At 38.2% G+C, this 144,179-nt stretch overlaps 2 protein-coding genes across 3 annotated transcripts; both read left to right on the top strand.

Moving 5' to 3' along the window:
- Positions 1 to 35,910: 35,910 nt before the first annotated feature.
- Positions 35,911 to 99,002, top strand: SMIM14 (small integral membrane protein 14). Its single transcript, XM_059923162.1, has 5 exons — positions 35,911 to 36,188; positions 61,392 to 61,501; positions 83,761 to 83,809; positions 93,641 to 93,783; positions 95,837 to 99,002. The coding sequence occupies exons 2-5, from the start codon at positions 61,427 to 61,429 to the stop codon at positions 95,867 to 95,869; spliced, it is 300 nt and encodes a 99-aa protein (XP_059779145.1). The 5' UTR covers positions 35,911 to 36,188; positions 61,392 to 61,426; the 3' UTR covers positions 95,870 to 99,002.
- A 12,686-nt stretch (positions 99,003 to 111,688) lies between these two features.
- Positions 111,689 to 141,188, top strand: UGDH (UDP-glucose 6-dehydrogenase). 2 transcript variants are annotated; one of them, XM_059924138.1, is made up of 12 exons: positions 111,689 to 111,944; positions 118,763 to 118,931; positions 128,272 to 128,373; positions 130,930 to 131,130; positions 131,242 to 131,439; positions 131,906 to 132,053; positions 134,509 to 134,603; positions 136,070 to 136,200; positions 136,691 to 136,824; positions 137,240 to 137,331; positions 137,447 to 137,557; positions 139,855 to 141,188. In XM_059924138.1, the coding sequence occupies exons 2-12, from the start codon at positions 118,770 to 118,772 to the stop codon at positions 139,963 to 139,965; spliced, it is 1,485 nt and encodes a 494-aa protein (XP_059780121.1). In that variant the 5' UTR covers positions 111,689 to 111,944; positions 118,763 to 118,769; the 3' UTR covers positions 139,966 to 141,188. The 2 variants fall into 2 exon arrangements, with proteins under 2 accessions (XP_059780121.1, XP_059780122.1); XM_059924139.1 differs by lacking the exon at positions 118,763 to 118,931.
- The last annotated feature ends 2,991 nt before the right edge of the window (positions 141,189 to 144,179 follow it).

Raw genomic sequence — 144,179 nt, forward strand, 5'->3', positions numbered from 1 at the left:
AGAAAAAATCTTGGAACATCAAGAAGGAAAAAAGGGCTTCCCTGGTGGTGCAGTTGTTAAGAATCCACCTGCCAATGCAGGGGACACAGGTTCGAGCCCTGGTCCGGGAAGATCCCACAAGCCACGGAGCAACTAAGCCCATGCGCCACAACTACTGAGCCTGCACTCTAGAGCCCGCGAGCCACAACTACTGAATCCGCGCGCCACAACTACTGAAGTCCTCGCGCCCTAGAGCCAGTGCTCTGCAACAGGAGAAGCCACTGCAATGAGAAGCCTGCGTGTCACAACGAAGAGTAGCCCCCGCTCACCGCAACTAGAGAAAGCCTGTGTGCAGCAACGAAGACCCAACGCAGCCAAAAATAAATAAATAAAGTAAATAAATTTATTTTTAAAAAAGAAGGAAAAAAGAACACTGAAAGAGCAAAAATGTAGGTAAATATAGTAGACTTTCCTTGTCTTGGGTTTTCAAAGTTATGTTGGGCAGTTGAAGCAAAAATTATAACACTGTCTAATGTCATTCTCAATGTATGTAGAAGAAATCATTAAGACAATTATAAACGGGGGAGGATAAAGGTACATAAAGGGAGGTAAGGTAAAATGTCAACACCAATAAATTTTCTCCATGTGTGAGAAGATGACATATAACTATACACACACATTGTACTGATGTCAAATTCCTGGTTTTGTTGTTGTTCAATAATTATATGAGGTAACCATTGGGAAAAACTGGATGAAGCATATGTGGGACTTCTCTGTAATGCAACTTCCTGTGAATCTACAATTATTTCAGAATTAAAAGCTATTAAAAAGTTAACATACAGGGACTTCCCTGGTGGTCCAGCGGTTAAGACTCCGCACTCCCAGTGCAGGGGGCCTGGGTTTGATCCCTGGTCGGGGAACTAGATCCTGCATGCAATGGGAAGAATATCTTTTTTTTTTTTTTTTTTAAAGCTTGATAGTATTCACATTGCTTAATTTGTGTCATGCTTTAATTATTTATTTATTTATTTAATTTATTTATGGCTGTGTTGGGTCTTCATTTCTGTGCGAGGGCTTTCTCTAGTTGTGGCAAGCGGGGGCCACTCTTCATCGCGGTGCGCGGGCCTCTCACTATCGCGGCCTCTCGTTGCGGAGCATAGGCTCCAGACGCGCAGGCTCAGTAATTGTGGCTCATGAGCCCAGCTGCTCCGCGGCATGTGGGATCTTCCCAGACCAGGGCTCGAACCCGTGTCCCCTGCATTGGCAGGCAGATTCTCAACCACTGCGCCACCAGGGAAGCCCGGGAAGAATATCTTTTAAAAAATATTTGTATAGTGAACAGCCTTGGAAGAAAGAGATAGTCTTCCTCTGGGGCAGAGGGCAGATTTGTTTCCTCTGCAGTATAATCAGACAATAATATGATACTGTCACTCTCCAAGGCAAAGGTTGGGCAGATTTGCTTGCAGCCCATTATAAAAGATTGGGAGGGCTTTTTGTTTTTTGTTTTCTGTTTTGGTGGGGGGCGGAGACAAAATGAGCTGTATGAACGAGAAGCTTATGCAGCCTGCTATGCTGTGAGTAATAAAATCCTCTATCTGTAACCTGGGAGTCTCATGTCTTCTGCTAGATCCATGAACTGTGGCAAACTTTTAAGTGGGCAAAATCTGAGACTCTACAGTTCGTAACACTATGCACAGAGGTGAATTCTGGGAAATGTAGTTCCAGCTTAGCTAAATTGACAACACAAATCCAATGCAGAGGGCCAGAGGGAGAGAGGAGGAGGAGGGGGAGGAGAGACACAAATGTGGCAAAAAGGTAGCACATGGTGCATCCAGAGGAAAGCTATGTCAGTATAAATGGTACTAGTCTTTCAACTGAAATTTACAAAATAGAGGAAAAAATTACTCAGACTGCTATGTGAGACAGTAGAGTGGGAAGAGTTGAAGCAGGGGTATTAGTTAGGAAGTCTCAAACAGCTATCCAAATCACAAACCAGAAATCTAGTACCAATACTTCGGTCAGGACCTAGACTAATAATCTCCTAAATGGTGATCCTGCCTTGAGTCAAGCTCTCTACAAGTTATCCTTCATCTTGCTGCCAGGATGATTTTCAGAGATCTTTCTCTGACCAGTCATTTCCCCAGTCAAAACCCTCTCATCCAGGGCAAGGTTCAAATTCGTGTATGTGGCATATATGGCATCACAATCTGGACCTCACACTCCATTTACACATTGCACTAGAACATTGGTCATCTTTGTTTCTACACACATCATGTTCTTTACATGGCGTGTCTGCTGTCTGGAATGTCCTTTCCACCTTGACTTCCTGCTGCATACGTATTCAGTCTTTCACATCTGTGCCTGCAACATTCACTGGTGTTCTGTGACACTTTCCTGAACCTCGCAATGAGAATATCCTCTTTTGCACTATTTCACTCCCTTGCACATGCTTCACTTGTTTCACACATCACACACTGTTGTATTTTTTATTGACAAGGCTATCTTCCCAACTAGGCTTTGAGTGCCTTAAAGACAGAGACTGACTCATAGTTATAATCCGATGCAAAAGACAGGCAATATGTGTGGCAGCTGTTCTAGAACAGTTCATTGAAGTGAACTGAAAATCCTGCCACATTAAGAGAATTTAGGAAAAGCAGAGAAGACATAAAATGCTGAACATAAACTTTGCAGTGGCTGAATCCTAAGATGCCCACCCGAAGAGTCAGCTCTGAGTCACCTCTTTTGAGTTTCAAAATCACATAAATGAAGCAACCGAATGTAGAATCTAACCACTTACTTTGAAGAGGGTTTCTTGCTAGCTATTTGGGGAAATACAAAATTATGTAAATATCTTTTTTTAAATAGAAAACCTGTGGATATTCAAATCAAGTATTAAATTGCAAGGCTAGCTTACCTCTCCAGAGAGAATGAATAAATTGCAAGGGGGGAAAATGGTCTAAACAAAATTTCTATTATTAATATACAGTAGTATTTCTTATTTTTCCTGCATTATCATTTTGTACTTTCTGAGAGATGGAACTCAATTTCTATTTCTACCATTTAAACGGGCTTCCATTTAAATCTAAAAAAGCCGAATGCAGAGAAACAGAGAGAAGAGTGGTGGTTACCAGGGAAGGAGGGATATGGGAAATGGGGAGATATTGGTCAAAGGGTACAGACTTCCAGTTGTAAGATTAACAAGTTCTGGGGATCTAATATACAGCATGGTGATTATAGCTAATAATACCATATTATGTACTTGAAAGTTGCTAAGAGAGTTGATCTTAAGTGTTCTCACCAGAAAAAAGAAATGGTAATTATGGCACAGGATGGAGGTGGTAGCTAACACTATGGTGGTTATCATTTTGCAATATATAAATGTATCAGATCATCAGGCTTGTACACCTTAAACTTATACAGTGTTCTATGTCAATTATATCTCAATAAAGCTGGGAAAAAAAGGCCTCCATTTTAACAATAAAGTTGTTGAATTACTGTCTGATACTCTACATTTTTTTTTTTTTAAATGAATAGCCCAGTTTGCTTTTTTTTTTTTTTTTTTAAATTCACGTTCTTTTATTTATTTATTTATGACTGTGTTGAGTCTTCGTTTCTGTGCGAGGGCTTTCTCTAGTTGCAGCAAGTGGGGGCCACTCTTCATCGCGGTGCGCGGGCCTCTCACCATCGCGGCCTCTCTTGTTGCGGAGCACAGGCTCCAGACGCGCAGGCTCAGTAATTGTGGCTCACGGGCCCAGTTGCTCCGTGGCATGTGGGATCTTCCCAGACCAGGGCTCGAACCCGTGCCCTCTGCATTGGCAGGCAGATTCTCAACCACTGCGCCACCAGGGAAGCCCTGATACTCTACATTTTAGAGGAAATGTTATAAATAGAATATTTTGTAGTTATTATTTCATAAAAGAACAGCTATAAAAATGCTTTGGAATAGGTAATATATTTTTAAAAGCAAGGTTTTGTACTAAGCTGCCTATGATGTATTTTAATAAATTAATCCCAAAATACTAACTTGTAATAATAGTGTTTAACAGCACTAATACATAAAGGCAGTGTTAGGAAAACTGATGTTCGGAGCAAGAAGAACAAGGAACAGAAGTTGTAATGATAACAGATGACAGAGGAAAAAGCAGAATTCATCAGCTCCTACTTTGCTTTCATTTCCATCACTGAGAACTATCCTCAAATTAGAAAGGGTAGGACCTACGTGGGAAAGAGGGAATTTTTTTTTTTTTTTGGCTGTGCCATGCAGCTTGTGGGATCTTAGTTCCCCGACCAGGGATTGAACCTGGGCCCTCTACAGTGAGAATGCAGAGTCCTAACCACTGGACCGCCAGGGAATTCCCCTCATTTTCTAAAAAAAGAAACTGTAAGCCCGTGAGCACAATTTTCCTTGGCAAAATTCTGGAACGGATAATAAAGCAAATGGTTTGTGAATCTTTAGAAAAGTGGTAAAAACAAGGCCCAGCTTGAATTCACTAAGAAATAGGTGGATGTTGCTGATAGGTTTCCTACTCTCCCTGGTCTGACCCCTGCATGGTCATACAAGGGAAGGAAGTGGGCCTTGGAGTGGAATGAGGCTGAATTTCCAAACCCAGCGCCACCACTTACCAAAAGTGAGGCTTGGACACAACTTCTCTGAGCCTGTCATGTAACCCAAATGTAATGGAGCTTCTTTGGGCTAACTCTGCTCTCAGCCAGGGCCTTCTTGGAGACCAATCTCACACACATGGTCTTACACAAAACAACAACAACAATCCAAACTTCGAAGGCATTGATAAATAACGGGGATTATGTTATATATGACGCATCAAAAACTTCATAAGAATCCCCTTATCTAACCTGACCCTTTCCCTAAAGTTCCTCCCCTAGGGAATCTACATCATCTCCTTCACTTCTAACTCCCTCAAAAGAACAACAACAACAACAAAGATACTCCACAGCTTCTCCACTTATACTTCTGCTTTCCCACCAGTCAGTAAAACAACAATACTTAGAAAGATACGTGGTTAGCCAAAACCAAACTACATTCATGTATGCCCTAGGGAGCCTGAATTATTCTGCCGTAGCAAAAATTAAAATAATAATGCCTACTTCACAGAGTTTTTGAGAGGACTATATTTAAAATAATATATGAAAAAAGCTTAGACTGGTCACTCAGTAAGTATTCATCACTATTATTTTTCATCACTACTCTCACTACTGTGGTAGATCAAGAAAATGGTGTGAACCTTGTTTTTTGAGGCATTGGACAAATCTTCACAAATAAGGAGGGCTGGATGATAGCACAGTTTGTTGGAAGTTCAAATGATTTCTACAAGGGTGAAATAGAAGTTTCCAGCAGTTTGTCAAAGCCCTCCATAGCCCCATCCTGTTAAACATCTTCATGAATCACTTAATATGAATGAGCATACTGGAAACTCATTATCAAGTTTGCAGATAGTACAAAATGGGGGGTGTTTAATAGGTGATAAGCTAAATGACAGAATGAAGAATCCAGATCTAAAAAGGCGATCCAAAAGGTAATTTAATACGGGTTAATGTAAAACTGAGTTGTGTGTTTAAAAAAAAACCCTGCTGCTTAAAAACAGAATGGTGAGGCTTGGATTTACTTGTATATCAAGTGAAAAACAAAAAAACAAAAAAAGAACCAGGAAAGTCTTCTTGACTACAAGATCAAAATGAGCATTCAGTATTGTATGAAAGTTAAACAGCAACTACAGCCCTACAAATAGAATGCAAAGAGAGGTGTCTGGTTTTGAGTTACGTTCCCACTTCCTGTAGCATAGGGTAGTGGTGTCATAGCCTCAAGATCCCAGCTTCTAGTCTTGGCTCCGAGCAATCATTACCTGTGTGACTTTGGCAAGTTGGTGAACCTTTCTGGGAGCTCCTTAATCTTGAAATTCAAAAGAAGTAGGGAGGAAAGTTTGGACTAAATTATTTCTTCTTTTTTTTTTTTAAATAAATTTATTTATTTATTTATGGCTGCGTTGGGTCTTCGTTGCTGCACGCGGGCTTTCTCTAGTTACAGCGAGCGAGGGCTACTCTTCGTTGCGGTGCGCGGGCTTCTTATTGTGGTGGCTTCTCTTGTTGCAGAGAACGGGCTCTAGGCATGCGGGCTTCAGTAGTTGTGGCACGCAGGCTCCATAGTCGTGGCTCACGGGCTCTAGAGCGCAGGCTCAGTAGTTGTGGCTTACGGGCTTAGTTGCTCCGCAGCATGTGGGATCTTCCCGGACCAGGGCTTGAACCCCTGTCCCCTGCATTAGCAGGTGGATTCTTAACCACTGTGCCACCACGGAAACCCCCTGGACTAAATTATTTCTGAAAGAACTCTGGCCATGAAGTTCAATTTCAATTATTTAATTCAAGTAGTTTAAGTAATTTAAACTAATTTACCTTAGGAGATTAACTAACTGCCACTTTAGATATGAGGGATATATTAGTGGTTATAAGTGATATAAACCCAACTCAAATTATTTTAGGTAAAATGGAAGTATATAGGCTCTCCAAATGTGAAGAATGGTTCATGAAATCATGAGAATAACAGAGAAGCTGGACTTCAGGAACACTGATGTCCACACAAAGAGAATTTGGTTCTGAGGGAAGTAAGGTTTGAAACTGGTTAGCTGATGTAGATGGGAAAGTCAGCCTGGAGTGATAATTTAGGGAAAAAGGGAGAGGCAACAGGAACTGAGCTTTGTTGAATGTCTACTATGCGTCAGGTTCTGTGCTAATCTATTTCAAGTATGCTATCTCCTTTAATCCTTACTTTTATAGAAACTGAAATTCAGAGTGGTTTAAGAAACTTGCCTAAAGTTAAGCAGTAGAACCAAAGAAATGGCAATGGCCAATGTAGTTTTTAGTGGTGTGGCCTAAAGATGCTTGACTAATAATGTGCTTGTAGATGTTGTTTAATAATGCTAGCATAGGGAATTCCCTGGCAGTCCAGTGGTCAGGACTCCAAGCTCTCACTGCCAAGGGCCTGGGTTCCATCCCTGGTCGGGGAACTAAGATCCCGCAAGCTGTGTGGCACGGCCAAAAATAAATAAATTAATTAATTAATTAATTTTTAAAAATAATGGTAGCACATTTATAGTGCTTACTGTGTAACAATAACTATTCTAAGTGCTTTATGTATGTTAACTTTTAAAAAAATATTTTATTTATTTATTTATTTGGCTGCGCCTGGTCTTAGTTGCAGCACTCGGGATCTTCATTGCACTATGTGATATTCTTCACTATGACCAGAAGGGGAAGTAAAATACAGCAACATTTCAAAAATGATTTTCTCTTTCTCTTAGTTATGGAATAACAAGCTTCTTATTTTTTATTTTTTTACTCTTCAGTTTTTTTCAATTTACTTCAATGAAAAAGTTTTCCCTGTATTCAGGAAAAACCTACAGCTTTAAATATATGTATATTTCTTTTTTACACTTATAATTGTCTTGCTTCTACCCTGGGGTGGACACACTCTATTTTGTAGGTCAACCTTGCATTCTGGGATTGAGTTGAAAAGGTCATTAACTAGGAGAACAGTAGACAACAAACACTGCACCAAGAATTGGGACATAATGCTTCTCTCTAACATCATGCATGCATTCTAGATAGGAATAAGGGTAAAGGTGAAAAGCACAAGGAAGTATGAATGCCAAATGAGTTTATCCCCATTCTATTGTTAAGAAAGAATAGGTTAATTGATATTGGGTAGACAATTTGAAACCTCTGCCTAGCAATTGAGACCTAAGAAATTATCTAGTTCATACTCATTTTGCAAATGAGAAAACTGAGGCTTGGAAAAGTTAGTTTGCCTCCAGTCATATAGCTTATTAATTATAACAAGTTGGAGTAGAAAGAGCATGGGCTTCTAGAGTCATATACTGGCTCCACCACTCCCTAATTGTGCAAATTTTGGGTCAAGTTATTTAACTTCTCAGAGTCTCAGTTTCTTCATTTTCAAAATGATAGTAATCTTACCTATTGCAATTGATTGTTGTGAGAATTAAATGTATAAGTACATAGCTAATCCCAAATAGACACTTGGTGTTCAATAAATTTTATCTTCAAATTCCTTCTAGTTATTTGCAAAGCAAGGTCACCGTCTATAACTCTTAGAGATTGTACAGTATACTGCTTTGAATAAAGAAATTTGTAAGACTCAAATATTGAAATGATACACTTGTTATAAAACAGTGGTGCTGGAAACATTTTAAAGAGTATGCAGGACAAAGAATTAAACATATTTAAAAAAATTTTTTTTAATTATTCTTATTTTTAAAATATTTATTTATTTATTTAGGCTGCTCTGGGTCTTCATTTCAGCATGCGGGATTTTCGTTGCAACCTGCGGGATCCCTCAGCCGCAGTATGCGGGCTTCTTAGTTGCGGCATGTGAACTTCTAGTTGCGGCATGCATGTGGGATCCAGTTCCCCCACCAGGGATCGAACCCGGGCCCCCCTCATTGGGAGCGTGGAGTCCCACCCACTGGACCACCAGGGAAGTCCCCATATTTTAATTTATATATATTGATAATACCTATGATGGTTAATTTTATGTATCTATTTGACTGGGCCACCGGGTGCCCAGATATTAGGTCAAACATTATTCTAGTTGGGTATGTGAGGGTGTTTCTGGATGAGATTAACATACGAATCAGTAGACTAAATAAAGCAGATTTCCCCCTAATTTAGAGAGTGGGCCTTATTTAATCAGTTGAAGTCCTGAATAGAGCAAAAAGAGTGACCTTCCCTCAAGTAAGTGAGAATTTTTCCTGCCTACAGACTCAAACTGAAACATCAACTCTACCTGGGTCTCTAGCCTGCCAGCCTTTGGACTGGAACTGAAACATTGACTCTCCCGGTTCTCAGGCCTTTGGACGTGGACTTGAAGTACACCAGCTCCCCTGGACTTCCAGTTTATCTGCTCACCCACCCTCCAGATCTTGGGACTTGTCAGCTCCCATGATTACATGAGCCAATGCCTTGTAATAAGTCTCTTTATAATTATAAATAATCATACACACACACACATCCTAATGGTTCTGTTTCTCAGCAGAACACTAATACCATATCAGAGGTATACACGTGCACATACCTACTCCTCATGTTTTCATAACAGTCAACAAGTAAGTATCCATTTCAAGGAATGCTTATGCAAATCCACAAGAAGTTGGGAAATACTGGGCAACAGTTAACGTCTCACATCTGATAAACCTCTTAAGAATATATCCGCCTCTCTGAGAGCACTGCTCTTCTCCAGAAGAACATGGCTAGTTCCAGGAGAAGTAGAGGTGACTTAGGAGCAGCAGAACCAAAGAATACATGTCAATCAACTCATTCCTAAGAGGGTTACCTTGAGGGATAGAAAGTTTGAGCAACTCTTTTGTAACCTTTCCTATTCGTGGTGCCCTCAAGCAACCAGCTTTTGCAATGCTCTATCTATGGCATTCTGTTTAGTGGAATTGGCAATATCATGAATCATATTTTCATGATCTGTCTCGTCACTGGTTGGTGATTGGTGGCAGCTGGATGGGGAATCCATTAAATAGAATACATTTTTCCAATCCTTTCATATGTTTGGTGTAAGTGCTATCATCAATTCAACATTAAATAAGTGTTTTATGATTCCGGCTTTTAAATCGCTGAAATAGGGATAATAATGCCATCTATATATTTTTAAATATGGTAAGAAAATTATAAAAAGTAAAAGCATTATAAAGTATTATAAGTTAATACTTTTACTTTTCAGATGTGTTGAAATGGTGCAAACACAAAATATTGCAAACACTAGAAGGCACTATTTCTCTACTGAGGCAGAAAATGTTCTACCACAAATTTCTTGTGTCCTAAACTCCTCCTCTTGCCCAGTTCCTTTTCAAGAACAAAAAGTGCAGTATGAGAAACTTTAAAATATACATTTCTACAATGTACTAAGCAGTGTAAAGAAAAGGGAAAAGGAGGACTAGTGATATAAAGGACACAAAGAAAAAATGTAAATCCAATAAAAAGAAGACAGAAACAAAAAAGCTGCAAAAGATGATAAAGGGGAAGATGGATAATGAGAAGAAAATGAGGTCAAAGCAAGTTTCTTTTATACAATATAATATATGGGAACTGTTTTCCATGTCATAACTCTTTGTCATGTTATATTTAAAAACCCTAATTTATAATTAATCAGTGGCTCTCTAGGTCTGCGCTGGCTTCCTTTCCAGTCTTCTCACTCATCCTATTTCTTTCAACTGCACTTTGCAGGGAGGATACTGGGAATGCATCAGAATCTATAATGAAGACAAGAGTGACTGAGGGGTTTGGAATTAACCGTGGAAATGCAAGTGCTGTTTTGATAGTACTGGCTCGTAGGAAGGAAAGTAGACAAATGTCCTACTTATCCCTCCCTAAAAAAATTGTGTCTGAACACTTGGTTGAGACTTACAAAAAAATTGAGGGGATTGTGAATAATGGAGAACTAAACAGTCCTGGACTATTTGGTTAGAGGCTTTTTTAAAAATTTAACTCTTGGGACTTAAGGTTTCACAATAGCTTGAGGTTCATTTGTTGTTGGTGGTGGTGGTGGTTTTATTTTTCTTTCTTCCTCTGAAAGGATGCCTTCTTCACCTTTTAACTGTTTTTTAAAAATTATTTATTTATTTATTTTGGCTGCACTGGGTCTTCATTGCGGCATGCGGGATCCTTAGTTGCAGCATGCATGCGGGATCTAGTTCCCCAACCCCGCTCCCTGCATTGGGATCGCAGTCTTACCCACTGGACCACCAGGGAAATCCCCACCTTTTAATTCTTGACAATTAAAGGAATCCAGGAGGAGGCAGCACAGAGCTGCCTGGCTGCTGAGGATCTGACCTAGTTTTAAAGAGTGATCTTGAGGTTGGCTTCTACTAATCTATCTTTGAAATCAACTTAGAAAAGTAAACAGGAACTGAAAGTCACATTTGTCAAATCAAATATTGTACATTTAAGGGCCAAGACGATCATGTTTGAGACTCAGGAAATTTTACTAACTGTGCTTTGAGAACAAGGAAATCGAAGTGCCTCATTTAACAGATTTAGATTGGAGGTTAAAACCCCTGGCCAAACAATTTCTCAGCAATAAATACTCTATTAAACTATGAGCTCTCAGAGAATCATGTCTTACATCTTATACACCTCAACTTGTCTTTGTACCCACAAAGCCTAGTATATATATCAGGCACTCAATAAATGGTAGTTGAATGAATGAACATGAAAACATTCTCCTGGAGTTAGGCATTCAGGCTATCAACTGTTTTGTTTTGTTTTGTTTTGTTTTCCTCTGATCTTTTTTGTCGTTGCTTTCATTGAACCATGCTCTTATGTTGGAACGTATTAATTAACAATCTCTTTCTCACCTCTTATCAGGAAGAGTGTCTGAGTCCAAAGAACATAATTGAGACTGTGCCAATCTCTGAGTTAGAGGGAGAGAGGAGACGTTAATAGCCAGTAAGTAAATTTGTGGTGCACTCAGGTTCCTTGGAGGAGTAGGAAAAAAAAATTGGGAAGTTATTAACTCAACTGGAGGTCTTGATGACAGAGGACACACTCTTTCTTCAGTATGAATTTAGACTTTGATGCCTTCAAGAAAAATCATTAATGCAAGTCCTTGGGAGATATTCTCACCTCATATATGACCAAGGGACTGGCAGTGTTGATGCCCACCTAGTTGAAGTTCAGAAAGTTCTTGTCCAGCAAGAGCAAATTAGTATTGATGTGCAATATAGTCAGCCTTCTTATAGTGATTTGTGCTGCATTTCTTCTGCTCTTGTAGTCCCTCTTTGAGACCATAGGGCTAGACTACGGAAGATTAAGGGAGAAGGGTCCAGGGGATGAATCTCTTCCTATGGAAGGAACAAGAGCAGGTTCCCCCCCACTCCCAGGAATAGGGTGGCATTTGTAGGACTGAGTGTCTTAAAGAGGGGGTACTTGGGGTAGGGGAAGGGGCAGAGCCTGGAATTCCTGTTAGGAATGGAGGGGAGGGCCCAAAGAGGACTCCCTCCTAATGAAATCTTTGGGTGCTTTCCCTTTTGGAATGCAAGGGAAAGTTGAAGTTAGTTGATATGTTAACTCTTGCCTCTTCTATAGTATGATTTTCTATATAAATAATTAATTCCTATCCCAGCAGAGTCTGTTGTATTTATATGTGGAGGCTGAAGGGACAGGGTAGTGAGGAGGAATGGGCTCTTCTACCATATTCTTTTTAAGCACTCCAGTAGAGATAGGGTATAAGCCCAGCAGGTGGACTGTGGCTGTTGACTAGAGACCTCATATCTTTGCCAAGTGGACCTCTTCTCATGATATGAGTGATCCAAGAAAGACCAACACAGAAGTGAGCCTTTATGACCTAACCTTGAAGTGGCATACCATCACTTCTGTCATGGTCACATAGACCAACCCTGATGCATTGTGGGAAAGCATTACAGAAGGGAGTAAATACCAAGAGAAAAGGATCATTGGGGACTAGCTTGGAATTTGGCTACTGCAGATGAAATTCCTAAATTTATTTGATCATAACACCTTTTTTGAAAATAATAATTTCCTGGGGCTATTGTTCTATGGAACACATTTTAGGAAATGCTTTTATAGGTAATGGAAATCCATTGGCGTTTCTACAAGATTGTGACATGAATCTATCTATGTTTTGGAAGATTGCTGGCAGAAACATGCTGAATGAATCTAAGGAAGAGGAAAGATTAGAGAGGTTTCAGTTAGGAGGTTTTGCAGTGTTGTCGATGAGAGGTGATGGAAGTGGGGAATGGGAATTGGGGAGGAAAAGAGGAATCAAGGTGAGATATATTGTGGAGGCAGAAACAACAGAACAATGTGATTGCGAAAGAGGGAGGCATCCAAAATGACTTGGATTTCTGGCTGAAGTGATTAGGACCATGATAAGTCCATTAACTAACGTTGGAAATACAGAATGAGGATCAGGTTTGGGAGAAGCTTTGATGAACTCAGTTCTAGATATCTTGAAATTTTGTGTAAGTAAGTCTAGTTACAGTAAGGAGCCGATTTACATGAATATATCAATTCACACATTTTGGGCCACAAACAACAAAAACTCCTATTCAAAATGGCTGAAATGATAAAGACAGTATTTGACTCACAAATTGGAAATCCAGAGGTGGGATTGGCTTTAGGGTTGACCTAAAGTGTCTCCAGTTCCATTTCCCAGTGATTCTCTTGGCTCTGCTCTCTTCCCTATGTCAGCTTCTTCCTTAGGCTGGTTTTTAAGAAAACCACAGCTATTCTGGCCTCACACCTGCACATGACTATACTGGAGAAAAAAAGGGCCATCTCTCCCCCTGAATTGGTCTTTCCTCATTTGTCAAAGCCAAGATTGAATCTCATGCCCAGCATTAATCAGTCCCTGAGGCCAGAAGAATGCTTTGTGCTCATGTAAACCAATTATTGGCAAGGTGGTTGGATAGGATTCTTAGACCACAGAATCATTCTTAGACCAGTGAAACCTGCCTCTGGAACTAGGGTGTAATGGATATAGACAAGATAAAGTCCATTGGAATGAGTCCAGCAGGCCATTGGAAATGTGATTCCAGAGCACAAAGAATTGCAGATTTGGGAATCATTTGCAGTGATGTTAATTTGAAGACTTGGCAGAATTTGAGATCATGTAGGGTGACATTGTATGGTAAGAAGAACAGGAGAACGTTGGGGAGCAGTTACATTAAAGGGTCAAAGCTTAGTGATGGCAGCCAGCAAAAAAAAGTGAGGTATGGCCAGAGAGGCAGGTATTTGTGGAACCAGGGTAGTAACAGCTTCTCTGTAGCCATGAGAGAGGAAAAAGAGTTTATTTTTCATTTGTTTTTTCATACCTCTCCAACTCAGTAGTTCTTCATAGGCAAATGCCATGTCATTTATTTCCTTTTCTCTCTCACAATGTCCTTCAAAGTCTCATATATATGGCGAATGCTCAGTAATTATCTGTTGATTGATTTTTTTTTTTTTTTATGGTGGGAAATTTGGCTAGGAAAGCACATTTTATGAATGTATAGGGAAAAGTGTAACCAAAAGCAAGAACATTTGAAGAACTCTGGATCTTAATTAAACTCAAACATTGGTGTCATGTTTAAAAAAAATTTTTTGAAACTAAAAGTTATTTTTGTGCTAGCAAAACCACTAGGAAGCATCTCCTGAGTATACTGTTGTCTTCAGAAACATTGTTTGAAACATTTACTAAAAATATGACAAAATTGTTTAAAATGTAAAAGTTTGCATTTGGAAAAATGTCTATTCTATGTAATGTGAATTTAGTGGTTCTTTTGTTGCTTTTCTCCTCTCAGAATATGAGTTTAAATGTGTACATTTTGCATGTAAGTAAGATAAGGGCAAAGAAGCACCTCTTTATCAGACAGTTCAGCCTCTGTTTTAAAAACTTTTATTTTGCATTATCTAATTTTATCATGCAATGTCTTCTCAAAATTTGTGTAGGCAGGGATTTGTTTTGCTGTATTGAAGGGAATCGGCACCTGATAACATCCCCAGCACACTAGGAAGCATCAGGAATCACACTGGGAATTAATGAAACTTTTGATTTATTGACTGATTGATTCTTTAAGATTCTAGCATCTATGCCATGCACAGTTTACAATTAACACTGGATGATGATGATGATGATGATGAAACTATTTTATAAAAGTGGAAATTTAATTGGTGCTGTGACATATAAATTATGCACAACTTATATAAAAAAAAAGAGGTAGAATAAATTCTTTATGATGAATTCTGCATTTGAAGTAATCACTTTTGGGTAACTAAAGTCTAGTAAGCTGCTTTATTTTCAGAAATTCTTTCTCCATTGTTGCCCCTAGCCACTCAGCACAGGTCATGAAACAATGGCCTGAAACAATGTAGAGACAAGAGTTTTAGAGAACAGAGATTAAAAGCTCTGGCTCTGAAGTCAGAAAGTTGGAGTGGAAGTTTTAAATTCCAGTTTTAAATTTCTCAGTTTCCTCATCTGTAAAAAGGTAATAATGTTATCTATTGCATTATTGTGAGAATTACACACAGCATGAAAGCCAGACATCAAAAATGCTCAGCTGGGCTTCCCTGGTGGCGCAGTGGTTGAGAATCTGCCTGCCAATGCAGGGGACACGGGTTCGAGCCCTGGTCTGGGAAGATCCCACATGCCGCGGAGCAACTAGGCCCGTGAGCCACAACTACTGAGCCTGCGCGTCTGGAGCTTGTGCTCCGCAACAAGAGAGGCTGCGACAGTGAGAGGCCCACGCACCGCGATGAAGAGTGGCCCCCGCTCGCCGCAACTAGAGGAAGCCCTCGCACAGAAACGAAGACCCAACACAGCCATAAATAAATAAAAATAAAAATAAAAAATAGTAAATATATATACAAAAAAAATACTAAAAAAAAAAAAAAATGCTCAGCTTTTGCTGGCTAGTGACTGTTAGGTTTTATTTTGGACTGTCCCTGATGATCTATCTACTCTGTTTGCAAGTAATTCGTGGACATAGTCATCCATAATTTAATGGCAGTTGCTGCTTATGTGATTTCCAGTATTTGGGTGGAGAACTATTTATCAAAGCCAAGGACTCTGTGTTCTGTTTCTGTGTCATGTTTATTCAGTCATTAAGTAACCACAGTGTCTTGTCTTTGGCCCTATATTACTCAGTATCTATGATTTAATTGTTGAAAATGATATCTGGACCCAAATTATGTTTGTAAGTCAGGTCAGTCTTCCTGTAGAGAAAGCAGGCCTCCACCCATATAGATCGTCTGCTCAGAAAACTGCATCCTAGATTTTGTTCCTGGTTCAAATGCAAATACCTTGGTTTTTATAGTTTTAGAGTAAGACTTCTTTGTTCTCATACCGTACTTTCAAACTATTGCCAATATAATCTCTTTTTCATTCTTGTCATTTGGATCTAACTGATCTTATGCTGTCTCAAAACTTTTGCCCTAGCCCTAGATAACTTACACTCAAGAACTGAAAGTTCTGTGGGAGGTATCTATTTCCAACTTCTTCCCATTTCAATTCATGTTGGATGCTACAAAGTATTTCATCAGACATACCAATTTATTCATGAATACCTCTCCTTAAACTTCCCCGGAGTCTCATTTAATTAAATTAATTAATTTGTTTATTCATTTATTTATTTTTGGCCACACCGTGCAGCTTGTGGGATCTTAGTTCCCTGACCAGGGATTGAACCCGGGCCCTCAGCAGTGAAAGCACAGCGTCCTAACCACTGGACCGCCAGGGAATTCCAATCAGAGTCTCATTTTAGACATAAACCATGGTGCCCTTAGCTCGGAGTTAGGGGAGACTGTAGGATTATATGTTTTAAATATCATAAAATCATTCGTTGGAATCTGACCATACTCTTGGCCAGCCACACTGTGATATCATACAGTTGAAAGTTTAGCCAAGTATTTTAATTTCAAATAAACTTCTATGTGTTGAAGATGGTTCTGACTGGAATTGGAGCAGCCAGTGTTGACTCTCCTCTTAAGTAGTGGAGGGTCTAGAGTCAAAATATCCTGCCTATTATTTTTCTCCTAATTAGGTAATATTATATCCTTTTGTCATCCTTTCTTATCTTTTAAACAGAGCCCCTGATAATAACCTAACCTGTATGGGCTTATTATCTTAGAATACTTTATTTAATGTGTAATATCTATACATGCACTAACAGTAGTAGTTAAATAGAGTTTTATTGCTAAAGAAGATTCAAAGGACTCAAAATGACAATGCTTGTAAATTTACAGTTTAAGGACTTCCCTGGTCGGTCCAGTGGTTAAGATTCCGTGCTCCCAATGCAGGGAGCCTGGGTTTGATCCCTGGTCAAGGAACTAGATCCACATGCCACAACAAAGATCCTGCATGCCGCAATGAAGACCCGGGCACACCCAAATAAATAAATAAATAAATATTTTTTAAACGATAAAAAAATAAATTTACAGTTTATTACAGGAAAAGAATATATCAATGGCATTAAAGTAAGGATTGCATCCCTGCAAAGACTGACTCACTGTAAGGGGTCCAGAGAGGCCAGGTCGGGCTGCTTTGTTCACCCTCTGTAAGAGCTGAGGTCAGATGCAGCGGTTGGGAACCACTGATGTGAACACAGAATACCTTGAAAGCAGAAAGCCCCAAATGGAGTCTTAGGTGGAGTTTTTTGTGTTTGCTGGTCACATAGACAAATTCCTGCCAAATAACCAGTCTCAACAGCAGAGCTGAGACCAGGTGTAAAACACTGATCTCACTGATATTAATAATCAATGTTAACAAAGTGGTACAAACCGCAACTACCCCGAAACTCCTCTGACCCATGGTTACAAAACAACACTGTTAATGAATATGTTTCATGCCTTGACCAGGGTCAGTGCCATGCAGGAACTTTAGCAAAACAGTTCAGGCTGATTCCTGACCTGTTGGAATTAACTGTCACAGTAAGGTTCACCACCCTAAGCTGTGGTCAAGACCTTTGTACGACAAAACAATTATCCTTAGTTTGACAGAAATTAACTTGCCTTACAATCAGAATGCACACACGGATTCTAAACATTTGCAATAATCAGTGAGGAGTTGGTACAGATTTAAACAGAAACTAAACCGTTCAGTAAGAACAGCATAACTTTTCTCATAATTTTACAATGATTTTATAATTCTTTTGCCTCCCTGATCTATAGCTATCTGAACTTTAAGGTATACATCTGCTGAATGATTAAGAACCATGATCAATCTACCATTAATTAAGTTAACATCTTCCTTAGGCTAATTCTTCTCCATAAGAATAATGTCCTATGAAACAAAAATCAAAAGACATAGCCACATTAGTATTTTTCTATGTAGTCATAGCTAGAGATCTCCTTTTTTCATTCATTTTGAGAATGTAGACTACTTCTGGATGTTTGTTTTTCGTTCAGCTCACTTCTTGGCTCTTCTAAAGGGAAAAGGTTTTTTCAGGGTCTTTCTCCCCAACAGGCACTGAAGTCCAAGCTAAGAGAGAATATTATTCTTTTGTTTTAAGCCTCATCAGAATTGCTGGATTTTCCCTTTTGTAAAACACATTTATTGGCTCCTTTCCTCTCAGCAATAATTTCACCTCTCTTTCATTAATCATTAATTTAAATCCAAACCTTTCCTCCCTGAAATAGATCCCTGTGGTTCAACCACTGGGCTAGTACATTTGACTTGTAGCAAGATGAGACATGGCTGGATTTCCCTTTCAGTCCATACCTAATTGTAGGGGGTCAGATTGGGTAAGTAGAGAAAATGGAGCTATCCTGTCCACCAGCAACAAAACATTGGTACAGTTAGCCCTAATGTGGCAAGTGGGGGAAGGGATAATCTATCCCACCAATCTCTTTGGAATTCTTGCATTAGGTTCAAATTAGTAGGAACAGTATCTTGTTTTACATTATCAGCCTCTGGAGCCCTTAATTACACACCTAGTCTAGAGACTACGAATTTGGCATTTGTTATGGACTGAATTTTGTGTAACCCCCCAAATTAATATGTTAAACCCTACTCCCAATGTGATAGTATTAGGAGGTGAAGTCTTGGGGAGGTAATTAGGATTAAATGAGGTTATGAGGGCAGAGTTCTCATGAATGGAATTAGTGCCCTTATAAGAGTCACGAGGGAGCTTGCTGCTCTCTGCTCTCTGCCTTGTAAGGATATAAGCAGGAGCAGTTTGCAACCTGGAGGAGGGTCCTCACCAGAATCTGACCATGCCAGCACTGTGATCTCCAACTGCCAGCCTCCAGAACTGTTGTTCATAAAGCATCCAGTCTATGGCACTTTGTTAGAGCAGCGCAAACAGACTAAGACAGCATTGAAAAAGAAAATTAGGGAAGACTTGTATTTAAATTCCTGCATCATTCCTCATTCTCTTTTCCCTACTTCCATTGTAAAAGCATAACAATTTATCTAATGGAGACATGACGTTAGTCAACTTCGTGTTAAGTTGCAAAATACAAACTATAGGTTTGTAGACCAATCCTTCAATCCATCGTCACCCCTACATCTTTTTAAGCAGTTGTGTTTAGTTCAATTGTCTATTAATCTACCACTTTGAGGGTGATAAAGAATATAATAAGTCCAGTCCATTGAATGTGATGTTTCTTTGCCCATTTTAGTACCATGTGGGCAGAGAAGTGAGTGTCTTGATCCGAGGAAATGTGACTAGGAGGGTCAAACTGGTACAATATTTTTGTTCTAACATTTTTTTTTTTGGCTGCACCACGTGGCACGTGGAATTTCTCTGACCAGAGGTTGAACCCATGCCGCCTGCAGTAGAAGTGCAGAGTCTTAACCACTGGACCACCAGGGAAGCCCTATTCTAACTTTTTGTTAGTATTAAAAACATTGGCTTCAGTCACTGGGTATGCAAAGCCAAACCCAGAATATGAATCAAGTTCTGTCAATAGCCATCTAAGTTCCCCTAGGGCAATAGATAAGGGATCAATATTACCTACTTGCCAGCTATGAACTGGGCAATCTCCCTTGGGAATACTTCCCAGGGCTAATTGCAAACACTGCTTTTCTGATGGCAAACAGAATAATTATTATTAATGGTTTAAGCTTCAGTAAGGGCCACTGGTATATTTGTCATTTGGTCCATTGATGCATGGTTTGAATTCCCCCATGTCAACTCATTTCATGGACCCAGGTTGCCACTTCAAGTGGTCAAGCTAAGTCATCAACTTGTTGATTCCTTGCATAAGGCGTCTTTGCTGAGCATTCACATGTCCCACTTTGGTTTGCTCTTAGAATTTACATAAAGATTTCCAAAGAGCAGTACCCCTTTTATCATCTAGTTATCTATGGCCCACTTGCCAGACCAAATTGCATATCCATTGGTCAAGAGTCAGTATACACTCAAAAAGTAGGACATTTACTTGTATCTAATTCTTCTATCACTGCCAGGAATACATCCTATAATTTAGCTCCCTGGACCAAGTTGTTCTTATCTTCCCTCATGAGAATTTTACTATCTGCTGGACACCAAACCACAGCTTTCCTTACTGAGCCATGACCTTCAATTCTGGAACATCTATCTGCAAACCAGGCAAATTGCCTAATATCCTTGAAAAATTGGTTGAAGTGAGGGGTCCAATTCCACAACAGCAGCAGGCAAAGCCAGGCTTAGGTTACTCTAAAGGCTCCCACTTTGCATCTTCAACTAGTGTTGGTCAAAAGGTCGATGAATGTATCATTCCTTTTTAAATTTTACCTAATAGAGGAGAAATTTCCATTCAAACATACCTATACCAATTATACATTCAGGTAGAGGCGATACTTTCACATAAATTAAAAGAATCATACATTCTAAATTTCTTTTTTTTTTTTTTTTTGGCCACCACACCGTATGGCATGCGGGATCTTAGTTCCCTAACCAGGGATCGAACCCGTGCCCCCTGCATTGGGAGCACAGAGTCTTAACCACTGGACCACCAGGGAAGTCCCATACATTCTAAATTTTAACCATATTTTAATATTCATTCCTTTTACAGTAGCATGCCATATCCCTTAAATTAATTCTATCACCCTAAGGGGTTGATTAGCAAGCCTAACCAGTATTGTACATTGTGCACATATATTCAATGGATCTAAAAGTTTATTCTTTACTCCCAAGCCATTTTATATAATCTTGGTGTTCAACTGATATACCAAATTATCATCTTGAGCTGAATACTGTAAGAAACAAGAGCTCATAAATCAGTGGCTGGATAAAATACCCTATAGACAAACATTTTTAAATTAGGGGTGGAGGTTGCATAGGCCACTTGACTCCATTAATTATACCTTTGGATTTCTTATTGATGGGAAGGATTCTCAGAGATTGCGAGTATGTAAAGCTGTAATAGGATTTGATCAGAGAAGTAGTACCACTGGGAATAATATAGTATTTTTTATAGAGATTTGACCTTACACAATTGTGGAAACTGGTTAGATAGTTTATGTATGGCTTTTGCTTCTATGTCTGGTGCCGGACCTGATGCTAGCATGGCAGGAAGTCAAGAAGGAAAGATGGACATGAAGTGGGGAAGAACAAAGACAAGCTGGAACCTGCCTTGGTCCCTTACCACCTCTAAGCCTCTAACCTTAGTGATTCAGATGACCTGCAATAGAACCTAGTATCCTTCATTATGAAGCTAAATGTACAGTTGACCCAGGAGTAGAGTTGGAGAAACTGAAGAAGGAGATCCAGCAGGAGATGGATTGCTGTGGACCCAGCTGCTGCCTCACATCTCCAAAGTGAGTCAAAAAATCAGTGACAACCTGTGTGAGCTACAACAGTACCTGATCCTCTGCACTGACCCTCTTGAGTGTAAAAAGATGACGACAATGGTGAGTTGTATGGTATGAGAATTATGTCTCAAAAAAGCTTTTTTTTAAAAAAATAGCTGCTGTTTTACTGCTGCCTTCTTAAATCTTGCACAAAACGTCTTTTATTGTCCAGGCTAACCTGTAAGTATGTAGGGGAGGGAATTTCTGGGAATCATAGCTCCACTTGAATAAGTTACCACTGTATAAACCTGCCGCAAATGTTTTCTGTTTGGTTATATAAATTTTTTAATTTAATTAATTAATTACTTTATCTTGCTGTGCTGGGTCTTCGTTGCTGCACGCGGGCTTTCTCTATTTGCAGTGAGTGGGGGCTACTCTTCCTTGCGGTGCGCGGGCTTCTCATTGTGGTGGTTTCTCTTGTTGCAGAGTACTGGCTCTAGGCACGCAGGCTTCCGTAGTTGCGGCTCGCAGGCTCAGTAGTTATGGCTCACAGGCTCTAGAGGGCAGGCTCAGTAGTTGTGGCACACGGGCTTAGTTGGTCCGTGGCATGTGGGATCTTCCCAGACCAGGGTTCGAACCTGTGTCCCCTGCATTGGCAGATAGATTCTTAACCACTGTGCCAAAGTCCCAGATTATATAAACTGTGTTTAAAAATGTAAACTTTGAAGCTAGTTGGAGAATCCATGCTCTAATTCTAATAAAGTCATTATTGGATATCAGTAAAAGGTTCTCTATCAATATCTTTGCACTTTAAAAAATAGTGTGCTTATAAAGGTAATTATAGGACTAAATAACATGGGAAAGCATTAACTAGTACTAAAAGTTATATTTGTAAATAGTTATAATTTTTTTTTGTCCCTAAGAATAATACAAGCTATCTATTATTGTACCAGGAATCATTATTTTTCAAAAAGCAAATACAGTTTACATCTTGGAGATCTTTCAGAAGTCAAAGCAAACTAAAACTTTTACAATTATTAAAAAGATGGGGAGAAATAGTCTTTTCAACAAATGGTACTAGGACAGCTGGGTCTCCACATGCAAAAGAATTAACTAGGATCCCTAACTCATACCATATAAAAATTAATTCAAATGGATCATAAACCTAAGTATAAGAGCTAAAGCTATAAAACTCATAGAAAAAATACAGGGGCAGGGACTTCCCTGGTGGTGCAGTGGTTAAGACTCCGCACTCCCAATGCAGGGGGTGCAGGTTCGATCCCTGGTCAGGGAACTAGATCCCACATGCATGCCACAACTAAGAGTTTGCATGCCACAACTAAGGAGCCCACCTGCCGCAACTAAGGAGCCCACCCATCACAACTAAGACCCAGGGCAACCAAATAAATAAATAAATAAAATAAATATTAAAAAAATATATAGTGGCAAATCATCATGACCTCAGATTAGGCAATAGTTTATTAGATATGACACCAAAAGCAAAAAAAAAAAAAAAGGATAAACTGGATTTCATCAAAATTAAAAACCTTTGTGCTCCAAAGGGCACTATCAAGAAAGTAAAAACACAACCCCACTGAAGAGAAAATATTTGCAAATCATATACCTGATAAGGGATATTTTATCCAGAATATATAAAGAACTCTTACAACTCAACAATAAAAAGACAATTTGATTAAGAAGTGGGTGAAAGATATGAATATTTCTCCAAAGAAGATATACAAATGGCCACTAAGCACATGTAAAGATGTCCCACATAATTAGTCATTAGGGAAATGCGAATCAAAACCACATTGAGATACCTCTTCATATGCAATAAGGGGGTTAAAATTAAAAAAAAAAAAAGACAGTAACAAGTGTCAGTGAGAATGCAGAGAAATTGGAACTCTCATACATTGCCGGTGAGATGTAAAATGGTATAGCCACTTTGGAAAACAGTTTGATTGTTACTTAGAATGTTGAATTTAGAGCTACCATATGCCCCAGCAATTCTCCTGCTACATCAGAATAGGCAAATCCACAGAAATAGAAAGTATATTAGTGGTTGCCAGGGGATGGAAGGAGGAGGTAAATGGGAAGTGATTCTTAATGATTATGGGGGTTATTTTTGGAGTGATGAAAATGTTTTGAACGTAGATAGTTGCACAAATCTATGAATATACTAAAAACAACTAAATTGTACACTTTAAAAGGGTGAATTTTATGGTGTGTGAATTATATCTCAATAAAGCTATTAAACTATTAAAAAGGAGCTCTTAGAGGAAATAGTAAACACTTGAAAGTTTCAACTTCATGTTTGTATCTCCTGAAAGCTGCTTCATTAACATATTTAGACTTACTTTACCAAAGAGGATATATAGATGGCAATGAGCCCATGAAAAGGTGCTCAACATCATTAGCTATTAAGGAAGTGCAAGTTAATACCACAATGAGATAACACTCCACACCTATTAGAATGCCTAAAACTAAAAAGACTGACCATGACAATTATTGGTAAGGATATAGAGGAATTAACCCTTACACACTGCTGTAGGAATGTAAAATGATACTTTGGAAGTCTGGCAGTTTCTTAAAAGTTAAATATACACCTTCCATATGACCCAACCATTCCAATTCTAGGTGTTTACTCAAGAAACATGAAAGTATATATTCATACAAGGGCTTATACACAAATGTTCCTAGTATAATAGCCAAAACTGGAAACCCAAAGGTGCATGGATAAGAAAATCCTGGTATATCCATACAATGGAATGCTACAGCAATAAAAAGGAATGAACTATTGATACATGAAACAAGAGAGATAAGTATGCTGGGTGAAAGAAGCCAGACAAAAAAAGGAGTACATATTGTATGAATCCATTTATAATATATAAAAGTCTAGAAAATGCAAAATAATCTGTAGTTACAGAAATTAAGATCAGTGATTGCCTGGGGGGAGAGACTCGGATGAAGAGGAAGGAGGGATTACAAAATCAACACTTGGGTGTTCTACATAAATTAGTTTCCTTGGTTGTGGCGATAGTTTGATGGATGTATACATATGTTAATTCTCATCAAATTGTACTCTTTAAACATGTGCAGTTTCTTATAAGTTAATTTTATCTCACTAAGATTGTAAAAAAAAAAAAAAGAAATCCTTGGTCTTTTGCACAGAGATAAAAACTTCTTGGTGAAAATTGGTATAGTTTTAGTGAACCTCACTTCATACAGCAGACTTATTTATGAAAACTTGCAGTAAGCTAAACATGGATAAACAAAGTAACATTTTTAAGCATCAAGGAAGTTCTTTATGCAGAGAATTTTTTTTCTTTTAAATTAAAAAATTTACATACAAAATCGTGTGTATGTGTGAGTGTGTGGGTACATTTCTAGGAGATTTTATACACTCATAAGTTCTTGTAACTACCACCACAGACAGTCTAGAAAACAGTTGAGCACCTGAATGAATTCCCTCTCGCTGCCCCTTTGTATTTACATCATTTTCCACACCTAGTCTTGCCTACCACTGACCTGTGTGCATTATATCTGTTCCTATATTTTAGCTTTTTTCAGAATGTCATATAAAATGGAAACATACAGCATGTAATCTTTTGATATTGGGTACTTTCACTTAGCATAATGCATTTGAGATTCATCCATGTTGTTGTATGTATCAGTAATCCATTCCTGTTTATTGTTGAGTAGTATTCCATTGTGTGGATGAACTACAGTTTATTTATCCATTTATCTATTGAAGAACAAGTGGATAGTTTCCAGTTTGGGACACTTATGTATAATAATGCTTATACAGAGAATTATTTGACAAATTAAAAACTCTTTGCAGTGTAAATAATCGTTATTTCCTTTAATACTTTTGTAAAATTTAGCCTTTAGTGTATCAAACTTCCTTCAAAAGGGGCACCTGTTTTGTTTTGTTTTTTTCTTTTGTCTGAGTTGGGTCTTTGTTGCCGCACACGGGCTTTCTCTATTGCAGCGAGCGGGGGCTACTCTCGTTGCGGTGCGCGGGCTTCTCATTGCAGTGGCTTCTCTTGTTGCGGGGCACGGGCTCTAGGTGCGCGGGCTTCAGTAGTTGAGGTGCATGGGCTCAGTAGTTGTGGTGCACCAGCTTAGTAGCTCCGCGGCATGTGGGATCTTCCCGAACCCGTGTCCCCTGCATTGGCAGGCGGATTCTTAACCACTGCGCCACCAGGGAAGCCCTGGAATCTTTATATCTTTTATATCTTGACCTGGGTGGCGGTTACATGGGTATTTACATATGTAAAAATTCAAGTTGTATACTTAAGGTTTTTAACGTGGATTCCCAGTTGTCCCAGCACCAGCACAGAACTCCACACAATGATTTGTTCATAGAAGGCGCTCAATTTAATTGAACTGAACCAAGACTGCAATAGCAAGACCTGTCCTTCTATAAGCACTCAATAGGTGTTTGTTATCATTGCTGACTGTGATGACTATTTGTGGACTGTGAACCTGCTTCCTGGTCCAAGAAACATTTGCCTGGAAGTCAGTTACGTAATGATTAACTAAAGCTACAGTTATTCCGAGTTGGTACTTTCTCTTTTTCTCCTTGAGATTTTTAACTCAAAATTGGAACATGTTTTCTTTTTACAATGGGTCATGTTCATGATTTCGGTTTTATCAAAATACTGGTTGTAGATAACTGTGCTATGATGTCTCTCATTTCCTTTCCACCCTTTCTCTGCTTTAAATTAGCTTGTCTGTGCCTCTTCCTCCAAGAGTTTGCTCACATGTGATATTCCCTTTTCAGCCCCCAGCCCCCAGGAGTAAACTAAGCTAGGCCAATTGGCTTTTCTCTCCCCAGAATTTGGAATTGGGATTTAGAAACCCCAGAAGTCTCTTTGGCTGCTTGAACTGGGTAATATAAGGCTGGTATGGGTACGCATTGCATATGCATTTGTGCATATATGTGGTAATGGGCCATTGTCTGGGACCATGCTATACCATGCAGTACCACTTGACTCTTGGGAATCTTTTTACCATTCCAAACAGTAGAAATGAAGAGTGCTCCACCATTCTGACACCTTCCTCTCTCAGCTTTCCCTACTCTCTCATGTCTCTTTTTCTATTCCCTAGCAGCACCAGGACAATGGTTTGGCAATTTTTAGTCCAGAGGCTATCACCAATCTCAACTCATTGAAGCTGATAATGGTTCAGAGGGTTCAAGCACCCCTACTTTATTAGTGATTCTTTTGGTGACTCCCTCCCCAGTCTTAGAGAAGGGGAAAAATCTCTACCCTCTTTCACCATGTAAGGAGAGAAAATAACCTCTCTTTAGAACACTGCATTCCCCCCCAAAAGGCAACCTTCACTTGTTCTGTCTTCCCCTTATATGAGGGAGGGGATAGTGGTGCGGGTAGTGATGATTTTCTTAACTGGTACCTCTCACTGGGCCCAGTGGGGAAGGGATAGACTCCAAAAGCTGATGGTTCTTCAAACATAGAATAGGTAGCATTGTGTATTCTTAGCTTTGGGCTCAAAAACAGGATCTAATTTCACTTAAAATGAAAAAAATCCCTGACATAGACAATGATATGAGTTGGACTCCTTTCCAATGCTGTTTCATATAATTAGCAGCATAAGTGAATCATTTCTGGTAGTGACTTGCAAATATGTGCATAAGACAAATTTCACAAGTTTCAGTACTGGTTGGTTTTTTAATAGTCTAGTTCATTACTGTTTACAAAGCATTTTCACATATATTGTGCCATTTAATTAAGTGTCTGGACTGTCACTGATCCACAACCCTATCCAGAGATTACACTGGAACCTTCCAGAGCACCCCTGATATCCTAGTTTACTTTCCAATTACCTTTCCTCCTCAAGGTGCATAGCCTCCTTTCCAGATCCAAAAGAATTCTAGTCAGAGCTGATCATAGATTAAAGCCTGTCTCAGGAAAGAACATCTTTTCATCAATTTTATTCTCCCATTAATTTGGCATTTAGATTATTTTTAACAATTGCATTTGGAATCCATTTCAGGATTTTTGTACTGTCTGCATATCTACCTTTATTTATCTTTGTTACAATATAAGAAAAAGCACAAGGCCCTGTGGAATTCCTGGACTTCTTGACCCCTCCATGATTCTATTTCCTCTTTTTTTTTTTAATGTTTATTTATTTATTTGGCTGCACTGGGTCTTAGTTGCGGCATGCGGGATCTTCCGTTGCAGCATGTGGGATCTAGTCCCCTGATCAGGGATTGAACCTGGGCCCCCTGCATTGGGAGCATGGAGCCTTAGCCACTAGACCACCAGGAAAGTCCTATTTCCTCCTCTTTTTAACTCTTACAACCTTTGCTAGTATGCCATTTGGATTGTGGCTGAAGCTAAAAGTCTGTGGATTTAATCACATAAAGAGATAATATAATGGTTAGGAAGAGGCATTTAAAACCCTCCTGTAATACTTGGGGGTCCTTCAAGATTTACAATCCTAAATGTCACATTAGAAGAAAAACTATCCTGATAGCAGAAGGTGATATCCTTTTAAACTTTAGAGAAAAAGACTGAAATACCTTTGTGACGGATTAGATGGAGATTGGGGAATAAAAATAGACATAGCTTGGGACTTCCCTGGTGGCGCAGTGGTTAAGAGTCCGCCTGCCAATGCAGGGGACACGGGTTCGAGCCCTGGTCCGGGAAGATCCCACATGCCGCGGAGCAACTAAGCCCGTGTGCCACTACTGAGCCTGCGCTCTAGAGCCCACGAGCCACAACTACTGAGCCCGCATGCCACAACTACTGAAGCCCGTGCACCTAGAGCCTGTGCTCCGCAACAAGAGAAGCCACCGCAATGAGAATCCCGCACACCACCACGAAGAGTAGCCCCAGCTCGCAGCAACTGGAGAAAGTCCGCATGCAGCAGTGAAGACCCAACACAGCCAAAAATAAATAAATAAATAAAATTAAAAAAAAAAAATAGACATAGCTTAATGAATTCCAGAACTCAATTATCTGTTTGTGTGTGTGTGGGTGGGTGGGTGGGTGTGTGTTTAACATGCTCCAGAGGATGAAATAAGTAATATTTCTAAAAAGAAGAAATGTTGAAGCGCAGTTGGCAACAATACTGAAGCTATCACATCTGCTTCTCCACACTTATTATTAAACATTATCCCCAAGGTCAGAGCACAAATAGTTTGCCTTTTATTTATTTCATCCTAAATGTCTTTCTTTCTTCCCATAACATTTCTGAAGTCTTCCTTATTTTCCTTCAGTAGGCCTCCTTCTTCAATTTTTTATTACACAAAATCTTGAAAAATCATTCTATTACTTTCTTAAAAATTGGTACATAGGATATTGTCAATATATCAATTACTATATAGCAAAAAATGAATATATAAGATCTTGTTTGCCTTTGAAGTTTTAAATTATGAAAATACAACTCATGTTCTCTATCTTCAGGAAATAGTAAGATAGCAATGAAATGTCAAACTTTTCAAAATATAGGAGTAATTTGATTTATTCCTATGACTATAAAAGTGAACATACTTTCTCAAGATCTATTTCTACTGAATTTAAGTTGTATAACTACCTTCAACAGTGAAGGTTTTACACCGAATAATAAAACAGCTCTACTGTGAATTTGAACTGCCTCATTAACTTTACTGGAGTAGCATTTTTAACCAAAATTAATTCCAAATAAATTGAGTTTAAATATAATAAATAATTGAGAAGTTAGAAGACATTTGAACTAAATATTTATTAAATGTTTGGATTGAATGTTCTTTGTAGGCCTCAGGATTTTCATATTCATAAATGTGCCCCTAGTGCCCAACACACAGTAGGTATTCAACAAATACCTACTGAAATGAAGATAACCTTCGAGCTCAGAAGTAAAAAACAAACAAACAAGAATCTCAAAGGAAAATAGGAAACAATTGACTAAATTTTTAAAATTTAATCTTAGTACATTAAAATTATAATGAATAAAATGAAAAAGAAGATAGTGAACTGTAAGAGTATTTGAAGCAAATTTGAGAGATGAAAAGTAGAAATCTTTATTTAAAAAATTTCATTTATAATAGCATCAAAAAGAATAAAATATTTAGGAATACACTTAACCAAGGAGGTGAAAAACTAATACACTGAAAACTAGAAAACATTGCTGAAAGAAATTAAATATACAAATAAATGGAAAGACATTCTGTGTTCACAGATTGGAAGATTTTATATTACTAAGATATTGATACTACCCAATGATACTATAGATCAATGCAATTCCTATCAAAATCCCAGTGACATTTTTTTTGCAGAAATAGAAACATTTATCCTAAAATTCAGATGGAATCACAAGAGGCCCTGAATAGCCAAACCAATCTTAAAAATAAAAAGAACAAAGTTGAAAATCTCACATTTCCTGATTTCAAAACTTACTATAGAGCCATGGTAATCAAAATAATGTGGTACTGGCATAAAGATGGATATATATAAACACAAATGTAATAGAATAGAGAACTTAGGAAAAAAACACTCACATATATAATAAAATGATTTTTGACAAGGGTACCAAGATCACTCAATGGGGAAAGAATAGTCTTTTTTAACAAATGTTGGGAAAAATGAATATCCAAATGCAAAAGAATGAGGTTGGACCCTTACCTTACACCATATATAAAAATTAGCTGAAAATTGATTAAAGACCTAATGTAATAGCTAAAACTATAAAAATCTTAGAAGAAAACAGGGGAAAAGCTTCATGGCTTTGGATTTGGCAATAATTTCTTGGAGATGATACCAAAAACACACGCAACAAAAGAAAAAATAAATTGGACTTCATCAAAATAAAAGATAAATTGAACTTCATTGAAATTAAAAACTTTTGTGGACATTATCAACAGAGTGAAAAGGCAGCTCACGGAATGAGAGAAAATATTTGCAAATCATGTATCTGATAAGGGATTAATATCCAGAATACATAAAGAACTCGTACAACTTAACAACAACAAAAAAAACCAACCAATTAAAAAATGGGCAAAAGGGACTTCCCTGGTGGCACAGTGGTTAAGAATCCTCCTGCCAATGCAAGAGACATGGGTTCAATCCCTGGTCCAGGAAGATGTCACATGCTGTGGAACAACTAAGCCCGTGTGCCACAACTACTGAGCCTGTGCTCTAGAGCCCGCGAGCCACAACTACTGAGTCCACGTGCCACAACTACTAAAGCCTGCGTGCCCTGGAGCCCGCACGCCACAACTACTGAGCCCACGCACCACAACTACTGAGCCTGCGTGCTGCAACTACTGAGCCCGCGTGCCTAGAGACCGTGCTCCACAACAAGAGAAGCCACTGCAACGAGAAGCCGGCGCACCACAACGAAGAGTAGACCCTGCTCGCCACAACTAGAGAAAGCCCGTGCACAGCAGCAAAGACCCAGTGCAGCCAAAAAAAAAAAAAGAAAGAAAAAATGGGCAAAGGACTTGAATAGATCGTTCTCTGAAGAAGGTATACAAATTGACAATTAGCACATGAAAACATACTAATTATCAGGAAATACAAATCAAAACCACAATGAAAAACCAACTCACACCCATTAGGATGGCTAATATTAAAAAACAAAAACAGAAAGTAACAAGTGTTGGTGAGGATGTGGAGAAATTGGAACCCTCATGCACTGCTGGTGGAAATGTAAAATGGTGCAGCCACTGTGAAACAGTATGATTATTCCTCAAAAAATTAAATACAGAATAACCATATGATCCAATAATTTCCCTTCTGGTTATATACCCAAAAGAATTGAAACCAGGGGCTTGAACAGATATTTGTACAGCCATGTTCATAATAGTGTTATACACAGTAGCCAAAAGGTGGAAGCAAGCCAAGTTTTAATCAACGGATGAATGAATAAACAAAATATGGTGTGTGCATGTGTGTATACATATATGTAACATGGATGACCTTAAATTATGCTAAGTGAAATAAGTCAGTCATAAAAGGATAAATATTGCACAAGTCCCCTTATATGAAGTACCAAAAGTAGTCAAATTTACAGAGACAATAATTAGAATGGTGGTTTCTAGGGACTAGGAGGAAGGGAGACTAGGGAGTTACAGCATAATAGGCACAGAGTTTTAATTGGTAAAGATGAAAATGTTCTGGAGATAGATGTTGGTGATAGTTGCACAACAAGATGAATGTATTTAAAGCCACAGAACTGTACACTTAAAAATGGTTAAGATGGTAAATTTTATGTTATATATATTTAACCAGTTAATGGACTGACTTGTGTCCACCCAAGTTCATATGTTGAAGCCCTAACCCCCACTGTGACTACTTGGAGATAGGGACTTTAAGGGCGTGAGTAAGATTAAATGAGGTCATAAGGGTAAGCCCTAATCCAGTAGGAATAGTGTCCTTATAAGAGAAAGAGAAACCAGGAGTGCCTTTGCACGGAGGAAAGGCCATGCGAGGACAAAGTGAGATGGTGGTCATCTGCAAGCCAGGAAGAGAGGTCTCACCAAAAATCAACCCTGCCGGCACCTTGATGTTGGGGATTTCCTGCCTCCAGAACTTCAAGAAAATAAATATGTTTTTTTAAAAAATAAATTTACTTATTTTTTTATTTTTGGCTGTGTTGGGTCTTTGTTGCTGCATGCAGGCTTTCTCTAGTTGTGGCAAGCGGGGGCTACTCTTTGCAGTGCGTGGGCTTCTCACTGTGGTGGCTTCTCTTGTTGCGGAGCACGGGTTCTAGGCGCACGTACTGCAGTAGTTGTGGCACGTGGGCTCAGTAGTTGTGGCTCGTGGGCTCTAGAGCTCAGGCTCAGTAGCTGTGGCGCACGGGCTTAGTTGCTCCGCAGCAGGTGGGATCTTCCCAGACCAGGGCTTGAACCTGTGTCCCCTGCATTGGCAGGCAGATTCTTAACCACTGCACCACCAGGGAAGTCCCTAAATATCTGTTGTTTAAGGCATCCAGTCTGTGCTATTCTGTTATGGCAGCCTGAGCAGACTAATACAACCACAATTTTTTTAAGTTAAAAAAATTATTAATGATATTTTGAATTGTAAAAATAATGCATTGATATGAAAAAATTCAAATCATACAAAGGGTAAACAATCATAAGGAAGCCTCTCACCCCATCCCCAGAGTAACCAATGCCAATAGTTATAAGAATATCTTCCAGAATGCTTTTATGAATATATAAAACATATATATTTATATTATAAACACTTTCTTCTTCTAAAGCAAGAATCAAAGTAGGGTCTGGTTCAGAAAGGGAAGATACCTTCAAGTTTGTTAATGCCTAAAACATAGTTTAACATATTCATCCATTCCATCCATTGTATATTTAGATTATTTCTAGATTTTTTTCCTCCATCATAAAATGTGATTAACTTCCTTATAGTCACTTAAAATTATTTCTATTCTCGAGTTTTTTAGATCCTAACATACAATGCAACATTTAGCCTTTCCATTACCATTGTTTACATAGGTTATTTCCCTATTTTTCTCCCATCATATAAATGCAATTCATATCTCTACAATGTTACTCTTTTAAATTATTTCATTAAGTTCCTAGTAATGAAAATCGGTCAACAGATGTGATATTTTTATGGAACTTGGTATATATTGCCAAATTGATTACCTGCCAACTTACATTTCTACAGCAGTGCTAACGGTACCAATATGATATTCCTCTTTAAAAATATCTCCCTCTCTGCTAAAAAGAAAACCAAAACTCCCTAAAGTAGTAGTTAAAAAAGGAAATCTTAATTTGCATTTTTGATTACTACTGAGATTGAAGATTTTCAAATATCTATTAGTCATTAGTATCTCCTTTTTGTGTGTAAACCATCAACCCATACTCTTTACTCATACATGTATTAGAGGCATTAATATCTTTCTTATTGATTTGTATGAGTCCTTCATACATTATATTACTCCTTTATCTATCAATATTTATTCCAAATATTTCCCAGTTGGTTTCTGTCTTTTTTTTTTTTTTTTTTTTATGGCTGTGTTGGGTCTTCGTTTCTGTGCAAGGGCTTTCTCTAGTTGCAGCAAGTGGGGGCCACTCTTCATCGCGATGCGCGGGCCTCTCACTATCGCGGCCTCTCTTGTTGCGGAGCACAGGCTCCAGATGCACGGGCTCAATAATTGTGGCTCACGGGCCTAGCTGCTCCGCGGCATGTGGGATCTTCCCAGACCAGGGCTCGAACCCGTGTCCCCTGCATTGGCAGGCAGATTCTCAACCACTGCGCCACCAGGGAAGCCCGGTTTCTGTCTTTTAATTTTATGTGTCCATTCAACAAATATTCACTATCTACTATGTTCCAGGTACTATGGTGGGAATTCTACGTTATTTTCTAAATTACTTTATATAGAGAATTACACACATACTTTTTCATTCTTCCATTGTTTAAAGTTTTGAAAGGTTGAACTTAGATCAGGGCAAAAACCCACATATGATCCTGTATCACTGTCTGCGTGTCAGAGCTGGGCCTTTCTATCTCTCATGAGATTGCAAGCAGATGTTGGGCAAGGAGTCATCGAATGCTTGATTGGGGTTGCAGGATGAGCCCAATCAAGGTAGTTCACTCACATGGGGATAAAGTGGTGAAGCTGTTGGTGGAGGCTTTTGTTCCTCTCCACATGGGTCTCTTCATACACAGGTTTGCTTGAGTGGAGTTTCGTGGAGCCTAGCTTCCTCCAGAGCAAGCAATCCAAGAGAATGAGGTGGAAAGCTGCAATCAGTGCCTTTATGACCTAGCCTCAGAAGTCACACACCTTCAGCTGTATTCTACAGGTCAGAGTAGCCTTCATTCAAAGGGCTGGAGGAGTATATATTTCCAGAGTGGAGAATCATTGGGGGTTATCTTGGAAGCTAGCTACCAAAGATCCTAACGTCTTGATTTTCCTGTAATTTACTTTATAAAGCAAATACTGATAATTTTCCAATACTGTGTACCAGTCCAATTTTGCAGCATACTGTTCTTTTATACACAGCTGTGTTTTCAAACACATATGTGCGCATGGGTGCACCCAAGTATTTGAGACTTTCTGTTCCACAATTAAGGTTCCACAGATTAAAGACCCTCTGTTACAAGGTCAGCCTATGAACTTCACTGGGCACTAGATTCCACTTCAAACTCTGAATTTGAGTAAACATTGTTCAAGAGTGCAGAGTAACAGCCAAGTAGCTGGACTTCTATCTACTTGTAATCTGTTAATTAACTAGGAAACACTTTGAGTCTTACCAGAAATTTTCATTTTCTAGAAAATTTTACCTGCTTTAATTAAAAAGCTCTTCTCTTTGTTTACCTACCTTTATCTAGAACAGGATTTTCTAAGTCCATGTGGCATTTTATGAATATTTTATTTTAAAGGCACAGCCATTATTCCCACGTAGGTTATTCTAAAAGAACTCAGGGCACAAGGAGACTTGGCAAAATAAGCAGCCAGGCATCCCCAAAAGATTGTCCTCGGGTCTTGCCTCCAGCTTAGTCCCAGGTCCCCTCCTGGATGCCTGTTAGCTCATATGCTCTAGAGCTGTTTTGTCTCATACGGTGGCCACTAGCCACACCCAGCACTTGCAATATTGAAAGTCTGAATTGAGCCTTGCCCTAAGTGTAAAATACACACCCAATTCTGAAGATTTAGTATGAGGTAAACATTAGTATCTCATTAATAATTTTTATATTGATTATATGTTGAAACTAATATTTTGGATAATTAGCTTAAATAAAGTGTACTATTAAAATTTTTTTAAAAAGCTCTTGCAGATGATACTAATTTGCTGAAGGTGATTCAGCTAGTTGAGGTGATTAACCAAATACTGAGGTAGAAGTCCAGGTTAGGTGAAAAGGTCAACTCAGAGTAAGGAAGACAGTTTCTTACAGCTAACCTTCACCTCTCCTGCAGGATAGGCAAATAGGCACCTTCGTGAAATCTTTGTTTGTTTGGAACTCACACTTTCATCTTACCACTAGTCCCTCTTTAAAGTCTGTCAATTCATGGACCCAAGAAAACAACAGAGTAGCCCTAAGTTTTCCCAAATTGGGAAATCTCTTGGGTCCCAGTTGTTTCGCGGGGAAACTAAGAAGGTTAGAATGGGAGAGTAGAAAGCACCAACTTAGTTTACAAAGAAATGAGGCTCTTACACCACAAGTATTATCCTTATTTCAATCCCTAAGGTCAAAGCAACAAAGGTTTGAGCTGACTGCCTCCCAGTTCCCCACTATCTCTGGATCAGCCTTTAATACTCCTCTTGAACTGATTTTTAGTCAGCTTTCTGGATGCACTGTTAGGGAGGGTACAGGGGAATAACTGCCACGTCTGACGTACTGTTGTACATATAAGACTAAATGCCGATCCCCAATTTTCACCTGGGCCTGAGTGATCGAAAACAATCTCTACGTGTCTCAAAAGACATCAACTTGCGTCCACGTCTACCGCTACCCCCGCTATTCTAAAGACTCCGGCCGAGGAAAGCCATCAGCTTAGGCAAAGGGAGACACACTGCAGAGGACGGTGTCCACGACAGACGACACAGAGGACACACTGGCCACTTCAACAGACGCGTGGCCTTCCCTCTCCACAGCGGAGCGCTCGGCTCCACCCCTCCCACCAGGAACTACAACCCCCGCGCTCCACGCCCGCACGAACCGCATGACGCTCGCGCCCGCCCCGCCTACCCGGACCTACTGGGCAGGCGCAGGGCGCGCGCATGCTCGGCCGGCCGGCTGCTGGGGGTCTCGGGCCGCTGTAATCTGTTGCGCCGCCGCCCGCGGAAGCCGGCAGATCCGGGTCTTGTGGCTAAGAGTGACGTGGTCAGTCGAATCAAAACAGAGGAGGGGAGGAAGCAGCGGGCAAGAGCGGCGGCGGCAGCGACGACCGGAGCAGCTGCAGCGTTCCGGAAGCTTCAGGCGGTCTTTCTGCCGAGGCTTGGTCACGGCCCCCATCTTCCCCGCCCTATCGGTTGTTGTCTGGGCGGGTGAGTGTCTGCCCCTTCTCCCACCGCCGTTTGCCGGCCCACCTTCCCCTCACCCCGGTTTTTCCTGGTGGCTCCTCAGGCTCTGGCGGACTGCGGCGGCTGTGGCAGAGCGGGGCTTCTTCTCGGGCTCGGAGAGTCCCCGGCCGGGCTGGCGACTCTGCACCTGGAGAAGCCCGCTGCTGCCGAGCCCGCGTCCCCCGGCGAAGAGCGAGGCGGAGAGCCTGAAAATTGGCTTTCTCTGCAGGAAACCAGAGTCGGGACTTGGCAGGGAAGTGGACGGTAGCCACGGATGGTTTTATTTTTAGGGCAAGCAGTAAACTCGGGTGGAGGCATATAATGGAGTAAAAAGAAGAGAGAGTTGAAGCTGGAAGGAAAACCCCACAAACCTTGAAATTCACACTATATCATTTATCTCTGTTCCTCAGCCTTTGCCAGGTTTGATGAAGTCACTAGGATACGTCCTTTGTTGTGATTAATGAGACTAGAAAGCTGCCGTCCAGAAAGCGGGAGCTTTTAGCCCTTACTGTGTTGTGAATTTGAAGGATTCCATTTTTCTGTTTGTTCAGTAAGTGGAACCAGAGCCGACAGTAAAGAGGTAGCACCCTTTATTGGAACAGATAAAGTGCGATAAACTGGTTATCAGAGTACCTGAAGTGTCATGTTGCCATTTAAAGCCAGTTTTCCAAAGTGGCTGTTTCTGTGTGTTTTTTAGCCAAGATGATGTTTGTTAGCCGTAGAGAATCAGTAAGATGTTTTCAGTTGTCCTAGTTTGCAAAATCGAAGATGTGAGAATGTCTTGGCTTTGCATAAAGTCGGATGAGCTTCCTGCACGTAATAGTAATACCTGTGTTTAAAGAGATCTTCCAGTTTTTGTGTTATTGTCAGAAACCATTGGCAGCTGTACGTAGAATAACTTGGATGGCGTAAGACCTTTCAGACGTAGTCTCGAGACCCTTAGGAGGCGTTCTCGCTGCCCCGTCTGCGGAGCTTGCAGAAGGCTTGTGTTCCCTTCCACTTTAGATGACCGGCCACGCAGATTCCTCTAGTGTAGCCTGCTTGGAGCCCTGCCGCTCTCCGCACTTTTCCACCGCACGAACGAGACCGGAAGACCAAACCTACCTTTTGTCCTAACTTAGTTTTAAAAAAGAATTTTTTTCCGCAGAGAACTCATTAATTGAGGTGTTTCTTTAGCAAACGGCAGGAAAGAAAAACAGAGCTATGTGCTAAATTGATTGTCACTTATCAAATCCAGGTCTTAGGAATTTAGACTACTCCCTTGAAGGGTATGTCCTTGTGTGGCATAACATGGACCTCTTCCTAACGAATTTCTTCCTTCCGTGTGTGGAACCGGGATCTTTTTTTCTTAACACCACAGTTGGAATCCTGCTGATTTACACACAAACGAAATTATGTTTTCTTGAAGTTCTTTTTTTTTTTTTTTTTACCTTTTATGCTAACCTATAACTGAATATTTTTGTTTATATGAAATAATTTGTGATAATTGGAGAAAATGTTGATTAAAGCAGATAAGCAAAAAAAAAGAAGAAAATAAGTCATCAATATTCTTGCCATCCAGAGATCACCAGAATGTCAGCAGTGGTTTTATATCCTTCCAGACTTTTTTGCATTTATGTATTTTGTACAAAAATGGTATCATACTGCATATGCTTTTCTGTAACCTGCTTTTCCACATAGTAGTACTTCATTTTTGAGTAACAAAGTTTAAATTTTTGCAGATAGGGACTTGTAGACCTTAACTTTTAGGGAATATTCACTGTATGTTTGCCACACCATAGTGATTAAAATCGTGGTTCTAAAAGATTTCCTTTCAAATCTCTTATGATGATATTGTAAGATTTACGAAATTAATATGTACTGTGTTACAAGGCTTTGCTTGTTTGACTCTTGAGAGAGCAGGCACAGAATAGCCTGAGATGACAATATGGAAGTTTAAAAAGTTGTTGTTCATTTAGTGATCTGATTCAGGTAAAGGTTTAGTTGTATTCCATAGCTGCTATATACTCCAAATACTGACCCGCTGTCCAGGCTTCTGGGAGTAAGATCCTAAAAGATTTTACTTTACTTTACACACTTAATGTTCTTTATTAACATTGAGTCTTGGATGTGTGCCCATTAGTCCAGTGCTTTATCAGTGGTGCCAAAAGAGAAGAAAGTTTCTCCTTCACCTCAACTTCAAAGGATAAGTACACACTACAAAGTATCCTAAACATGCTAATTACGTATTGGGGTCTGTTAGTCATAAACTTAGCTAAATTTGCCTTAAATTATAGTGTTCAATATATATTCTAGATTGTCCACTTCTTCCCATCCCTACTGCTACCACCTTTGCCAGCAAACCCATCTCTCACCTGGCCTACTGCAGCAACCTCCTGGTCTCCCTGCTTCCACTTTTGCTTTCCCCTTACCACAGCCTAAGGGATCCTTTAAAATGTAAATCAGATTGTGTCACGCCTTTGTTGAAAAGCCTCTCATCATGTTCGGAATGAAATCCAAACTCTTTACCAAGGTTTGCCAGGCAGTACATGTTTTGGCACTGCCTTCCTCTCTTATCTTGTATCCGAATGCCTAGATTAGTACCCAGGAGCCTGGTCACGTCAGTTTCTTCCTGCATTCCAGCGGCACTAGCATTGTCCCAGGAACTTGCCAGGCTTGTTCTTACCTCAGGGCATTTGTACTTGCTGTACCCTGTGGCTTCCGATCTTTTCCCAGATCTTCCCATGGCTGATTCCATCGTGTCATTCAGGTCTCAGTTCAGCTGTTGTCCCTTCACGGAGATTGCCCCCACAATTATCTCACCGTTCTCTCTTATTTTCTTTATTCCATCACTGTCTGGAATTTCCTTATTTTTTGTATTCTGTCTCCTATACTAGAAGTTAAACTCTGGGAAGATGGGGACCTTGTCTGTCCTTTTCACTGCAAAGTAGGTGCTCAACGCATGTTGGTTGAATGAATAAACCTGAACACATCTGCATCACTCTTGAACGTACTATTTTAAACCAGTTCTTTCTATGGAAAAACCCTAATTTTCAGCTTCTTTTTGTAGGGCTCTACCTTGATTCTCCAACTTCAATAGTTCTTGATGTTTGGGCCAGAGAACAGTCACATTCTACTTTAGACCTATAGAATTAATCCCTGTGAGGAATTGGTCCCAGGTATCTGAATTTTCAGCAAGCCCTTTAGGTGATTTGAATGCTTGTCAAAGTTTGAGAATGTGTTAATATTTTAATGGCTTTTCTCTGGGAGATTTCTTCTTGCTTTATAGTAGTAATGATAGCTGTCATTTTGGGGAACACTCTGTGTCAGGTACTATGCCAAAAACTCTTAGCGTGTTTTTCATTTAACTGTAGAGCAATTCAGATGTAGGCATTCCAGCTCCCACTTTACAAATCAAAGAACTGAGACATAGTAAGTAGCAGAAGCTGGATTTGATCCCACATCTGTTTTCTTAATCACTGTACCCTACTGCCTCTGAACTACAGTGTTTAGAACTGTACACAGTACTTTGGTTTTGATAGGCCATGTTTTTGTTAAGGCCAAAGTAACGTTTTCTGTCCCGTTTCCAGTCGTGTCCTTAATGAAGTCCATTGTTCTGTTGGTCTTTTTGCCTGAGGTTGCATAGCTGGTAGATGACCTCAAGAAACATTCGGCAAAGGTCTTCTTGCTTTGTTGTATTGAATTTTCAGAACCTACCAGGTTTAAAGTAAATTTGGAGTATTTTCTCCTTCATATGCATTACCTTGCATTCCACACACCAGAAATCCATCTATCACTTTTTACCTGCTGGTATAGTCATTTGAATTCTTCCTACATTTTTTAAATTGATTTGGGTGTTTTAATATTTGGACAGCCATTGGATCATCATAAACTGAATAGATTTCTCACTGCAAGACCTCTTTCCAAATGAGTAAAAAAAAAAAAAAAAAAAAAAAATTGAATTGATTGATGCGTTAATTTGGGGCATTTAATCCAGAGAAATACCAGTTGTCTTTACTCTCTTCCTAGTTTTGAAGCCTGACTAACTATGTTTATCTGTCGAAGCTCAGGTCATACATGACCTTTAGCAGAGCTCTATCCTAATCCACCTCAGGATTCTGTAAAGAGCCCTTTGTGGTTCCCATCACTTCACCTTCCATATTATCAGTAAATTGTCTGTGGCTCTCTGGCCTATTCGATTGGGAGGCCCATGAGGTCAGGGAGAACCAATTAAGCAATCAGTAGGCTTGCTGATGGAATAAATAAATGAAGAAAAATCGCAACTTTACCTGTATCTGTAAAAAGCAGTACAATGCTAAAAGGAAGTACAGTATTTGTAATAATCTTTTCCCATATAATGTAATAAGACTTAGAACAAAAACTTCAATAAAAGACACTAAATTGTCTAAATTGATAATTAATAGTGATATATTAGTATACGAGTTGTAAAGACTTTGAAGAAAATTAAAGACTCCCGACTGTTACATTGTGGCTTATATTAGGATTTTTTTAAGATTGTAAAACTTCTTAGACAAATACTACTACAGGTTTGTGAGTAAAGGTATTCTTTTGGTGTGTGTTTATGTGCATATTCATATTTTGGCCCATACAAAAAGTGCTAATCATCTGAAATGGTTGGGCATATGTCAGTAGATCCTAATTTAGGTAAAGAAAAGCTTGGGCACTTCAAAGGCATTTTAAAAGAGGGCTGGAAATTATTTGAGTCTGAAATTTTAAAAAAGTTACCTGTCTAAATATCAATAACAATGGTATTTACTATTCATGGAGTATATATGCCAGCCTCTACTTTCTTTACATACTTTATGTTTAGCTTACACATCGGCCTTCCAAGTCAGATATTGTTACCCCTAATTTACACTGGAGGAAACAGGCTCTGGTTAGGTAAGTTGCCCAAGGAAAAGCCACTGGAAGTGTTGGGATTCAAACCCAATTCTCTTTGACCTAAAATTCATATACTTTATATTACAACAGTGTTGACCAGTCTTTTTGTCTTACAGAATCATGGAAGTTATAACAAGTAAACCTACTTGTTCTGGCTGTCAGAATATGCTAATAGAACTGCGATCATGAATTGTTTTGTTCTATTTAAACCTAAATTGGATATGCATTTCTAGTAGTCCCTCTTTTTTTTTTTTTAAACACAAGACATGCTTGTTACTGAAAAGCTGCAAAGGATAGTAATATATAAAGCCAACAACAAAAGCTATAATCCTGTCATTCAGAAGTCATCTCTGTACATGTATTTCCTTCCAGTCTTTTTAAATTCATCTTTGGTACAAATGAGATGTAATACTCACATAAGCTTGTATTCTTTTTCGGGGGTCATGGAGGGGGTTAACATAGTGAGCTCTTTACTGTGACCTTAGAAAATTTCTAAACTTGATTTTAACTGGCTGCATTTTATAAGATATTTTGAATAAACTGGTTTACTCGAAGTTTTCATTTTATGTTGGACATGAATGTAGTTTCCAGTTTTCACCATTATAAATAATGTGGTGGTGAACCATGGCTTTAAATAGTCAACCAACCAGTCTAATTATTTAAAAAGTCATAATTATGATATTTAAATGATTTGAAATGTGATTCAATCATAGTTCAGCAAGTATTTATAGCATACATATACTTGCAGTCCGAGAAAATTTACATGAGAGTTTTTAATAGAGGTTGCCTCTGAGGAGAAGAGAGTACCTTTTACTTTTGCTTTTTTTTTTTTCAACTTTCTGTATTTGAATTTTAAAATTAAATGTGATTGCTTTCAAAATTTAAAAAAAAAGTTTAACTCCTTGGAAAAGTGTATATTTTTCTATACTAAAACCAATTTTTAGGTGTGTAGTAGGGCTTATATTTTGTTTATAACATTTTAAACTTCATTGCTTTTGTTTTGAAGAAAGTTACCTTGTTGCTTATTTTCATATTGACTTTTCATTTCCTTTTTTAAATTTAGGTTAAAGAACAGATGTGAGTCTCAGTTTTGTAAAAATACAGAATAAAGCTGGGTTTTGCTCAACTGCACTCATTGACAAGTATTACAGGTGCAGCACTTTCAAATTTTAACAGCTAATAAAGATGCTTCAAATCAAGTTAGGGATATAGTAAGCATCTTCTTCATAAACGAAGACTTGGAGGACAGTGTTCTGGTTGCTATCTTGCTGTAGCTTATACTTTTAAAACACAGACTAATTTTTTCATATACTATGTATTTCGTTGCTTTGTACTCTGGGCAAAGGTAATGTAGAAGAAACTGACTTGCTTGAAATTTAGAAGACTTTTTTTTCTGTGGTGCTTACTCAAGTTTCATTTTTTTAAGTAACATTGCTTTCTTTATCACAGAGGTTCTAAGCGTTTTTCCTGTCATCATGAATGGCATTGACGTGCATCTACGTGCAGATATGTCATCTAGGCTATAGCATGGGTGAGAGAAGCTGTGAGTTACCTGAGTTGGGAGAGCAGTAGCCATAACTCCTTTCTGCTTCCAAAAATCATATAGGCAAGGAAGTGAATGGGAGTGATAATGAGAAAAAGTCTTGATTCTGCTCTAGCTTATTTGAATGGTGTAAATCATTCACAGATTTGTAACATCACTTGTGATATACCTCAGAATTTCAGAACATACTAGTATTTTGTAATACAGCTATTGAAAGCTGGTTTTTTAACATTTGTAAGTAATTTATATCCACTATGACTTGGGGTCACAGAATATGGAATTTTTATATCATCTGTTGAATTTTTCTGTTTCTAACTTATGAAACACAGCCTTTTTTCCTGAGTTTAAAAATTTTTATTCAGAATATGACTAAGTAGTACTCGAGTAGAAATTTCAGAAAAACTTTTAGAATATGAAACTTTGGGTTAAGATATTGAATATAAACAAAAATGATTCAGTTGGAAAGTTTTCCTTTGTTTGATCATTTATAATAAATTTTACCCCTGGATCTTGAGAGAATCTATGAGATTGTTTAAGAGCAAAGAACAGCTAGGGAAGGACAGGAAATTTGTAGGTGAGGGACAAATGTTCAGAACAGAAGACTTCTTTCTTCCCTTTTGCTTTTATGCAGAAGAGTGATAGCTGAGCCCCAGGAGAATACAAACACCCCAAAGCAGTATACAGAGAACTTGGGCTGAAGGTTGAAGATACATTTCAAATCTAAGGGCTTAAGAGTTATTGGCTCAGAGCATTTTACAGTTTATAAAGCACTCTTACAAATTCTCACTTGATGAACAACCCTTTAAAATGAATAGTTTCAATTATCACTCTTGTTTTATAGATAATCTGAAGTCACAGAGAGGCTAATTTATCCATTTCTCAGTAGTGCCATAACTTAAGTCATTTATCTGAGATATATTCTTTCTGCTATCCCATGCTGTTTTTAACAAGTGTTGCCTAAGGTGATTCCTAGAATACAATCAAATACAGGTAAGGGAAAAAAGGGTCGCAGAGGAAAGTAAAGGTAATGTCTAAGATGTAGGAAAATAGGGTCACATTAATGGGGAATTTCCAGAAAAGTGGTGGCAGCCCTGGGGTGGACCTTTAACAGAGTCCTGTTCTGCAGAGACGTCAAGGAATTAAGGAGGTAAGGAAATTCTAAATAATCTTGAAGAGTTCAGCTTTTAATAAAAATGGGATAGAAGTTAAGTTAGTTAAGTAGTTCTCCTTTTGATCTTTCTCCAGAGAGATTATCACAGAAGTCATTTGTGACATTTATTTTGGCCATTAATTATGTACTGGTATGTGATTATATTATTATATGAATGAATTATAATTAATAATTAACTTGATTGCAAGCTCTTGGAGGTGGGGCATGCCTTTTATTTCTTCTGTATCCTCCTCTGAACTCTTCTGCTAGTTACCTAGTCCCCTGGGGACTTGTTAGATATATCCTTTTCAGGAAAGGAGAAATGAGAGAAGACATGGGTTTGAAGCCCACCTCTACTGCGTGACTTTGGGTGAGTCACTGACACTCTCTGGGCCTCAGTTCTTTCCTCTTTAAATGAGTGGATGAGAACTGGTGCATCCCCAGAGTTTTAAGAGTAACACTTGTAAAGTTTTGGTTTGTTGAATATAAATAAAGACTTAGCATCCTCTATTCTGTACCTTATCTATACAGTGATGTCTTACACAGGCCTCCTGGTCATACTGACCTTGTTTCTTCTGTAATTCCCATTCCATTCTATGAAAAATGAACATTTTGTTGTCCTTCTTTCTAGCCTGCTCTAGTCTCTTCCTTTGGAATAGTATGCCCCCTGAAAGAGTATCTTTAAGCTTTTTGTTATCCTGTAAAAATGTTTTATGGTAAGATTTTCAGAGGTGGTTTTTATTGTAGTTTTCTCTTGTAACTAGCTAATTCTAGATGGGCCTGTTGACTTGAAAAACATGTACAACGTAAGAGCTGTGAGTTGAGTTTATTCAGTGTCTTACTGAGGACTATAGCATGGGAGACAGCCTCTCAGGTAGCTCTGAGAAGCCGTTCCAACGAGGTAAGGGAGGAGCCGGTGTGTGTGTGTGTGTGTGTGTGTGTGTGTGTGTGTATATATATATATATATATATATATATGCAGTCAGGTGAAAGGTTACTGCTAGTTGCAAGGATCAGATATCTCAATTTTAGTGCTTTTCTGTGCATGGGAAGATGCAAGAATCTGGGGTCATTGGAATTCTTCCTTAGATATGCATTTTTGACTATCTAGGGGCCCATAAATCCAAAACACAGAATGCTTCATCCTGAATTCTTTCAGTGTGTACTGATAGGTCAGCAATGGTTGTGGCTAATGATTTGATCCTTATAGAACTGGAATGGTAGGCAACATTCTTTGTTTACAAACAATATAGGGTCACCCTATTGGATCAATTTGGGAGTATTATAAGGAATTTGTAACTGTAATTGCTTGGCTATTAATGTGAATTTTAAAAGTTTGTCATGATAGGGACTTCCCTGGTGGCGCAGTGGTTAAGAATTCGCCTGCCAATGCAGGGGACACGGGTTCGAGCCCTGGTCCGGGAAGATCCCACATGCCACGGAGCAACTAAGCCCGTGCGCCACAACCACTGAGCCTGCGCTCTAGAGCCCGCAAGCCACAACTACTGAGCCCACGCGCCGCAGCTACTGAAGCCCGCGTGCCTAGAGCCTGTGCTCCACAGCAAGAGAAGCCACCGCAGTGAGAAGCCCGTGCACTGCAACGAAGAGTAGCCCGTTTGCTGCAGCTAGAGAAAGCCTGCGTGCAGCAACAAAGACCCAAAGCAGCTAAAAAAATAAATAAATAAAAATTAAAAAAATAAATAAAAATAAAAGTTTGTCATGATAGAATTCAGGAAGTCTTAACTACTAAGCATGGAGAATTATGGTATTTAAGGTACACAATGGGGTTTATTTCAACATTTAAAATTTTAAAATGACTTTAACTTCCCAGGCATAGCTTTAGCGGTTTTTAACAAATAACAGTTGACTGATTTGAACTTGAGTCTGCATCCTTTCCTTGCCCTCTTCCCATCAGAGAATCAGACAGAGATGCAAATGTAGTTTAAGAGAAAAGTATGTCACTAGTAAGAAGTATTAGGAAGTTAGTTGATGGTTATCTCATTTCTGTACTGCTCTAAAGTTGTGTTTAAAAGAGTGAAACAAGTATAACTAGCATGATTGGTCATATCTGACAGATGCGGAATGAGTCTTTGTCAGGAATTTACGTTGCGACTTCCTGTCCAAGATCTGGCTCATACTGGATGGATGTGTGATCATGGTAAAATTGCTAGCTTATCTGAACCTATTTTCCTCATTTTAAAACGGATAATTTTCCTGCTTTGACTTTGTTGGAAGGGCTGTTGTCAAGATATGAAAGTAGTTAGAAAGCTACAGGCAAATATAAACTATTAGGTATGGCTATGTTTGATTGAGATCCATTTCTGATAAAAAGAATAAAGCAAATGAATATGTTACAAAAAAGTATTGTATATGAGTGAATTTGAACACCTTATTGCATTGAGATGTTGAGTCATTTGATAAAAGTAATCCCAACAACTAATTATAGCATATTAGTACATAGTACAGTAATGATAGTATTACTGAAATTGATAGGCAAATATTTTGTTCTCCCTGTTTAATATGAAAGGTAGCCAGAGTTTTGGGATAGCTCTGCTCATTTGGTTAATCCGTTTTCTAATTGGCTACTGGGTAAAAACTTGGGATCAGAAAGCTATTTATAGAAAAAATATATTTTTTAGAGGTGAGTAATTACCCCTTTGATATAATTGGGAATAAGGTTAAAAATAGACAGCAAACTCAAGTGTAGTCTCCCTGAATGTCTGGGGGGCAGTTCCAGCAGTTTCTGGCACGTATGTTTCACTTTCTTGGTTTTATAACTTTGGAGCTTTAATCAATAGCATTGATGCTTTTTAGATAAAAATGCATAGAATGCTTCTTCTGAGTTCCCCATTTCACTGACTAGCATCTCTATTTTCTGTCTTACAAAAACAAATTGCATGCATTCTAAATTATTACTCTGTATTTTGCCCTTGCTCTGGGTTTTTATTTTTTATTATTTTTTAAGATTTTTGTCTTTGATGTGGACCATTTTTAAAGTCTTCATTAAATTTTGTTACAATATTGCTTCTGTTTGATGTTTTGGTTTTTTGCCCGTGAGGCATGTGGGATCGTAGCTCCCCGACCAGGGATCCAACCCGCACTGCCCCCTGCACTGGAAGGCGAAGTCCTAACCGCTGCATCACCAGGGAAGTCCCTGTTTTTAATTTTTAAATGGGAAGAGTTTTGATACTGTTCTTGATCACTGTAAAGATTTGGCTACTTGGAAGAGTGATTTTATCATAAATCACCTTCTTAAAATTACGGTAGAAAGATAGTTTTCATCCTCTGACCTTGAGTCAAGTTTGGTTATCCCTACTTTCTCAAGAAGAGCCCTGTGTTTGCGTGGGGAGGAAGAAGAGTTTTTGTTTTGTTTGTCTATAAAAATGTATTTCTAAAAAACTTAGGTATGTTTGAAATTTTTGGTACTAAAAGGTAGAATAGTATCATGCATCCGTATTTACCCATCAACTGGCTTCAACAGTTATTCAGCTTATGGCTGTTTTATTTCATCCATATCTCCTCCTTTGGACGATTATTTTCAACTGGATTCCAGGCATAAAATCTCTTTTAACTGGAAATACGTAGTGAGATCTCTCAGAGATAATGACTCTTTTCAGATGTGTCAATTGACTTTGTAGTTATGTTAAAAAAAAAAATTAGTAATTCCTAAATGACATTTAATCCAGTCAGTGTTCAAAGTTCCTGGTTGTTTCATAATTGTCCTTTTGCTAGGTTAGTTTGAATCAGGGTTCAGACAAGGTCTCTACGTGGCATTTGATTGTTAATCTCTTAAATTTCTTCAACTGTAAGCGTATCCCTGCCATCTCTTAAAAGTTTGGTTTATTTACTTTTTACCACTTAGTTATTGAAAAATCTGAGTTAGTTTTCCTTAGTTTTGCTGCATCCAACATTTTTCCTGATTTACAAGAGTTAATATATGATCATTATATGATATTGAAAGATAAAATATACAAAATGAAAACTAAAATCCTGTCACCCAGAGATACCCAATGATAGTTTTGGTATGTTTTCTTTCAACTTTTTTGAGTGTGGTTTTTTTTGTGTTTTTTAAATATGTGCATGTGCTTTGCTTATTTTTATATCCTATTTAATATACTTTTGTGTTTATTTCCCCATGTCATTATGAAAGAAAATGAAACATTTGGCTGCATAATACTTCACAGTATGTATCATAATTTAAATATTTCCTTTTAGCCAGAAATTTAGATTGTCCCAATTTTTCACTGTGATAAAGCTATGATAACCATGTTAGTACATAAATCTTTGTATTTCAGATTTTAAAATTTTTTTGATTTTTTGGTCGTGCCGCACAGCACGCGGGATCTTAGTTCCCTGACCAGGGATCGAACCCGCACCCGCTGCAGTGGAAGTGTGAGTCTTAACCACTGGACTGCCAGGGAAGTCCCTCAGATTTTTTTAAAATGATAGAACCTTAGAAGTGGAATTATTCACAGGACATGAACATTTTTTGACTTCTGGATTCATATTGCCATAAAAGTTATAGCTTGTGATCTCAAATGCAGTCTCCACTTTAAGGATCTGTTTGTATGTGCTCCATGTTATTAAGATGTCTTTGCTTGTCGTATTAATGGAATATGTGGTTTTTTTTTTAATTCTTTGGCTCTTTTAATTGTATTTGAGAATTTTTTTATGCACACATTTTTATGTTGTAAGTTTGTTGATATTTTTCATTGTGTGTATCTTTAGGAAATTCTTCCACTAGAGTTCAAATAAATATTCACCTAAATTGTCTTCTGGAATTGCTGATGGCTTTTTTCCTTCTTAATTGCTAGCAGATTTTCCTAGGGACCATTTATTAAAATGTTGATCCCGTCCTCATTTATTTGTAATTCAAGTTTTGATATATAAATATATATATGGTTGGTATGTTCAGAAAATTCTAGAAAAAAGAATTGATTTCCTATTTACTGGGTTGTAATATTACCTCTTCTCTCTCTCCTCCCTCCACCCTCTTTTTTCTGCCTTCCAGCTATAGTGTGTATCCAGACATCTTTGATTCTGAATGTGCCTTGGGAAAAAACCTGAAAGAAAACTAGTCTCATCTTCATCTGTTTTCTTTTATTTTCCTTGTTTTATGTGTATCTTTAAAATGAATTTAAAAATGAATTCCCATTTGCTTTTATTTTAAACTCAATTTACCAAACATTACCAAAACATTATACCAACATTAGTAGTTTGTGATATATACTCTGTTGTCTCAGTATTTTGATTCTCTTAATTGTTAAAGCTTCCACCAGAGAATGAGTAGAGGAAGGGAAAGGTAAAACATTGAAAACTGATTTTACAAAGAATTATTACCTCAGATTTAGGGCAAAGGTTGACTTTAGAAGTATCCATTGTATGGTCTATTTATATACTTGGTCATTTCTCACTGATAATGGGATTTGGTTTATTTTGTAACACATTCACTTACAGAGTTTAGAATACCTTTTTTTATATATTAATTCTAACCAAGAAATTCAGTGATGATGGAAGGTCAGATAGAGGGTTAAGATAATTTAGCATGTTCAGTTCAAGAGAAAAATTGAAATGTAATTATTTGTCCCTAGAGCTAATGGTTCTGGTACGGGAAGAACAAGACGCTTACTCTAAGGTTATTCTTTTTAAAAGTTAATATTTTTTGAGTAATTCAGAAGACACAAAGCAGTATACAGTGAAAAGTTTCTTTACTACTTCTGTCCCCTAAATGCTTAGGCCCTCTTCAAGAGGCAACCAGTTATATAATTATTTTTTAATACTAAATTCTTATGGTTTTAAACCATTTGCAAGCATCCATAGAAGAAAATTTACCTGTGAGTTATTAATGCAAGGAAGTTCGGCATCAACCTTTAGTATTTCTTTTGGATAGAATCTTTTGTTTACATGTGTACCTAAATGTTTACATATACGTACAGATTTATGTACCCATATGTAAATATGTGATTTGATTTAAAAAGTGAAATATAGTATAGAAAATTAGGAAAACAAGAAGAAAAAACATCTGATAACCTTAACAGAACCAAGTATAATCAATTTAATATAGAATACTTCTTCCCTAGGTTTAAATTCTAGACACATAGTAATTTTACATACTTTTTTTCCCGTAACTACAAGAATTTCACGTTGAGCATACTGGGTTTCTGACTCATTTCTTATGAGGGATATGAATTCCTTAGTTATATTGCTCTTGGAAGCTGGAGCAGGGAACTAACCCTTACTGGAGACAAGAGGAAATGAGAGGTTGGCAAGAGTAGGGAGGTTAAATAAGGGTACATATTTTTATAATTCAACCTTGAGAAAAATAAAGGAAAAATCAAGCTGCAGTATTTCTGGGTTCTTAGAACTGATTGCTCGTCTTTTTTTGACTTTTTTTCTTTTTTTTTAGGGAGGATTGGATCTGAGATGTGTAGACGATAAGCTGACATTTTATTGTTTTGAATGCTTGCATGGAAAAACAAATGCCTAATACACAGTACTCTGCCTCTAATCAAAATTAATTTATAAACTTCTTGGTAGAATTTCTTCGAGGGCGATCCCCTAAAGTTTCTGGAGAACAATGAATGTTTGTGGAATTAATAGTACATTACCCAGGACTTGGTGGTCCGGCGGTTAAGACTCCACACTTCCACTGCAGAGGGCGCAGGTTCGATCCCTGGTCGGGGAACTATGATCCTGCATCCCATGCGGCATGGCTAAAACAAAACACAAAAAAACAAAAATAGTACATTACCCAGTATTACTAACTTAAGTAAAATGTCAGTGCTGATCTTTTTTTTTTTTTTTTTGGCGGGCTGTGCTGCATGTGGGATCCTAGTTCCCCAAACTGGTGCCCCCTGCATTGGAAGCGCAGACTCTTAACCACTGGACCACCAGGGAAGTCCTAATCTATTTCTTTTTATCATTTATAAGGACTTTCCTAGGATCACCTGGAAGTAGTGGTAGTCTGCTTTGTCTCCTCTGTTTTGTAGGCTTTCCTTGTTTTTTGTTGTTGTTTTGGTTTTTTAATGTCCTTGACAGTTTTGAGGAGTATTGGCTAGATATTTGGTAGAATTCCCCTCAATTTGAGTTTGAATACCACAGAGGTGAAATGCCCTTCTCATCACATCATGTCAAAGGGTATGTGATATCAACATGACATATCAACATGATGTTTACCTTGATCTTTTGGTTAAGATAGGGTTTGCTAGGTTTCTTTACTATAAAGTTACCTTCTCCTTCTGAATTCTTTCTTTAGAAGTGAGTCACTAAGTCTAGTCCACGTTCAAGGGTGAGTGAGGGTTAAGCTTCACCTCCTAGAGGGTGATAAATCTACTAATATTAATTGGAATTCTATAAGGAAGATTTGTCCCTTTCCCTCCTTCTACTTTCCCCTCCCTCTGTGGGAGTATTTTAAAGCAGACCACAGATAACAAACATCATTAATAAGAATGTTTTTATAGTTCTTGATACATATTGCCAAATCCCTGAAGGGTTGTAGATGTTAACTGTAGGACTAGCAATGTATGACTGAATTTTCATGGTACTTTTTTGGTGTTTTTCTTTTAGGTGAAAGTTTACATTTTTTTTTAGAAGTGAATTTTTTTTTAAATTTACTCATTTTTGGCTGCTCTGGGTCTTCACTGTGGCGCACAGGCTCTTTGTTGTGGCGAGCAGGCTTCTCTAGTTGCGGCACGCAGGCTCTGGAGTACACGGGCATAGTAGTTGTGGCTCGTGGGCTTAGTTGCGGTATGGGATCTTAGTTCCCTGACCAGGGATCGAACCTGGGCCCCTTGCATGGGGAGCATGGAATCTTAACCACTGGACTGGACCACCAGGAAAGTCCCAAAAGTTTACATTTTAATTTGCATTTATTTTATTTACTTAGGGTGACCTTTTAAAATGTTTGTTAATTAGCTGTAGCACCTCTTTTGGGAATTATCTTTTCCGTTGGTCTTTACCTATTTTAAATATTTTTTAGAGATTTTCTTGGCTCTCTTAACTCTTTTGTCTCTTAGACTTAAGAGGTTTATTTACCATTTTGCTTACTGGCCCTTCATTTTATTTTTTTTTTAAGTTTTATTTATTTATGGCTGTGTTGGGTCTTCGTTTCTGTGCAAGGGCCTCCTCTAGTTGCGGCAAGTGGGGGCCACCCTTCATCGCGGTGCGCGGGCCTCTCACTGTCGCGGCCTCTCATTGCGGAGCACAGGCTCCAGACGCGCAGGCTCAGCAATTGTTGGCCCTTCATTTTTAATCATCTTCAGGGTTTTGTCTTTTATTCACATCTCATGACCACATCGTTCATAGTCCTGTTGTATTCTTTTAAAATTTTTTCCTCCTTCTGTTACATTTACCTACGTATATGATAAGGAAATTTGTTAGCTCTTGGTAAAGCAAAAAGTAAACAAGTAAGGCTATTTTAGGTAAAAGTCATATAATGGTAGTTCCATTCCAAATTAATGTGCGAACTATTGTGGGTTAATCTAGCATAATCTAGCAATAATCTAGGATTATTTGCTTTAAAAATTCATGACTGATTCTCCCAAGCATTTTATGTTAAAAGTACTTTAAAAATATTTACTATTTTGCAGTGTGTTACAAAAAACCCATTTCAACCCATTTGAAAATTACTTGTATAATCTTGAAACCTATGTTGACATTTTATTATATTTTGGGAATTTTTGTTACCCCTAGGTATTTGTAAAATACTTTCTTTTAAAAAAGCATAATTTATTTTAAAAAAGAAACTTAGGAGATAACAGCTTCTTACAAAGATATATCCCAAACCAAATATTTACTTCTGTAAGAGGAACCAAGATGAACTTGCACACACACATACAAATGTATTAATGCTTTCCCCCCTAAATCTTTAATGGCTGGAAGACTTTTTTTAAACTTCATGTTAGTCCTTAACACCTATGGCAACAACAAATAGCTCTAAGATAAAAGAGCTGAAGTAAAATTGTCAAAAAAAAAAAAAATCCAGGGTTTATGTTTATCCTTCAGTTCTTCTAGCTTGTCCTTTGAAGAAGTTAGTAAGTTAAAGCATTAAAGAAAATGAAAATACTCTCCAATTAATATTTCACATTGTCATTGGATGTTATTTCCAATTGCTCTCTTGTGATTTTAGATCTATTTTTCTGTGATTTGCAGTTCTGTTAACTTTTTAGCTAATAGTCTGCTAGATATTTAAATAGAAAAATTTGTCAAAATAGGCCCTTATAAATCTGGCTTTGGAGCCATCGAGAAGAAAGGGAAGCAAATAATGTATAACAAGTTCTCAATCTTGCTATGACATAATGGACTAATAATAATATAAAGAACTCCTAAAATCAACTAGACAAAAAGAGTTTGAAAAAGAAGAAATACAGATGCCAATAAACTTGAAAAGATGTGCAGCCTCATTAGATAGAAAATAAAAGCAATGAGACATATTTTGGGGCTCTGACATTCTGGCAAAAAATTTTTTTAACGTTATAGCCATATATTATTATACTATTAGTGATAGTAATAATGTTTGTAATTACTATGCTATGCAATTAGTGATATGTACTATGTGCTGTTGGTAGAATTAAAATTGGTAAAGGCTTTTTGTGAATGCCCTTAGACCTAGAGATTTCATTTTTTTGTACTTAGTCCTACAAAAATATGGGCACAAAGATGTTTGTTGCAACATTATGTTAACAAAAATGTTGGAAAGGCCCTAAGTTATCTCTACTAAAGGAATGCTAAAATTGTATGTTTGTGTTTTGGAGTATTATGTAACCATTAAAAAGAATGAAGTAGAACTTTATATATTGGAAGGTCTCCAAGACTTTTTATGTTATAAAAAAACAAGTTGCAGAACATGTATAGTATGATCTCATAAAACCTACCAAAATGATGGGTATAAATACATATAAAAAGACCTGAAAGTATTCGCACTGGGCTGTTAACTATGATACCTCTTGGGAAAGGGAGTAGAATTGGGGAGAGAGGAATGGGGAGGTTGGCATTCGTCATTTTACTCTCTGTGCTTCTAGGGATACCACTGATACTAAATATGTAACACTGGTAATGTTGCTGTTTTACAAATATTTGCTACTAAGAGTATTTGGCCTAATCAAGAACCACTTTTGAGAAGTTTATTTCCCAAGGAATCAATCCTGTATATAATAAGCATGCAGTTCCATGGCATAATCCTAGAAAACACAGTAGTAGAACTACAGTATCTACTCTTCCACCTTTTCCAAAGTTATAAACAGGCAGTTAAGTTTGACTCCCCAAAGATGAAATAAGGTAGGTTAAACCCACCCAGCATGAGCTGGAGAGTTTAAGGTTCTACCGGCAGATAATAAATTGGTTAACGGCACTGGAAAATTCCTTCAGCACATACAGAAACAGGATGACTCAACTGACTAATTACAGCTGAACTCTACCAGGAAAGGTTTGTTAGTTGTAGTTGAAGGAAGAAATGACCTGGATCTGAGGGATATGGGGAATTAATTGCATTTGCCCTCCCAAGATACAGAGTGGATTATTTTACTGCTTTCCTGTGCTAAGAGTTGTTTAGGAGTGGATGGTTTGAGAGCTTTAGATGTATTTTGTCCTTTATGCTGCATAGAAAGTCATCTATAAACTGTTGCTTAATCTACGCCCAGAGTCAGATTGCTATCACAAATATTCATTATACTGGGAAAATACTGATAAGTTAAATACTTATTATGGAAAATCTTAAAATAGAAAAAAGTAGAAATGTATAAAAGCTCTCCGGTACCTATCACTCAACTTCAATAATTATCAACTCATGGCCAGTTTTATTTCTTCTATGCCGGTATTTACTTCCCTCTCTCCTCTCCAGGATTATTTTGAACTTTTTCAGTGCACTTTTATTATTTTTATGACTTAGGCCTTTTGTGACCAATTGGAGTAAAGCTGGTTGTCGTCGAGGGTCAGACCCATGTCTTTGACATTATTTAGCATTGTTCTCACATTAGGGATATATATCGAGGAGGTGAATAACTCCTCTGAAACATGAAAAGCAAAAGCATTGTTTTAAGTTACTTTCTATCAAATGCCTCTTCTAGGCTGATTTACCAGAATTCTGACTCAGTAACCCAGTTTTGTCTTACTCAGGATAGAGCAGCTTCTTAATGTCTTTGGACACCAAGGGATTTAAATGTGGGGTGGGATTGGGTGAGTTTTTTGCTCTAGTGCTTAGCTGGTGGTGTGCATTGACACTTGCTCTGAGGTCCTAGCCAAAAGAGGACTGTTTCCATTCTGTTTTTTTAAAAAGTAATTTTAAAGTGGAAACTATTAACTGAAAACTGTATAGTACTTAAAACAGCTCAAGTTTACATGCAGAAAGTTCCGCAGAAGCATAGCACTATTGAGCAATGTCCTGTTTATAAATGCGTTTTCTCATTTTACTGGAGGTTAATTAAGACCAACAGATACTTTAAATTCTAGCTGATATACATGTCCCTGGCATATATAGATACAGAGAAAATAAACATTGTCCAATATTCAAAAATATTTATTCATTGCTATGGCTTAAGCAATGAGGGAGGTGTTTAGAGACAGAGTGATGACTAAAATAGGTTCCTGCCCCCAAGCTGTGTTTTTTTGGGTGGGGGTGGTGATGGTGGTGGTGGAATCTAATTTTGTAAGTCAAATGGATTAAAAAGAGACTTAAAATAGCTGTTTTACAATTTTTATGGGTGATAAAAACAAGTCTCCCTTTATAAAAGTCGGTTTGCTAGTACTTTGTATTTCTGTGTTCAGGGGCTATAGAACTGGATAGACATTGGGCATTTTAGTACTTGAATTTTATTTTAAAAAAACTTAGGACTGTATCTTTTAATTTCAACCAACATTTTATTGGACTGGCAAGGCACTGAGAGGGAGGAAGGACCAGTATTTGTAAGTGGACACTTGCATATGTCCACACCCAGCACAGTCTGAGCCCTTGTTTCCTTATGGACAGTTTGAAAAAACAATTGAGAAAGACTTTCAGGGGTGAACTTTATCTACATATAAGGGTAGATTATATATTTTTTCAGGGTTTTCTGTGTTGGATATGTACATACAGTCAGTTGTCTAACATGAAGGCTAATCAATTAAAAGTGTGGACACAGAGTGGCCTCAGACAAAACTGTGAAGTAGTCAGAGTTTGTGTTTGGTATTTCCTACCTTCTGGAGAGTAAAACTCTCCAGCTTAGGTTACCTGCAACTCCACTTCCTTCCCCTTCCAATCCCACCTGCCCTTAAGTCAGGCAAGAAGATATTAGATGGGAAGTAGGATTTCCCTGACTATTCTGCAACTAGATTTCACCTCAGTGTATCTTGGCTGTTTCCCCAAATCATCACATAGAAATTTGACTCATCCTTTTCAACAGCTGTATAGGATTTCAGGTACTCATACTATTATTTATTTAATTAGAGCTACATAAATAAACACTTAGAATTACCATTTTTTGCTCTTATAAAAAGTGTTGCAGTGACCATTCTTATACAGAAATTTTGCATGCTTATTTTGATATGGATATCTAAGTTTTCTACATAAATTTTCCAATTTTCTGATAAAAGTGATGTTTAGATTTGCACTTCTTCCATTTTGTATTTGCTTATTGGCTCTGTTTTCCTGTGAACATGCTCTTTGCTCCTTTTTTTCTGTTAGATTGCCATTCTCATATTGATTTTTCAGTTATCTGTAAATTAAGGAAATTAATGCTGATATGTGTTGAAGTTTTTTTTTTTTAAGTTCTTTGTCTTTTTATTTTACAGTATATTTTTGGCTTGTAGAAACTGGATATCATTTTTGGCTGTCAAAATTATTGATCCTTTATAGGTTCTTGGATTTATGTTCTTCTACATGTATCCCAGTGGCCTTCTTGTAGTTATACATTTGTGACTTTTTTAGTTAAATTTTTTCCATATTTTAAAAGTTTTAATATATAAGTACATAGTCGTTATAAAAAATGTTTAAAAATTGACAAAATGAATGGCTGTCCCGCAAATTATATTCTCTCCCACAGAGCTAACCACTCATTAAGTTTGATGTATTTTCTTCCAGTCCTTTTGTATGCATCATACTTTAATTTAAAAAAACAGACAACTATTCCACCATTTCTGAATAGTTCATGGTTTAAGATGGCACCTTTATCATATTCTAAATTCTAAATAGTCCATGGTTTAAAATAGCACCATTTTAGAAACACAGCTGAAGATTTTGGCTCTGATTTTTACTAAGAAATTTCAGACAGTAAACTAGGAAATTTTTCAGAGTGACAATATGTATAAAATCAAACCTTTGGATATGTAATCTCTCACAGAAAACTATATTTCAGATTATTACACCTGTGCCATATGTACAACACAGTAGTCCTTTGAAGTTCATGTTTTCTGGAATAAATGACTTTAATTTTCTTGTCCATAAATAACAAATAAGTAATTCTTGCTTAAAAGATTCAAATAACAAAGGAACATATATTGTATGATTCCATTTATATGAATTGTTTGTAATAGGCAAATTCATGGAGACGGAAAGCAGGTTAGTGGTTAACCAGGGCTGGGAGGAAGAGAGGGAAGTGAGGAGTGATTGCTAATGGGTATAGGTCTTGTTTTGGAGTGATGAAATGTTCTAAAATTGTGGTGATGGTTGCACAGTTCTGTGAATATACTAAATATTGAATAGTACACTTTCAGTGTCTGAACTGTATAGTATGTGATTTATCTCAAAGAAGTTGTTATAAAAAATAAATCTAAGACATATGTATATAGATATAACAATAGTAAATATTTGAAGAATAACTTGTAAATATTCTAAAAATAAATAACTAAAAACAGCACATTTACACATTCTACATTCTGGTAAAATCATGGGGTCAGTTTGTCAGCATTCTTTTCTGATCCATTGCTCTAGTTGACTATTTCTGTGTGTGGCCTCATTTAAAAAAATCACTCATACATCTAGAATTTGTTTTGGTATAAGGAATGAGAGTAAGGAGTCAGCTTTCCCCAGTACCATTTATGGAATAACTTGTCTTCCCCCCCAGTGATTTGATGTGCTGTCCTCAACCTATAAATTTCTATAATGGACGTCATCATCACTGACCTATTGAAGGAGCATTTTGACTAGGCTCCCTACGTTGACTTTAGCTTCTTTACTGGCAGTTTTCCATAGTGCAACCAAGGTGATCTTTTAAAAACACACAGGCATTAAACCCTTATGGACTTCACATTGATCTTTGGATGAAGCCCTAATCTTGAACATCGCCTGGAAAGCTCTGTGTGGCCTGGCCCATTGACCTCTCTGGTCTCATTTCAGACCACTCTTCTTGTTGTCTGGATTGCTGTCTGAATTCCAGCACGTCGGGGCTTTCTTTCAGTTCCTTCATCAGGTTATACTCTTACTCACTACAGGGTCTTGCACTGCTCTTTACTTTGTGTCTAGAATGCCTCCAGCCCTAGATCCCCATACCTTCCACTTCCACCTTACCCTATTGTATTCCAGTGCATCCTTCCACTTTCAACTCAGCATTAACTTCTTTAGTAAAATCTTCCTAACTCCCTAGATAAGTTTAGAACCTGTATATACTCTACAGGCACCTTTTATCTTTTTTTTTTTTTTAAGTAACAGCTTTATTGAGATATTCACATACCACACAGTGCACCGTTTAAAGTGTACAGTGGTTTTTAGTACATTCATGGCGTTGTGTGACCATCACCATAATCAATTTTAGAACACTTTCTTCACTAGAGAAGAAAGCCTGTACCAATTAGCAGTCACTCCCCATTTCTCCTCAAGCCCCTCAGTCCTGGGCAACCACAATGATTTTTTTTTTATTGTGATAAAACATACATAAATTTCACCATTTTAACCATTTTTTAAAGTCGGTAATTTAGTGGCATTACATTCACAGCATTGTACAACTATCTCCACTATCTGTTTCTAAAACTTTATCACACCAAACTCTTAAGTTATTACTTATTAAGCAATAGCTCCCCATTCTGCTCTCCTCCAGGTCCTGGCAACCACAGTTCTACTTTGTCTATATGAATTTGCCTATTCTAGATATTTCATATAAGTGGGATCATATGAGTCCTTTTGTGTCTGCTTATTTCACTTAGCATAATGTTTTCAAGGCTCATCTGTGTATCAGAACTTCATTAATTTTTATGACTGAATAATATTCCATTGTATGTATATACTGCATTTTGTTTATCCATTCATCAGTTAATGGACATGTGAGTTGTTTCTACTTTTTGGCTATTGTGAATAATGCTGTTATGAACACTTAGCATACAAGTATCTGTTTGAGTCCCTCTTTTCAAATCTTTGGAGATAAATACCTAGAAGTGGAATTGTTGGGTCATTGATAATTCTTACGCTTAACTTCAGGACCCATCAAACTGTTCTCCAGAAAGGCCATTTAGGAGGTGTCTAATTTCTCCACATTATTTATTTCCTTTTTTAAAATTAAAGTCACCCTAATAGGTGTGAAGCGGTATCTCATTGTGTTTTGTTTTGTTTTGTTTTAAATTATTTATGGCTGTGTTGGGTCTTCATAGGCTGCGCGCGGGCTTTCTCTAGTTGCGGCGAATGGGGGCTACTACTGTTTGTTGCAGTGCGTGGGCTTCTCATTGCGGTGGCTTCTCTTGTTGCAGAACATGGGCTCTAGGTGTGCGGGCTTCAGTAGTTGTGGTGCATGAGCTCAGTAGTTGTGGCTCACGGGCTCTAAAGTGCAGGCTCAGTAGTTGTGGCGCACGGGCTTAGTTGCTCCACGGCATGTGGGATCTTCCTGGAACAGGGCTTGAACCTGTGTCCCCTGCATTGGCAGGCGGATTCTTAACCACTGTGCTACCAGGGAAGCCCTGCATTGTGTCTTCATTGCTGCGCATGGGCTTTCTTTAGTTTTGGCGAGCAGGGGCTACTCTTCGATGCAGTGCGCAGGCTTCTTATTGTGGTGGCTTCTTGTTGTGGATCACGGGCTCTAGGTGCGCGGGCTTCAGTAGTTGTGGCTCACAGGCTTACTGTGAGCTCACAGGCTCAGTAGTTGTAGCACACGGGCTTACTTGCTCCGTGGCATGTGGGATCTTCCTGGACCGGGGCTCAAACCCGTGTCCCCTGCATTGGCAGGCGGATTCTCAACCACTGCACCACCAGGGAAGCCCCCTTTGTCCATTTTTAAATTGAGTTGCTTTTGTTATTGAGTTAGGGGGTTCTTTATGTAGTCTGGACATTAAGTCATTGTCAGATACATGATTTGCAAATATTTTCTCTCATTCTGTGTGTTGTTTTTTCCAGTCTTTTGGTCCATTTATCTTTTATAACATTTACAAGTTTGCATTTATAATTTTTAAAATATTTAGATTAATATCTGTCTCCACTATTAGAATGTGAACACCCTTAGGGTAAGGACTGTATCAGTTTTTGCTCACTTTTATATTGCTAATGCCTAGCACAGGTGCTAAATATTTTTTGAATGAATGAAGGTCTTTTAAGTTAAATTACGAGTTCCATTGATTGCCTATTCCATCTTAAATATCTATAGTACTCCATCTTGTTACTCTTATTTTTCAAAATCTTCCCAGCTATTTCCTGGCTTTTATCATGTTCATTCATGTTAATTCATGCCCCTCCTGCCCCGCACATTGGTATCATTTTAGATAACTCATTTTTTCCTTTTAGAGGGCTTTCTTGGTAGGATAAAGGCTGCAAAGTTGCCATAGTCAGCTTAGGCTGTTATAGTAAAATAGCACAGACTGTGTGGCCTAAACCATCGGTCCCCAACCTTTTTGCACCAGGGACCAATTTCACAGAAGATAATTTTTCCACGGGGGGTGGGGAGGGATGGTTCAGGCGGTGATGTGAGCCATGGGGAGCGGCAGATGAAGCTTAGCTCACTCACCGGCCACTCACCTCCTGCCAGGCGGCCTGGTTCCTAACAGGCCGTGGACCAATAGCCGTCTGCAGCCCGGGGGGGTTGGGGACCTCTGGCTTAAACAACAAATATTTATTTCTCACAGTTCTGGATTCTGGGAGGCCTGTGATCAAGGTGTTGGCAGATTCAGTGTCTGGTGAGGAATCTCTTCCTACTTTGTAGATGGATGCCTTCTTGCTGTATCTTCACATGTTGAAGAGAGAGAGATATCAGTCTCTTCTTTAAGGGCACTAATCACATTTATCAGGGCTCCACTCTCATGACCTCATTACCTCCCAAAGGCCCTACCTCCAAATACCATCCCCCTTGGGGATTAAGGCTTCAACATATGAATTTTAGCAGGGACATATTCAGTCCATAGCAGTACTGGGGATAACAAAGTTAAAGGATTTGGTAATTAAGCAGAGTAGGGCTCTAGTATCATCAGCTTCACAGATGGGGCCAGTATAGAGTATCTGAATACATTTGCATTTACAGGAAATCAGTCTGATGGTAAAGTGGTAGCCAATCATTTGTATAGATTCATAATTCATATAAGATTAGTAATAAATTCATAGATTTAAGTCAATAAATATGAACTATACTTAGTTTAAGAAAACTATTATGAATCTATACATACATGAATTCTTCATAGTTCAAGAGAAAGAGTAACTCTGAATAGTAGTCTTATGATATTTTTTCCTTCCTCCTAGATTTAAACAGTCAAGATAAATCAAGCTGGGTAATCATGGCAGAAGGTGGATTCGATCCCTGTGAATGTGTTTGCTCTCATGAACATGCGATGAGAAGGCTGATCAATCTGGTGAGATGAACAGGACAGTCCTATTCAGAACTGAACTGTACCACTCTGTCTTGTTTTTGGGAGCATGTTGTTTATTGGAAGATTTTCATCTGATGGGCACTAAAAATTATTTCATAATTGAAATTCCACAGTGGTTTAAGTCATAATGGTTAAAATGCTTGCCAGCAGTTCTTTTATTAGATATAAAAACAGATTGCTGTCTTTATTTATGGTAGATTTTTGTTGGCGAAATTCACCATCATGGGTGGGAAACACACATGTGTAGAGACTTTTCTGTTCTGTATTTTTTTTTTTGGCCACACCATGTGGCATGTGGGATCTTAGTTCCCTGACCGGGGATCGAACCGACGCTCCCTGCATTGAAGCGCAGAGTCTTAACCACTGGACCGCCAGGGAAGTCCTCTGTTCTGTATTAATGCATATAATTTTTGGCTATACGGAGCTTGTTTACCTGATAAACTGCTATGAAGTCACACTTCCTCTTATGATATAGTTCAAATCCTACTCCAACAAATGGCATGACCATAAAAATCTCTATATAGTTTATTTCCAGATCCAAATCAGTTACTTGACAGAGGCAGATTTCTGAACAACAGGCTTTGAGTGTAGTGAGATTTCAGCTGTAGGTTTTTAGAGACTTTTAAAGCTTAAATACAGGGCTGTTTATGTACTATACTTTATACTTTTTATATACAAAGGAAAAATTTGACCATTATTAACAATAAAGTACAATTGACCCTTGAACAGCGTAGGTTTGAACTCTGAGGGTCCACTTACATATGGATTTTTTTTCAATAGTAAATACTGCAGTACTACACCATCCACAGTTGGTTGAATCCAAGGATGTAGAACTGCATATTTGGAGGAATTGCGTATACTGAGGGCTGACTATAAGTTACATGTGGATTTTCAACTGTATGGCGGGTTAGCGTCCCTAACCCCTTCGTTGTTCAAGGGTCAACTGTATATTATTATTATGTTATACATTATAACAACATTTTGCTGTTTTAAAATACTCTTGTACCGGGGTATATTATTATAGGCCAGTTAATAAAGGCAGGTACAAACATTTGCTGGAATACTTGAATAAGCAAGTTTTCTGCTCACTCATTGTCTATGTACAGTGATCAGAAGTGCATTGATTGTGAATGATGTTCCTTTGAGAATTAGCATATACTAGGACTTATGATCCTTAAGAGTGCCTTAGAGGGATAGAAATAAACTAAGAACTTATAAATTAAATCAGACTCTTGTGAGTATAGAAATAAAATGGCAATGTCATATCTCTGATAATTGATGTAAAAATAGATTAATCTGAGAAGAGTTTAAAAAATATTTTCTCCTGTTTATTTATGAAGTTTGAGCTTATAGTTTTTAATGTCTTAATTCAATCAAACATAAGGCAAATTTTTTTCAAATTACTCTGATATTAGGAACAAAAAATAGACTTGTAATTTAATTGTGGTAAAATTTCCCAGGAGATTAGTTTTTAATAAGGGCTACTACCTCTTTTTATTTCCTAGTATAGTATTTTTTATTTTTAACATGCTTTGTTCTATTAGCTCTGCTGCTTTTTAAGAGATGACTAAAACTAAGCCCTACTTTTTTAGGGTTCCCTGTACACTTAACTTTAGTAGATTGTCAAGGAAGCCATGTTTAGCTTTTTTTTTTTTTTTTAATGGGCACATTAATTCATGCTTGATGGCGTTACTTATAGCATTCTTGGTTTGAAATACTTCCTAATTATGTGAAAATAGATTTTAGATTTTTACCGATCTTTTAAAAGTCCACATTTTTTAGTGTATGATGGATATTTTCACACAATGTAAATTACTGATGGATGACCCTCTTATGTATAACACGCTGATAGCAGTATTGAAGATTCCAGAGGGAGGAGAAACTCATTTGATTCATTAAGTAAACTTGCTGGCAAGGTTTGATAGATGTTTGTTTGAATTGAACTGTGCTTTTTAATTTTTATTTCATGTGTATTTCTTCTTCTTTTATTTAAATTCAGAATCAAGCAGCATTTTTGGATCATATCTACATTGTTGATATTTAAGTGCTTTCTAAACATTTTTCCTAAGAAGTATTGTTAGAAATATGGTCTCTAAATTCAGAAATTCAAAGATTTATGAATAATACTATTTATTGTAACATTATTTACAGTAATAAAAAGTTATAAGCAACCTTAATGTTGACTAGTAGGACAGTGGTTATATCATGGAAATTCATATGGTAAAATCTTGTTTAAAATAGTTGTCTTTGAAAAATATTTAAAAACAAGGGAGATGTGTGTGTTATGTGAAATGAAAAAAAAAAGATGTACAAATGGCGTTTAGTAGATCTTGCTTTTGTGTACACATACACATACACCCACACACCCACTCATTTCATATACATGTGTGCATAGGAAGAAAGACTAGAAGAGAATACACCGAAATGTTAAAAGTGGTTATCTCTGGATTCTGTAATATGGGCTGAGACTTCTCTTTTATACTTTCTTGTATTTTCTGTGATAATAAATCTTATAATCAGAAAAAGGTTATCTAGCAAAAACTATCAATATTTTCATTTAAACGTCATTGTATTCTTTTGTAATATATCAATACTAGACTTTTCTACCTCTCATGCATCCATTATCTTCTACTCATACTTTATAGGACCTTTTTTCCCCAGTGTCTGTTATCTTATTACCCTGTGGAACTCTAACTCTACAGCCTATATTTAATTTAATTTAATTTAATTAATTAATTTATTTATTTATATAAATTATTTATTTTATTTATTTATTTTTGGCTGCATTGGGTCTTTGTTGCTGTGCGCAGGCTTTCTCTAGTCGCAGTGAGCGGGGGCTACTCTTCGTTGCGGTGCGCGGGCTTCTCGTTATGGTGGCTTCTCTAGTTGTGGAGCACGGGCTCTAGGTGCACAGGCTTCAGTAGTTGTAGCACGCAGGCTCAGTAGTTGTGGCTCACGGGCTCTAGAGCACAGGCTCAGTAGTTGCGGCACACGGGCTTAGTTGCTCCGCGGCATGTGGGATCTTCCTGGACCAGGGCTTGAACCTGTGTCGCCTGCATTGGCAGGCGGATTCTTAACCACTGCACCAGCAGGGAAGCCCCAGCCTATGTTTTAAAAGCAATTTATCTGAGGGTATATTTTTTCTATATTAGTTATAACTACTAGAATTTAGATGTCTGCATGCTTAGGAAGCTCATAGATACAATAATACTGTGTTATAGTATGATAACAGTGCAGAGATTTAGTCTCATTGTTTTAAAAATGGACATCTAATTCATCTTTGTAATAGCGTACCATCTCATTAATTTCACGTTCTAATTTGGGATTTTTATTATTTTTGACCTTATGTAATAAAATTGGATTTTCTTGTGTATGATGGATATTTTCACACAATATCAGTTACTGATGGATGATCCCCTTATGTATAACATGCTGATAGCAGTATTGAAGATTCCAGAGGGAAGAGAAACTCATTTGGGGAAACTTGAGGATTTTAATGATTTTTTTATGGTTAGCTCATTAGTTGTATGTTGGGTTGTAGTTTTTGTTTTGCCTATTCTGTGAAAATAGATGGGCTTTGCCAAGGGATATATTCAGCTTAGAAGCAGTTAAGATTTTACCGTTAGTTCCTTTCCATTTTAATAAAGTTCTATTCATTCACAATTTAAAACTAATTTATTTTCCTGATTTAGTAATGATTTCAGTTAAGGTTCTTCATTGTAAGTAATAGAAGTTTTAGATGATTTAAGCAGAAAAGGACATATTAAAAAAATATTATGTGGCTCACATTGGATAATCTGACATGGAAAATGAATTGGATCAAAGGGAATGTAAATGCCAAAATGAGCCCATGCTCCAAAATAGCCCAGCCAAAAAGCTGCTGCTCCTGAATTCCAGACTTTTGTGTATCCAACTGTTGATGCAACATCTCCATTTGGACAAATAGTAGACATTTTGTACTTGATGTGTGCATAACTGAACTTTTCTTGCCCCCAACCTTATACTTCTGTCTTCTCTCTTTTTTTTTTTTTTCTTTTTCTTTTGGCCACGCCATGAGGCTTAGTTCCCTGACCAGGGATTGAACCCGGGCCACAGCAGTGAAAGCACCGAGTCCTAATCACTGGACTGCCAGGGAATTCCCTGTCTTCTCTATTCACTCCATTATTCTGGTTGCTCAGGCAACAGCTTTTGTGTCATCTTTTACTCTGTTCTTTCAACCCCATGGCTAATGCAGAACCAAATCCCTTTGGCTCAACCTTAAAAATATATATCCAGAATCCAGCCATTTCTCACACCTCCAGTGAAACACCCTGGTCTAACTTGCCATCATCTCTTGCCTAGATTATTGAAATTAGCCTCCTTGTTGGTCTCTTTGCTTCTACCCTCTTGCCGTCTCCATTTTCTTCAACTTTAGTCTCACTACAGGAGTTGAAATGATCTATTTCCGATAAGTCAGGTAATGTTCCTCCTTTCCTCAAAATTCTGCAGTAGTTCCCCATGACACTCATAGTGAAAAGAAACAAAATTTATGTGGCACTGTAATCTGTCCCCCTTCACTCCACTGGTTCCCGTTTGCTCACTTTGTTCTACCGTTTCTGGCTGCCTTGCCATTCCTGAAAATACAGGTCACATACAAAGGATCAAGTGTCTAAATGACTTTTAGACTTTTCAACAGCAAAATTGGAAGGCATTAGCACAGTGACTTTAAATTCTGAAGGGAAATTATTACCAATCCATCATTCTATATCCAACCAACTATCAAATAGGAGGAGAGTCTTCAAAAATTTTACCTCATGTACCTTTTCTTAGCTGGTTACTAGAGGATGAACTGTTTTTCACCAAGATGTAGGCATAAACCAAGAATGAAGAGATTTCGAGTGTAGAAAGCAGGAGATCCAACATATGAGAGAGGCAAAAGTAATTTCCAGAGTGATGGTGAATGGAGATCCCAGGATAATGGTGAAGGGACATTCCAGGGTTATAGCTACCTGCATGCTTTCTTGATAAGGGAAGCTGTTTATATACCCTAACTGCTCACCCAGCCTAGTCCTTCATTAATAAATATGAACAGAAAAACAAGCAAAGAGTTGAAGAAAATAAAAGGACTACAATGTGGTCGCAGGTACAGCTACATTAGAAGACAAGATGAAATAGTTAGATCCTTCTAATATGAAAAGTCATTATGAATGTATAGCTATAAATGCAGACCCATACAAGTATGTTATGCTGGCCTTAAGTACCACCAGCAACATGATTTTTTGAAATGGTAAAGTTTCAAAGTCACCAGATTCTTGGTAGAGTCATAAACAAAACTAAGTATAGTCTTCCCTTGATTTAAATGTGAAAGTCCAGTTAAATTCCTCGATAATTCTGTGTCGAGTATAACCATCCAAAAGATACTTTGTGTTTTTCTTTGAAATGGACTTAGATTATATTATAGGCTCAAGTTTTTCACTTAGTGAATGTGTGGCAGGACCTTTGAAAGTTAGGGGGGATGCAAGCCAGTCACAACAACCAAAGAACTGCCTCTCAGATATCCGGATGCCCTAGTACTGACACATTTGAGAACTTTGAATAGGGGGGAGAATTAGTGTTTATTTAAAAAAAAAAAGAAAACGGAAAAAGGAAACCCAAGTAAGCTGAAGGCAGGCAGGAAGAAACAAGAGAAGCATAGTTAATAGAAAGCAATAAAGTAAAATGTTATGTGTGAGTGGATTATACTTATTAATAGAGACAGGTTGGAGTTTTTAAATGCTGTTGTTTATCAAAGGAGACAGACACTGAAAACAAAATCTCATAGATAAGTGATGAAAGGAGCGGGGGTGTAGGGGAAGCTGTCCCAAAAGAATGTGATACTCTTAATCTCAGACAAAATTAATTCAAAGCCAAAACAGTTGAACACAGGAATAATACTGACAAAAGAGAGAATCCATCACGTCTGGGACAAGCTGTTTATGTCCCAAACAACAGAGAATGCAAAAACAATTAGAAATAAAAGAAGAAACATATTTTAGAAGTATCTGAGAAATGTTAGTGAAAGCCATAGAGATGCCTTTGCAGGTTAAGGTTAGAGTATGAGAGTATGTGTAGGTCAGGATAATGTTTGTAAATGCATAGAAGAGGTTCCAAGGAATATATCTCAGATTCATAACGATGGTTATATTGGGGAGAGTTTGATGGGAATGTAGGCACTATTTTAAACCCACAGAAATCCTCTGATGTTGATCATCCTTTTTCAAATGAGGACCCTGAGGTTTTCCCAAGTATTGGAACCGACCAGAGAGTGGCAGAGGCACATTCGAGCTTGGCATTAGCTCCAGGCCCTGTGCTGTTTCTTCGGTACGATGATCTGCTCTGCTTCCTGTCGGTTTCCTTCAGGTACCTTAAAAAAACGCACTATATTTGCAGTCAAGGAGGCGGTAGAGGAATAGGAGAAAACTGTGGAAGAGAGACTCTTCACTGTATTTTTACCTTTTAAAACTATGAGAGTATATTACCTATTCAAATATTAACTTAAAAATAAAACTTTGTAAGCATCTTCAGAGGTATTATAAGCAGGACAGTTCTATAGAAAAACTAGTAATCACAGACTTTTTCCACTGAAGAATAAAATTTTTGAATGCACTGTTAATGTGATTTGCAAAGAAAATATATTCTACCATGTTTAGCTTTTTAATAATTTTAATAAGACTGTATTCTCATCTTACCTTTGTTGATTTCTGAATTGGTACAATTTTTTCTCATGTTAAAAATATATATAAAAATAGAAAAAACTTGTATGTCTTCTAAGGCTAAATGGACATAAACAGCAATTCAAACACTTTACTATTGCCTCACCAGTTCCATGTACGTTTTGATTATTTAACTGCTAAGCTGTACCAGTACAAAGAATATAAATCTGATTTTCATGCATTTTATTATATTGGGTTGACCAAAAAGTGCCTTTGGTTTTTAAGTAAAAATAAGAGACACGTTTTTCATTTTCACCAAGAACTTTATTGAACAATGTATTCACCCTTTTGTTCCACTACCTTCTGTCATTTTTCAGGCAACTTCATACTTCCATCTTCCCAAAACTTTTTTTAAAAAATAGATTTATTTATTTATTTATTTATTTATTTTTGGCTGCGTTGGGTCTTCATTGCTGTGCGCAGGCTTTCTCTAGTTACAGCGAGTGGGGGTTACTCTTCATTGCAGTGCACAGGCTTCTCATTGCGGTGGCTTCTCCTGTTGCGGAGCACGGGCTCTAGGCGTGTGGGTTTCAGTCGCTGTGGCGCTTGGGCTCAGTAGTTGTGGCTCACAGGCTTAGTTGCTCTGTGGCATGTGGAATCTTCCTGGACCAGGGCTCGAACCCACGTCCCCTGCATTGGCAGGCGGATTCTTAACTACTGCGCCACCAGGGAAGTCCTTCCCAAAACTTGTTATCTTTTTGAGCAAAGAACTGTTCCAGGCGCCTTTTACGGTCTTCCAGGGAATGGAAATTTTTTTCTATTACGAGAATTTTGTAAAGACTGAAATAAATGGAAATTCGAAAGTTCAATGTCTGGTGAATACGGCAGATTAATCAGAACTTCCCAGCCAAGCTGTAACAATTTTTGCCTGGTCATCAAAGAAACATGTGGTCTTGTGTTATCCTGATAGAATATTATGTATTTTCTGTTGACTAATTCTGGATGCTTTTCATCAAGTGCTGCTTTCAGTTGGTCTAATTTGGAGCAGTAGTTGTTGGAATTAATTGTTTGGTTTTCCGGAAGGAGCTTATAATAGAGGACTCCCTTGCAATCCCACCATATACACAATCCAACCTTCTTTGGATGATAACCGACCTTTGGTGTGGTTGGTGGTGGTTCATTTCACTTGCCCCACCATCTCTTCCGTTTCACATTATTGTGCGTTATCCACTTTTCCTCACCCGTCACAATTTGTTTTAAAAACAGAACGTTTTCATTACGTTCCAAATGCAAAAATATGGTGAAGAAGGTTTTTTTCTGCTTGATTTATGTGGAACCCAAACATCAAAGCGATTAACATAACCAAGCTGGTGCAGATGATTTTCAGTGCTTGATTTGGATATTTTGAGTATGTTGGCTATCTCCCGCGTGGTATAACGTTGATTGTTCTCAATTAATGTCTCGATTTGATCGCTATCAACTTCAACTGGTCTACCCGACTGTGGAGCATCGTCCAGTGAGAAATCTCCAGCACGAAAAACTTCACAAACCACTTTTGACATGTTTGATCAGTCACAGCACCTTCTCCATACACTGCACAAAATCTTTTTTTGCATTTCAGTCGTTTTTACCTTTCTTGAAATAATAAAGCATAATATGCCAAAAATGTTGCTTTTTTTCTTCCATCTTCAATATTAAAATGGCTACACAGAAGTTCACCAGTTTTGATAAGTCTTTTTTTAAATGCACGCTGATATGAGAGCTGTCACATACAATCTAAAAAAATTGTTTCGAATGAAGTTAAAGACAACTAAGTGCTACTAGAGCCACCTTAACGGAAAAGAACGAACGAACTTTTTGGCCAACCCAATATAGCTGCAATATGGACTTTTAAAGCAAATGACTGTATCACTGTATTCTTACAGGAGTGTTTTAAATGATACGTTATAAACAGTGTTTCAGTTAAGGTTGGTAAGACTGCAGTACAAAGAATGCCCATTTTGGGGTGCTCATGACAAGTAAAGCTTTACTTATTCTATTGGCGTGTTTCCTTCCTATGATCTAATTACACCCTTGGGTTACACAGGTATTAGACTGTTTTAATGTAGTTGTATTTTGCCAGGTAAGTGTTTTGCCAGGATTTGTTTGCCAGGTTCTGTTTGTCTTAGGAATGTTCAGAAACATTAAAAAATGGAGGCATTATCTGACATTACAGGCATTTTTCTATCCTAATCTAATACTCTAATTAGAACTTTAATGTTTTACTCATTAAATACTGGCTAAGTAGACTTAAAGAGGTGGATAAGAATATAGAGTGAGTCCCTTTCAATTAAAATCAGATATCTTTATCATGTTACATACAGTTCTGTGTTTCATTACTTGTTAACATGGGAATATGCCTATTGATAAATATGGGTTTTTATTGATGTAGTAGTAGAATACTACTGGATATGTAGAAAGATGCCAACACAAAATCATAGTCTAATTATAAATCATTCTTTTAAGTTGTAGGTTTTTTGGTGTGTGTCTCCTCTGAGGTTAGTTTTGTTTTTAAGGAGGTATTTCCTTATAACTGATATATCTAGTTGTTTGGGTTTTTTAAAAATAACTTATATTTCCTTACAATCATAAAGATGGCCTGGCGAGAGACTTTTTCAGTTCCCCATTTGCAGAATTATTCTGTTTCTATCCTCTTCTGCTCTCTTGCCACCTCCTTCTCCTGTTCTCCTTGACTGGCTGTCTCTTGGTATACAGTTTCTTCTATTAATGATAGGCGTTCCAGAAAGAGAACAGATGGATTTAGAAATGTGAATTTAGGTTATGCTTTGTGTTTTTCCTCCTTTCTGTTGTAACCTAAGGTTTGGAATGCAGATAATCCCCCTTTTGTTTGTTTGTTGAGCTCTGTATTTCAGCTCTAATCTAAACCGAGTAACTGAAACTTCTGCATCTCTTAATTTACTTACATTTGTTTCCGTATTAAAGTACTGTAAGCATGTGATCTGGGAGATCATTGGTCAGATTCCCCTTACAAGCCTGAAGGCCTTGTAAATTGTGACTCATGTCCACTGTACTTAAATAAGTCACGTTGAGTAAGACCTATCATTGGCCTTTTCCTGGAAGATGTATGCCTGAAAAGTTTCTTGAGAAACTTCTCTACCCAGCAAATATATCTACTGCTAGTATCTTTTCCTATTAATTTATATTTTTGTAAAATGTTTTTTAATATGAATAATATACTAATGTTCTTTCACAAAATCAATACATTAAAAGTAAGACCAAACTTCTCACTCGCTTCTCTATATCTGGCATGTTCCTACTTCCCTAGATGAATTTGATATGCACCTTCCCGGATCTTTCTCACAAATAAACATTTAGATACTATGGTATATATATTTTATCCCCAATTTAATATTATTTAGCAAGTCCAAGGAACAAAGGAGAGGGACATTATTTTATAGAGAAAAAGGAGTAAGTTGGGAGGGGTTGTTTTGAACAAAAGCCCATTGGAGAAAAGTGAGAGCTCAGGGTGATGATGGCTTCTCATTGGCTGAGTTGCTGGGGTAGTCAGTTTCTTGTAGGAGATGCAGTGTACATTTTTTCCTGTTGGGGCCTGTGATTGATGATCTTCTGTTGAGGTCTGTAATTGGCAATTCTTCTTGTAATTGACGTCAGGTTGTACTGTGTGAGGGGACCCCCTTCTGGCCTCCTTCACAGAAGTGAGGTTATGTTTTATTTAAAAGATAAAATAGCTAGTGCATGTCCTCATGGCACAAAATTCAAGCAGTACTAAGTGTAGAAATGGACAAGTAAAAATCTCCCTATGTTCCCCAGCCTCTCATTGCCACTTTACTGATTTTAAGCTATTTACAGTTTCTCTTATATTCCCGTTATTATGGCTGTATAACAAATTACCCTAAAACTCTGGCATAAGTAAATCCTTTTAATTAACAAACTGTGTGTCTGGAGTTCATACAGAGCACAGTGGAGACGGCTTGTCTGCTGCATAATGTCTGGGTTCTTAGCTGGACGACTGAGAGGCTGGGAGCAGGAAGAGCATCTGGAGGCTTGCTCACTCACTGTCTGGCAGTTGATGCTGGCTGGTGGCTGAAACCCTACCTAGTACTGTCAGCCAGAACACCTACATACGGCCTTTTCATGTGGCTGCTTGGCTTCCTCACAGCACAGTGGCTTGGTTCCAAGGGCAAGCATCCATCCCACGAGAGGATGGGGGAGGGAAAGAACCATGCAGCCTGGATACTTTTTATAACCTAGCCTAAGAAGTCACATACAACACTTCTACTATACTTCTGGTTGTAGCAGTCCTGAGCCTGCTCAGCTTCAAGAGGAGGGGGAATAGACTTCACCTCTTTTTTAATTGAGGTATAACTGACAAATAACATTAGTTTCAGGTGTGCGACTTGTATATATTAGGAAATGATTGTCGCAGTAAGTCTAGTTAACACTTGTTACCATACACGGTTACAATTTTTTTTCTTGTGATGAGAACTATTAAGATCTACTCTCTTAGCAACTTTCAAATATGCAATATGGTATTACCAACTATAGTCACTATGCTGTACATTACATCCCCAAAACTTAAACTATTTTGTAACTGGAAGTTTGTACGTTTTGACCCCCTTCACCTATTTCACTCACCTCCCAACCCCCCCCCCACCTCTGGCAACCGCCAATCTGTTCTCTATATCTTTGAGCTTGATCTTTTGTTGTTGTTTTAAATTCCTCATATAAGTGAGATCATATGGTATTTGTCTTTCTCTGACTTAATTTCACTTAGCATAATTCCCTCAAGGTCCATCCATGTCGTCGCAAAAGGCAAGATTTTGTTCCTTTTTAAGGCTGAATAATAATTCTATTATATTGATATACATATATGATGGATATATGTGAGGTGATACCTCATTGTGGTTTTGATTTGCATTTCCCTGATGATTAGTGATATTGAGCATCTCTTCATGTACCTGTTGGCCAACTTTATGTCTTTTTTTGGGAAAATGTCAATTGAGATCCTCTGCCTATTTCTTAATCAGATTGTTTGTTTATTTGGCTATTGAATTTTATGAGTTCTTTATATATTTTGGATATTTAACCCCTTATCTGATATATGATGTGCAAATATCTCCTCCCATTCAGTAAGTTGCCTTTTCATTTTGATGATGGTTTCCTTTGCTATGCAACAGCTTTTTAGTTTGATGTAGTCTCACTTATTTGTTTTAGCATTTGTTTCCTTTGCTTTTGGAGTCAGATCCAAAAACTTATCACCAAGACTGATGTCAGGGAGCTTACCACCTATGTTTTCTTCTGGGATTTTTATGGTTTCAGGTGTTACATTCAGGTCTTTAATATATTTTGAGTTAATTTTAAACCACTTTTGAGTTAGGAGACTCCACCTCTTGATGGGGAGTGGCAAGATTCTGGAAGAGCGTGTGTGGTTAGAAATACTGCTATGACCGTTTTTAGAAAATACAGTCTGCTATATATCTCTTTCTAGAAATTTGTTTTCACATAGGTTACAGATCTTGTATCCTTATATGGTGAAGAGAGGGCAAGAAAGCATTCTGGGGTCTCTTTTATGAGAACACTAATCCCACTCATGTGGGCTCCACCCTCGTAACCTAATCATCTCTGAAAGGCCCCACCTCCTAATACCATCACATTGGGGATTAGGATTTCAAAATATGAATTTTGAGGAGACTCAAACATTCAGTCCGTAACAGCAAATCAGAGTCAGCCTCATTTTCAAGTATCATGGTATTGGAATTTTGTCTTTCCTTTTAATATACTTGTAATATGTGAATATCTAAATTACGGACACTTGAAATAATGTAGAAATACAGAGCAAAATGTCAGAGTCCCCCTTCCTCTTGTCCCCCACTCACGTATCCCATTTCATGACATTTATTGCTCTCTTGGCCAGAGGTTGCATTGAGTTTGTGGACAGTCATGTATCTATATCTATATCTTTATATATAATCAAAATAGACTGTACCATAAAGGTATAGCATATAAGTTATGTTGTTGTCTTATCAGTGGCCATAAATTACGTGATGACTTTTGGTTCAATAAATTAATTAAACTAAAATTTAGAAGGTATTTTTGTAGGATTTGGGAAAATATATGCATATCATTTGGGCAACCTATTAGTGTTAGACATTCAAAAACTATTTTCAAAATACTCAGACTTGCCTTTAACCTGATTATTTGAAGTCTTTAGGCTTAAATGTACATGGATTATTGTGGTCCTTCCAAGTTATTGAATATTTTTGTTAATATTGTAGGAAAATATGTAGAGATGCTACTTAGTCATTAAGAACTAAATGTGATCAAACAACCCAATCGAAAAATGGGCAGAAGACCTAAATAGACATTTCTCCAAAGAAGACACACAGATGGCCAAAAGGCACATGAAAAGATGCTCAACATTGCTAATTATTAGAGAAATGCAAATCAAAACTACAATGAGGTACCACCGCACACCGGTCAGAATGGCCATCATTAAAAAGCCTTCAGGAAATTCCCTGGTGGTTCAGTGTTTGAGACTCCGAGCTTTCACAGAGGGCCTGGGTTCGATCCCAGGTTGGGGAACTAAGATCCCACAAGCCACGTGGCATGGCCAAATAAATAAATAAATAAGAAGAAAAAATAAAAAGCCTTCAAATAACAAATGCTGGGGGAGGGGTTGGAGAAAAGGGAACTCTCCTACACTGTTGGTAGGAATGTAAATTGGTGCAGCCACTATGGAAAACACACAGTATGGAGGTTCCTCATAAAAACTAAAAATAGAGTTGCCATATGATCCTACAATCCCACTCCTGGGCATATATCCAGACAAAACTATAATTGGAAAAGATACATGCACCACGGTGTTCATTGCAGCACTGTTTACAATAGCTAAGACATGGAAACAACCTAAATGTCCATCGACAGATGAATGGATGAAGAAGATGTGGTACATATATACAATGAAATACTATCCAACCATAAAAAGAATGAAATATTGCCATTTGCAGCAACATGGATGGATCTAGAGATTATCATACTAAGTGAAGTAAGTCAGAAAGAGGATACCATGTGATACCACTTATATGTGGAATCTAAAATATGACACAAATGAACTTACCTATGAAACAGAAACAGGCTCACAGGCATAGAGAACAGACCTGTGGTTGCCAAGGGGGAGGAAGGGATAGGGGAAGAAAGGATTGGGAGTTTGGGATTAGCAGATGCAAACTATTGTGTATTGAATGGATAAACAACAAGGTCCTACTGTATAGCACAGGGAACTATATTCAATATCCTGTGATAAACCATAATGGAAAAGAATGTGGAAAAGAATGTATATATATATGTATAACTGAATCACTTTGCTGTACAGTAGAAATTAACACAACATTGTAAATCAGCTATACTTCAGTAACATAAATTTAAAAAAAAAAGAACTAAATGTGATCAGATATAGTTAGGTTTTAGCTGTCTCCCAGTTGAAACACTGGGCTTCCTCAGTGGTGTGATTATGCAGGAATAATTGAATTGAATGTACTTTGTATTTTGTCATTTCTTTAAAATTCCCCTCCTGTAATTTGGCAATGTATATCAAAACTTAAAGTGTACAATACCTTCATTATATCAACTCTACTCCATATTCTAAAGAGATTTATCAAGTGTGTAAGAATGTATTTATACGAACATTCACCACAACATTGTTTTTCATATACAAATTTGGAAATGATGCAATTTAATGGAATGCTGTGCAGTATTAAAAATTAGGGGGAGCTGGGTTTTGGCAGTCTAAGGTTATTTCAGGCTAACCTGTTACTGTGAGCTGTGTGAGGTCTGGTCAGAGGACATTGACCAACTGTTTAACCCCTGATTTGAAAGTACTTTTTTGTTGTTGGTTTTGGAATTTCACTTTTTGAAAAAATAGTAGTGATAAATATGAGTATGCTTATTTGTACAAACAGGCAGCCCTTTCCTGCATATTGCTATAATCCAAAAGCATTCTGTGGGCCATGACCTGAGTTTTTATATACATTTTATATTTAATTTTATATAATATTTAATTATGTCATTTAATCCTCACAATGACATTAAGGTTGATAACAGATTGTATTTATCTCTTCTATAGTTTGAAACTCTGCTTAAGAAAGTAACAGACACAGAATTTGAAACCAGATACCACTGACTTTAAAGCTTCCCTTTTGAACCACTGTTCTGTACCACACTGTTTACCAGTCCACAGGTAGACCCGGTGCATGGGAAAGAAGAGCACCTCCAATATACATGAGGTTCTTGAGCAGACATAGAAAAACAGCAAATAAGTTCTTGTTTAGGTACTGTCTTAATTTGCTCGGGCTGCTCTGGAAAAATTCCACAGACTGGGCAGCTTAGACAACAAATAATTATTTTGCACAGTTCTGGAGGCACTGGGAAGTCCAAGATCAAGATGCTGCCAGATTTGCCAGGGTGATTTGGCTCTTTTCTTGGTTTTCGGACAGCCACCTTGCTGTACCCTCACATGGCACAGAGAGAATGACAGCTCTGGTCTCACCCTCTTCCTATATGGGCACTAATTCCATCATGGTGGCTCCACTCTCATGACCTCATCTAAACCTAATCACCTCCCAAAGGCCCCCACCCCCAAATTCCATCACTTTGGGGATTAGGGCTTCAACATATGAATTTGGAGTGGTGGGGGAAATGTGAACATCCATAGCAGGTACCTTTTGATAACTCCAAAGAGAGACTTTCTGTTTTTTGTAATTTTCTTCAAAGAATTTCTCCAAGGTAAGATTCCTCATAGAAGTTCCATTTATCTGCTTTTTGTCATTAGAATCTTCTTTTTGATCTATGTTTTTTCCATCAGCCTCTGACAGCCACGGTTCTATATGAGGCTTCCTGGATATCCTAAGAGACTATTTTAGGTTCTACATTTTCCCTAACAGGAAATCTCTGTGCCAAGACTCTTGTATTTAAATCTCTGTTTTCTGCCTTTTTCCCCAAGGAAGAAAAACATTTCTTCTACTCATAACTATGTTGTCTCTTTGATTTTGAAGCTAACTCATCTAAGGAACTTTACATGGCCTTCCTGGCTAGGTGTGGAAGTTCCCAGATCTTCCCTGGGATCCTGGGATCAGTGTTAGCATGAAGGTTTACCTAGGCAGCAACCATTGGCTGTAGATAGTCCACATGTGGTTCCCGCCACTCCACTGTAATACGGAAAATACTTGACGTTTATGGCTCCTTCCTGTAGATACTGCCATGCCTGTTTCCTTCATTTATTATCCTTGGTTTTCTTTTTTTTTAATTGAAGTATAGTTAATTTACAGTGTAGTGTTAATTTCTGCTGTATAGCCGAGTGATTCAGTTGTATATATATATACATATATATACATATATATGTATGTATGTATATATATATATATATATATATATATATATACACACACACATTCTTTTTCATGTTCTTTTCCATTATGGTTGATTACAGGATTTTGAATATAGTTTTGAAAATAGTAGGACCTTGTTTATTGGTTTTCTTTTGGTTATGTTTGCTTTCATAAATGGTTTCCTTTTGGAGTAGCCAAAATCAGCATCAGTAGTCCCACTGTATTCTTCAAATAAGTCAAGAGAAAACTGAGATGCACTGTAAGTTAGGTCTCTGTGTTTAAAGAGTTCCATCAAAAGATTCTCTCGTTTTACTAAATGTGTTTTTTTAATTCGTTAAAGACTATAATTTACCCATCATAAGTGTTTGAATCTGACATACTGAATATATATTCCAACATGCTGGTTTGGGAAAAACACTAAGTCCTGGACTAGAAATGTGGTCATGATACTTTGGCACCTCATTATTCAGAGCCTGCAGCATCATCTGCTTGTGAACATGTAGAGTGTAGCCAGGAACCCATAGGAGATCAGCCAGAAGAGCAGGATCCAACTCCAGCTCTTGGTGGAATGTCCCAAAGATTCACTGCAGCTTGGGCTAGAGCTGGAGTGCTTCAGTCAGCCAGGCTCCCAGTGAATAATTTCTTCTCATTCTTGGTCTTGTGTGTGTGTGCGTATGCATGTGTGTGTATGCATGTGTGAAGGCACTTTTTAAAAATTTTTAAAGCTGAAAGGGCTTCTGCCTGCATGGCATGAGTTATAATTTGACCTGCTCAAAGTCATAATTTGACCTCCCACTCTGTGGTTCCCCTTACCTAGAAAAAATCATTTATGAACCAACACAGCTACCACATAAAGCTGACATCATTTCTATGTTTACCAATTGTATGTGAATGAATTAGTTTTCTAGAAACTTGTATAGCAGGACAAATTGTACATTACCGTTTTTTATCATAGTCCCAAAGGGAAGCCTACTCCTTCTGGTGACACCTAAAGGAAAAGAGATCTCTTTTAGTGCTGAAAGAAAACATTGGCTGTGTTAATCTTAGAGGCTATTAGGTAATTACATCTATGGTCATTTTCACTTTACTCTGAATTTGCTTCAGTTCAGTTTTATATCAGTTGTATATCAACTCACTGGAGTATTCTGTAACCATTCAAAATTGTGGTTGGTTACACAATGTTTCATGCTAATGATATGTTAACTAAAATTATGATACAAAATTTTGTATGTTGTAAAGTCGAAGGGAATTGAGATTAAAAATTTAGACTCTGGGGCTTCCCTGGTGGCGCAGTGGTTGAGAATCTGCCTGCCAATGCAGGGGACACGGGTTCGAGCCCTGGTTTGGGACGATCCCACATGCCACAGAGCAACTAGGCCCGTGAGCCACAACTACTGAGCCTGCGCGTCTGGAGCCTGTGCTCCGCAACAAGAAAAGCCGCGATAGTGAGAGGCCCGCGCACCGTGATGAAGAGTGGTCCCCACTTGCCGCAACTAGAGAAAACCCTCGCACAGAAACAAAGACCCAACACAGCCAAAAATAAATAAGTAAATAAATTAATTAATTAAAAAAAAAAATTTAAGACTCTGGAGTTAGTACTGGATATGTTAGCCAACCTCTCCCAAACACGTTTCTTCATCCATAAAATAGGCTATAGCACCTGCCTCCTGCCATTGAATGTGAGGATTAAATAAATTAAAGTTCTTAGTATAGTCCCTACCACATAAAAGTTCCCAGTAAATATTTGTTATTATAATGATTGTAATTATATGAAAGTGTGCGTATTTTAATGCTAGAAAACATAATAATGATAATTGTACTGTCAGTGAATTAATCCACATTAATTTCTAAGTATTCTGTAATGTTATTTTTATTACAATGTAATATAAATAATAAATTATTTAAATTATAATTTAAAGTAATATAATTTATAAATTTATCATTAAAATATATTTGTATTTAGATGTATTTCTAATGTGATAATAAGAAGGTACCCCTATTCCACATTGATAAAGCATATAGGTATCTGTTATATGTCTTAGAATTGGAGGCAGTCAGACTAATGCCATTAACAGAAAAGTGTGCTGATTTGTGCATATCTAGAGAGCATTTGGTTCTGAGGTTGACTAAATACAGCAGCTAAGTAATACTGCTTACATGCCCCAGCCACAGTGGCCTTGTGGTTCCTCAACACCAGCTCGCAGGCACCTTTTCATCTAGGGGCCTTTCCTAGTTGTTTACTCTGCCTGGAATTCCTGAATGCTCATCTCCTTGATCTTTTACTGCTATTATTGTGTAGATAGTCCCTTAAGTGTTACTGCCTCTGTCTGCCTAATTTAAAGTGGCTACTGGACTGTCACTGTATGCCATCCTACTTTCATTCTCTGTGTGGCTCTCTAACATTTTTATAATATACTTGTTAATTGTCTGATTTCCCCCACAAGACTGTATGATCCATAAGACTAGAAACTTTGTCCTTTTCACACCATATCCTCAGTACCTGGAACTGTACTTGGCATGTAGTAGGCATTCAGTAAACATATTTTTTTTTTTATGGAAACATTTTGAATGAATAAATAAATGATTGTTGCATTATAACTAGACATAATTAATGAGCACCTCACATTTCTAAATGAACATTTTTATATAGCTACACAAAAATACTTGTTTTTCCTTGTATTTCATGGGTATTTCCTAGGTGTCTTTAGCTGGTTGTCATTATCCGTAGTGTTGAGTAATTTAAGGGCCAGATAGTAAATATTTTAGGCTTGGAGTCTCTATGGCAACTACTAAACTCAGCTGTTGTAGTGAAAGCAGCCATAGACAATATGTAAACAAATGGATGTGGCTATGTTTCAGTAAAACTATTTATAAAAATAGGCCTCCAGCCTACAGGTTTTAGTTTGGTGACCCTGGCTATAGACTACAAACCCACTGCAAGGGTGTGGGGTGAAACCCAGACCTGCCAGAGTCGCAGGGAGGTCAAAGACGAACACAGTGAGCATCTTATCTGGTAGACCCACATTGAAAAAGGAGGATGAGACTGATGGAAGCATGAAGAAGAAGCCTAGAGCTGGTGGTGTGCCCCTCCTTGGAAGTAGATTTGTGAGGAAATGGATATATAAAGACTTGGAGGCTTTTCACATGGAAATCATGTCATTTGTAGATATCATTGAGCTACAGACAGCCAGCAAGTCAGACCTGAAGACAAAGGCATCAGTTCAAGTAGAGGTATAGCCAAAAGCCAGGGCTGGCACTTGAGTTACATAATGTACAATGAACTGATAATTCATTGGTCATTTCGATCACAGCTGTAGATTTTGGGATATGCTATGTGATTGCTAAATACTAAACCCAAGAAAGTTATTTTTACTCCTTATTTGATATCTTAAGTAATTAGATAGTACTTGTTCAATCCAAGGACCTAATAGATCTCTTTTTGTTTTACATTCGCTACAATGCTACTTAGAGGTGGAGGAGTAATGGGAAAAGATATATATGCTTATAAAAATGTAAGGACATCTCTGGAGAGATTCACAAAAAAACCTGAGTGCTGTGGAGGCTGAAAGACAGAAGAGAGCAAGAGATTTACCTTGCATAGAGCATCCTTTTGTACTTTTGAGTTTTGTACTGTGTATACGTATTACTTATTGGGAAAAAATTAGTAAAACTTAAAGTATATGTAAAGTAGGAAGTTCATTAGGTCTGATTTGTGACCCAAGGGTCTAGTAATCTTTTTTTCAATTTCTTTAGAATGTGTAATTTTTTACAATATTATTAGCTGTAGTCACCATGCTGTACATTACATTCTTATAACTTATTCATTTTTTAACTGGAAATTTGTACCTTTTGACCCCCCTTCACCCATTTTGCCCACCCTCCTCCCCCTGCCTCAGGCTACCACCAATCTCTTCTCTATATCCATGAGATCTTTGTTTTTAGATTCCACATATAAGTGGATCATACAGTATTAATCTTTTTCTGTCCGACTTGTTTCACTTAGCATAATGCCCTTGGGGTCCATCCATGTTGTCGCAGATGGCAAGATTTCATTCTTTTTTATGGCTGAATAATGCTCCTCTCTGTGTGTGTGTGTGTTTGTGTGTGTGTTTATCCGTTCATCCATCAGTGGACACTTAGGTTATTTCCATGTCTTGGCTATTGTAAATAATGCTACAGAAAACATGGGGCTGCATTTATCTTTTCGAATTAGTGTTTTTGTTTTCTTCGGGTAAATACCCAGAAGTGGAATTGCTGGATCATATGGTAACGCTATTTTTAATCTTTTGAGGAAGCTCCATACTGTTTTCCATAGTGGCTGCGACCAATTTATATTCCCACCAACAGTGCACAAAGGTTCCCTTTTTCCCACGTCCTTACCAACACTTGTTATTTATTGTCTTTTTGATGATAGCTGTAGAATGCATAAATTTTTAAAGAGGTTTTGGATTGATTCTTTTCATATTTAGGAAGGTTTAAGGTACCCAGCATATTTTTACATTAATTAAGATCTGTTTTCCCATTCTAACTCAAATATAACTACTTTGGGGACTTCCCTGGTAGTCCAGTGGCCAAGATTCCACGCTTCCAATGCAGGGGGCCCGGGTTCAATCCCTGGTCAGGGAACTGGATCCCACGTGCCGCAACTAAGAGTTTGCATGCTGCAACTATAGACCCCGCGTGCCACAACTAAGACCTGGCGCAGCCAAATAAATAAATAAATATTTAAAAAACAAAAACCAAAAAACAAATAGAACACTTTTAGTGGTATACACCAAAGCAAGCCTGATCATCTTAGCGAACAACTTACGAGATGATTTGTTCTGTTAATTCCAATAATTGTTTTCGATGAGGTCATAATTTGTTTGGCACAGTAATAATAATAGCTAACGTTTCTTCTTTCTTGGGTTGTTACGACATTTCATATGCACTGTGTATTTTAATTCTCACTTGTACTCAGATATAGGTAATATCATCCCCATTTTACCAGATGAGGAAACTAAAGCTTAGAGGTGTTAAAGAATTCACCCAAGGTCTTGAAACTCTAGAAAGTTGCAGAGCCTGACTTTAAATCAAGATCTGCCTTTTTGCAGAGCCCATGCTTAACCAGCTAAGCACGACTGCTCTGTAGTTGCTTCCCCAAACAATTGCAGGTTATGCATTAACTGCTTTAATGGAGAGGGGGTGTCATTATAAAGTAATGAGGCTGAACTGAAAAGTTGCATGTTTATTCAGTTTACTGTTTATCATCTCTTTTAAGATTTATGAGATTATCATTTCTAAACATCCTAAAAGCCCTCAGCATAGGGTGAACATTCATAAAAGGATGATACATGTTTATTGACAGATGGGTTTTTACTTTTCACTTATCTTTTTAAAATTCATAATCATATGGTTCCAAAATTAAATGATATGTAAAGATAGACATTGAAAACTTCATATCCCGTCTCATCAGAGCCTACTCCATTCCTCCATCCCACCCCCAACTCCTGTGGTATCATTTTTATTAGTTTCTTCCTTGTCTAACCACTGTTTATGCAGATGTAAGCAAAAAGGAAAAAAAAAAAATTCCTTCCTTTCAAAGGTGCATTTTCTACAAAGAGAACCTATTTTTTCTATTAGAAGCAGAGGCTTCTAATTTTCAGGAAGAAAAAAACCTTATTAACGAAGTTTACTCTTTTTCTAGTAGCTCTCCTCTACAGTTAAGTGCTTTTCCTTTGGGAAGTCTAATAACATACGGCAGCAGGAGTTTCTGTCACAGGTGACTTTTTATTTTTTTTCCTGAATTTTAAATTTTATTTATTTATTTTTTATACAGCAGGTTCTTATTAGTTATCTGTTTTATACATATTAGTGTATATATGTCAATCCCAATCTCCCAATTCATCCCACCACCACCCCCATCCACAGGTGACTTTTAAAAATTCCTAATTTAAATAGGTGAATTGCACTAGATCACAGTATATTTGAATATTATGTTGAGGAGAAAAAAATCCCCCCGAACTGAACAGCCCCTCAATATATTCTATGTTTTTATCTGATTTTGAAGGTATGATATATACTGTAGTAGCATTCATTAAAAAACAAAACATGATCTTTCTAATAAATAGTATCCATTTTTGGTTAAGTCCAGTGGCTAACTTTCCTTTCTTCTTATTCATTGTAGTTGAGGCAGTCCCAGTCCTACTGCACAGATACAGAATGTCTTCAGGAATGTAAGTAATGATGGGACAGGAGGAGGCTTGGCATTGGGGGCAGAATTAGAGACCAGAATAAGACTGAATTTTTGCCAGAAATTATTCTTACAGTTTACCCTTTAAGGAAATGGTTCTTAGTAATGTATTTCCTACTTAAATATTTAATATTTTAACTTAAAAAATTGTGTTTTTTTGTCCTGCCACAAAAACAAAACCTGTTCATTGAATAAAATTATAAAATCACAGATAAGAAAAAAAAGAAAAGGAAAAACTTCCAGAATAATAAAAGATGACCACTGTTAACAAGTTGGTGTAAACCCTTCCAAGACCCTTTTTTGGGCAAATACAGGTGGAACAGGGCACTTCTGGCTCATTGAACTGAACACCGAGGCTGCTAGCACAAACCCCTCACTTTGAGAATTTGTGAGTGAAGGAAGGGGAGACCATTTTTTCCCAAGGTTTGGAAGCTTTGGGAGACATTGGAGTCATTCCTCTGGCTCTGACATTAGCATTCTCAAGACGGTAAGGGCAGTAGGGAGGTTTTTTCATGGCTTTATGGGCAGTGGTGATGGTAGAGTGAGAATCAGTGCAGGAAGATGGATCCCGCATGGTGAATGTAGCTGACAGACTTATAATATGAGGCATCTTTTTTTCAGGACAGAAGTAATTTGAGGGATACTTTGAGGGGAAATAATAGCCAATCCAGTCTTATACCATAATAATTTGACTGTAAGAATGGAAGTATGATGTTTACAGGATGGTGAAGCCTGGCACAATTCGATTTCATATATACTTAGAAATATGGGATCAATTTGTATGTGTTGTTTTTCACTACTGTATTGTGAGTATATCAGCATGTATTTACCTTAAAAATATTTACTGACTAAATAATAATTCATTATGGGGATGCACCAGTGTTCAAATAATTCCCTTTTGTTGGACTCTTAGGTTGCTAATATATTTTTGCTGTTATAAATAATGCTTGAACAAACATCCTTTTGCACATTTTAAGGCTTTTGACATATTGCCAAATTGCATTTATTAATAGGCTAGTTGCTTATACTTCACATCTCTGAAGCTGAGCCCCACTTTATTATGTATGTGAAACTAAAACAAAACACAGTAAGATATCATTATAAAGAAACTTGTTAGTACATTATTAATTACTGATATTACTGTGTGAACTGGGTATCCCATCAAATTCTGTAAATGTAACAACTTAGAGAAACAGGAGCTAGTACAGTGCCTGGCCCAAAGTAGAAACTTTGTCAGAATGTAGTCCTTTGGTGCAGCAGGGTAATAATTATATGCCTCTGGGCAAGAAAGTAATGGGCAGACTTGCGTTAGGTTTTGGGGATGATGGGTGGTGGTTCCCCAACTCCAGATTTCTTTATGTTGTCTCTTCAGTAGCGTTCATTAATCTGCAGTGTGCCCTCTGATAAGCATCATAAATTTTTGCCTCAGCAGTAAAGCTAAAACGTGTTCTTCTAGTTGAAAATAATCTTATTGAACTCCTTATGGGAAAACAAGTGTTTGTTATATTTGTGGTATTTGTGACCCTTGAGCCAGTCCCACCTGTAAACCAAGTACACTCTTATTTCTGTGGGTGAAATTTCACTTCTTTAATCCAAGTATAAAGGTACAGCTCTAGAGCTTGAGTATTAATTCAGTTATCTTTGCCAGTTCTTCCACCCCGCCCCAGTTTTTTTAGCATTTGGTGGAAATCCTTTCTAACAGCCATGTCTTTAAATGGTTTAAGCAGTTGCTTCCTCTGAGCGATATATTTACTTTTCTGTGTATTCTAAATTTTCACAAATGAGCTTATGCTGTTTTCATAAAATATATATTAATCGGATATATAAGGGGTTCCCGCAATATATTAAGGGGTCCCCGCAACCCCTTCTTCTGTTTCAATAATTTGTGAGAATGGCTTACAGAAGGCAGGAAAACAGTTTAATTACTATTACCAGTTTATTACAAAGGCTGCAACTCGGGAACAGCCAAATGGAAGAGATGCCTAGTGCAAGGTATGAGGAGAAGGGGTACAGAGCTTCCCTGTCTTCCCTGGGTGCACCACCCTCCCAGCTCCTCCATGTGTTCACCAGCCGGGAAGCTCTGTGAACCCCGTTGTTTAGGGTTTTTATGGAGGTTCCATTCCATAGGCATGAATGAGTAAATCATTGGCCATTGATGAATAACTTGGAAGCTGGAAGTTCCAACCCTCTAATCACTTGGTCAGACTCCCAGTGAGTCCCCATCCTGAAGCTTTCTGGGGGCCCACTAAGAGTCACCTCATTAACATCAACTCAGGTATGGTTGAAAGGGGTTTATTATGAATAGACGTTCCTCTCTCACCCTTATCACTCAGGAAATTCCAAGGATTTTAGCAGCTTTCTGACAGGAACCAGAATGAAGACCAAATATGTATTTCTTATTATATCATAATATCACAGTATCCATTGTGCCTGCCATGATGTGCTGCATGTATTTGAGATGATTTAATAGAATATGAAGCTCATTACTTCATGTGGTAGCAGAATCTAGTTGCAACCTGTGAACATATCTAGTTGCTGCATGATTCTTTATGTTGAGCTACGTTCCACTTCATCGTGATATTTACCCACAGTTTTGTTCTCTAGAGCTGCATAGAATGAGTCTGCCCACTCTTCTGAAAGACTGTCTTTCAGATAAAGAGTTGCATGGAAACCAGCTCTATTACTAATTTAATTTTGGAGTAAATCAAAAGATGGGTAGATGTTCTGAGGATATTGTAATTACTGTATACAACTCCAAAATCACAGGGTTAAAGCCTGCTGGTGCACTGTCCACTTTCACTGCTGTTCTGTTTCTGCTTTTCCCACTGGAGACCTATATATGTTTATAGAAATAATGCCTCAGGATCTGCCAGCTCTTAGAGCCTCCCTCTCTTTCATCTTCCTGGTGTCCAGCTAAGTTAATAGCTTCTTTGTGAATATTCCATTTGACATCTTATTTGTAATACTTTTTCTTGTAACCAAAGACTTAACCCTTGAGCAAAATGGAACCCTGTATTTTGGTGTACAAAGTCCTTTTACATTTTTATGATTTGACATTTTTCTAGACCATAGAGTAAAAAGTATTTACCCTCTTAAGGCAATTAATTCCTAGGCAGTGAGGGGAACAGACTTTATATCCCGCATGTGATTGTGCTTCTTAATATCTAGATTACTTGGCACTATATTAATATTTAGAATATTTAGTGCCAAACAGTTGTCACAATAAAAACCACAGTGGCCAGCTCACTCAAAGGCCCTTTCAGCTCTCTGTGTTGACTTTAAAATAGCTGCTCCTGATATTTGTTTGTATTAGCCGCATGCTGTGTCGGGGAGTTTGAGTAGCCTGCCTGTTTTGAGACTTCACGAAGAAGCAGATCTTGTCACAAGGGACTGCATATAATCACAGAAAGCCTATAGTGACCCCATTCATCTCTGTTCCTGGATATTTCAAAAAGTCTTAAGTCAGTTCAGATACCCAGTGTCTCCAATCCCAAGACATTTTAGGTGTACTGTTTTTGCTTCATTCAATTTAATGTTTTTATATATGGTTCAAAAACCAAGCAGTTAATTAGTGTATAGTGAAAAGGTGTCTTCCTACTCATGTTCTCCCATCTGACCGCGTCCTGTCTCTAGGTATTACTGGCTTTCTGTGTAGCTTTCCAGAATTTCTTTATGCATGTGCAGGCAAAATATATATTCTTTGCCCCCCTTTCTTAGTACACACTGTTTTTCACCTGCTTTTTCTCCTCTGTCAAAAAATAGCATATCTCATGGAGACTTCCCTCAACATTGTTTTATAGCTTCACAGTATTCCATTTTACAAATATACCATAATTTTTTTTTTTTTTTTTTTTTTTTTTTGAGAATTACGTTTTATTTGATAGACTTGCTGAGGACTTAAGCCTGGAAGACAGCCTCTCAGATGACTCTGAGGGACTGCTCTGAAGAGGTAAGGGAGGAACCAGGATATATAGGAGTTTTTGTAAGAAACCAGGTAGTAGGAACATCAAAAGATTATTGTTAATTAAAGAAAAACAGGGACTTCCCTGGTGGTCCAGTGGTGAAGACTCCAGGCTTCCACTGCAGGGGGTGTGGGTTCGATCCCTGGTTGGGGAACCGAGATCCCGCATGCCGTGTGGCGCAGCAAAAAAAAAAAAAAAAAAGAAAGAAAGAAAGAAAAAAAAAAAGAAAAACAGACATCTCAAGTTAATGAAGTCAGCGCTTTTCTTTGTACGGGAAGATGCAAGAGTCTGAGTTCACTTAAATCATTCCTTGCATACATACGTACCTTATGAATGAAAAAAAATGTTGCCTGCCAATTCAGTAAACAAAGGATGTTGCAGCCATCAAGCCATCACATTACAGCTGCCTGAGGGTGAGCACTGAGGGAACTCAGCATAGAAATAGAATGCCTGCCATCAGACACTGCAGCCACCACCAGCCCCCCCATAGTGCACCCTGAGGAGACTCAGGATGAGAAAACACAGGAGAGAGATATACCATAATTTCTTAATCAGACACTCTTGGCAGACGTTTAGATCTGTTTCCAGTTTTTTGTTAATAACCTTGCACAGTATGTCCGTGTGAAAGTACATTCTAGAGCCAATCTTAAGTTTGTGCTACTACTGTAAACAGAAAAACATGGACTGTGATCAAGAGGTTCGACTATAATTGGTTCAGCTATTGTCCTTTATTCTGAGATGGGCCTTAAGTTATTAGAGAATAAGAGAAATGCTCTTATCAAACCTGGGAGGTCAGGTCAAACCTGGGAGGTCAGGTCAAACCTGCATCCATTTGGCCTTTTAAGTGGAGAGTTCTTTCTGCATGCAGAAATTTTAGAGGCACCCTTACTTTTTCTTCCTCCTCCTACCGTAACCAGTCCAGGCAGTCGCCAAGTGTTGTGCTTCTTTCATCCTGTTACCATTTGTGTCTGACCCTTTTTCATTCTCACTTCACCATCTTATCCAGCCTAGCTATTCACACAAGGAATTTTCTGCACTCCGTCTTTTCTGTGCTCTAGTTGATCCTAATACTGATTTTAACTAGAGCACAGATTGATAATGGCTGATGTTTATTGAATACCTACTGTGTACCAGGCACTGTGCTGCTTTCCATGTACTGACCATTTCTCTTCTATCTTTCTAACTACCCTATGAGGTGATTGTAATATTTCCATTTCACAGATAAGGAAATCGAGGCACAGAGATTATGTATCTAAGAGGTGGTGGAGTCAAACAGCTATGAGATGGTCTCAGTTCTTAAAAAGTTAATGACCTAATTAGGAGAAGTAGGAAACCATTCCTTCAAACTGGAAGTGCTACACTAGTCTAGAGAAGAAAGGAAAGGGTGGGCAGAGAAAATGGAGATTTTTTTACAGACAAGAGAGGGTTGTAGTTAAATGAGATTAGTTGTAATATCATGCCAGATGGGGAAAAATAATCAGCCCCCAGAAGGACTGGGTTTGCAAAGTTGCAAGTGCTGTTAGCCAAACTAGCATTGAACTATTGCATCAGATTCGTTTGGAAAGCTTTAAAAATATTGTTGATTCCTGACCCCACCCCTGAGCTGCTCCTGAATTAGATGATGTGAGGCAGGGCCTTGGAAACTGTGGCATTGGTATCATCACAGGCTATTATGATGGGCAGGCAGGCCAGGGAACCACTGGCTAAAGAAGGAAGAAGGAATGGGGTTGACTAGAGCAGGGGATGCTTTTTCTGAGAAATGGTGAGAGGTAATATTGATGAGTAGGGCCACATCTGATGAGGAAAGGCCAGGCTGAAGAGTTCAGAGTTGAAGCAGTAGCAGTGGGAAGTGAGTCACTGGATTAGCCGGCAGAGATGTGTTAAGAGCAGTGTTTTTTAAGCAGACTTTTTTGGCAGCAGTATGCAGGAAGGAAAGGCTGCAATAGGAACCAAGCTAGGAGACAGTTATGGGGAACTAGGAGTCGTATTATCACTATGAGAGTCTTAAAATGGAGTGGGCATTTTGTCAGGGTTGCTTTGTCTAGAAATAGGCATTAGTAAATTTGTGATCTGAGGTTTAACTCTCTGAAGTTTCACAATCTTTTACCTCTGAAGAGTATCAAAAAGTAAGGGACCCATTTTCCAAATTGAATAACATAAGAATTGGCGTTGGGCTTACACTTCTGGTCTGTACAATTAATCTAGCATTTTACTTCTGAGAGGACACTATAAGAAGTGATCGTGTATAGAAGGCACAGTTATCTTTCTCTGACTACCTTTAAATAATCTAGTTTTACCTAACAGCTAGTTATAAGTTTATTTATCAAAATCCTTTTAAAATCTGTATTTTCCAATTTTTATTTTTTTAATTTAATTTTATTTTTTGGCTGCGTTGGGTCTTCGTTGCTGCTCGTGGGCTTTCTCTAGTTGCGGTGCGTGGGCTTCTCATTGCAGTGGCTTCTCTTGTTGCGGAGCACGGGCTCTAGGTGCATGGGCTCAGTAGTTGTGGCACGTGAGCCCTAGAGCATGTGGGCTTCAGTAGTTGTGGCACTCGGGCTCTAGAGCGCAAGCTCAGCAGTTGTGGTGCATGGGCTTAGTTGCTCCGCAGCATGTGGGATCTTCCCGGACCAGGGCTCGAACCCTTGTCCCCTGCATTGGCAGGTGGATTCTTAACCACTGTGCCACCAGGGAAGTCCCTGTATTTTCCATTTTTACTACCCATAGGAGTAGTAATTTTCAGGGATCTGTCTTCTAATGTGATACTGTCAGAGATTATGACATAGCAAAGAGGTTAAGAGCACAGTCTACGGAATGAGACCACTGTATTTAAACCCCAGCTTTGCGACATGCCAACTGTATGACATTGGGATTTAACTCCCACTATTCCTCACTTTCCTCATTTATAAAATGAAGATATGATAGTACCGACCATAAAATAAGATTGTTGAGGAACTCCCTGGCAGTCCAGTGGTTAGGACTCGGCGCTTTCACTGTGGTGTCTGGGGTTCAATCCCTGGTTAGGGAACTAAGATCCCGCAAGTCTCCAGGCGTGGCAAAAAAATAAAAATTGTTAAAAGGGATTAAGAGAGAATGCCTGGTTCAAAGTAACCACTCAACTTTTAGCTATTATTTAGTAATAAAAATAATAGTATTTGATTTTTTAAAAAATACCATTCTTGGAGCAACTTAAAGGACAGAATTAGAGGAGGCAAGAGTAGGTATGGGGAGGTCAGTTAAGAGACCGGACAAGAAGTGATGGTAGCTTGAGCAAGTGTGGGCACGGAGCTAAAAGTGGACAGACTTGAGTGATATTTAGGAAGTAAATATTTACTTCCTAAATATCACTCGACAGAAACTTCATGATGGGTTAAATAGAGGGTCATTGAGGGAATGAAAGGTGTTTTCATAGGTTTCTGGCCTAGGCAGTTGGATGGATAGAAATCCAATTTGGTAGGGCATGGAGGATGGGGCAGGGGAGATGCTCGTGATTTTAGTTTGGGATATTGAGTATGTTAAGTGCGAGGTGGGATTCAGGTACATTTTTAAGAAGCATTGGCTCTACAGTACACCACAGTTTAGGAACTGTTGATATGAAGATTTAAAAAAAAAATAGAGAACTACTGATGTAGATAGATAATTGGATACTGGGTTTGAAGTTCAGGGAAGTTGGGGCTGAATATAAATTTAAGTGTGGTCTGCATACAGAAGGTAAGTGAAGCCACAGGTGAGGATGATAGTATGCAGAGAAAGAAGAGAAGGGAACCTAAAACTGACCATGAGGAATTCCAAAATGTAAAAGCCAGGAAGAGGAAAATGAGCATGTAAAGGAGTGGCTAAGTGTTAGAAAGAAAATCTGGCAGTGGTAATGGCACAGAATACAAAGGAAGAAAGTGTTTTAAGGAGAGCATGGTCATGGAAAATGAGGACTGAAATTACCCATTAGGCTTAGCAGCCTGCAGGTGTCATAGGTGACCTTTCAAAGAGTTGTTTGAATGTTGATGGAGGTAGATGCCAACCTAAGGCGTGAGTGGGAGGTAGTGAAGTGTAGATGTAAATATAGACCACTCGGGCTTCCCTGGTGGCGCAGTGGTTGAGAATCTGCCTGCCAATGCAGGGGACACGGGTTCGAGCCCTGGTCTGGGAGGATCCCACATGCCGCGGAGCAACTGGGCCCGTGAGCCACAACTGCTGAGCCTGCGCGTCTGGAGCCTGTGCTCCGCAGCAAGAGAGGCCGCGACAGTGAGAGGCCCGCGCACTGCGATGAAGAGTGGCCCCCGCTCGCCACAACTGGAGAAAGCCCTCGCACAGAAACGAAGACCCAACACAGCCAGAAATAAATAAATAAATTAATAAATTAAAAAAAAAAAAATATATATATATATATAGACCACTCTCGAGAGGTTAGCTTTGATAGCTGGACAGAGGAGGTTGAGGGAGATATATATATATTTTTTAAATATGGGAGAAACTTTATCATGTTTAAGTGATTATGGGATGTCTGCAATGGAGAAGAGGGTGTTGAATTCACAAGAGAGAGGATAATGGGTAAATTTCTGCAAGAGTGATGGGATCCAAAACTTAAGTGGAGAAATTGGTTTTTAGTTATGAAGGGAGGCACATATAATAGGAGGGAACAAGGAAAGGAATGAATGTGGATATAGAGGGGGGACATGCTGATTCATTGTGTGATAAGCATTGCAAATTGATGACCCCTGAGTACTGTGTTACTTGTTTCTGGAGAAGTGATTGGGTTGGAACAGAGACTAGGTTCCTCTCCAGTCTGCTCTTGGGATAGCTCAGCTCTTTGCTTGACTTTGTCCCCTTTGGCCTCAGCAGTGCCACCTCGGCCCTGGGCCCGTGGACCTCAATGTAATGCATAATGCATCTGCTTAGTTTCAGAATCGTGTCTGGATTTCTTTTACTTTTTCCTGAGGCAGTGAGACCAAAACCAAACATTTATACATAGTCTTGACAGGCTATTTAAATCTAATCTTCTAGAATTTTCATTTTTGATACTTTGAGTTCTCTAATATACATTTCATTTATTAGAAATTTGTTAAGTTCATACCATGAACTAGGCACTGTGCTAGGTACTCGTTATTCAGAAATAAATATTTAAGATATGGCTGCTTTAAGGAGCTGGAAAGACTGATACCTACACAGAAACCTGACTTTTTTCTCTTGATAAAGGCATAGACTATAATATCTAGATCTGAATCCAAATTCTTTTTGCAAAAAAGAATGCCAAATTAATATCTATTTGTTTGAGAATGTCATAAAGGGATATTAATTCATGTATTATACAACGTAGATGTCCCCTTTTCCTTAAGCTCTTATTTTTTCATGCTACTTCTGTAATTAAAATGCATAGTCCCCTCACCCCTAGAGTGTCTTAACTGTGTATCATGTGGTCTTAACCTGAGTTCTGTAGATCTCAGTATATCTATGGATTGGTGGCTTTGTGGGTCCATGAATCTTCTGCAGTTATATGCAAAATTGTTGAACGTGTATACATGGATTCTTATAGTGGAAAGAGAGTCCTTTTTTATCAAATTCTCAAAGGATTCTATTGCCCCAAAATACTAAGAACTACTATACTATTAAAAATCTTTATTTAATAGGCTCTGGCTTATGAGTATTTTACACCATTTACCATTTAGATTTTCTCACAGGAGGAAAGGGAAATTGAAGCTGTAATATTTAATAATTCTTAAAATTACTAATGCATTTTTTTAAATAATATAATTTTTGAAGTTGCTATTTAAACATTAGGATTTGTTTTTACATTTATCTAACAATATTATAATTTTTCTACAGTTTTTGTTGCAAATACATTTTCTGTTTGTCTTTAGTACCAGGACCCCCTAGTGATAATGGCATCAGTATTACCATGATCTTGATGGCCTGGATGGTTATTGCAGTGATCTTGTTTCTACTGAGACCTCCTAATCTAAGAGGATCCAACCTAACTGGAAAACCAACCAGTCCTCATAATGTAAGTGTTGTGGATTAGAAATGTTTTGGGGTGGGGGGATGGGTGTGGCCTGGGAGAGGGGAGGAGTTTGTTTTGACAGAAATATCTGAATTAGCAAAAGGAAGATTTAGCTCATGGAGTAAGTTCTTCTTATGTAGTCCTAGTAAATCTTGAAACCCCAAATGGCTTAGTCTTCGTGGAGTTACATTTAGAGAGAAGTACAGACCAGTAGCCCCCAAATCATTTTAAGATGAATTCCAATCTTTACTCACGTGAGAAACCTAAAAAATGATCCAGTTCGTAATAATCCACAGCAGTGCTTCTCAAATCTCAGTCTTCCACTACCCAGTTCTATCCACCTCACAGTTGATCCCTTGCCTCGTATGCTTCCAGCTCCCCAGATTCTCTTACTAGCTACAGTTCAAATGTTTCTACACACACATTCTTCATTTTCTCCCCTTCTGTCCTCACTATTAAATACAACAGAGACACTGAGCCTCTCTGGCTAAACCTGTTTTCCCATCCTATTTCTCTCAACTTCATTCTTACAGTTCTGCATCACAATAGGTCAACTGAGCTGGGAAAAGGAGAGGTAGGAATCATTCATGTTGATAAATCTTGATAGTCATGATTACAGCCATTTTTAGAACCTAACTGAAAGTATGATAAAGTGACCCAGCAAGGAGTTTTTGATAGAGCCTCCATTAAAGGATTCCTTTAATCATTTTCAGAACCAGTGTTTATATTTTTTTTTCCCATTTGATTTGGATATTACCTCTAAAAATATTTCCATGATGGATTTACTTGTTGAACACCAAATTATCCCACTAATTCCCTTCTCCAACCTAAAATAATTGCTTCTTTTCCCCAATCCTTCGTTGTTACTATTAAAAAGAAGTTTGGTTAGACCAGTTGCTTATACAGGAGAAAGCAAATGTGCAGTGTTAACTGGTCAGTGCTTTGGGTTTTTTTAGGATTAAAACATTTATATATGTAGCATGGTGACTTTAGTTAAGAAAGAAGGCATCATTAACACTATATAAAATGCCTTAAATTTATTTTAGGGTTTTCTTGGAGAGGAGGGTATCCATAAAACAGCTTGTATATTGTCTTGATAAAGTGCTTTCTCCTAAGCCGTTTTTCTTACTTTCTGTGCGCAGTTTTAATACTTTCATATCAAAGAGCAACATCCTCAATGTTTGGAACTAAAGAAACCCAACTCATTTAGAAGCCATTCAAAACTGACAGTCCCCTGAACCTTAGTTCATTGTAGACCAGCAGTTCTAAAAATAATAGTCCCACAGCTCTAGGAATAAGCAAGAGAACATATTGACTAATTCCAAGTAGAAAAATTCATTATCCTCAACTAGGGCCTCATATAGCATGTCAGAGTAAATAAATGGGATCTTCCTGAAGATTCCTAAAAGGTCTGCTCTTTCCTTTACAGTTCAGAAGCTTTCTATTACAAGTAACAAAAATCTGTTCAGCCTGGTTTAAGTAATTGGCTTCACTGGTTTACACATTAAAGAATCCAGAGGTAGGATTACTGTTTAGAAAGTTTAACAGCGTCATCAAAGACCTGGGTTCTTCCCTCAGACCATTAGCTTTATTCCAAGGTGGGCTCCCTTTCTGGTCCCTATAGGGCGGCTGCCAGTTGCAACTGGTGCCACATACTTCCTCACTGACTGACATTCTGTAGTGAGAAATACAAGTCTTTAGCTTCACTTTGATTGTACTGTACTCAGTCACCTTAGCAAGAGGGATGAGACTACCTTGATTGGTTTACATATCACCTCTGGAGCTGTCAGGGAGAGCACTTTTACCTAAGTCAATATCACTGTTACAAAATTTTCCTTTCTTCCATGCTACAAGGAAGAAAGAGACAAACATCGGTGAATCACAGTGTTAATCTAGTGCTCCCTTGTGCAAAAACATACAAGAGGTCCAAATAAGTATATGATTTGGGATGGGAAGGTGAGGGGCATTGCTGCTCAATTCTTACTGTATGTGTTAGACTGGTTGCACTGGGAGATTTAAGAAGTCAGTTTCATAATTTCTCTCTCTTTAATGCCAGGGACAGGATCCCCCAGCCCCTCCCGTGGACTAACTTTGTGGATATGGGAAGTAAAAATAGTTAACACCTTGCACGACCAAATGAACGAAGATGACCAGAGTACTCTTAACCCCATTAGAACTGTTTTTTCTTTTGCATCTGCCATATGGGATGGTATTGTTTTCATGAGCTTCTAGAAATTTCACTTGCAAGCTTATTTTTGCTTCCTGTGTTATCACCTTTCCTGTATTTGAGTAAATGATACATTAAAAAGTTACATGGGGCTTTTTTGGTTATCCTAAACTTAAACATTCCATTCATTCTGTTTGTAACTGTGATCATAATTTTTGTGATAATTTCTGGCCTGATTGAAGGAAATTTGAGATCTCTACATTTAAATATTTTAAATAGTTTTGATGGGTTTAAAGATTTTTTTTAATAAGGTATTTATAAAGTTATTTGGGGTTATCTGAGATTGTATGAAAGAAAATTAGAACCACATTGTATTTACACTTAACCTTGGTAGTTTATTTGTGGATGGCAGTTTTCTCTAGTTCTTGGGACTGTGACAGCCTTTGGAATATTTTACAAGTTACAGCTGAAATCTATATCATCCACTACAACTGGCTTACGTGGCAAAGAAAAGGAGGAAAGAAGAAATGAAGTAATTGTTTACTAAGTTTTTATTCCCATAAAAATGTCTAATATAAGAAAACTTAAACATGATTTACATATGGTGGATGATTTACAGTCCATTATATGAAATTTGTAAGCCACTGTATACTAGCCTTACACAGTTCATGAAAGGAGGAAAAAATTTAATTCTTTCTGCATTTGCCAGGTGTAATCTATACAGTAATAATTTAAGCTATAATTTATTTTTGAAGTGGGTGCCTCTCAGGAAGCTACTTTTCTGTTGTAAAACTTCCCTGTTAAATGAAACTATCTTAAAGCTGTATTGGGGGCCTGTTTGGTTACTGATATTTGAATGCTGTTTACTTATTTACTCTATTGTTTTCTTTGAAGAAAAAATTTTGAATCTTGCTATCTTTCTGACTTTAAACAATATTTAATGAATTCTTGGTTTACTCCAAGGGAAAAGGAGGAAAATGAGAAACAATCAAGGATCTTTTTTTTTCTCAACCTCTGTCTCATTCTTGTTTGGTAATAGGATGGATTGGGGTGGGGAGGAGCATTAATATAAGTAAAAATTTGAAATGTGTAAAAATGTAAAAGGTTGCATTGTTTTTTTTTTCAGTTTGATAGAAAATGAATACAAAGGGCATAAAAAAATTCTGCATGACCTGTGTGGTTATGGAATTTTTTCCTAGCAAGTGATTGCAGATGATTTATGGGGGCTAGAAGATATTTTGCTATCAATGTAAGGATTTTCCCCCACTAGGTCAGTTTAGCTTTTCACTGTATAGATCTGAGAAATTACTTGTATGAATTGAATAAACTTCTCTATATCATTGTACTGTTTAATAGAGTCTCTGATACAATTATGTGATGCTCATAGGGTATTTTTTCCCCTTTATTATGATTATATTCTAGGCTATAAACACTGTAAGGGCTTCATTTCATTATATAATCCATTACTGACTGCTTGCATTCCTCCTGTGCATCTTGGCTTTGTCCTCAACTTCTTGAAATGATATAACCTACTCTTAATTACTTGTGTTAATTGAGGGGTATTGTAACACAGGTAAGTCAAATCCTGGATAAATGAACACCATAGACTTAAGGTTTTTTCTCTCAATATGGCCTATTGGAAGCCTTCCCAGCTCTACAGCTCTTAAAGCATTTAAAGCAGAGAGGCAGGAATGGCTTAAGATGGAGCTAAATCCCTATAAGCATTCCTTTTTCTGTCCTTGCCCCTGAACTTTGAAGGCTAGCACATATCTCCTAACAATCTGCTCTCTAAGCTGCTAGAAGGCTAGTCTCTGGATGAGATACTGATGTGTTCACTGAATCTGTGGCTCACAAATAATTAAGAATTGACTTTGGTTGAAGAAGTGGCTATGACATGGAAACAGAATGTCTAGTGTTAGCTAGAGACCTGGAAATCTGGGTTCTTGTTCCTAGTTCTTCATTTCTGTCACATATACTTAATTGACATTACATTAGAATATTAACCTTTTCCTATATGGACCATCTATTTAATTAGTAACGAAAGTTTTTAGTGAAGTATTTAGTCTTGGTTTTTTTGCTTGTAAAATTTCTCTGCACTCCTGACAAAGACAGTGTGCAATAGCACATAAAGTATTTCTATTAACCTAACTAGTAATTCATATTATTCTCTTTAATTCCTAAAGCTTCTACATGTGGCCTTTTTATTGAGCACTCTTATTCATTACTTGGCTTGTAAACATTCACCTGCACTGTGGCTACAGTCATTTTTAAATAATCTGGAAAAAAGAAAGATAAAGCTTCACATTTTAATCACTTTTGGCTCTTAAACATGCCACAAATGCCATTAAGAGTTTATTTTGTTTTAGGTTATTTAATGTTCTTTTATGCAAAATAATGTTTTTTTGCTTTCCATTCCACGTGGAAAAAGTTAACATTGGAACTGTGTATAGTAAAAGATTTTATCATGTATTTATCCAAACACTATCCCATGGTCAGCAAGTCATATTTTAAACTACTTGGAGAAAGTTTCAGAAGTAACTATTAAATACAGCTCTTCCATGGTTACTTTTAGTGTCTTTGTGGTATGCGATATTACAGTGTTTATAGAATTATCTATATCTTACATCTTCAAAGGAACCTCAGAACTCTCTCACCCTGAATCAAAGTCTGTCACTCTAAATGAATACGTGCTAAAATTTGACCAGCTCAGCTTAAGACACAGAACAGCAACTTGAAGGAGAAATGGAGAGAGTTTAAGTTAATGGGTTAAATTTTTGTTGTTGCAATAGTAGGTTTAGTCTTAACATTATAATATTTCTAAATGAAAAGTCATATGTATTTGTTACCATGTCTGATGATTACTTTGTTAAAAGCAAAGGTGGTCATGTGATGTACCAAATGTTAATTGCTGTTTTTAAATGTTTAAATCATGCCAAACAAATCATGTCTGTGCCATCCAGGGTTTATTGTAATCTTTTACTGAGTACTTGGATTGGGATAAAGGGCTTGTACTATGCACTTTTTATTAATGAATAAATAGAAAACATTAGTAACACCCACTGTTTTCTGTTTGGCTTTTGTGGGAAGAGAAGTGAGCATCTCTTGCTTAGTAACATGTTAACATCCATTATTAAACAGTTTCTTTGTAAGATTTTTTACCCCTAACTAAAAATTCCTAAGATGAACTTTGAGTTACAAGAAGAATATTTATGTAATAACAGTATGGGGCCAGTATTCAGAAGTAAGGATTCTAAGAATCTCTAGGAAATTAGGTTGCAATTACATTTCTTTTGTTATTTTTTATTTCTTCCTAGAATACATGTTCAATAGACATTTGCTTTGAGGGTATAATATCCAATCGTGTTAATTATTTGAGCGGACATATGTTACTCAAAAGGAGCTAGACATGTAACTGTACTGAAAACACACAAAACTGAAAGTTTGCATTTGCTCTATGACCTGGAATGCATCTAGATACTAAAGATCAGGGACTTACCTGGTGGTCCAGTGGGTGAGACTCTGCACTCCCAGTGCAGGGGGCCCGGGTTCTATCCCTGGTCGGGGAACTAGATCCCACACTCATGCCACAACCAAAGAACCCACATGCCACAACTAAACATGCCGCAACGAAGATCCCACATGCCACAACTAAGACCCAGCGCAGCCAAAATAAATAAAGAAATAAATATTAAAAAAAAAAAGATCATTAATACCCATACACATAAAAATAGTATAGTTTTTCTGGTATGATACTTAAGTGTTAAAACAGCAAAATTTCTGAAATATATAACTTCCTGGAGATAGTGACAAAGTTTCAATCTAAACTTTGTCACTGTATGTCAGTGCATATCTGAATCCCCAGCAAAACTGTTTTCATTAAATGGCTCTGCAATACTAGTTTTCCACCCAGAAAATGGAATTCTAATAAAATAAGTTTTTGATCCCTGCCATTTCATCTGATAGTTTTCTCGACTCAGAATCTCAATTTATAAAATTGGTTCTCCCCCACCCCCCAAAATGTTCTGTAAACACCAACCATGATTATCTCCCATGTTTAGGTTCTTTAAAAACTGGAGTTATCAATGTGATTTCTCCTCACAAGGAACTTAACCCTGCATATCTTTTCTCAAACAAATTGATTACGTTTGTTCAATAAACATTTCAACAAGTGTTTATTGCTTAACTGTTTATGCTTTAAAATGGGTGTTATTCAGGCCTAGATTATAGAAACCATTTTAAGCCATCAGACGCTAAATTGAGATGTCTGTTGATAGGGAGGAGGGAGATGTCTGGAGGCAGGGAAAATGTGGGGTGCAGAACAATACGTGTAGTTCTAAGAATCAAGCAACTTTCATATCAAGTAAGACTTATTATTCCCTTATACAAAACTCTGCTTATTTCTAGAAAATTTAGGAATGAGAAAAAAGTTATTTACAATCCTTGTGATGCCAGAGGTCCAACCTCTTAAATATATGGTCCTACACCCTACACTGCTCATAAGCTAAACTCAGGCTATGTCTTGATAATGAAAGGATTTAAATTGCATTGTTTCTATTCACTTTGAAAAACTGAGCAGAATTAACATAAGTACCACATAGCAGATTCAGCATTGTGGAAAAATCTGTGTTGTGTTTAAAGAAATGTATCTGTTATATAGTCACTCATTAATTCAGTGCCAAAGGAAGAGATGCTTTTATAATACATACAAAAGGCATTACCCTAGACTGAATGCAGCTTTCCCTGACAACTAATTAGTATGTAAACATTAAACTTTGGAAGTCTGGATGTCATAAAGGGGATTCCTTACAATCCAGCAAGTACAATTTTGTGGTTAAAACATACAGGACGGGGACTTCTCTGGCGGTCCCATGGTTAAGACTTCGCCTTCCAATGCAGGGGGTGCGGGTTCGATCCCTGGTTGGGGAGCTAGGGTCCCACATGCCTTGGGGGCCAAAAAACCAAAACATAAAACAGAAGCAATGTAACAAATTCAATAAAGACTTTTAAAAAATGGTCCACATCAAAAAATCTTAAAAAAAAGAAAACTGAAGAAACCATACAGAACAGATGTGAATCTTGACACCAGGACACCAGAGCCACCCTAACAAATGGATTAAGATTTCTATCCTTCCAAATGTTCTTAGCCTTCATGTTTATCCAACAACCTTTTTTAAAGACTAGATTTCACCCTGTTTTATCTCACACTGCTGCCTTGACAACATCCTCTTACCTTCCCAGAATTTCACTAACAAATGCCTGTTGAAAGTTGGTAGTGTCAGGCTTCAAACATGATTCTGCTAACCAGAACTAAATCAGAAAATAGAAGGCTTAAGGAAATCTTGGGCTAAATAATACTGAAAATTATAGTTTCTCCAGTAAAGGATAAGTGGGGCTTATAATTTTCTCCCACGACAACATCTAAGGAATTTTTTCATTGTGTCACGATAGTTTCAGAACTGAGAGTCACATAGATGGACGTAAATTGGCAACAATTAAGTTTGAATAACTTGTGCCCTCTTGTATTAATAGTTCCTGATGCCAATCTCTGAAAGCATCAAAGATATTCAAAGGGTATTTCTGTTGAAGAAAGATACCTGACTTTGATCTTCTTTCTTTCTTTTTGTTTTTGAAGAATCAATTTTATTTATTTATTTATCGTTGGTTGCGTTGGGTCTTCATTGCTAAGCTCAGGCTTTCTCTAGTTGCGGCGAGCGGGGGCTAAGATACTCTTCGTTGCAGTGCGCGGGCTTCTCATTGCGGTGGCTTCTCTTGTTGCGGAGAACGGGCTCTAGAGCACAGGCTCAGTAGTTGTGGCACACGGGCTTAGTTGCTCTGCGGCATGTGGGATCTTCCCGGACCAGGGATTGAACCCGCGTCCTCTGCATTGGCAGGCGGATTCTTAACCACTGTGCCACCAGGGAAGTCCTACATTGATCTTCTTTATCACATGTTTGCATCCAGTTCTCAAACTTCTATTTTCATTGTAGCAATCTTCTCATGTACAATAAAAATAGTATTGTTGATAGTGTTTAGACTTGGGGAAAAATGCTAAATAAGCTAGCTTTGTGTGAACCGGGCATGGTAAACAATTTATTCAGACTTTTAGTTTTTCTCACAACTAAAAAAAAATATTCCAGAAGCCAAAGTATATAGTGATAGCTTGTAGAGATTCTCAAACTTTCTGGTTTGGGGACCCCAAGGAGGTTTTGTTTATATGGGTTATATCTATCAATACATACTATGTCTAAAATTAAAACTGAGAACACTTAAAAGTATTAAGTATTTTAAAGCAACAATACACCCAATACATGTTAAAATATTGTCAATGAAAATAACCATTTTCTACAATGAAAATTTAATGAAGAGAGTGGCACTGTTTTACAATTTTGCAAATCTCTTTAATGGCTGGCTTAATAGAAGAAAGCTGGGTTATCATTTCTACTTCTGCATTCAATCTGTTGCAATAAGTTCCCTTCTTATGAAACTATATATGTTAGCTTTCAGTAACTAAAAGACTAATGGCATTTTAAGCAGCCTACGCCTTGACTAAGGAATACAAGCTATGTGACCCTTGGGCAGCCTACTTAATTTGGAGCATCACTTTCCTCGTTTATTTATCAGATATAATACTACTTTACACCAAACTGAAGTGAGAAATGAAATGTGTGTAAAAATGCTTTGTAAAGCCTTAAATATTGTTATGTAAGGGCCTTCACCATCCCAACACACACACATACACACAACTCTTCCTTTTCAAAACATTTGTATGGAAACTATGGATTTCAGACACTTCCACTGAATTTCCATTGGAAGGAATTCACCCTACTAGGACTAAACAATGGCACCTTTAGGAATATGGAATGTGAAAAACAGTAAATATTAAATATAATATCACAGTTTCCAATCAATAGTTTTAAATCCTTGGAAGGTAAACTGGAAAGCAAATTTTGACTAATAAGTGAACAAATCCATTGCAAGAAAAGCTAAAGAGCAAACTATTAGAGCAGTGGTTCTCAACTTTGGCTGCACACTGCATTCACCTAGAGAGCGTTAAAAACCACTGACGCCTTGACCTCAGAGATTCTAGAATGGGGTTAATTGGTATGAAGTTTGGCCTAAGCATCTACAGTTGATTCCAATGGCAGCTAAGGGTGAGAACCACTGACCATAAAGAATGTTAAACCTTGTGCTTAGTTCTAGAGATGAAAAACAAAATAGAAACAAAAGTGAAAATTAATAATTTCCTTCATTCTAATTGATTTCTATGTATGGGCAGGGAATTCACTGAAACCTTGAATTCCACTGCAGTAGAATTGTATTTTATAGTGATATTTAACAGTTTTTCCTGATGCCTAAAAATAACGCTTTTTTATTTTGCCAATATTTTTTTTCATGGGTGTGAGGAAGGGAGATGTCATCCTTCAGGGATGGCTGTAACAGAGGCCTGTTCAGTTAATGTGAAGATTCTGTGTTTTTTTGTTTTAAAAAAGCCATGAAACAAAAACACCACTGTTATAAAAAGGAATAAAGGTAAGATTATTACTTTGTAAGGAGTTGGGTCAAAATTATGTTAATAGGGTAAATAATTCATTCTTCACATAACTAGAATTTATGATCTTCAGAAAAAACGAATTCTCATGGTGGTAAGATCATTTGTTTTTAGTCCCTGTCATCAAGAAGTTTATACTCTATTTACAGGGGGCAGACAAATACAAAAGCTAACAATATTATTTCAAGGACTGCTAATTGCTAAAGAGAAGTTAAAATACAATCAAGGTAAAAGAGCTTTCTGAAGAGATGATATTTGAGTTGAGAACTGAATGATGCAGCTATGCAAAGATCTGGGCAGTCTTCCAAGAGAAACAACAAATACAAAGGCCCTGAGACTGAAACAGACGTGACATTTTCAAGGGACCAGAATAAGGCCAAATGACTGGTACAGCATGAGATCAGAAGTAAGGTCTACATCTTGTAGGATCTTGGAATCCAAAACTTCGGGGAATTCCCTGGCAGTCCAGTGGTTAGGACTCCATGCTTTCACTACCAGGGGCTGGGTACAGTCCCTGAGTGAGGAACTGGGATTGCACCAGCCGTGTGATGCGGCCAAAAAAAAAAAAAACCCAAAACAAACTGAAGACTTTGGATTTTATTATGAGTATAAAAGCCATTAGGGCAGGGGGTGGGGGATAAATGATATGATTTATGACTTATAATCTCACTCTGGCTGCTGTGTGGAAGATGAACTGTGCATCAAGAATGAGGCAGGAAGCCACTGGAGTCCAGATAAGAGATGCTAGTGGCTTTGAGTAAGGGTGTGGCAGTGCGATTATAAGAAAAGATCAGATCTGGGATATATTTTGGAGGCAGAGCCCGTAGGTCACAGTGATGGCCAGCAAGGAATGGGAGGGAAGAGAGAAAACAAGAATGGCATCTAGTTTGGGGGCTTGAGCAACTCGGTGATTGATGTTAACAGATTGAGATGAGAAAGGTTTATGGTAAGGGAAATGAAGGGTGAGAAGGAACAGATTGGAAGCAAATATTAGTTTGGATACAAGTTAACTTGCTGGAATAAAGAGACTCCAGTGGCTTAAACCAGATAGACTTAAGTTGCCTTTCATGTAACAGCTCAAAGATATAAGCAGTCTAGGGCTGATGTATTTGCTTCAGGTATTCAGAACTCAGACTCTTATCTTGTTGGTCCACTGACCTCTAGAGCAGTGGAGCTTCTCAAACTCCTGGTCTGTAGTCCACCCAATGTTGTCCTTCTCTGCATGGTCGAAGATAGTTCCACAACAACAACCATCGGGTCAGTGCTCCAGCCAGAGGGAAGGAGGGGGAGGAAATATGGAGGGCCTGCCTATTTTAGGGTTTGTCCTGAAAGTTGTACATATCCCTTCTGCTCATATCCCCTTAGCCAGAACTTCATCATATGACCATACCCAAAGCAGGCTAGACAACGTAGTCTTCATTATGGGAAATAACTGCCTAGCTAAAATTTGGGAATTCTATTACTAAATAAGAAAAGTGTGGCTATTGGGGTCAGATGGCAGTCACTGCCACAGAGGAAAAACAATGCTTCAATGTTGGCTATGACGATTTTGAGTGCTAGACATTCAAGTGGAGATCTTGAGTAGGTAGTTGGATAGAGATGTGTGGAGCTAAGTTTCCATGATAAAGGGAGATACATTAAAAGCCAACGAAATACAGATAGTATTTGAGTCTTTGGGACTGGATAAAATCACGTAAAGAGACAATAAAGACAAGAGATGAGAAAAATGGATCAATGGAACAGGGTAGAAAGGCCAGAAATAAACCCATGCTTATATGGTCAATTAATCTACAGCAAAGGAGGCAAGAATACGCAATGGTGAAAAACCTCTTCAAAAAATGGTGTTGGGAAAACTGGATAGCTAAATGCAAAAGAATCAAACTGAATTTCTTTCTCACACCATATACAAAAATTAACTCAAAATGGATTAAAGACTTAAATGTAAGATCTGAAACTATAAAACTCCTAGGAGAAAACATAGGCAGTATGATCTTCGACACTGGTCTTAGCAAAATTTTTTTGGATCTGTTTCCTCAGACAAGGGAAACAAAAGCAAGAATAAATTGGACTACATCAAATTTTCCAAGCTTTTGGAAAATTAGGAAACTACCAAAAGGGCAGCCTGCTGAATGGGAGAAGGTATTTGCAAAATATATATATGATAAGGGATTAATATCCAAATTATACAAAGAATTCATACAAGTCAATATCAAAAAAACAAACAACCCGATTAAAAAATGGACAGAGGACCCGAATAGATATTTTTCCAAAGACATACAGATGGCCAACAGGCACATGAAGATGCTCAGTATTACTAGACATCAGGGAAATGCAATTCAAAACCACAATGAGATACCACCTCATACCCGTCAGAATTACTATCACCAAAAGGCAAGAAATAACAAGTGTTGGCAAGGATGTGGAGAAAAGGGAACCCTCATGCACTGTTGGTGGGATTGTAGATTGGTGCAGCCACTATGGAAAACAGTATGGAGGTTCCTCAAAAAAATTAGAACTGCCATATGATCTAGCAATTTCACTTCTAGGTATTTACCTGAAGAAAACAAAACACTAATTTGAAAAGATATACACACACTAATGTTCATTGCAGCATTATTTTCAGTAGTCAAGATATGCAAGCAACCTAAGTGTCCATTGATAGATGAATGGATAAAGAAGACGTAGTATACGTACAACAGAATTTCACTCAGTCATTAAAAGAAACAAAAGGGAATCTTGCCATTTGTGACATGGATGAATCTAGAGGATATTATGCTAAGTGAAATGAATGAGTCAGAGAGACAAATACATATGACCTCACTGATATGTGAAATATAAATAACAAAACAAAACAAAATGAAAATAGACTTACAGATACACAGAACAAATGGGTGGTTGCCAGAAAGGAGGGAGCAGGGTGGGAGCAGGGAGGGGAAGCAGGGGGAGCAAAATAAGTGAAGGAGATTAAGAGGCACAGATCTCCAGTTATAAATAAGCCACAGGGACGTAATATACAGCATAAGGACTATGGTCAATAGTAGTAACTTTGTATGGGAACAGATGGTTACTAGACTTGTGATCATTTCATAATGTATGTAAATGTCAAATCATTACGTAGTACACCTGAAACTAACATAATGTTTTATGTCAACTATATTTCAATTAAAAAAGAAAAAAGGAAAGAGAAGAGAAGAAATCCCAGGACTGGGACTTGTGGTACTGCAATATTTAGAGCTCTGGTCGAGAAAGAGGATCTGGCAAAGTAGACTGAGAAGGAGCACCCAGTGAAAGAAGAAGAAAACCCTGTGAGTGTAATGTCTTGGAAGCCTGAAAAGAAAGTAAATTTCTAGAGGGTGGAGGGCTCAATGGTGTCAAATTCTACTGAGAAAAAGCATGGGATGGAGAATTGAACATTTTGACAGAAAGGATTCATGGTGAAATTGATAAAAGATGTTTTGTTGGAGTGATGATGATGGAAACCCAGCTGGAGTAGTTGAGGAAAGAAATGGGAGTAAAGAAGGAGAGACAAAGTATAAGCAACTCTTTGGAGGGGGTTTACAATGAATGGGAACAGAGAAATGCGGTAGTGACTTGAGTGGGGTAAGGGTCTAGGGAGAGAGGGAGAGGTTTTTATTGTTGTTTTAAGATGGAAGATAAGAGTGTAAGCAGAGTTGTCAGGGGATACCCACAGAGCCCCCTCCACAGTGATATCACCCCTTTATTGGCCTCAGCACCAATATCATCATGTCTGACAGGAAGACCCACTGAGATCTACATGTTTTTGCCAAGGCTCCCTCAAGCCTACCTTCCTACTCTCTCCCTGTACTCATGGCCTGGCTGTGATAATTGGCCTTAGAGACCATCTTGATTAATCCTATCATGTCCTATACCCCTGTTTGTATTGGCATCCATAAGTCCAAGACTCCCAGGCCGTCACTCAGCCATTCCCCTGCAGCTGATTCAATCTCATACCCTTCCTCATGCCCCAAAACTCCTAAACTCAAGGGTCATCATCAGCAAAAGCTCCATATCTTCAACCTTTTCTCTGAACATTCCCTTCACCAAAACATGGCATCTCCTAAGGGCATTGACTCTCCCATTGCCCTCTCAAATGGGAATTATTTTCTTTTCCAGACTATATAACCAAAGAATGTAGATGTAGAGTGCACTTCTTCCCAGTTCCTCGTTTTGGCTGACAGGTTATCGCTCTCTCCTCCCTAAAACTCACCAACTCTTTTGAAGCTCATGTTGTCAGAGTATTCCACTTGATAACCTATCTTTCATAGTCATTTATAGACCTCTGGATTACTCCTCATTCCTTGAAGATTTTAGCACTGGACTTTCTGCTTGTCTTTTTGACACTCTTCGTATGGTGATTCCGATATCAATATCCAAGTAAACAACCCTTCCAATACTCAGTCCCATAACGTCTCCTCTAGTAATCTTGTTTTCCACACAACTAGAGCCATCCACTCCCATTGGCAAATCCTAGACCTATAATTTCTAACTTTATTGCTTTTATATTCCTAAGAGAATTTTGAAAAATGGCATACTATCTTAAACTTTTTTTCCTTTTAGAAGTGCAATGAAAAGCAATCTTGATGCTCTCCCTTAACATAGGTTCATATGTGTCCCTCCCACTTCAATAACCATACTATTGATGGCATTTAATTCTTTTTTCTCTATTTGGCCAAAATACACACAGAGGCAGAAGGGGGTCTAAGCCTTGATTTGTACCTTTTCACCTAAACTTACTTGGTTCCATCTGTGAGCAAACCAAACAGAATCTCTACTCCAGATTCAAAACTATCTTCATTTATTTTAATACACTTGTTGGGTAAAGCCACTAGTAACAGCAAGATTATAATGCAAAAACTACAAGAGATTTTTTAAGACTTGCAGACAAAAATGGATAGCTTCAAAGGGTTAAGAAAACTACAATTCCAGCTGCTGTCCTTAGTGCCAGAACCAGTGTGATTAAACACCTTCGAAATTATGGAGAATGGCTCTGATTTTGGTCAATGCTTAGCATATTTTAAGTTGACATTTAATATGTTTTTATATATAAGTGGGTATAATTTTGTTAATAAAAATATTAAACATTATATACGATGAAACCTACAAGTGGAAAAAGTATTTTAAGATTTGATATAGCTAAGTTGAACTACTTTACTGAATAAATCCTGTAAATTTTATCCATGTCAATTTTATCCAGTATCTCTTGAAAATTTTCGTAGTCCTGCAAAATACTTAAATTGTTTTTAAAATAATCAAGGTCACAAATTTATATGGCACCTGCTGTTTGGAATTCAGAAAATGCCCAAAGTGGCCTGTTTCTAACTCTGAACTTCAGCCTTAACAAAAATAAATATAAAATGAGGAAAGAGATTTGAAGTGTCTTGATTAATCACTATAAGAGACTTCCCCCAAATCAGAATTCACTTCATCCCTTTGTTTGGCACCCAGAATTTTACCCCGGATAATGAATCATAGTAAGGTTTCGTTTGAGTAGAATGTAAAAGTCTTTCTTTTGTAAAATGGACTGTTCTTGGGCAGATCAATTTTGGGAAAGAATACCTGTGGAAGTTGAGCTAGAAATTGATTCCCTTAAATATATCTGTGCAAGGCAAAACTAACCTTTACTGTCAAGCCAAGATAGTGTCACCCTTGGTGTGAGATGGGGGGGATGGGTGAGGGGTATAACTTTTATTCCCTGATCATCTCTTGAGTCTGTTCTTTGCTCTAAATCTCCATGACTACTACCCTGGACATGCTGCTTCTAATTCTTGATGACTATAATTAGCTCTGAATTGCTCTCCCTACATTCATCCTTTTTATTCCTCTAACCACCCTCTTTGTTTCCTCTAGTTAATACCTATGTTTCCTTTAGGAGCTTAATTATCAAAACTTGAAGAAGCATCCCTGACCTACTATGTTGGATACTTGTTGTGTATTCCCACAAGACTATGTGTCTCTCCTTAATAAAGTTATAATTTTACATGTATCTGTGTGATTGATGTTCCCCATAGAGAGTAAAATTTACGAAGGCAGGGAATGTATCATTCTTTTCTTTTTTTTTAAAGCTTTTCCCTTTTTAAAAAAAAATTAATTAATTAATTAATTCATTCATTCATTTATTTATTTATGGCTGTGTTGGGTCTTCATTGCTGCTCACGGGCTTTCTCTAGTTGTGGTGAGTGGGGGCTACTCTTTGTTGCGGTGCAGAGGCTTCTCATTGTGGTGGCATCTCTTGTTGTGGAGCACGGGCTCTAGGCGCGCGGGCTTCGGTAGTTGTGGCTCGTGGGCTCTAGAGCTCAGGCTCAGTAGTTGTGGTGCAAGGGCTTAGTTGCTCCACGGCATGTGGGATCTTCCCGGACCAGGGCTCAAACCCATGTCCCCTGGATTGGCAGGCGGATTCTTAACCATTGCATCACCAGGCAAATCCCAGAATGTATCATTATTTTTTTTAATTTATTTATTTAATTAATTTATTTTTGTCTGCATTGGGTCTTCGTTGCTGCTCACGGGCTTTCTCTAGTTGTGGCGAGTGGGGGCTACTCTTCGTTGTGGTGCGCGGGCTTCTCACTGTGGTGGCCTCTATTGGTGCGGAGCGCCGGCTCTATTCAGTAGTTGTGGCACGCGGGCTCAGTAGTTGTGGCTCGCAGGCCCTAGAGGGCAGGCTCAGTAGTTGTGGTACACAGGCTTAGTTGCTCTGCGGCATGTGGCATCTTCCCGGACCAGGGCTGGAACCTGTGTCCCCTGCATTGGCAGGCGGATTCTTAACCATTGCGCCACCAGGGAAGTCCCTGTAATTCTTTTTAAAAAAAAATTTTTATTAAAGTATAGTTGATTTACAATGTTGTGTTAGTTTCAGGTGTATAGCAAAGTGATTCAGTTATTCATATATATATATATATATATATATATATATATATATAATTTTTCAGATTCTTTTCCATTATAGGTTATTACAAGATCTTGAGTATAGTTCCCTGTGCTATACAGTAGGTCCTTGTTGGTTATTTACGTTATATACAGTTGTGTGTATATGTTAATCTCAAACTCCTAATTTATCCCTCCCTCCCCTTTCCCCTTTGTTAACCATAAGTTTGTTTTCTATGTCTGTGAGTCTACTTCTGTTTTGTAAATAAGTTCATTTGTATCATTTTTGTTTTAGATTCCACATATAAGCAATATCATATATTTGTCTGATTTACTTGGCATGATAATCTGTAAGTCCATCTAGATGATGTAATTCTTAATCTAAGGAGAGGAAATAAAAAGTCATAACTATGCTTTCTTTAAATGTGACGTTTAAGATGACCTTGGAGTGGGGAAACAGGAACAGAACTGCTCTCACTAAAAGTGGGAGACTCCATACGTTAATTTCACTTCCTCTTAGGCGGCACTTACATCTTGCATGCTCTCTGCTATATATCATGCACAGACATCTCAGATCCCGAATTTGGCAGGAGTATTTGGAAAATGTGCCTGGAGGGCTGTCCCACTTCTCTACCCAGGGATCAGGACGGGGATCACTAACTGGTCCAGTCATGACGGGACTCAGCATCCTTTTGACGTAAGGCGCCTCCTTCCCAGAGGCGGCGAGTCGGAGGTAATCTGACTAAACCCTGGGCCGCGGGCCCGGAGGGTGCGGCGGACCCATGGGCCCGGAAGGCGTGGGAGTGGAGTAAGCCGCTGGCCACGTCTGATCCACAGGGTCTAGGGGGCCGAAAGACGAGGCAGGCCCTCTAAGCTGCTGGGGAGACCGGAAAGGGGGCCTGGACCTTCCGGTCCCCCTGGGCCGCAGCCCCAGAGTATGGCTGACCTGGCGCGCACGCGGCACCACCTCAGCGCTGTGAGGCAGGATGGGGACACAGAGAGGGAAGCGGGGGCCAGACGGCAAGAGCGAGCTTTGGACTACCGGGAAACTACAACCTGACCTAGGCGTAAGCAGGCGCCTAGCCCTCAGTCCTTAGCCGACCCGCGGCGCACGCAGCTCTGCCCAGCGCCGCTCGCGGCAGGGGCGGGGCCGCTGAGCTGGCCTGAGCGGATTCGCCCAGGCTCGGCCGGGGGGGTGGGGCCCGCCCCTCCCAGCGACGACTAGTCACGCCCCCGCATCCACCGCCCCTGGGCCCGGCAGGAAATAGGGGCGGGCCCCGGCCTACAGTGGCGGGAGGGGGAGTAGGGATGCAGCGGAGGGCACAGGCCGGGAGGGCTTGGCTGCGGGGGAATGAAGCCTCCGCCTTCTCGGGTGGAAACCTTTAAATACGGGCTCGGGCCCGGGACTCGCGGTGAGGTGCTTGGCAGCCCGAGAGGGATGTGCGCTGAGGGGAGAGCACACGGAGCAGGGCGCGAGTGCTGAAGCTGCGGCTGCGCGGCCCAGAGCGAGGAGCTGTCCGAGCGGTCGGGATTGGAGCGGTTACCGCTGTCTGTCCCTGGAAGTGGGTAAGCGCCTTTCCCGGGCTGGCTCCGCCACCCCGTGGGGATGCTCCCGGGTCCCGGCGGAATGTGGAAGGAGCCGGGCGGGGTGTGCGCGCTGCTTCCAGTCGCTCCCTGCGCTCGGTCCCAGGCTCCCAGTGTCACGACCCCCCGTCTCCTCTTTTGGGCTCTGGGCGGGAATAGTCTTTTGGATCTGCTGCCCTGGAAGAGGGAGAGCTTGGGCTTTTAATTAAAGACTCGCGAGTCTTCCAACCGCTTCTCTTTCTGCTTCTGCTTTTCCTCACTTTCCGACTTAAATGAGATTTTCCTGGCGCCTCTGAAAGCCGAACGTCCACCAGAGGAAGTGGTCCTCTGGTCAGGGACCCCATTTTGGTCTCAAAATCATAGTCTTTTGTTTGTGTTTAGAATCTGCTCACATGGAGGGCTGCTGCTTTCCTCACGTCGCTGGTCTCCCTTCTTAAGAAACTAAAGAGCAAAGGAACCAGAGAGCCCTTCTGAAGGCGAAATCCTAAGACATTCATTCTGTCGTGACATCTGTATGTGCTGTCCCAGAATCCACTGTTGGCCGTCACACTATATAATGGCTTTATTTCATGTTAGGGAAGGCCTTTCTTGGGTGCTTCAGGAGATTGCGTTTGTGTGAGACCTTGAAAAATTATGCCTCTTTATATATAGGAAAATAATTGAGTAAGGTCGAGAATTCTGGTATATAGAAAAGAGGGATTCACTGGTAGGGAACTTTTCAGGGATATACAGAGGAATAGCTGTTCATTGACTGCCTGCCCTCAAAGACACAGTGAGTCTTTGAGTTTCTTCAAATCCCCTGTGAAATGGACAACAGTAGTCTGGTCTGTTTCTTGGGAGATGCGGGGAGCGGGGGGTGATTCTGGAAATGAAAGAGGTTACTGTCTGCTCTGATATGTGCTTGTTAGTGCCGAGCATCTGGTTTAAGGTAAGGGATAGACAACCCTGATTGAAAGGATCTCATTTCTTCTATTGCTGTACTACTCCTTTCTCCAACATAAAACCTGTAACCAATAAGCATAATCCATCTTCTCTCTTGCTATTTCCACAGCTTTACATGATACCCTTTAGATATGCGGTTAACAGTTTTTCTCACTGATTAAGTATTTTTCCCGGGTCAGGCATCTGTTAGTATTTAATTTTTGGAAATGTCTAAGATAATGTGTGAAGTTGATGTATCCAGCTATAACGTCCATTGCCTTAGATACTGGGTAATTATACAGAGTATACTGAAGAGGGGTGGAGGTGGAGGGATTATATTCAGTTTAGATTGTAATAGGAGCTTCGCTCTTTGTTAGCCGCATCTTTTAGGTTGAAATATTGATCTGAATTTGTAAAATTTTAGATGAAAAGTAGTTTTGGAATGGCCTGGTTTGCTGTGACTTTCCCAAAATACAGAGGTAAAAACTCATTTCAAACTGACTCATTCAGTAAGCAAACATTCCCATTTCCCTGACAACACAGTAGAGGGTCAGAAGGTAAATAAAGTAGAAATAGAAAATAGAATCAGAAGATATCTGTGTCAGGCAAAGTATATCACTAACACTGTACCAAGCTCCATATTAAAGCTTATTGAAGATCTTGTTGAAACTTCCAAGTGGTAATTTATTTGGACTTGCACAGATTGTACATCTAGCTTCTTCAGTAATTTTCCCATTGTCATTTGCGAGCCATACTTCATACCTCATATGAAAGAGCAACGCAGGGGTACCCTAAAACACATGCAGTTCTATACTACAGACCCACCTGCCATCAATAGTTTACCCCAGCTGCCGTCTGAAAGGCAAGCTGAATATGGCGTGGCAACCAAGGTAGATAAGAAGTAACTCTGAGAAGACGTGCTGAAGTTCTACCTAAAGAAGAAAGATTGATAGGATTGTGGACAGTCTGCAAAAATACTCTGATCGAGCATCTGAGATAAAGATATTCAAATACCAGTCTTCATCTCAAAAAGATAGGCCCTTATTGAGTTACTCATTCAATTAATATTTATTGAGAGCCTACCGTTCTAGGTGCTGAGGTGAACAGCAGCAGAGAAGTGTTAGCCTGTGAGTACCTTATAAAACTCTTGAGCCCAAGAGTTCATCATGGGCTCAACCCATGTTCTGGTTCACCCATGTTCTGGTTGAGACTGAGGGCGTAGGCTGCCCTTATAACCTCTTGGCTATGGATTAAGTGGTAACACCACAAGATCCTCTGGTCCAAAAATCCTTTGAGATTTCACTTTTTAGGTATTCCAGGTATACTGGTTTTGATTAGAGAGGCCACCTATCCAGTAAGGGGTTACTGTGAGTGGTAGTCCAGGTTCATCAGTTCAGGACTTGATCTTCAGCCTTGCAGATCTGGAAGGTTGATTTTTGTTTTTTCCTCCCGCAAACCTAAGGGTTAATGAGGCTTTAGGTAACTTATGATGACTAAGCTCATAAGAGACTGATGGATACTCTAGAATGGAAACTTGCTATTACAGTAGGGAAAGTTTATTCCAGTGTCTGGAATACTTATGTCTCAAATCCAGGCCATCCCTTTCTAGTATTATGATTCCTGGCAATCTGAACTCATAAGGCCTAGTGGAATCAGAACAAAGAATTTGGGGGGAATATGCCATCCAAGCATTGCGAAAGCTTTTTTCTTGCCCCACCTCTCTGAAACCAGAAAACTTCTGACTTCCAGATTCTGTGTCACTCTTTAGAAGCGCTGAAATAAACACTGTGTCATTCTTATTCATATTCTTTTTTTTTTTTAATTAATTATTTTGGCTGCGTTGGGTCTTTGTTGCTGTGCATGGGCTTTCTCTAGTTGCGGCGAGCAAGGGCTCCTCTTTCATTGCGGTGTGCAGGCTTCTCATTGCGGTGTCTTCTCTTGTTGCGGATCACGGGCTCTAGGCTCGTGGGCTTCAGTAGTTGTGGCATGGGGGCTCAGTAGTTGTGGCTCACGGGATCTAGAGTGCAGGCAGGCTCAGTAGTTGTGGCGCACGGGCTTAGTTGCTCCGCGGCATGTGGGATCTTCCCGGACCAGGGCTCAAACCTGTGTCTCCTGCATTGGCTGGTGGATTCTTAACCACTGCGCCACCAGGGAAGCCCATCATTCTTATTCTTTTTTTTTTTTTTTAAGACTTTTTCCATCATTCTTATTCTTAATGCCCCTTTTCCAGGCTCCAAGCTGATCATTCCCTTTGCCCCCTCCCCCTTTTTTTTCTTCAGTGGAGTTTATTAGATTTTAGCTAATACATTAATGCCTTGATTGTTATGGTTACTTTCAGCTGTGTTACCTGAAGTTATTAAATTATAGCCTCATGGATTTTTATGGTCATGCTTTCCTGAAAGGGGCATTCAAGATCCACTTCCAATTCATTTCCACCCTGAGACAATTATTACCTCTCACTACTTCTTAACACCCACGTTTTTGTGCAACTAGGCAGATCTCACTTCTTTGGACTCATTTCTTTTTTTTTTTTTTTTAATTTATTTATTTTATTTTTGGCTGTGTTGGGTCTTCGTTGCTGTATGCGGGCCTTTCTCTAGTTGCGGCGTGCAGGCTTCTCATTGCAGTGGCTTCTCTTGTTGCGAAGCACGGGCTCTAGGCGCGCGGGCGTCAGTAGTTGTGGCGTGTGGGCTCAATAGTTGTGGCTCACGGGCTCTAGAGCGCAGGCTCAGTAGTTGTGGTGCACGGGCTTAGTTGCTCTGCAGCATGTGGGATCTTCCCGGACCAGGGCTTGAACCCGTGTCCCCTGTATTGGCAGGCGGATTCTTAACCACTGCGCCACCAGGGAAGCCCTGGACTCATTTCTGTATATAAGTCCTTATTTATTTCCTTCCTGTCAACTGGAATGCCCTCCCCACTTATCTTTCCTTTTAAATCCTACTCATTCTTTAGGCCAAGCTTAGATTTTACATTTGCCTTGATATAGATACTTTCTTATTTTGATTTTTCCCCCCTCTGGACTTTACCCCTCATTTTGTCATTTAATTGATTATACTGCCTTGTGTAATTTAACCATGTTACCTGGATGCAACTAACTCCATTTTATCTTTTAAGTCAGTTTAAAAGTCACCTTCTCAGAGAGTCCTTCTTTAACTACCCTAACTAAAATAGTCCTTTCCCCACATAAAATCTTTCTCTTTTAGCTACATGTTTATTTCCTTTATGTGGAATTTACCACAACTGCCATTATTTTGTTTGTGTGCTTTCCTACTAGAATATAAATGTAAAGGTAGGAGATGTATCTGTCATGTTCACTGTTGTATCTATAGTACATAGAACAATAGTGGCTGTTACATAGTGGGGTCTTTAATAAACATTTTTCAATTGAATTATTCTCTGAATAAATTGTTAAGTACTTGAGTGTCAGGACCTATATTATTCTATGGCCAAATTCTCTGCTGTGCCCACACAGTAAATCCTTAAATTGGGAATATTAATTTTTCATGAGTGAGAAGAAGGGAATAAGCCTGAAGCAAGTTGAAGCAGTTTTTCTGAAACCAGATGCCAAGACTTGTCTGCTGTAGAGGTGGGGACAGCAGCAGTGAATGCTGGAGACACATCTTTGGTAAGCCTGCTCCAGGCCAGCTGTCCCTCCCACAGGTGGGAGCTTTTCAGAACATCCGGCTCAGTCTTAGCCACTTAGCAATCCCAGTGCAGTCTATCTCCCCATGCATTCTCCTCATGTATAGGGCACTTGAGGCCTGGAGAGTGTGAAGGGCAGAATTGAAAAGCAGAAGAAGGGTGAAGAAAGATATATGGTTGCTAAACGTAAATTTTTCTAGGCTCAGTGTTTTTGCTAAGGTGAATCTTGGAATACTAATAAAGAGGTTGCTTGTAGAAGCAAAGTAGAGGGTAGCAAAGTAGATGTGGATGGAGTAGGTGTGTGGCTTCTGAGTGTTTACCTTGTTATAGAGATTTAATGATTTTTTTTTTTTTTTTTTTTTTTGCCTCACTGCCTGGCTTGTGGGATCTTAGTTCCTTGACCAGGTATCGAACCCGGGCCCATGGCAGTGAAAGCGCTGAGTCTTAACCACTGGACCACCAAGGAGTTCCCCAGATTTAATGTTTGAGTCATATGAATTATTACCTATTCAAAATAAGAATACATTTAAAATATTTCTTTGTATGTATATTGCTAAGACTATTTCTTTCTTTTGGGGAATCATTAGATTCCAAATTCTGTTCATATTTACTGGTTTACTAAAATTCCATTTCTTTTAGGTTATTAAAAAGTCATTAGAGGGAATTCCCTGGCGGTCCAGTGATTAAGACTCCGCTATTGCGCTGCCGGTGGGGGTGGGGTGGAGAGGAGGGGCTGGTTTTCGACTCCTGATCTCGATCCCTGGTCGGGGACCTAGGATCCCACAAGCCATGCGGCCAAAAAAAAAAAAAGTCATTAGAGATCAGACTCTATGAGTTGATATCTGCTAATCATAACTGCTAAAGATCAATTTATAAGCCAGATTACTTGCTTATTAACACAGACCAGGATACTTGTATGGGTTGTCAGCTCATTCTCTTCCAGTTGGGAAGTCTACCCAGAGAACCAATGAAGATTAGAGCATTGTTTGATTAATACAGATTCAGACCAAAGGGAATTGGATCATCTTAATTATGTGCTTTGTGTATCTTTTTTCATAATAGGGATGTACTTGCCAGGCATTGTAATTAGATCAGCCTTCCAGAGTACCTTCTCTGACCCATGCAGGAATATACTAACAAATTCTTAAACTCTCTAGGACAAAAATTCTAAGAATTTTATCAGTTTGACAGTTCTCGTTATCATTACTGAATAAACTGAGATTCTTACATATAACTCAGTCCCTTGTCATTTTGATTCGAGTGAATCAATTCACTGGTTTTTGAAAAACCCATCAAAATCTGTGTAACAGCTTTGCTAACTACAGAAATTACTTTCTTTTAACCATCGCCTGGTTTCTGATTAAAGTTGAAATAGTTTAAGTTTAAGATCATTGTCCAGTACCTAAAAATGAATTGCTGAAACCAAATTGTGCGGGGAATATAATCTCAGAGGCCAATTCTGGACTTAGGAACTAATCTTTTTTTTTAAAATTAATTAATTAATTTATTTTTTTTGGCTGTGTTGGGTCTTCGTTTCTGTGCAGGGGCTTTCTCTAGTTGCGGCAAGCGGGGGCCACTCTTCATCGCGGTGCGCGGGCCTCTCACTGTCGCGGCCTCTTTTGTTGCGGAGCACAGGCTCCAGACGCGCAGGCTCAGTAGTTGTGGCTTACAGGACCAGTTGCTCCACAGCATGTGGGATCTTCCCAGACCAGGGCTTGAACCCTGAATTGGCAGGCAGATTCTCAACCACTGCGCCACCAGGGAAGCCCCAGGAACTAATCTTAATATCTGTCATTTTAGTCTAAACCTGTTGTAAAGCTGACCTTTGTACACCAGCATTTAGTTAAGCAAGAATTGCACTGGTGTGTTCACCCTTGAATTTTCCCTCAGCAATCAAAGTTACCCTAGGGTGTTAGAAGATTAAGTAAGGTTTTATTTTGCTTCTTGACTTTCTATATTAGGTCATTATAATCTTTGTGACACTTCTTTAGTAATATCAGTTACTATAATTTTTTCCATGTTTCATGCTGGTACAGCTGAGAACAGGCTAGGTCATCCAGTTGGAACGTTATTTTTTTATTATCATTGTTTTCATAATTCTTAATGCGTGTGCATGTAGGAAATCTTTCCAGTATCTGTCACCTTGACAGTTTTTATAAAGGGTGATGAATGTGCAGTGTGATTTCTTTAAATTTTCTGTTCTCAATAGTTGGACGGTCTTACTGTTTCCCTTCTAGTACAATCATGTTTGAAATTAAGAAGATCTGCTGCATCGGTGCAGGCTATGTTGGAGGACCCACATGTAGTGTCATTGCTCATATGTGCCCTGAAATCAGGGTAACGGTTGTTGATGTCAATGAATCAAGAATCAATGCATGGAACTCTCCTACACTTCCTATTTATGAGGTAAACCATATTAAACAGTGCTTTGTTCTTATGCTCTTTGTTTTCTTACTCTTTTTGCTAAGTAATTTACTTTTAATATAAAATTCTATGACTTCAACTGATAAGAAATTAAATGAAAAAACATAAATACACAATATTATGAACATTACAATTATAATTATGTCAAATATGCCCAGGGAAAATGCCTAGAAAAAAGTATATTGAATATTAATAATGGTTATATTAGTGGAGTGAGATTATGGGTAATTTTCTTATCTTCTCTACTTTCTAATTTTGTTTGTTAGTATGGTTACCATATGGTAATAGTACAATTAAAAAGTGACATCTGTAAAAATTTTAAAACTGTAGATGTTTATAATATTAATTCATGTAAGTATTATATTTTTGGGTGATTGTATTTATATCAGGTAAACCTTGGATGAATAAATGGTGTCTTTCATATTCAGTGTTTAGTATCACAAATTTGTTTAAATTGGAATTTCAAAATTTCTGTGAATTTAGAGAACTCATAGTTAGGAAAATATGCCTCTATTTTATTAAGCAGGGTTCCATTTTTAAAAAGTTTCACTGTAAAATGAGTTCATGATATTATGCTTTTGACATACAGAGAAGCACTTGAAAATTTGAGGGTAACATTTTCTCTCCAACATTAATATATTCTTTTCTTTTTTTTTCTGAAAAGTTTTATTATTTATAAGACTCTTAGTCTTAAGATTCTTATAACCATAGTCTTTAAGTGATCTTTAGAAGGGGAAGTCTCTGTAAGATAAATCTGCCTGCTATTTATAGACCTATGAATAGAAATCCATGAAAAAGTACCCATAGATTAGTAGCCACTTAACATCACAGATTTACCAATATCTGAATCAGACTTAGAATTAAAAAAAAAAAAAGCCCTCTGTGTGGTAGCTTCTGTTTGTGCTTTACCCTTTCTTCTTCTACCAGATTAACTTCCCATAATAGTTATTTAAATACCTCAGTGTTATAGCATTTCTTTTCCTGTTATATAAATATAACACTACTATATTAGGTCTTGGGGAATTTTTAAAAACATTTTGGAAAGATAACTTGATTAAGAGTTTTATAATTCTGATATCCATAAAAGGGCTGCAAGTCATCGGAAACCTTGTGAGCCATATTTATATCCAGTCATTCAGTAATTAATTATGCCAGCAGTATACTCTACTTTTCAAACACAAAATGTACCAGAATGGCTAAAATTATCACTACTGATAATACCAAGTGCTGACAAGGGTTTAGGGCAACTGGAATTTTATACACTGCTGGTCAGAACGTAAATTGATACAGCCATTTTGCAAAACTGTGCAGCAGTATTTACTAAAGCTGAAAATATGCATATCTGACCCAGAAATTCAACATGTAGGTGTATATCCAACAGAGAGGCATACATTTATGTGCCAAAAGACAGGTATTAACAGTGCAATTCATAATGACCCCAGATGGGAAACAACCTAGATGTTAATTAGCAATAGAATGGATACATAAATTGTAGTATAATCCTGCAGTAAAATACTATACTGTGTTTAAAATCCATGAAACTACTCCTGCATGCAAGCATTTGTTTAAATTCTCACAAAAGTAATGTGTTGTCAGACACAAAGTAGTCCATGCTGTATAATCCCATTTGTATAAAGTTCAAACATAGGCAAACTAATTTCTGGTGATAGTATTCAGCATGATGGTAGTTTGAGGGGTTGTAGAGACTAGGAGAGGGCATACTGCAGGCTCTGATTTACTGTTTATGTTTTTTTGGGGTTTTTTTGGCCATGCTGCACAGCTTGTGGGATCTCAGTTCCCCAACCAAGGATTGAATCCAGGCCTTGGCAGTGAAAGCCTAGAATTTTAACCACTAGCCAGCAGGGAACTCCCTGTTAATGTTCTTCTAATTCTTGTATGGATAATGGTTACACAAGTGTATTCACATGTGAAAATTGAGCTATACACTTTTCTATACTAAAATATATACACTTTTCTGTATTTTTGTTTTACTTCAATAAAAATTTGACATAAAAACAAAATAAAAAGGTTATCTTGAGCTAGAAAAAAGTATAAACTATCTATAATATATTGGATTTAGACGTTTTTCTTGGAGAAAACAAAAAAATTAGTTGCCAGGCACATTCTCTGGCCAGATTCTTATTATTAGTACTATTTCTATTATTTGAAATCTGAAACTCTTTTTCCTAAGACTTCAGTGCTTTAAATTAAAAATAGTGTGTTTGGACTTGCCTGGTGGCACAGTGGTTAAGGATCTGCCTGCCACTGCAGGGGACGTGGGTTCGAGCCCTGATCCGGGAAGATCCCACATGCTGCGGAGCAGCTAAGACCGTGTGCCACAACTACTGAGCCTGCACTCTAGAGCCTGCGAGCCACAGCTACTGAAGCTCGCATGCCACAACTACTGAGCCCATGTGCCACAACTACTGAAGCCCGTGAGCCTAGAGCCCGTGCTCCGCAACAAGAGAAGCCACCACAATAAGAAGCCCGTGCACTGCAGCGAAGAGTAGCCCCCACTCAAGGAAATTAGAGAAAGCCTGCACGCAGCAACAAACACCCAACGCAGCCATAAATAAATAAATAAATGGAAAAAAATAAAAATAGTGTGTTCTACAGATATAGAAAACAAACCTGTGGCTACTAAAGGGGACAGGGAAGGGAGGAGGGACAAATTAGGGGTAAGGGGTTAACAGGTGCAAACTACTGTATATAAAATAGATAAGCAACAAGGATATACTGTGTAGCACAGGGAATTTTACCCATCATCTTGTAATAACCTATAATGGAGTACAGTCTGCAAAAATACTGAGTCACTATGCTGTAGACCTGAAACTAACACAATGTTGTAAATCAACTATACTTCAATAAAAATAAATAAATAACAACCAAAAAACCCCAAATAAAAACAACAGTAAGCCACAAAAGAAGTGAGAGGATGATCTGAATTTGCCATGTTATACTCTTGTTACTTTTTTAAAAATTAAAAGTTAAATTCCTCCAGGGCTTCCCTGGTGGCGCAGTGGTTGAGAATCTGCCTGCCAATGCAGGGGACACGGGTTCGAGCCCTGGTCTGGGAAGATCCCACATGCCACGGAACAGCTGGGCCCGTGAGCCACAACTACTGAGCCTGCGCATGTGGAGCCTGTGCTCCGCAACAAGAGAGGCCGCGATAGTGAGAGGCCCGCGCACCGCGATGAAGAGTGGCCCCCGCTTGTCACAACTAGAGAAAGCCCTTGCACAGAAACGAAGACCCAACACAGCCATAAATAAATTAAGTAATTAATTAAAAAAAAAAAAAAACAACTAGTTGTTTATCCTCAAGCAACCGCTCTCGTTAAAAAAAAAAAAAAAAAGTTAAATTCCTCCAAAAAAAATAGTGTGTTCTACATTGATATTGAATCCAATTGGGATATATAGTTAGATTAAAAGAGTTAAGATCTAAGATGATTTTTTTCCACATCTTACTTGTTTTTTCTCAATAACCTAGCTTTTATAAACAAAAGTATTTCTTGTTCTTTCAGTTTTATTTCATGAATAAATTTTTTCTTCTTTAAATCTCTTTAAATAGAATATAAAAGATTTGAAAGTCTAGCTAGCACTGTGCTCATTAGAAGCAACGTCTGAGTTCTCAGAACTCTAATGTCCCATAATTGTATTGGCTTTATTTAATGGTTGTAATTATTTCGTCTTTAAAGTCTTATTTTTATCTCATTTTTAATCTGTCTACTCCACAAAATTAGATGATGACAACCGAAGCAGCTATTTTAGTTCTGCACTATTTAGTTGTAGCCTGCAAAGGAAATGGAATCTTAAAAAAAAAAAAACAACCCAGCTGACTTTGGAGGTTAAAAACATGGCACTGCTACTTTAAAATTCTAGAAGGAATCTTCTTAACAAGTAGAATGATTTTCCTCTTAGCAAGTAAATGACTTTAGGCTTGTAATTTTCATGTGTCTTTCTTACACATCAGTTGTTAAAAGACACCTGCTTAAGAAATTTACAAATCAGAAGAAAATAAATGATTTCTGTGCCGTGTATTTAAAAAGACAAAACAAAACTTGTGGAAATGAACTGTGTGTCCCTATTATCCATGTTCAAAGATATGTTAGGCCTTTGTTCCATATTTTGTTTATTTTATGTTGTAAAACTAACTATTCCTGCACATTTCCTTGGCCATATAGGAGATGTAAAATGTTATGTGAAATGTCAAACAAGAAGAACTATAAAAGAAGAAAAACAAATGGCAGGTTTAACCAGAATTCATGCTGCTTTCTGAATTCCTTTATTGAGTAGCTTATAGATATTGTTACTACTTGTGATTTTATACTGATCTACCTTGGACAAGGCAAAGAAATATTTTTATTTCCAGAGAAATCTTAGATACCTTTGCAGTCAACCTCCTCCTTAAATTTGTATTCTATTATGCATTAAAAAACACACAAACAAGGTACTTCCCTGGTGGTGCAGTGGTTAAGAATCCACCTGCCAATGCAGGGGACATGGGTTCGAGCCCTGATCTGGGAAGATCCCACATGCCGGGGAGCAACTAAGCCCGTGCGCCACAACTACTGAGCCTGTGGAGCCCGTGAGCCACAACTACTAAAGCCCGTGCGCCTAGAGCCCGTGCTCCACGACAAGAGAAGCCACTGCAGTGAGAAGCCTGAGCACCGCAACAAAGAGTAGCCCCCGCTCGCCGCAACTAGAGAAAGCCAGCAAGCAGCAATGAAGACCCAATGCAGCCAAATAAATACATACATACGTACATAAATAAAATTTAAAAAAAATACCCGGGCTTCCCTGGTGGCGCAGTGGTTGAGAATCTGCCTGCCAATGCAGGGGACACGGGTTCAAGCCCTGGTCTGGGAAGATCCCACATGCCGCGGAGCAACTGGGCCCGTGAGCCACAACTACTGAGCCTGCGCGTCTGGAGCCTGTGCTCCGCAACAAGAGAGGCCGCGATAGTGAGAGGCCTGCGCACCGCGATGAAGAGTGGCCCCCGCTTGCCACAACTAGAGAAAGCCCTAGCACAGAAACGAAGACCCAACACAGCCAAAAATAAATAAATAAATTAAAAAAAAAATACACAACCAAGCAGATATTTGTTTTCAATGATATTATAAAAATCTATGGCATTGATTTTTCATTGTAAATACCAATTTTTCATATCAGAGAGTCTCTTTTGGCGACTAATGTTTAACTCCTGGTCACTGATAAAGAAAAGATAACTAATATGTAATTATAATATTTAATGAACTCTTTTGAGTACACAGCCTCCTTGATAGTTGTTCCACCCTCACTCCATTCACTCCGAAACTCACTAGACTAATTGGAGAAGTTTTTTTTTTTGGCCTTACCCTGCAGCTTCTGGTATATGACCAAGGAATTCCCAAGAGAAATATTTAGAAGGAAAAATGATCAGACTTGATTGTTGATTCAAGAAGGATGAAGTAGAGGAAGGAATCTAGAATGATATTCAAGAATTCAGGGCTGGGGAATTCCCTGGCGGTCCAGTGGTTATGACTTAGCACCTTCACTGCCATGGCCTGGGTTCAGACCCTGGTCAGGGAACTAAGATCCCACAAGCCGTGCAGCATGGCCAAAAAAAAAGAAATTCAGGGCTGAAGATGTAAACTTAAGATTATGCAGGAAGTTAAAAAAATAAATTATGCAGGCAGTAGTTAAAATCAGAGTAGTTGAGCTCTCCCAAGAAGAGCCTGTAGAGAGAACAGCGCATGGGGTCAAAATGCTGATGTTTGATTAGGGGTGGAGGAAGAAATGCCTTAGAGAAGCACTGAAGAGTAGTTTAGAGAAGGTGAACCAAAAACCAGAAGAGTTTTAGTAGCGCAAGCTCCATAAAGATGTGTATGTCTTGATTATGAGTGACGAACACAGTGACCAGTACTTAGTAAGTGCTCAACAAATATGAATATTTGCTGAATGAATGAGTAAGCTGTCAGTTCTGCCAAACACAGGAGAAATAAGAACAGAGACATACTCATGAAATTCGGTATTATGGGGGTCATTGTAACTTTTACAAGAACAATTACAAAAGGTAGGAGATTGAAGAAGTGAGAGAGTGTAGAAAAGGAGTAAGACTCTTCTTTTAAAACGTTTAATTAGAAGGAAATAAAGGGGGTGGTCACCGGAGAGGGACACAGGGTAAAAGCAGTGACTTTTTTTTAAAATTTATTTTTGGTTGCGTTGGGTCTTCGTTGCGGTGTGCCGGCTTCTCATTGCGGTGGCTTCTCTTGTTGCGGAGCACAGGCTCTAGGCGCACGGTCTCAGTAGTTGTGGCTCATGGCTCTAGAGCGCAGGCTCAGTAGTTGTGGCACACGGGCATAGTGGCTCCATGGCATGTGGGATCTTCCCGGACCAGGGCTCGAACCTGTGTCCCCTGCATTGGCAGGTGGATACTCAACCACTGCGCCACCAGAGAAGCGCAAAAGCAGTGATTTTTAAAAATTATGTTTTTTCCTATGGTTGATAAAGAATCAAGCATGTTAATAAACTAAGGTAGACAAATCACATAGAGAAGGAAAGGTCAAAAGTATAAGAAGAAAGGGGCTAACTGATGGAATAAAGTCTAGAAAAATAGCAAAGATGATGGGATCAAAAACACAAGAAGAGGAATTGGCCTTGAAAGCCTCTTTCTCAGAGACTGGAGGGAAGTAAACAAGGGTGGATGAAGATACTGTTTTGTTGGTGGGAACAGGAAATAAAAGTGACTGAAACGTTGGTCATCTCAATTGTCTGAAAGTGGGAGGCCAGCTACTCTGAAGAAGATGTAGTGGAGGTTGGAGCAGTAATCTCAGAATGAGAGGACAAGTAAAAAGATTACCAGGCTACACTGAAAAAACCCAGATAAATGTACTTAGGGTTCATGAATTTATGTGTTCATTGTGGTTCTTTCTAGTCTTATAGGCTTATATTTTATGGGTCAAAACTATGTTAATAAAAAAGTAGTTATTTTTACCACCTGAGAAGTAAATAGTAATGACTATCAGATGAAATATGGTAATAAGATATTCAATTTTTACTCAGGGAACAGCATAATAGAAACTCTTAATATTTAACAATGAAGGGAATTCCCTGGTGGTCCAGTGATTAGGACTCCGCACTTTCACTGCCAAGGGCACGGGTTCAATCCCTGGTTGGGGAACTAAGGTCCCACAAGCTGCACAGTGTGGCCAAAAATAACCAAACAAACAAAAAAACCAATGAAAACATTCTGTTTTGTGTTGCTATATTTATTGAATAGTCATTGCATTTTTGTTAACTTTGTTCATTAAAAAAACAATGTAATAACTACTTCTAAAAAGCCAAAATGGATAATTTGCTTTGCTTTTTCTGAGTAAAATGTAAGCTAATTTTATCCTGTGAAAGGATCTTTCTTCCATAAAAAGTGCCATATAAATTCTAAATACTAGTTATGAAAATTACATAATGAATCTAATAAGAGGTAGAACCTATATTATCAACTGCTTCTGCATCCATTTTGGATATCTACAAATATCCCATTGATTTTAATGGAATAATGTAGTTGTTCATTTTGAGGTCTTATTAAGACAGTATAAATTCTGCGTTGCTCTGATTTTAGGTTACTTTAATTTAAATGTTAGGAGATTACATAGGATTGAATTAAATCTTCTCTGTAAAATTCCAACTCCATAACCTTTTACTCTTATTTTCTAGAACATAGTCAAAATAACTAAGGAACCAGTTGCCATAATTAGTGACACTATATTCATAGTGCAGTGGTTCATATATTTTGCTGGTCCTGTTATACATTTTAGCCAAACTAATAGAAATTTTGAATTTACATTTTACACTTTCTCTGATTGCTTATGTTAAAAGTCCACAGAACCATGAAGAAAAGTGAATTACCTCTGGATATAATTCTAGACCTGTGCCCCTGAATTGACTTTTTACTTTGCTATATAGTTTTCTATACATCCATAATATTTTGGATATTATTTGAACCTTCTCTCCCAGGAGAGAAGAAGGTCTGTTTTGCTTTGGTTTTTAAGAATTCTTAAACATGTCCTTCCCCTCCATGGTTTATTTGAATCAGAATCCAAGTAAGAGCCATATATTGCAATAGATTTGTATCACTTAAGTGTCTTTTAAGATCACTATATACATATATATAATATATATATTATATATATATAATATATATATATATTTTTTGGCCTCACTGCACAACATGTGGGATCTTAGTTCCCCGATCAGGGGTCAAACCTGTGCCCCCTGCAGTGGAAGCACAGAGTCCTAACCACTGGACCGCCAGGGAATTCCCTAAGACCACATTATTATTTTTTTTTAATTTATTTATTTGGTCGTGCCAGGTCTTAGTTGCAGCACGTGGGCTCCATAGTTGTGGCTCCAGGGCTCCTTAGTTGTGGCTCCAGGGGTCCTTAGTTGTGTCTCGCTGGAGCCTTAGTTGCGGCATGCAAACTTTTAGTTGTGGCATGCATGTGGGATCTAGTTCCCTGACCAGGGATTGAACCCAGGCCCCCTGCATTGAGAGCGTGGAGTCTTATCCACTGTGCCACCAGAGAAGTCCCAAGACCACAGTATTTTAATCTCTCTTTTTCTCTCTTTGTTTTTCTCTTCAGTTTGTTTATTGAAGAAACCAGGTTGTTTATCCTGTAGATAAACAGATTTTGCTGATTGGACTGGTCTGATCAGATTTAGACCTGATTTTTTTGGGGGGGTGGAGGCAAGAATACTTGTTAGGTGTGTTGTACAGCTCAAAATTCTCAATTATATCTCCTGTTAAATTGTATGGGAAAAGTAACAAATTTTTTAATAGAAGCGTTTCTTATAATGGGACTTAGAAAAAATATATATTTATGTATGTGTAGAGTAAAGACTGTTTCACAACCACTCTGAATGGCCTGTATTCTATGGCCTGAATTCTTGGGAGTAAAAACCTGTATTCTAGTGACAATGCAAAATCAAATGTTTGCTTGAAACCACAAAGACTTTTGACTTTTCTGATGATTATGTTGATACTTGGAGTTAATTGTTAACTCTTATGAAGTAGTCCAGAACATGGTAAAGAATGACATGCCTTAAATTAATCTGCTGCTTTAATTGTGGCAAGTTCAGGTTTGCTTTATTTGTTACATAATGTACACCTGATGGCCTTTGGTACCAGTATAATCTTTGATTTTTCTACAGAGGTGTTATTTGAGAGCAAATCTAGACCTTTAAATTACACATGACCTTCCCCTTAATGAATGTAATTCTATACTATTGGGTTATCTCCTATGACTGGTAAAATGTATGTACAACTTCTTTTCTTTTTTCTTTTTAGCCAGGACTAAAAGAAGTGGTAGAATCCTGTCGAGGAAAAAATCTATTTTTTTCCACCAATATTGATGATGCCATTAAAGAAGCTGATCTTGTATTTATTTCTGTAAGTATTTTCCTTTGCTGTGTGAGTTTTAATGTATTCTTGTCTATATAGAAGTTTCATTGTATTTTAATAGTAAAGCCATTGGTATCAAGCCACAGCATTACTTAGTATAGAGTTGTCCAGTTGAATTTTGATTATCACTAACTTTATCCAACACTTCACCAAACTCTGTAATCATCTGATCATTTCAGATCATTGAACAAATAAGTTCAGAGAAAGTTTCTAATATGAGATCTAGAATTAGGAAGTGCTGGTAACATGTGAGCATGTGTGAGCACATATGGTGATAGTATATGTATTTCATCATTTCTTGTTTCCACTGCGTGGTGGAAATGAGATAAAAAGAATCAGGTAAAGTTTGCTGCAAACTTACAGGCATCTCCTATTTAGATGAGTTTATGTTCCAAAAGTCATTTTAAATTAATTGCTTAGAACTTGGCATATGTTTGTTAGGTTATTAGGCTAGTCCACAGACACCTTCAACTCATAATATGGCTTAACTGTTGTACCTTTGTAATGAAAAAAGTAGAATGAATGCTTGGGAATACACTCTGATAATTCAATATTTGAACCAAGGTAACTTTTTTCTTGCTGTCCTGGTAAACATCTACTCAAATATTCTGTGTGTGATGGTGTAGTTATCACCAATTGGTGGCTGAGCTAAGGTGTTATATGACTCAAGACCTGTACAGCCTTAAGGAATAAAGGGAAAGCCAGTGGTGTGAGCTTTGACTGGGTTCCATGAGGTAAACACCATGGGGTCCATAGAGCAGAGATGATGTTGAATTGATTGTGTACTGAGACAAAATCAGTACTGTGAAGAAATGGGAACTCCAGAAGAAAGTAGTAATGAAACCCTTGGTAAAACTGTTATGAATTCAGTATCTCTTTTTAAAAATTACTTCAGAGAAATTGGTGCCACTTCTATGACTCACCTACCCAGTCTTCTACTTAAGCTTGCAGGAGGTTAGGGTAGAGGCATAGAAAAGGAGAAATTATTTTGGAGTAGCTAGATGCTTGGAGAAAATCAAGAAGTTACCTTAGTCCAACATTTGGATAACCATAGCCTGGAATAGGAATAGGGGACTTTTCTATACGAAAAAAAATTTTTTTAAGTATCTATTCTTAAGGCAATAGAGTTCACCTTAGTGTGGTCTGGCACAGATAGCTGATTTTACGCTTGCTTCTCTGCCGATCTAGCCTGAGCTGCCTTAAATCTTTCCAAGCTATTACTTTGTGTGCCTGTTAGGGTAATTTATTGTAGTATAACTCCTACCTAGTTCCCATTATTCTCTGCATCATTTTTTTGTGTTTTGTTAAATGTGCTTGTGGTATACTTTTCATTGGGGAAAACACCAAACTTATACAAAAAATGAAACCAACAATATAGTGAACCCCATTGTCAACAGTTTTCATGGCTGATCTTGATTTATTTACTACTTCTGTCCCTTTCCTCCCACCCCAGATTACCCAAATTATTTTTAGGCAAATTCCAGGTAGAAATAGTTTTATACTATTGAATCAGTTTTCAGTTGTTATCTTCAGAGCTCCTTTCCCAGGGAAGCCATCTGATCATCCCCATCTCTGGCATGTTTCACATTATCCCATTAACCATCTTTGCCCTTCTTTGTTCCACTGCACCCTTACTTCCACGTCTAAGTCTTTTCCTAAGTTGTTCCATGCATATAAACAACTTTTTCCTCCTGCTTTTTACACCTCAACCCAATCTTCACGTTTTGATTTATTTTGGCTTGATTCCTTTATTTAGTCTCCCATTAAGTTATAAGCTTGTCAAGAGAAGACAATTGGTGCTACTTACTGGTTCAAAAATTATTCCTACATAGAATTTTAGACTTTTCAGAGTACTTTCATTTTTACGAGAGTGTTCTAAAACTTGTGTGTTAGATTTTAGAGAGTGTGTTATTCTCATTTTCCAATGAGGTCATTGAGACAAAGGCAGCTACACTTCTCCAAGTTTACATGATACAGCTAAGCCAAAACTAAATGCCTAGACTCTGGACTCATGATTTATTTTTCTTTCTATATGATAGTCTTTGTCTACATAGTATTCTGTATCCTGAAGACGCTAGATAACTTCTAGCTCTAATGAGCCAAGAAAGCATTTATGAATGATACTGCAGACATTTAAAAAAACCTATTGATATAGGTCTATAAAAAAGGAGAATAAAAAGGAGTTTAAAGTTTAGTTTTAAAGACCAGGATAATATATTACATACCGTCAAGAGAGGAAGAAAGAGAAAACTTACATTTCATTTCAGACTGTGAACTCCTTTTGGAGTCTCTTTCATCTTTATATCTGCAGGCTTAGCTTGGAACCTGCCTGCCCTGATTCTGACACATATATAGTAGCTCCTCAACAGAAATGTACTGAATGAGTTCTCATAAAATATTATTTCCATGCAACTAATAGAGGGTGAAACCAGGGCTCCTAATGATGTTAACTTCCCAGTTGACTAGTCAGTTGATGGTCCAGGGCATATCTTGAAATCAGTGAATATCTCATACTCTGTTCTTAATCCCGTATACTTTCATCAGGTGAACACTCCAACCAAAACCTATGGAATGGGGAAAGGCCGCGCAGCAGATCTGAAGTACATTGAAGCTTGTGCTAGACGCATTGTGCAAAACTCATACGGGTACAAAATTGTGACTGAGAAAAGCACAGTCCCAGTGCGGGCAGCAGAGAGTATTCGTCGAATATTTGATGCAAACACAAAACCCAACTTGAATTTACAGGTATAAAAAAAGGAAGCATTAGAATCTGGCTCTTCTTATGTAAATATCGATGCTTTAAAGTTGTCCATAATTAATTCTAGCTTAAAACTTTCCTTTGTGTTGGGAGTCTAGGTGCTGTCCAACCCTGAGTTCTTGGCAGAAGGAACGGCCATCAAGGACCTGAAGAACCCAGACAGAGTACTGATTGGAGGGGATGAAACCCCAGAGGGTCAGAGAGCTGTGCAGGCACTGTGTGCTGTGTATGAGCACTGGGTTCCCAGAGAAAAGATCCTCACCACTAATACTTGGTCTTCAGAACTTTCCAAACTGGTTGGTACACAGCACTCAACTCTCTATTAAATTTAAAGCCAAGGACTTATTTCTCTTAACCCTGATAAGCTACTCAGGTACTTTCTTAATATTAATAAAAAGATATGCTTTTGAAAATAATATTCTTGTATATTGTGAAATAATATTCACAAGGGGATCAAATATTTGAGTATAAAATATTCTGGAATATGTAAAAGAAAATAGTAATTACATTACTATTAATGTAATTAATTAAAATAGTAATTTAAAAAATCACTCTTTCCCTTCTTTTACCCTTTCTTCATCATCTTTCTTCTCTAATTTAAAACATTTTCCCTTACCAACCCACCCATTGCCTCCGCAAATTGAGCCCATCAGTAACTTTTATATCTCCCTCAGTAATTTGGATCAACTCAATGAAATATAATACGGATATATAACATTTTTATTTGAGCTCATCGTATTCTTCCTTTTTTTCTCTTTTAAGGCAGCAAATGCTTTTCTAGCCCAGAGAATCAGCAGCATTAACTCTATAAGTGCCCTCTGTGAAGCAACAGGAGCTGATATAGAAGAGGTGGCAACAGCCATTGGAATGGACCAGAGAATTGGAAATAAGTTTCTGAAAGCCAGTGTTGGTAAGTTGAAATTTTTCTGTACATAAAGTAGGTTCATTTAGCTAGGTCTTTAACTTTAAGGAAGGCTTTGCTTAACTTAAATGCCCTTAAAATAATGATTCCATTATACATGTAGGCTTCAGCCTATCAGGGACTTTCTAAGTGAGGCAACTGTTACTTATATTGTTTAATAATTACTGACTGATTGGTAGATAAACATAGTTCAGTGTTTTAGGAGGAATATATTAGTATTTTGTTAGAACATTTAGGTAGAATAAGTTTGGGAGACTACATAGGAAATCATGTAACACCTTATTGAAGCAAATAGGAAAAAATACCTTATCATTTGCTTTTCCTACTAATACAATTATGGAAATGTGACCTTGGTGAACTACAGTCAATCCTCATTATTTGTGGATTCCATATTTGTGAATTAGCCTACTTGATAAAATGTATTTGTAACCCAACATCAATACTCATGTGGTCATTTGCAGACATGAACAGAGCAGCAAAAAATTTGAGTCACCCGACACATATATTCCCAGCTGAAGTTGAATAAGGCAATACTCATACCTTCTTGTTTTAGCTCTCGTACTGCAAATATGTGCTCTTTTTGTGGTCTATTTAGTGCTGCATTTTTGTGCTTTTTTCCCTGTGATTTCACTGTTTAAAATGGCCCCCAAGCATATTGCTGAAGTTTTGTCTAGTGTTCCAAAGCATCAGCATGCTATGATGTGCCTTACAGAGAAAATACATGTGGTTTGATAAGCTTCATTCATTCAGGCATGAGTTATAGTGCTATTATTGGCTGTGAGTTCAATGTTAATGAATCAACAATATTTTTAAATAAGGTGTCTTTAAACAGAAATACACATAAAACAAGATTATGTTGATCAGTTGGCAAAAATGTGACCAGAAGCTCACAGGAACCTAATGCTGTATTTAGCCTAGGAGCAAGTGCTTCAGTATTTGCTAATTCAGCGTTTGTGGCAAATCTGTAGAACATAATTACTGAGTTTAACAAGAACTGACAATATTTTTTTTGCATATAAGTTAATAAGATTGATGTAAAGGTAAATAGAGTCTTTTACAGATTGGGCCATAGACAGCCTTTCCTGTATTTCTGGGGCTTTATGCCATTTCTCAGTACTGATTTCCCTGGCCTTTTCTATCTTTTTGATGTTTTCTCCTAGTGGCCATTTAATAAAAATAGCTCCTATTTACTGAAGGCATATTATGCACCAAGTTCTGAACTTGATATATCTTAATTATTAATCCTTATAACCGGGACTTCCCTGGTGGTGCAGTGGTTAAGAATCCACCTGCCTTTGTTATACAGCAGAAACTAACACAACATTGTAAAGCAATTATACTCCAATAAAGATGTTTGAAAAAAAAAAAAAAAAGAATCCGCCTGCCAGTGCAGGGGACATGAGTTCGATCCCTGGTCCAGGAAGATCCCACACACCATGGAGCAGCTAAGCCTGTGAGCCACAACTACTGAAGCCTACACGCGCTAGTGCCTGTGCGCCAGGACTACTGAGCCTGCGCCCTCTAGGGCCTGCATGCCGCAACTACTGAACCCGCATGCCGCAACTACTGAAGCCCGCGCGCCTGAGCGCTGTGCTCAGCAACAAGAGAAGCCACTGCAATAAGAAGCCCGCGCACCGCAACGAAGAGTAGCCCCTGCTTGCCGCAACTAGGGAAAGCCTGCGCGCAGCAACGAAGACCCAACACAGCCAAAAATAATTAAAAAAAAAAAAAATCCTGATAACCTTTTACAAAGGTGTTGGTATTTCTAGAGATGATTAAGGATCGGGGGAATTTTTGTAACTTGCTCAAAGTCATAAAACTAATGAGTAGCTAGGTGTTTCTGACTCCAAAGCCCATGCCAACCCTCATTGTATACTGCATTGCACTAGAACAGGGGTGGGCAAACTACAGCCCCCAGGCCAAAATGCGGCCCACAGCTTGTTTTTGTAAATAAGTTTTATTGGAAAATAACTATGCCCATTTGATTACATATTGTCTATGAGTGCTTTTGAGCTACAAAGGCAGAGTTGAATAGTTGTGCCAGAGACTGTATGGCCCACAAATGCTAAAATATTTTTTACCTGGCCTGTAAAAGTTTGCCAGCTCTATGTTAGAGTTAGAGATGCAGGGCAGTGATACCAGCTGAATGAGGGGAAAAAATAGAAAATATAGCCACAACAAAACTTAAGCTAGAAAGTGATTTATAATTATTTGTAATTATTTAAGATTATTTATAATTATTAGGAAATTATTTATAGAGTTGATTAGTTGCTTGCAAATTTCACACAAGTTATAAACCCATTAATTTTCGAACATTCAAATTTTATTATTAAAAATCCAAGCATAAGCCCTCTGATTAGTATGACAAAGAAAGTTGTAATATGATTTAGTTGTTTGGTTCCTGAATGAAAATATTATCTTTTTTTTTTCTTTCTTTCTTCAGGTTTTGGTGGGAGTTGCTTTCAAAAGGATGTTCTGAATTTGGTTTATCTCTGTGAGGCTCTAAATTTGCCCGAAGTAGCTCGTTATTGGCAGCAGGTATTAATCTTTATAGTCAACAGGTTATGATTAACTTCTAATTAAAACATGTCACCCTTTTCTGTCAAATGTTTTTGATAGGATTAACTTTTCCCAGGAACTCAGTTATTATTATATTCAGTTTGTTCATTTTAGGTTTATTTGTTGGGCTTCTGTGTTTATAATTTGTCTTTTTTGGTAATCATCTATGATGGAAGTTTATGATAAACCAGTATTCCTTCTAATTTTAATAACTAAATTTGCTCCCTGAGTAAAGCAAGAAATATTACTTTTAATTATAATTCTTCTCTATCTTGAAAGGCGTAAGATAAAAGTAAAGGCAAAAGAACCTCTATTGTCATGCTTCCAAGTGGTTTGCATATGTTGATATTTGTTTTGTCCCTTTGAGATTCACAGAGCTAAAATTAGAGACCCTTCTCAAACTGGAAATAGAGTTAACATTTATTGCATGCTTACTCTGTGCCAGGCACTCTTTTAAGCACTTTACATGTAGTATCTTAGTCCTCATCGTTAATATTATCCCCCCATATATAGATGAGGAAGCTGAGGCTTAGCAATGTTAAGTAATTTGTTCAAGATACCAGCCAGTGTATGTACCTTTCCCAAATATTTTTTCCCCAAGTTTACAGCTTTTCAGATTTCAGCAGCCAGTAGGAATGGAAGGAAATTAACATTTTTAGGGAAATGTACACTTTTAGGTTCATTTCACTCAATCCAGTATGATGGCTTTATCTTACTGTCCATTGTGGGGAAAATGCAGATAAAGGCTTGATTTTCCAAAACTTTCAGCTCATTTCCCAAGCTCTCAGGCTCTGAGACGGCTTCTAGAAGCTTAGAGCCTTAAAAAAAAGTCTTTCCTTATATCCATATGGTCACAAGTATGATGTCTTGTTTGTAAATTCTTAGGAGAGTAACAGATTAGGTGATCAGAGACTTTTACTCGTAACATTTAGTTAAAAATTTTGCCAGATGTTCGTGCTGTTATGGTTCATCCAGAGGCAGCTATAACTCTGTACATAGTTTGACTGTTCTCTGTCCACTTTCTACTCACACTCAGTTTTGGTGAGGGGTCAGGGGTAAGCATATGAAGGAGTACTTTGGGGTTTAATTGCTTCCACAGGGTTTGGAGAAGTGGGCTATGTGCCTTTTTTAGGTTGGCCTCATGGCTGGACCTCAAATGGGGTTGAAATTTAGCTGTGCTCCCCACCTTAACATCCATCCCAGCCCGATGCATGGAAAGTTAAGCCAAATGAAAATGAAAATTTTCAGGCTGGCTATAAGGGGTGGGGGGTGGGTAATTATTTTTTTCAGTCTGTAGATACTAAAGAGGTTGTTAATCTTTGCCTCCTGTTAATTTATAAGGCTTGTATTCATACAAGAGTACTCACCATAAAGCTGTGAGCAGTGTATGGTACAGGCTGCACCTCTTCTAACTGATCCTTGCATAATTGTCCTTGTCATTTCAGGTCATAGACATGAATGACTACCAGAGAAGGAGGTTTGCTTCCCGGATTATAGACAGTCTGTTTAATACAGTGACTGATAAGAAGATAGCTATTTTGGGGTTTGCATTCAAAAAGGACACCGGTGATACGAGGTACCAGTTCTTTGAAATATTTCAACCTTTTTGAGAATGTTAACTCCTCATCTTATCCAGATTTTTTTTTTTTAGGTAAGAAGTGGATTTATTTAGAGAGAAAAACACTCCACAGACAGAGTGTGGGCCATCTCAGAAGGCGAGAAAGGCCTTATCCTGATTTTTTGATAGTGGTTGTGTATGTGAAATACATGTATGTATATAGTATAAAGAATAAAAATAAAGTGGACATCAATATCCTCACAAGAAATAGAATCTCACCTGTATATTAAACCCCTTAGGCATTAGAATATATGCCATTTATGGGACTTCCCTGGCGGTCCAGTGGTTAAGATTCTGTGCTGCCAATGCAGGGGTTGTGGGTTTGATCCCTGGTCGGGGAACTAGGATCCCACCTGCCATGCGGCATGGCCAAAAAATAAATAATTAAAAAAAAAATTTAGAATATATGCCATTTAAAAGTGCAGCAATACTGATTTTTTTCCTTCAGAGAGTCGTCTAGTATATATATTAGCAAATATTTGATGGATGAAGGCGCACATCTCCATATATATGATCCAAAAGTACCAAGGGAACAAATAGTTGTGGATCTTTCTCATCCAGGAGTTTCAGAGGATGACAAAGGTAAGTAGGCTTTGAGTCTCATGTGTCACTGAGTTTGGGCCCCCAGACTTTGTTCTCTAGAAACCTTTGGTTGTTCAGCATTTATCATTTATATCATTGGTAGGCCCCTCTTTTCAACCTTATTTCTCTAAAATTAAACTCTCAGACATTGCTTCATCAACTTTGATTTGAAGTAATCAGCTGTGGGTTAGTCTAGTGATTTTTCCAGCATATTCTAAAAAGTCCCGGAGATTCCAAGGAGTGCTTCTGGGGCAAAATTGGGAGTACTCCAGGCCCCCACCATTACCCCTACTCACACTTTAACCAGACCATTCCACTTCTGTCAGACCCTCAACTCCTCCAGCAATCTTAGTGTTAAAATGCATAATTTCAAATCACTCCTTTCTTATTCCAACTTTCTGTTGGGTTGTTATAGTGGCCCGGCTCGTGACCATTTCCAAGGACCCCTATGAAGCATGTGATGGTGCCCATGCTGTTGTGATTTGCACTGAATGGGACATGTTTAAGGTGAGGTGACAGTAGTGAGATTAAGGAAAATTTTAGAGGTGTTCTAGTACCATTTGGGGTTGAGTATGTGTTCCCCATATATGCTCTACTTGTTTCTTTGGTTCTGTCTTTACAGGAACTGGACTATGAACGCATTCATAAAAAAATGCTGAAGCCAGCCTTTATCTTTGATGGACGACGTGTCCTGGATGGGCTCCACAATGAACTACAAACCATTGGCTTCCAGGTAAGCATGATCCTGGATTGGTTTTGTTTCATTTGTTTGGTCATTTCCTTTTTAAAGGCTTTGAGTTTTAGAATTTTAATATTTTTTCATTTAGCAATAGCATAACTCTGGGGCAACATGTCAGTCAATTCTCTGGGAAGTTCTGTGGTATTTGTGAAGTACTCCACTCCCTCCTTAAAATTGTGATCTAAAGGTCATTCAGTGTTGGTCTTTCTTATTACATAATATCAGTTGCCTATCATATGGGGCCAAGATATGCCTTGCCTTACCTCATATAAACATCAAGTAAGAAAATATACACATAAAAAAAATTTTTTTTTTCCTGGAGCCTCCAAAGCTACTCTGCTGCACTGTCTGCATCACACTGACCCGCTCTGAGGCCAGGTCACTTATTCCTATATGAATGTTTTGAAAACTGCAGTATGCAATATAGTTGTCACATGTTGGTATGGGATCCTATGCCTCTGGGTGCTCAGCACTGTGCTGGTGCTGTGAGAGGTCTGAATGAAAAGTATGGGAGCTGCAGTGGTGCTGGCCCTCTTTTAGTTCAGAGTTTGTCAGTTAATTATGGAACTGACAGAGAGAGCTGTCAGAGAGCTGACACAAACCTGCACAGTACATTTTATGTTGCATCCATTTCAATTCTACCAGGGGCCCCAAAAGTATTAATAAGAGGGAGCTACTTTCCATTTCCTCAGAGCAGAAATGGAGTGGGAGGCTTGGGGGGAGGTTGGGAGGATAAAGAAATCTGCCGGGAGATTGCTGTCAGCATAGTCCCGAAGCAGGGCAGAGTGCAGCAGTGCTTAGAGCTGGCTGTGTGCGTCTGCTCAGCACCAGCTGTCTTGGAGAGGTACTGATGAGGCTTCATCCACTGTTCAAAATACCTCATCTGGCTCTCTTAACCTGTCACTGACTTGTTGAAGATCCTTCTTATTTAGAATTCAGTGCCCATTTCTCATTCATGAGAGATTAACTTGCAAGAAAAATCAGATGACATCCTTGTCTGTTCACACTCCATCAGAGACCCTGGGGACCCTTTTTTTTTTTTTTTAAATAAATTTATTTATTTATGGCTGCATTGGGTCTTCGTTGCTGCACGTGGGCTTTCTCTAGTTGCGGCGAGCGGGGGCTACTCTTCGTTGTGGTGTGCGGGCTTCTCCTTGCGGTGGCTTCTCTTGTTGCAGAGCATGGGCTCTAGGCATGCGGGCTTCAGTAGTTGTGGCACGCGGGCTCAGTAGCTGTGGCGCATGGGCTTAGTTGCTCCACGGCATGTGGGATCTTCCTGGACCAGGGATCGAACCCGTGTTCCCTACATTGGCAGGCGGATTCTAAACCACTCTGCCACCAGGGAAGTCCCCCTGGGGACCCTTTTATCCTACCCCACCTTAGTGAGTAATGTGACTGTTTTTCACAGTCATGACTTAAACTCAGCAATGTTATTTTTTAAAGATTATTCGCAGGCACAGACACATTTTCTCTCATTCCTGTTTTACTCATCTAAAGGAGAAGATATGTAGAGGTGTATATATTTAAAATGAGTTTGAGTTCTTATAAAATTAACTTTTCCAAGTAAGGATTAAAAAAACAATTAGACTGGAATTACTAAATAAAGGGAATTTATAAGCCACTATATAAGACAATTGATGAATATAAAGCAGAAGCCCTTTGTGGTATGAGTCAGCATTAAATATTAATTTTTAATTAAAAAGACATTTATGAAGATTGTTTAGTATATTTATCTGTGCTGTGTAGAGAGGAGATAAACTTATGACTATTAAAGAAGCAGTGTCTTTAAAGATAAGATTGATTATTTTGGATAGAGGGGATTCCAGCTGGAGCCTTTCAGGCTCTGAAACCTGAACTTCTAAAAAGCTATGCTGTTATAGCTTATGCAGGCTTTTTAGAATGAGGGAAACAGACATTAGAATAGAGTTTGAAAGAATGTGAATTAACTGGAATCCGGTCTGTTTATTGCTTTCACATGTGCTACTGAAACAATCGTGGCAGGTGGTTCCCTGTTCTGTTTGAGGGGGTCTGGTGTCGAGAATGACAGGAGTCAGTGTGCCCTGCTATGAATATGAAAAGGGGAGTGCAGACTGACTCTAGAAACATAAACAGTGTGGAAAGAACCAAAGATCTTTCATAGCAGCCCAGATGACTTGAGAAACTTTTTCTGCCTTTAAAAAGAAAAAAAGCATCTAGGTTTTAGCCCTTATTATACTACATTACAGAGTTTTTACATTTAGGTATTGTAATTGTTAATAATTTTCTTTCTAAAATCTTTTTTTCCCCTCTAGATTGAAACAATTGGCAAAAAGGTGTCTTCAAAGAGAATTCCATATGCTCCTTCTGGTGAAATTCCAAAGTTTAGTCTTCAGGATCTACCCAACAAGAAACCCAGAGTATAGACATTGCCATTTTTATTTGTAATTTTTTTGGTACTTCAGGATAGCAAATATCTATCTGATACTAAATGGTAAATGAATCAAGTGCTTTTAAGGAAACAAAACTATTTTTTTAATAATCAAATTTATACTAGCTGTATGGGAATTAGCATATCTGGTAATTATGAAACTAGAATATTTTTTACATATTTTTATAATATTGTTACCTCAGTGATTGGATGCATAGCAAATAACTGTGTTGGTTTTAATGGTGTCAATTTTTGTAAAATTAAACTTCAAACACTTTTTACTTTATAAAATGTTTTTAGGCAGCACTTTAACATCACATTGTAATGGGAATGGCACGCCTCAGGTTTTCTGATCATTGGTTTATCTACTTGTCATTAAGTATGTATTTTAAACCATGAAATGGCTATGCTAAATACTGGGCTAAACCTGTTAACCTTTCCAAAAGTGTCATGGAAGTTTAGAGGTTTCTGGATTAATTGGGTAAGATGTTTTCCATGCCATTTCTTGTCTTTCTGAACTGAGGAGGATGCAATGGACAGAATGTGGCCTTTGAGCTTTTTTTTTCCTATGCTTCCGTGTTAGAAGTAACCCTACAAGTATGGTTTGGTTATTGTTCTTTTGCTCCTTTTGTTTTAATGAGCTGTGTTGTTGGTTTTCTAGTCCAAAAAGATCATCACTGCCCATTTCCAATCAATCCAAATAAGACTAAAAGGCAATTATTTTTTTAGCATGAAGAGAAAATCAGTGTAGTGAAATGAAAATCTATTTCACTCCACTTCTTGTTTTTCCTCACTGATCACTATGTTTTTTTAGTCCACTATTTGTTACTTTTACTTTGCATTTTCTTCCTGTAACTCATTGCAATTTCTCCCTTTTTCTTTAAGTAATAAAACCAATATAATCTCATATATAAACTTATAGAAGTAGATTTTACAAGTTATGTATAGCATAATCCTAAAATAAGGAATTTTGTGTCTTCAACTACGTTTTTTCTTATGTCTCTTTGACTTATATTTGATTTTCTCTTGTGTTTATCATTACTGAAATATGTCAGATGTCCATTTGATGCTTGTGCTCTGCTGAGAGTGTACAAATTGAGTTAAACAGATACAAGTCTCATCCTTTAGGAATTTAGCGGTTCAATAAGAATACAGAGACAGATGGGGACAGAGACACCTATCCAGATATCAAATACATAAATAAAATATTCTGCATAAGCCACTGTGTGGGTTATTTTTTGTCTAGTGCAAGTAACTAATAAGTCATGACAGTATGACATTAGACAGGAAAACAACACTCCTTACTTTTTTGAGAAAGGGGAATTATATTGTTCTTTCAAATGATGCAAGAAAGCGAGGGAATTTAGCAAATAGACCAGGTATCGGCAAACTAAATCCCATTGGCCAAATCTGGCCAGCCACCTGTGAGCTAAGAATGTCTTTTACATTTTTACATGATTGATTACATCTTAAATGGTTATATAAATTGCTATCTGGTCCTTTAAGAAAAAGTTTGCAGACCAGAGTGAAAGAAACAAAACACCAAAAAGAGATAAATGCCAGAGTATTTGAACATACGATGATCCCTTGCTCATAAGACTTTGAAGTGAAGATGAGCTTATTAATTAGAATTTGCTTTACATTTCTGCTTGAAAATATTCTTGTATTGTGCTTAATAATCTTATATTCTAGTAAAGGGATTATAACCCGAAGATGTCTTGCTAAAACAGATAGAATTAGGCACTGGTTTTAAGTTGCAGGATGCTTCAATGCCTAGGATTGATAAGTAAATTGATAAGTAAACATGTAAAATATAGGTACTGATTAGAAGGTAGGAGAACTGGTAAGTGGAAGAAAATACAAAAGACAGTTCATAGAGCCATGTAAACTGGCAGTTTGTAATGGGGAAAAATCCCCCAGTGACTGGGCAGGTAACTTACAGCTATTTGAGGCCTTTGTGTGAAAAGTTGGAAGAAGATGGTTAGCCATGTTCTCCCCTATTAAGAAAATTAAAGACCATGTGTATTTTAAAAACTGATACAAGATTTCTATTTTTAGGTGAGTTCCCTGGTGGCCTAGTGGTTAGGATTCCAGGATTTTGCTGCCGTGGCCCAGGTTCAATCCCTGGTTGGGGAACTGAGAGCCCACAAGCTGCACAGGTGTGGTTAAAAAAAAAAAAAAAAAGATTTCTATTTTTATTAGCTAGTACTTTATGTGAGATTATTAACTAGTAATTAAAATTGAAAATAATACATGGACATTTTTAAAAATTCAAATAGATACAAAAGAATATATAAAAAAGTAAAATCTCTCTCCCACAATATGTTCTCCAGAAATCATGTGTTATTCCACTTAAGACTTCCAGCTTTAAGTCCTGACTGCATTACTTTCTGCATTATTTTCCTCATCCGTAGAGATAATTCATCTTTAACTCAGAGCTGTTATGCGGATTACATGAAATCACTGTCTACACAGAGATCTTACTGGCAGTGGCCGGCAGGCGATGGGCACTCCTGTTAGGCCCACTGACCCAGAACCACGTGTAGGCTCTGGAATCACTAAGAGTACAGTAATTAACACAGCCTTACAGGGCAGGCACTACACTGAGCCCTTTAGATGCATTTTCTCATCTATTCCTCATGTAAGGCCTTTGAGATAAGTTCCATCCCATTTTCAGATGGAGGACAGAAGGCTAAAAAGATTAAGTAACTTGCTCACAGTCACAACCATTTGAATAGGAGCTTTTCTTACTTGAAGTTGAAAGCATCCTAATTTCAGAGGTATTATTATTAAGAGTGGGCACCTGTGACCTTAAGCAGAATGATGGGATAGCATCCCAAGGGAAGAGACATGATGGATAGGGCAAAACAGCATGAGCGGCAGCAGAGAAGGATGTAAATACTTGCATTTCCCCCTCCCAGGGACTCCCAACTACTAGAAAAGGGTCTGAGGTTCTGCAGGGGGTAGGGATGAGGAAGAGCAGGGAGGTTCAGTAAGACAAACTATTGAAGTTAAGGTCTCGTTTTCTATGTAAGGTCATTTGTACTCACATTTGAGTAATCCTATTTAAACTACTTCAAATTGGGTGTCTGTGTACCCACTATAAGGCAGATGCTGTGAGGTGCTAAGAAATGGAGGGCACAGATGAATGAGAGCAATTTTGTGGAGAAGCTAAGACACATGCAGAAATAACTGACCAAATATGAAAATAGCCATAAATGATAAAAACAAAATGCTATTTGGGCACTTGAAGTGGGCCTTACAGACAAACATGATCTTGATAGGGAAAGTGGGTCAAATGAGCACGTCAGTGGCAAAAGCAATGGGAGCAAAAAGATGCCTGCAGGAAAATTCAGACTGGTTCTAGGGAAAGCAAGTTGCTTTTTGTTTGGGGTTGAAGGGAGCATGAAGAGGAATAGCTGGAGAAGACTGGAAGTTTAGACTAAGGACAGATTGTAGAAAGCCTTGAACTTCAGGCTGAGTTTGGGCTTCTCTTAATCGTCAAAATGGAGACACCAATGGTTACACAACATTGTGAATGTACTTAATGCCACTGAAGTGTAAACTTTAGAATTGTTAAAATGATAAATGGGGGACTTCCCTGGTGGTCCAGTGGTTAAGAATCCGCCTTCCTAATGCAGGACACGTGGGTTCGATCCCTGGTCAGGGAACTAAGATCCCACGTGCCGTGGCGCAACTAAGTCTGCGCCACAGCTACTGAGCCTGCACCACAATTAGAGAGCCCGTGTGCCGCAACTACTGAGCCCACGCGCTCTAGAGCCTGTGCACCACAACTAGAGAGAAGCCTGCACACCACAACGAAGATCCTGTGTGCCGCAACTAAGACCCAACGCAGCCAAATAAATAAATATTTTTTTTAAATGATAAATGGAATCACCGAAGGTTTTTTTAAAATGCAGTCATTTTCTTAAAAAAAAAGATATTTGTTGGTCACGCTAAAGGACAGACTCAAACTAGCTTTCCAGAGTTGCAGCCCCAAACTAGATGTTACCATCTAGTTTATTCATACATTGACACTGTATTAAAGTTTTAGACCAAAACCCAGGCATGAATATATCAGTGCCAGACTTGCAAAATAATACTTACAAGGGACCTTTAAACTTCAGAGGATAAGCTGGATACAGTGACCTCTTGCTGTGTTCCTCCCTTCCTTTTCCTGAATATAGTCCAAAAGACCACTCATTGTAG

The sequence above is a fragment of the Balaenoptera ricei genome, chromosome 5 (genome assembly GCF_028023285.1).
Source record: "Balaenoptera ricei isolate mBalRic1 chromosome 5, mBalRic1.hap2, whole genome shotgun sequence".
NCBI lineage: Eukaryota > Metazoa > Chordata > Mammalia > Artiodactyla > Balaenopteridae > Balaenoptera > Balaenoptera ricei.

Bases quoted from the DNA above. Each gene is read 5' to 3' on its own strand.
- SMIM14 (XM_059923162.1), top strand. From the start codon at position 61,427: ATGGCAGAAGGTGGATTCGATCCCTGTGAATGTGTTTGCTCTCATGAA. The intron at 61,502-83,760 runs GTGAGATGAACA...TATTCATTGTAG, and splicing joins TGAGAAGGCTGATCAATCTG to TTGAGGCAGTCCCAGTCCTA. The intron at 83,810-93,640 runs GTAAGTAATGAT...GTTTGTCTTTAG, and splicing joins TACAGAATGTCTTCAGGAAT to TACCAGGACCCCCTAGTGAT.
- UGDH (XM_059924138.1), top strand. From the start codon at position 118,770: ATGTTTGAAATTAAGAAGATCTGCTGCATCGGTGCAGGCTATGTTGGA. The intron at 128,374-130,929 runs GTAAGTATTTTC...TACTTTCATCAG, and splicing joins CTGATCTTGTATTTATTTCT to GTGAACACTCCAACCAAAAC. The intron at 134,604-136,069 runs GTATTAATCTTT...TTGTCATTTCAG, and splicing joins TAGCTCGTTATTGGCAGCAG to GTCATAGACATGAATGACTA.